Source organism: Misgurnus anguillicaudatus, chromosome 23 (assembly GCF_027580225.2).
Source record: "Misgurnus anguillicaudatus chromosome 23, ASM2758022v2, whole genome shotgun sequence".
Lineage (NCBI taxonomy): Eukaryota > Metazoa > Chordata > Actinopteri > Cypriniformes > Cobitidae > Misgurnus > Misgurnus anguillicaudatus.
The window spans coordinates 168-115357 of NC_073359.2; the positions used below are offsets into that span (position 1 = coordinate 168).

Genomic DNA, 115190 nt, shown 5'->3' on the forward strand with positions numbered 1-115190 from the left:
CAATGCCGATAGCCAGGGGCAAAAATGATTAGAGTTGGGGTGGCATAGGCACATTAGGGGTTTGGAACCTAACGGTTTTACTCAGGAGAGTGAGATGTCGGTTTAGGGATAAGAACTCCTAGGGGGTCTGGCTGGTAGAAGCTTGGTGTTGTAAAATGCCCGCCAGTTAAGATACCTCGTGAACACAGGCCTTTCTCGGGGTAGCCAGGGATACCTTGCGGTGTTAACGAATGGTTACTTTGGGGGGGTAGGTAGGTATCCAGCCTTCCTGGGTCCACTTGGACAGCACGCAGGTTGGTAGCCTGGGGTTGGCAGGCTTTAATTGGATCCCAAGTCTTTTTGGAGGGTTAGCCTCAGACACTCAACAGCACATCCTTGCATACACTGGGAGGTTTCCAGGGGCTTATAAGCTCAGGTACGGGGAGTAAAGGGGAGGGCTTACAGAATATTTCCCTTATTTTTTAATGCTATACTCGGGGCCTTAAGTGGCTTAAGAGGTGCGGTAGCTGTCTTAAGGTTCACATTTGTAGCTTCAACAGGTGTCTAAGCTGTTTTTCAAGCATTGCTCTGAGCCTAAGGTCAAGACTCCTAAAGTCACTAAAAATGCCAGGTTCCCTTATGCTATTTTATGCCCTAACCTGCACCTTACTCTAACCCCAAGGTCAGGACTTGTAGGTCTCTAACCCTAATGTCAGGACCCCTAAGGGCACAAACCCCAATGTTCAGAGCCATAAAGGCCCTAACCCTAAGGTCAGGCACCATTAGTTAAAGTGATCTCGATCTAAACAGTTTTTTAATAATCCTTGGTTGTCTAATGGGTTTTCTCAGTTTTTAACCTTTAGGAAGTCAAAGCATAGTTGGTTATCATTCATTATTCTGAAAGTCAGTAACTTCTGACCTTAAGAATAAGGAGCTCTTGAGTTCCAAACACCTGTATTTATTTAAATCTGAGGTTGTCGGCTTAGGCCACACGTTGGCTCCAGGGCTAGTAACTTTGTTACCTTTGCCTGCTATGAGGAACTTTTTGAGTTCCAATCGCAATGTGGGTAGCCCGGCATAGGGGGGTGGGAAGACACACGCCCAGACTGATCACCTGGTGCGGGCCGCCTCAGGGGAGGGCGTCTAGTGATTCAAAGGCCGAAACGTCCAATGATCCTGAGGTTCACTACTGATGATGTGTCAAATGGGAAATACAACTTGGAGCCAGAGTTCTTGGGGGGTGTAGGGACCAGTGACGTTTAAGTCTTGCGCTCTGGTCCGGGGAGGAAAAGCAGGGGGGCAGAACAATCCTTCACTAACATGCGCCGGCCAGTGCCTTCTGTGCATCCACCTATCTAACCAACAGCCGTGTAGGCAGTCTGGGGGTGGAGCATAGCGTACAGTTAAGTCTGTACGACAAATAACCTAACCTTGCCAGTTGCCTTCGGAAATGGAAGGTTTGGGATAAGCCCAGTGTACAAATAAGGAAAAGAGGGGGGAGGCTGTGCTTTACCTTTTTCTGAATAATCCAAGTATGGTTAGAGCTCAAAATTGGTCCCCTGGGAGTCAGTCTGGTGATATTTATGGGGGGGTCTTGTGTATGGTAGAATAACATTGGATTGGATCAGCTGCCCTACCCGATCCGGACTTAGGTTTCTGTGTTTGTGATCGGGTGGGGGAGAGAAGATGAGGCCTAGTCAGGCTCGGGAGAGGACTGGCGAAGTCCCGTCGTTCCTCTCTTATTCTTCATGACCCTTTCTCATGTTACAAATGGGTGTTTTTGAAAGATGGTTTTATACTTTTTATAAAGACATATTTTCCGTGTTGTAGGTGATATGGATTCAGTGGGAAGGGCAATTTGGGTTGTGCATAAGCACATTAAAGCTTCCTAGCATCTCAAGGAATTGGGCGTGTTAGGAGACAGACCGGGTCCAGACTAGCTCCGGTAGGTAGAGGGTTTGGTAGTGCACGAGATAAAGTCTGAGGCGGATCAAGGTGGGATATTTGTTCAATCTTTTTTTAGGAATAAACAGAAGCCCTGCATTAGTAGTAGGGGGACGGGAAAGGGAAGGCTACCGGTTTAGAGTAGGCGTTAGTACATTGACACCTAGTTCGGTAGTGTATGGGTTCGAGTCCGAGGTGGGTTGAGGGTGGATGTTTCAATCTTTTAGGGATAAACGGAAGCTCTAGAGTAAGAAGGGAACATGGAACGCAAGGTTGCCGGTTTGGAGTAGGGGTTAGTACATTGACACCTAGTTCGGTAGTGTATGGGTTCAAGTCCGAGGTGGGTTGGTGGTAATTCATTTAACTGCTTTGGGGTGGAGGGAAAGCCTAGCGTTGGGAGTGTTTTTTGGTGTAGTAGAGGGAGAGTTTTCTAGGTGGTGTGGGTGCATGTTTTATTTGATTATTTTATTTTACCAAAAGGATCATGGGGTTAAAATTAGGTTATGTCTGGGGTCGGCCATTGGCAAGAGGGCTAGTTTAGAGATGGGCACCACAATGCCGATAGCCAGGGGCAAAAATGATTAGAGTTGGGGTGGCATAGGCACATTAGGGGTTTGGAACCTAACGGTTTTACTCAGGAGAGTGAGATGTCGGTTTAGGGATAAGAACTCCTAGGGGGTCTGGCTGGTAGAAGCTTGGTGTTGTAAAATGCCCGCCAGTTAAGATACCTCGTGAACACAGGCCTTTCTCGGGGTAGCCAGGGATACCTTGCGGTGTTAACGAATGGTTACTTTGGGGGGGTAGGTAGGTATCCAGCCTTCCTGGGTCCACTTGGACAGCACGCAGGTTGGTAGCCTGGGGTTGGCAGGCTTTAATTGGATCCCAAGTCTTTTTGGAGGGTTAGCCTCAGACACTCAACAGCACATCCTTGCATACACTGGGAGGTTTCCAGGGGCTTATAAGCTCAGGTACGGGGAGTAAAGGGGAGGGCTTACAGAATATTTCCCTTATTTTTTAATGCTATACTCGGGGCCTTAAGTGGCTTAAGAGGTGCGGTAGCTGTCTTAAGGTTCACATTTGTAGCTTCAACAGGTGTCTAAGCTGTTTTTCAAGCATTGCTCTGAGCCTAAGGTCAAGACTCCTAAAGTCACTAAAAATGCCAGGTTCCCTTATGCTATTTTATGCCCTAACCTGCACCTTACTCTAACCCCAAGGTCAGGACTTGTAGGTCTCTAACCCTAATGTCAGGACCCCTAAGGGCACAAACCCCAATGTTCAGAGCCATAAAGGCCCTAACCCTAAGGTCAGGCACCATTAGTTAAAGTGATCTCGATCTAAACAGTTTTTTAATAATCCTTGGTTGTCTAATGGGTTTTCTCAGTTTTTAACCTTTAGGAAGTCAAAGCATAGTTGGTTATCATTCATTATTCTGAAAGTCAGTAACTTCTGACCTTAAGAATAAGGAGCTCTTGAGTTCCAAACACCTGTATTTATTTAAATCTGAGGTTGTCGGCTTAGGCCACACGTTGGCTCCAGGGCTAGTAACTTTGTTACCTTTGCCTGCTATGAGGAACTTTTTGAGTTCCAATCGCAATGTGGGTAGCCCGGCATAGGGGGGTGGGAAGACACACGCCCAGACTGATCACCTGGTGCGGGCCGCCTCAGGGGAGGGCGTCTAGTGATTCAAAGGCCGAAACGTCCAATGATCCTGAGGTTCACTACTGATGATGTGTCAAATGGGAAATACAACTTGGAGCCAGAGTTCTTGGGGGGTGTAGGGACCAGTGACGTTTAAGTCTTGCGCTCTGGTCCGGGGAGGAAAAGCAGGGGGGCAGAACAATCCTTCACTAACATGCGCCGGCCAGTGCCTTCTGTGCATCCACCTATCTAACCAACAGCCGTGTAGGCAGTCTGGGGGTGGAGCATAGCGTACAGTTAAGTCTGTACGACAAATAACCTAACCTTGCCAGTTGCCTTCGGAAATGGAAGGTTTGGGATAAGCCCAGTGTACAAATAAGGAAAAGAGGGGGGAGGCTGTGCTTTACCTTTTTCTGAATAATCCAAGTATGGTTAGAGCTCAAAATTGGTCCCCTGGGAGTCAGTCTGGTGATATTTATGGGGGGGTCTTGTGTATGGTAGAATAACATTGGATTGGATCAGCTGCCCTACCCGATCCGGACTTAGGTTTCTGTGTTTGTGATCGGGTGGGGGAGAGAAGATGAGGCCTAGTCAGGCTCGGGAGAGGACTGGCGAAGTCCCGTCGTTCCTCTCTTATTCTTCATGACCCTTTCTCATGTTACAAATGGGTGTTTTTGAAAGATGGTTTTATACTTTTTATAAAGACATATTTTCCGTGTTGTAGGTGATATGGATTCAGTGGGAAGGGCAATTTGGGTTGTGCATAAGCACATTAAAGCTTCCTAGCATCTCAAGGAATTGGGCGTGTTAGGAGACAGACCGGGTCCAGACTAGCTCCGGTAGGTAGAGGGTTTGGTAGTGCACGAGATAAAGTCTGAGGCGGATCAAGGTGGGATATTTGTTCAATCTTTTTTTAGGAATAAACAGAAGCCCTGCATTAGTAGTAGGGGGACGGGAAAGGGAAGGCTACCGGTTTAGAGTAGGCGTTAGTACATTGACACCTAGTTCGGTAGTGTATGGGTTCGAGTCCGAGGTGGGTTGAGGGTGGATGTTTCAATCTTTTAGGGATAAACGGAAGCTCTAGAGTAAGAAGGGAACATGGAACGCAAGGTTGCCGGTTTGGAGTAGGGGTTAGTACATTGACACCTAGTTCGGTAGTGTATGGGTTCAAGTCCGAGGTGGGTTGGTGGTAATTCATTTAACTGCTTTGGGGTGGAGGGAAAGCCTAGCGTTGGGAGTGTTTTTTGGTGTAGTAGAGGGAGAGTTTTCTAGGTGGTGTGGGTGCATGTTTTATTTGATTATTTTATTTTACCAAAAGGATCATGGGGTTAAAATTAGGTTATGTCTGGGGTCGGCCATTGGCAAGAGGGCTAGTTTAGAGATGGGCACCACAATGCCGATAGCCAGGGGCAAAAATGATTAGAGTTGGGGTGGCATAGGCACATTAGGGGTTTGGAACCTAACGGTTTTACTCAGGAGAGTGAGATGTCGGTTTAGGGATAAGAACTCCTAGGGGGTCTGGCTGGTAGAAGCTTGGTGTTGTAAAATGCCCGCCAGTTAAGATACCTCGTGAACACAGGCCTTTCTCGGGGTAGCCAGGGATACCTTGCGGTGTTAACGAATGGTTACTTTGGGGGGGTAGGTAGGTATCCAGCCTTCCTGGGTCCACTTGGACAGCACGCAGGTTGGTAGCCTGGGGTTGGCAGGCTTTAATTGGATCCCAAGTCTTTTTGGAGGGTTAGCCTCAGACACTCAACAGCACATCCTTGCATACACTGGGAGGTTTCCAGGGGCTTATAAGCTCAGGTACGGGGAGTAAAGGGGAGGGCTTACAGAATATTTCCCTTATTTTTTAATGCTATACTCGGGGCCTTAAGTGGCTTAAGAGGTGCGGTAGCTGTCTTAAGGTTCACATTTGTAGCTTCAACAGGTGTCTAAGCTGTTTTTCAAGCATTGCTCTGAGCCTAAGGTCAAGACTCCTAAAGTCACTAAAAATGCCAGGTTCCCTTATGCTATTTTATGCCCTAACCTGCACCTTACTCTAACCCCAAGGTCAGGACTTGTAGGTCTCTAACCCTAATGTCAGGACCCCTAAGGGCACAAACCCCAATGTTCAGAGCCATAAAGGCCCTAACCCTAAGGTCAGGCACCATTAGTTAAAGTGATCTCGATCTAAACAGTTTTTTAATAATCCTTGGTTGTCTAATGGGTTTTCTCAGTTTTTAACCTTTAGGAAGTCAAAGCATAGTTGGTTATCATTCATTATTCTGAAAGTCAGTAACTTCTGACCTTAAGAATAAGGAGCTCTTGAGTTCCAAACACCTGTATTTATTTAAATCTGAGGTTGTCGGCTTAGGCCACACGTTGGCTCCAGGGCTAGTAACTTTGTTACCTTTGCCTGCTATGAGGAACTTTTTGAGTTCCAATCGCAATGTGGGTAGCCCGGCATAGGGGGGTGGGAAGACACACGCCCAGACTGATCACCTGGTGCGGGCCGCCTCAGGGGAGGGCGTCTAGTGATTCAAAGGCCGAAACGTCCAATGATCCTGAGGTTCACTACTGATGATGTGTCAAATGGGAAATACAACTTGGAGCCAGAGTTCTTGGGGGGTGTAGGGACCAGTGACGTTTAAGTCTTGCGCTCTGGTCCGGGGAGGAAAAGCAGGGGGGCAGAACAATCCTTCACTAACATGCGCCGGCCAGTGCCTTCTGTGCATCCACCTATCTAACCAACAGCCGTGTAGGCAGTCTGGGGGTGGAGCATAGCGTACAGTTAAGTCTGTACGACAAATAACCTAACCCTAACCGAGTCTGGACTTGTTCAGTCTCTGGACTAACCTGAACTCCTAACCCTAACTGCCCATGTTCAGGGTTAGGGTTAGGGTTATGTCAGGTTAGGGTTAGGGTTTGGATTAGTGTTAGGGTTAGGGTTGATTAGGGTTAGGGTAGAGGGTGTGGCACTCTCAGGGGCGGAGCTACAGGCATTTGAATATAAAAGTTAGTTTTTAATATCTACGGAAGGGAAGGTCATAAAGACTTGGAGGTGTTGTGAAAGGGGGTTTAGGGTCAGGGTAGGGAGGGGCTTAGAAGATTAGGTTTAGAATATAAGGGTTAAGTTAGGAGTTAGGTTAGGAGAATAAAGGCCTTTTCAGGCAACACTGGCCCAGGTGTTACGTGTTAGATTAGTCCAACGCCAGCATCCAAACAAAAGTCCAGACATTCAACTTGGTTGTGGATGTGCCATTTGCCCAACCGAACATCTCAGATCAGTCTACACCATCATACAAGTAGTACACAAGCGCTTACTTTCTCATTCTAGTACAATATAAGAAATCCAAATCAGTCGTTAGTGAGCCCAGGGTTGTACCAGTTTAGGTTTCCTGGCATTGGGGTTGTAGTTGTGTTAAGGGGGGAGGATCTAATTGATCTGATCTGAAGCACCATCCACAATAAAGTTTTCCAGATGATGTAATTCTGGTATACACGGCGTTTCAAATTATAATGCACATGCCATTTTTGTTTATTTTTCCAATACAGTAAGTTTACAAATGTTATTTTACCCTCAACAGTTAAATGACAGTGTGGATGTTATGCTATTTAAATGAAATAAAATGTCAAAAGATACTTTAATACTTAGAAAAATAAGCTAAATATGCGGTTCCAAATTAGTTGTATTTCTCATACAATATGGGTATGATAAACAATCTTTCTAAATTGTGCATTACCCTAAAAAGCCACTATAGCCACTATATTTAAGCAAGACTATATTTAACCCCCTAACATCAGGAAGAGGTGGCACTGAAATATTGGGAAGTAAGATGGTAGGTCCCTTTAGGATGCATAAGGGTGTCAAAAGTATATCTAGAAGAAATGTAGAGTTACTAAAATATTGTTTTTCACTATGGAATATAAAAGGAATAATGTCTTCAAAAATAAATGTACTTTTATGGCAACAGCGTTACTACTAAATAAGGATAGTTCACCCAAAAATGAAAATAATGTCATTAATGACTCACCCTTACATCATTATAAACTCGGAAGACCTCCGTTCATCTTCAGAACACAGTTTTGATGTTTTTGAAGATGTTTTAACGTTAGATTTATTCTGAGAGCTTTCTGTCCATCCATTCAAAATCTATGTACGGTTTCCATGTCTAGAAAGGTAATAAAAACATAATCAAAGTAGTCCATGTGACATCAGTGGGTCAGTTAAAATGTGTTGAAGCATCGAAAATACATTTTGGTCCAAAACTAGCAAGAATTACGACTTTATTAAGCATTGTCTTGTCTTTCAGTTCTGTTGTGAATCGTGTGAAGTGACTGTAGTGATGTGGCTGACCTGTTCCTCAGACATGTTTGCTACGTTTTTTTTGTCCACAGACAATGAATCTCGGGGGCGCACAAAAAAAGAAAAAAACAGTCAGCAGCATCGTACGTCAGCCGCGTCACTGGCTTGTTCGACTTTATGCAGCGCCGCAGTCGGATGACGTCAAAGTACCGCAAGAGCTCTTCAAGAAATCTTACAGAGTAGTTTAATTTTGACTCACTCTCGCGGTACTTTGAGGTCATCTGTCTGTCGGTTCTTGCAGTGCAGCATAAAGTCAAACACACAAAAAAAGTCACACAGAGATCGTTGAATTCGTTATATAATTGGCTACATGTTTTGTCTATCAATATTTTCCATGAAGTCATTGGCTGATGGATCGAGCGATTGATTAAATCCTTAAAGGACATCAAGTTTTCGACTGCGCTGTTTGGATTATCTATTATACTACCTCCCTATTTTAAATACAAACTTTGCAGGCAGGTTCATTTGTAACTTACTGGAGTGTACTCTCTTATACCCTTACATGTTATGATGTAAATAGTCTTCAGATTGTATATATCTTATTCTATTACCAGAATATCATTCATGCAAAATCTGATGTAAACAATAGACTATATACTTATATTTCACGGATTATACGCATTTGTGGACAAAATTGGTCATTGGATGATTCACACATCTGAAACACAAAGGAAAAAAGTCATGTTTATTTTTGCATGTTGTCATCCGGACTTCTGTCACAAAATGCTACATATGATGCTAGAACATCGGTATCTCAAAACGGCTTTACAGGGGGTATGGCTTAGCTAAATAAGATGTAAATGAGCCCTATTTTCTCTCCCGGCTTCTCTATTTTTTTGGCTTTCTGTTTCTTGTATGTGTTACATTCAGATGGCCACAACTTCTCCAAATCTTATCAGATTTCCACGTGTTACACATCGTTGAAAAGCTTAGAATCTTTCAGAATCTGTGAATAGCTCAAAATTCCCCAGATCCGACTTGTGTCCCTACTTTCCGTGAATGGTCACATTATTATATAACTTTTTTAACATTATAATCCATTATATTAATAATCCAATATTATTATAAATTTAATTATAGTGCGTTCTGCATAATAATTTGGAACAGCGTATTTTGCATATTTTTCAAAGTATTAAAATATCTTTTGACATTTTTATTTCATTTAAAAAAATAACATCCACACTGTCATTTAACTGTTGAGGGTAAAATAAAAATTGTAAACTTACTGACTGTATTGGAAAAATAAACAAAAATGTCATGTGCATAATAATTTGGAACGCGGTGTAAAGTTGACTGTTATTCTTGTGTTCATTATTATAATACTTAAAAAGAGAAAAAGACATTGTTGCTGGAGGAGTAATGTTATACAACCAGATGAAACGTGTTACATGACTGTAGAATCTGACAAGCTTTCTGGAATAAAATGCTCAGTTAACTGAAATAAATCAGTTTTAATGATGAATGGAGCCTGCATATGTAACTGTCTAAAGAACAGTGCTCTAGTTTCTTTTATCATTTTTCTGACTTGTTTATTTTTGTTTGTGAAAAATGTATGTTGCGTTCCCACGAGCAGTTACTCTATATTATGTTTTGTTTCCATTCATTTCCTTTTGTATGTTGTTTGCATATATGTTTTTTTCAAATGCACAAACAATATAGGAACTATGACAATAAGACCAAAATAGAAAACTCTACAAATGGACACACACAATTTGTAAGAAACACCACAAACTCTGCACGGCAACTTTCTTTCCTGTCAGAGTGCCTCAGTTAATGAGATGTGCATTTCTCCCTCACATGCACAATCAATGCTGGCAGGTCTGTCAAAGACAGCTAGAGGGCGCCAAAGCCATACCTTTGTAACAAAGACAGAAGGCAAACTATGATAAGAAAACCAAATAACTGTAACCAATATCAAAGGATGAGATTATGAGATTTGGAGATTCAAACTACTGGGACAGTAAAGCTGTCGTCCAAGATCATACGTGGTTAGAACAAAAAGTAGACAGATCTTCAGGAGAAAACCGCAAAATTTGTCTTAAGACACAGGAAACAACTCAGAAATTGAATGATAAAATAAGAGAAGAGATTCAAGTCTCGCCTCAAGAAATAACATTGAGTGCAAAGACTTCCTCCACTGATCATTTTGCAAAGACAAATACTTTGCCTGTACTAAGAAGATCATCACGTATCATAAAGAAACCTGATAGACTTAATTTGAAGATGTTAGTACTAAGTCATTCAAAAATAATTAATATGTTTAGTTTTGAAATTGTTATTTGGTATGTTGTTGTGTAATCACATTATTCTCTTATACTGTCAGATAATGCTTTAAAGGTAGGGTATCTAATTTTGAAAAATGCTAACGGTAGCTGACTAGCAATGAAGTCACGCCTTTTTCAAAACACATGAACACGCACAGATCAGACGGTCACATCTCATGTCTCATTCACCAGTGAGAAAACTTTGCAGTACAAAGTAAATAACATTACCAAATAACCAACATAAACAACTGCTTTATATCAGAATTAGTAAAGCATACTTTTGGTTGTGTAGATGTAGTAACTATATTGTTACGCTTATCCGTAAACTAACACAAATTTCATAAGCAACACAATGTTTCATCAAAGTAGAATATCTGAATCCATCTCAATACAAACATATCGCGTACCTTCCTTACCAAAATAAACAGTGCAACGACCCTTTCAGACCCTTTGCGTCCTGCAGCTGTTTGCATCTCGTTGTAAAGCAGTAAAGTTAGCGATGTTAATTTGGGTGTTTGCTCTTTGCTGATCCAGGCAGATTTTGCTGTTGTTGTTATAAAAGATGTCTTTCGTTTTGTGGCTCCTGTGTAGGTTGTCAATTCAGCAGAAAAGTTTGCCATTGTCCCTCTGTTTACAGACGGGAGGTGAGTGCACATGAACGTGCCGATAACGTATGGTGTCTGCATGAATAGGCTGCGTGGTGGCATTCAAATTAGGCTTACAGATGAGGGACAAAAAAGTAATGTACGTTCGGACCGAGATCTATGATTGGTTGAACATTTTTTGGTCCTACACCTTTCACAGATGACATACATTTCTACAAATACATTTAAACAACTTAACACAGTAATTGCTATCAGGATGTGAGGAGACTTTTAACCAGCATAACTAAAAAAAATTCTGGATCAAATCAGATACCATGCCTTTAAAGCAAGGGAGGTGTGGTGAAAATTGTAATTCATGATATGTCCTGTAGGTGGCAGGACATTGAGTGACATTGTGTTATATATACAAAGATAAGGATATAAGAGAAATCAGAATAAGAATCAGTTGAACTAGAGATAATAAAGAGAATAATAACAAGGCTACACGCCCATTCATGATGTGTAACTCTAGTGTATTTATTAAGTATAAGACATATATTAAGTAAACACAACAAGAAGTTCCTGTCAGGATAAAACACTTGCTAATTTTGTACTGCTGCTAATATGATGACTTTCTCTATGTTGCAGGTATAAAATTCAAATAAGGACAAATGTATTTGAAGTAGTGCTGGGCATAGATTCATCTAGATTAATATCATACAAAATAAAAGTAATTTTTTTGCATAATATTATGAGTTTGTGCTGTGTGTAATTACTATGTATATATAAATACACACACACACACATCCATGTATGTATTTAAGAAACATGTACATGTGTATAGGCCTATATTATTTATATATATATATATATATATATATATATATATATATATATATATATATATATATATATATATATATATATATATATATATATATATATATATATATAGAGAGAGAGAGAGAGAGAGAGAAAATGTATGTATGTATGTATGTATGTATGTATGTAAAATATACATAATATTTACACACAGCAGAAACTCATATATTATGCAAAAAATCACTTTAAATTTATATGAGATTAATGTAGATAAATCTATGCCCAGCCCTAATTCGAAGCAAAAAAGCTTGCTAAATAGCTCAGATTGAAACAATACATTGCATTAACAGTGCTTGTGTAACATGGTGAAAAAGAACATTTAACTTAAAGAGTTTAGATGTGTGAATTCCATAAAATAAGACATTATAATGGTTTGTGTGCTCAGAGGCTCACTACTGCATATATTGTATTTTGTCCCTTTTTGCTTTCCTTACCGTAGCAGATTTGAGAGTCTTTGCTGCGGGTAGGTATGATTTTCAGGGCTCCAACTCATAATGAAATAATTGTGGAAATAATGTGGTTTTTGTGAACATCCTCGATGTGATTGATCACACACATGTTTATGAACATATACTTAATAGATTTATTTTGTTAAAATAGTTATTAGAGTGGAAATGTATTTAACCTTATTGTGTGTCACATGTGTAGGCCTTATCTGTGTCTAAAGATACATTGAACAATTATAATATGAGTTGAGTGAATGTGAACTCTCTCTCTTTTAGCTTTTATGATGTCTGCAGTACTTAGGTCACCAGCCGGTTTTGATTTACATTTAATTTTTCTATCAAATGTATGTTACCTTCATGTTTATTTCAATATGAATGTTAAATAGTGATATTTAGCAACCCTTGACATTTTCCTTGTTAGTGGTTATGATTTATCACATATTGTGTTATGTGCAAAAGTAATATTGAGTTACAGTTTCATGTTATACGATGTTACCATGTATTTTGTGTGAAAAAGACAAGTTTTATTACATGTAGCAGATTTGAGAGTCTTTGCTGCGGCTTTTATAATGTCTGCAGTACTCAGGTCACCAGCCGGTTTTGATTTATATTCATTTTTCTATCAAAGGATAAAAACAAGAAAAACAAACCCCCACGTGTGAGTGTGTTCAATTTTGCATCTGTCACACTTGCATCTTTGGCATCTGCAATTGATTATGGTTGTATAATTAAGTGAAAACATTTCACACACAATTTCATTGATAAAAATTCAATGATCAAAATCCTTTTTTATTTATTAAAAAATAGTTTGTTTAAAAATAACCTTTAATATTCAATTTCGAGTGGGTATTATTTTGGTTTTCAAATTCCCTTACTTAAATTCAGTGGTTTAAATTTGAATTGAAATTAGGAGAAGCAGTAGATTAGGATGCAAGATCACCACCTGCTGTTTGACCACTTCACCACCAGGTGGTGCAACTCTATTATGACCATGACCAAAGCAACAATAAAAGAGATATACTGTCAAAGAGTTTTCTGTAATAGTTTTTTATTGCAATTTTAAAAGTATTCTAATGAAATTATTCACACAATCGCTAAAGCGTCATCTACATTTTCGGGACATTTATCATGTTTAAAGCGGTCTAATAATGTGATACTACCTAGAAGTGTACACTTGCATGCAGCTCAGAAATAAACGAGGCACTTATCTTTAGCAAAACGATGCTTCTAAAACGTGCGGCAGGTAAACACAAGTGAATACACGCATAACTAAATAAAATTTGCTTTGTCTATCCAAAAGTGGATGAAGAGAGATTAAATCTCCTAACATTCTAAGAGGGTTGAAAAATCTGATGCTCTGTTATGGTCACCAGGGACCTTGTTCTGCATTTGGTTGTTACTGTAAGTGTGGGGAAAGTTACACAGACGTTGGTGCCTAGCTTGCTTGCTGGGTCAGGGTCTTATATAAAATATATTGTGTGTCTGATCTGGCTTAGTCGTTACACAGATCATCTTGACAGCAAGAGAAAAGACCAAAAGCACAAATCACTCCGTCCTGTGTAACTATCTGAAATACTGTAGCTGTGTTACTATTAACCCTGCATAGTTTTCGCCCCACGCACCCCTAGTATTTAGTTGAAATTACCTTTTTTGTTATTGATAAGGACAAAATGAAAGCTAATGCATCAAGTATGTCACATTTTTATTACATTTTTTCCATTAACAACAGCAGCTCTGGCAGTTTATAATCATGACAACTACAGTGAAACACAGCAGTGAAAGTTTTTATGGTCTCTGAATGCAAAGCAATGCCAGATTCCCATCAAACTGTACATATGCCTTTTAAAGAACACTACAGTTCTTTGTATTGTCCACAGCTGTATGTCACAACCCATCTGTATCACTCCCAGTAGTGTTGTCCATGATGCACTGCACATTCTCTTTAACTGTGAACCTTTTTGTTCTTACAGCACGTTTCCTCCCATTATAAAAAGAAATCAAGATAATATAAAATACTATGATTATGTAATTGAATAGACTGCCATGTAATGGTTACATTATTTGTGGACAATTAAAAACAACCCACCTCCCATTATAGATGTTGTATCGTCCTTTAAGTATGCAGTTATTTGGGATGTCCTCCTCAGAGGACACAGTTTTCTGAAACATACTAGGCTGCAGAAAAAAAAACACAAAAAAGGACATAAAAAAAGTTTACCCCTTGACAAATTTACTTCATTATTTATAAAAAAAATAAAAATAAAAAGTTTGTTGTGTGTGTGTCATGTTTGTGTGTCTGGGGCGTACCCCAATTTATGTAGGTCAGTAAAAAGGTTAAAAACATTTGACCGAATCAATATTGTTTTTTATGTTTTTGACATCCTGTGATTGGACCATTCTCAGAGTCTCATAACTGTGTTGCAGATTGCTGTGTTAACTGATAGCTACAGGGAAATATCTTGAGATGAAGTAAAATATGATTTTATCATTACAAAATCAGCCTCTACAAGGCATTTAATTGATGAATAAATAAAGGATTAAAAAGCTTAGACCAGATCGACCAATGGAGTCAAATGATAGCAGTCTGTCTGTGTGCTCCACCACTTCTAATGGCAAACGGAGTTGGCTAGCTGGATATCATGTAAGTTTAGACGTTTTTTTTACAAGGTTTTTTCTCCAAAAGTGGAGTTTTGGTTTCTTGGCACTGTCATCTTGTTGGTTTGCTTACACAGAGACTGCTGACATTAGTATAGCGTCTTGGTTTTCAATCCTGTTTCTGGGGACCCACTGCCCTGCACATTTTCTATGTAGGGGTGCGCGGGGTTAGTTGTAACACCAACAGTTGACCATTTACATCACGGTTGAACAATTTGTTTTTCCAGAAATATTTTCACACTGCCAAAGACAGACAAAAGTCTCACGGAAATGTATAAAAATGTATATTGTTTTTTCAAGAGAGTTATTGATGAAGGAATGTTTTAGTGGCAAGTAAATTTTTTCATATGTTTTTTTTTCTGAGCTGGGTCTAAGGTACCAAAACCAATGTTATGTCATCAGTGTCGTGAAAAAATTTGTCAAATTTAGACATTTGTATCTATTTATAATTGAACTATTGTTAGAAAAGGACTGGATAAATACAGTGTGAATACCTGTCTATAGACAGATATATAAACAATATCGACTTCAGGTATATAGACAAAATAGTATTAAAATATTTGCCTGCAGACTTCATTTTTAGCAAGTCTTACATCTAATCCCCTGCCTTTTACAATTAACCCCACCTATGGCGTAAGAGGGACATATAAAATGTGCAGAGAAGTAGGTCCACAGGAACAGGATTGAAAACCACTGGCTTGGGGTTTTGAAAATTCTGTTAATAGCTTTCTTGTAATGATCTAACTACAATCTTAAAGATGTCTTTGTTTCAATTTTGTAGGTGTGTGGTTCTGTAGTGCAATAAATTATTCTCTACAATTTCTCTATGTTTTTTTACACTGCTGTTCATGGTATTATTGTAAATTCTGCTCATATGTCATTTTTTCTTTTTTTGAGGGCCATTTTAAGATAAATAATTTAATATGATGTCTGTTATTTATCATAACTTCATGTCTGATAGTTGAAAATTATTTCATCTATAAGGACAAAAACATTTGCAATATTTTAATATATATTCTTTTACATTTATTATGTATTTGATCTATTATATACTACACTCACTGTAGAATAAATTCTGCGGTGCTGCGTACAAGGTTAATCAAATTGGTTATGTAAGTCAATTGAACCTACTTTGTTAGGTTTTGACTAGTATTTGGTTGACATAACTTACAAACACATTGTTTTTTTTACTTAATTTGTTAAGTTAAAGTAAAACAAAACCATACGTTGATATGATTTTTACAGTGTATTATCTATTATATGTTTAAGCTTAGAGCGAATATTTAATCTAGTTGAATCACATGATTGTCATGAGTTAACTCTTGATTACTTCCAAGTAAACCGCACATTTTTATCTGTTCTTAATTTACCTTAATTTAAAACTTTTCAAGTTTTTAATACTCTAATCAACATGTATGTGGACAAATATGGATGCTTTATGCAAATGTATGTGTACACCAGCCTGTTTACATTTTCAACAGAACAATCCGCCATTGTTTTGTATTTGAAGACCCTTTTCTTTCTCCATTTCTGTTTGCTGCTGCATCATTTGTGACCCGTGCTGGCAACTTAAGTCGGAATGAGCAAATTTTCAAAAATGAGTTATTTATATTTAGACATTCTCTATCAAAAAATTTCAAAACAATCCATGATTTGTTGAAATCTGACAAAACATGAAAGAACTACATGTGATTGAAGTTGACAGAGTCAGCAAAGTTATTTAAAAAAGAAATTACCATAACCATATCTTAAACTCACTGGTAAAACTAAAACGCATTAATTTTGACAGCCATAATATTTAATAATTTCCTTATTTATCTGTTTTTCTTCATTTTTTTCTTCATCTTTCTTGTAAAGCTGCTTTTAAGCAGTAAAACATTGTAAAAATGCCTTATACAAATAAATGTAAATTAAACTGAACTGAATTACAGTACCACCACAAAAAAGTGATTGACATTCTTGATGAGTCTTTTAGGTGACAGGGACTTCTACTCATGCTGAAGTCAAAAAATACTCAATTCGAGTCAGATGAAAGCAAAAAAGCAAATGGGGAAGTTGAGGGCCGAAATGCTTTCATCATAAAACAGATCACAGTTGCACAGTCAGAAGGATTTGACTGGCAAAAGTAACTCAGAAAGTACTGTATATTATGGTATTCGGAGTAATCGTGCATAATACAAGATGCAAAAGCACTTCTGAACTTCTGTTTAAAGTAAAGATGAGAGACAAGTTACCTGACCTAACATCAGTTATGAGATCTGGAAGTTCACAACCTTGAAGCCAAAAAAGTGTAAAAATAAATTGTGTGCAAAATACTCAAATGTCACAGTTGAAGAGCATGTCCTGATCAAGCAGGATAAAACAAATAATTTACCACCCCATGAATTGCAACACCTCACGCAGTTGTCAGCAAATCTAGGCACAAAATAACTGTTGAATTATCCAATGGAGCTCAGTACGCTTGCCACACAATAATTGTAAGGGAAATGGGTGAAGAAAACAAACATGTTAGCAAGAAAGTAGGAGATGTTGACTGTTCCATAGATATAGAACAAATGAAAGACCTGTACCTCGCCATAGGCCATGTCACCAAGACACAAAGAAATTGCATCAGAAGTTTGCTGACTTTTAAATTTTACTATGTCCTTTTTGTGTTGTATTGTATTCTAATTTCTTCATGCTTTAAAACAGCTTAAACTACACTTACTCTACACTTGTGTCTTACTTAGTATATACAGATCTATGAATGTGCAACTTAGTCCCCGCCTCCACACTTTCGCACCACCTCAGCCATATATATATATATATATATATATATATATATATATATATATATATATATATATATATATATATATATATATACCAAAGTGATTTCTAATTGTGGGAATTAATCTTTGGAAAACTACAACTTTATGTATAGAAATTATTCAAGTTTATTTTGGGGTGGCAGTGAGGTACCTTCCTGAAATTAGTTTTTGCAGGATGTAATGTATTTGCATTTAAATTTAATAAAAACGAATTACATTACCTCAAATGAACTCATCAAAGGGCTTTCTTCTGAGTTCTGAGGAATAACAAAATCATACTTATGGTAAAACATCCAAATATGAAAATCTGGGTCATTCATGTAAATTTCTTTGTACTGCACATACCAAATGAAGTAGATTGTTTTGTTTGCGGAGTTTTGCTTGAAGGCCAAGAACTTCTCCTTGAGCATGGAACAACTGGACTTGAAGTTCATCATAACGTTCTCCCATCTCTCGGATCTGTTTCCGGTAATTGTCCTTCTCCTGGAGATTTTTTGAGCTCTCCAAATGGTACTCCTCTCTTGTAGCAATAGCCTATCAAAAAGACATCAAGTTCATGTCCCAAACACTGGCCTCATTTGATCTCTCACATACAGTAGAATGATTACAACATACAAATGTTGCTAGATACATTGTCAGGCAAAGATGAAGTAGTTTGATAGCCCTGTCTCTTTCTTTAATGACCTCTTCCAGCTGCTTCAGGATGTCTTCCATTCGGTCACAATACATTTTGGAGTCCTTTTTTAGCATGGTGCACATCAATGCCAACTCATCCTTCTCCTCTTGAAACTACAATTCCAAGTCAAAAATGTATTTATCTCATGACTTGATATATTTTTAAATTGATACATACTATAAAAACTAAATCAAAATATATGTCATTAACTCTGTCCCCGCCACTGACGAGTTAACTCGTCAATTAAGAGTTCACGAGTTCACACTTACAAAAAATTCTGAACAGGGTTATTAATATGCGTATTTGGCGTGCCCCGTCCGAGGAGAGGGTTACGAGCTCGTTAATGGCCTGAGCCCGGAGCGCCTCCTGGCGGGGAGAGGGTTCCGGGCTCGGCCTTAGGCCCGAACCCAGAATAATCCCCCCTGTTCTGGTTAGGGATGGCTCCCGCGAAACTGACGTTTCGACACTGTGTCGAGATCCCGAAGCGTAAATTTTTCGAAACACTGCTCCGAAATGTGATTTGAAACACCCATGTCACGTGATGAAGTGATTCGAAACACCAAGCGGTGCATTTCACAAGTATTTCGAAAGGTGGCGTACCTGTCGAATCTGCGTCGAATCTTAAACTGACAGGGTAGGAAACAAATTTGACAATACATCATAGATGCGTTTTTGGCAAGATCAAATACTATAATTTACTGAAAAGAAGTAATTTTTCCTGTATGTAACACTTACAAAAAAATGCATGCCAGCAACAAGTGTCCCTTGTGTGAGAATGTTTTCAAAGGCTGGAGAAATTATATGTAAAAAAGAAGCTGGTTGAGTTTATCAACACAGAACAATTTATATATTTGAATAAAGATCTTTATATGTAAACAATGTGGCATATTATGGCTTGATATATTTTATGAATCTCTTATTATTTATTTGGTATATCTCTATGCCATTTTTAATTAAATAGACCCAAACAGCCTATAGTTATCGACAATTGTGAGCCTAAAAGCTCATGTAGTTGTCAAAAAGAGATGTTAAAACAACAACAAAAAGCATTTTATTATGATGACGTAGCGCATGCATTTCCCGGGTTCGATCCTAAGATCTACGCATGAGAGTCGAGAGCACTATCCACTCTCCCATCCCATCACTTGTGTGTCAATCAAACAACATGTGGGATACAATTTGTCAGCGCTCATCTAAAATCTTGCTAAGGCTGCTTCATGTAAAGACATGCAAACGACCGCTAGGTGTCACTGTGGAGGCGGTTTCGGATTGATGTTTCGAAGCCTCGAAACATACGGCACAATTGATTCAACTGTTTCAGTGTTTCACAAAGCCTCGCTCTGCCCACCACTAGTTCTGGTTAGTAAGGTGACTAGGCAAATCGTGCGGAGAAGGGGAGGTGGAGGGATGCTGAAACTATCAAGGAATGAGGGTGAGTTGATTTTCAGTCTATATAGGTTTCTGTTGATGCCAATCAGGTGAAGACCTGATTGCTGATTGTCGACAGCTGGTCATAGTTACAAGGTAATTAGGTTGATTATTTGAACGTGCTCCTCCCGAACTTTGTTAATAAAACATCATATAATGCGTCCATGTCAATAACGAATAACAGCTGTATGTCCGTGCAAGTTTTGAAGATCACTCTGCATCTGATCTCTATCAAAAGTCCTTTACAAAAATTCAGTTATCTCAGCTTTTTGCTCAAAGTTTGGTGTTTTTAAAGAAACCTAACCCATATCTGAGGTGTGATAAAAAGAGAACTAGTGAAAGGTATCATGAAACTTTTTTTGAAAGCAGAGGATTTGTTCTTTCATTTGATATATTGTTTGTTTATATATTTAAAGAAGAACATTTTCTGGCAGGAATTAAACTTTTGTAAAAATCATGAAAAATGCTAGCGCTGCTGGCAACTTAAAAAAAAATGGTGGCAGGAAAAGAGTTCAGATCCAGCATGTATAAAACTATAACCACCTTATCACGTAGCTCTTGTGTATCATGCAGATCTTTGCGTATATTGTAGAGATCATTCACCAGCTTCTGGTATTGTGCCTGATTTTGTTGCTTGAAATCTGCTAGTGACTGTTCATCAAGTTTTTCATGTGCTGGAGTTTGGGCCTGTGGGAAAAAATGTGTATATTATCTTATTTATTTTGATTTGTCTTGTGTTATGCACAAAAGTGAATCGGTGACATTGATTTACTTTGGAAGCACTTTCAAGCTCTTGGATACGTGCTGTAAGAAGATCATTTTCTCTTTGCAGCTGCCAAATCATCTCTTGACTCGGCCTCTGCTCCATGGCATTTTTCAAGGTTATTGTCTTTTTCCGCTGTATCTTTGAATCGCTCTCTGCATTCATTAAGCTGTGCTTGAGTCTTTCAATCTTATGAAAAGAAAACAGAGTGAATATTTTTATTACTTTAAATGCTTTACTTTAAACGTTGCTCTAACATACCAACTAATAATAAATAAACAATAACGAGCCCCTGAAAAAGACTGAAAGCCCCTGTTGTTTTTGAGCAATGCCACCAAAGGTAGGCAAAGCTCAGGATAAAGTTGCTTGAATTTGCACTGGAGGTGAAATGATCCTTGTCCTCATCATGGAGAGTCAAGATTACCAGATTGTGGTTGACTCTGCACACCAGTTAGTTATCCATGTTTGATGGAATATGGGCTTTTCATGGAATGGTGCCACAGTGATTAAAGGGGCATGCGATAATGTAGTTGAAAATTATGAAATTTTACACGTTTCACTTAAAAACCATTCCATTTCATTTAAATGCATAATTCAGCAAATGTAGTCTTTATTGGCTCGATCTGCAGCTAATAAGTATATTTTTGTGGCTTTGGAATGCTCAAAAAGTCATGAGATTTGTCACATATATCACTTGTAGGCTACATTCTTTACATTTTTGGCTATTCAGCACCACTAACATTTCTGAATTTGTTTATAATTGTAGTTGTAGCAAAATTCATCAAATTTTCACATATTTTGCTAAATCCTCCTTATTAAGCCAAAAAATGTATCAATTTGCTTGATTTATTGCTGCTGGGGTATTGTGTAGCATTAGTAAATAAGGCAAGCCAGATCAGGGGGCAGATTTCCCCCCTTACGACAATCCTATCTATGTCCCAATTATCTTGATGGTTCTACAGATGGTTATCAGATTTTCCCTTGGTGTGAGGTGTGTTAAGAGTGTCCTAACCTGATCGGAAAAACGATGAAGCCCGATTGCGAATCGTAATATTAAACATGTTTAACATTTACGATCAGAAATCCTGATGTATGGGGGGAACCCAGAGGTCAAACGCACGCACGCTCTTGAGATTATCACGTGAAACGAATCAATATCCATCAGAAAGCATGATGATGAAAGACAGCAGTAGTCATGGTGCAGTACAAAGTGAAGTTGATGCAAAGTGAACTTGTACAGACCTGCTGTACCCACTGTCTGCACGACTTCACCCAAACCCTTGTCTTTTTCCTTGAATTTTCTATGAAGATCATTCCAAACACTATCATTGAAATTTCTTCCTGCATATTGTCCACCTTGCTAATTATGAAGTCTCGCAAAATTTCCTCTGTTCACAGTTGAAAATCTGTTTGTGTGTGGTGTGCTGTCTTTGACACATCATATGGGCAGTGTTGGGAAAGTTCACTTTCTACATTAACTATTTCAAAGTTCAGTTTACAAATTTTAAAATGAACTAGTTCAGTTCATAGTTCATATTTCAAAATTTTTAACTAGTTCACAGTTCCAAAAATGAACTAATTTATAGTTCTTTTTTCCCATATTTTTTTTTTATTATTGCCATTATAGCCCATATAGAACCACAGACAGCAATTATTTTATCAGTTTTAACACTGCAGCTAAATGCGTCAGATTTTATCTTCATATCCAACTTTAAATCCTTATCCAACCAGGGTTTACATTAGCATTGACTGTCTTTTAATATTTGTATTTGCTTGCACATACCTTGAAAGGCTAGCCGGGTCCTTCAAGGGGTTCGCACACCTGCGAGAAGCGCTGCGAGGCGTCGCGTGTATGACAACTCGTAGCAGGTATCGCACACCGCACGTGCACGTTAAATAGCGTGAGCTTAGTCAGAGTCTATTTCAAGATCCAGAATATGCGTTAGCAGCCAATGTAAATCGTTAACGATTTAGGACAAATATGTTATTTAATGTTAAACTATGTGAGAGGGATTTCAGCAGCGTCCAGAGTCAGTGTTGTTTTGATGACGCATGCAGCCGTGAAACACTGACTGGTGGCGGTGTTGCCAGATTGGGTGTTTTACCTCTACACATTAAGGTCTGTTTACAGTGTGTTTTAGCCAGGTTTTTGCCTGGAAGACTCTATAGAAATCTGGCACCCTATTGAACGACATTAAACTGAGAGAGCGTCCTGTTCACAAGCACCAGAATGAACGAGTTCACAGTAACATTCATCAGACAGTAATACAGTACGTTCAGTTCACGTTCGCCCAAAATATGAACAAGTGCAGGAACTTTCATTCAAATAACTTGTTCAGGCACAACACTGCATTTAGGAGCAAAACAGTTAAATCTAGGATTTTGTATCCTCATGTCTGTGGTCTATCACATTTTGAAAATATTATAAGATGTAAAAAAAAACTTTTGGTCTGTATCCGGCATTAGTTTCATATTAACTAATAACCTGTGCAACACTCTTCATCTTCATACTCATTCTATACTTCTACTATGATACATCTCATATCCTTCATTACTCATACTGGCCCTTATTGCTTAAAAAGATAGTTCACCCAAAAATGTTACTTTTCTTTAATTATTTACTCGCCCTCATGTTGTTACAAACCTGTATAAATTTCTTTATTCTGATGAACATGAAGGAAAATATTTTGAGGAATGTTTACAATCCAAACAGTTCATGAGCCCCATTTACCTCAAAAGCAGGATAAAAGAATACTATGGAAGTAAATGGGGCTCATAAACTGTTTGATTACAAACATTCATCAAAATATCTTCATTCATGTTCATCAAAACAAAGACATTTATACATGTTTGTAACAACATGACAGTGAGGAAATGATGACGAAATTGTGAACAATCCATTTAACAGAAGTATAACCATTACAAGTGTATAAGCACAAGACACCACATCCACCCAAGAGGAAGTCGGTCATTTTGAAATTTGTGCATTTCCAGTCATTTTTACAAACTTTTTCAAATATGTATATAATATTTTAATAATATATTTCCATGAACTCTTCTAAACTCTGATGGAGACTTTATTTTCGCATGAAATTTGGTTGTAGTGACCTTACATGACATGAATGATCGGACATATGGCCTAAAAGATAAAATTGTAAAGGCATCACTGATATCTCAACATAGAAAGTATATTTGCATCTTGTTAGGTGTTGCATGTTGTTTTGTTACACACTTTTTAAACTCTTCTTAAAGATTTGATTTAAATTTTTCAAAAGTTGGCTGTATTAAACTTAAAACATATGTGATAATAAATAAATGGAAAAAAAGGATATTTTGGAAAATACATCCCAATGTGTTAAAATAAGACATTAACAAAACTAAAATCAAATTGTAGACAGATCTCCAGAAATGTAAATTTTTATAAAGTCATGGACCATTAGGCTGGTACCTGGGCATGGCAGGGGGTTCTGTAGCAGATATGCCATGATTGGCATAGAACAAGGCTATATCATATATAAAAGCAATTTTTTTTTTGGGGGGGGGGGGGGTTTGCACTGATATTTCAGTTTTTCCACAGAGATTTATGTGGCATTCACATCAGACGCAGAAGAGGCGGCAAGTGCGAATTATTTACATGTCAGTTTAACTCAAGGCAAAGACACCAATAGGCATTCTGCGACACGGTAGGCACGTCATAGGCACAAGTTTATGTGTGGCAGCACATCTGATGGGGGGATCAGTGAAGAACAGATAACTAAAATGCGATCAGGTAGGATGTAGAGCCTTGCATGTTACAAAAATTCTGTGCACACCACCATGCGCACTGAGCACAAACACGGGGCTCCACACCTGAAAATGATTGAAAGTCCATCAAGCATAATCAGGCTTAAAAGAGGGGACAGAGTTACATCAAGGTGACTGATTGCACAGGTGTGTGTACAAAACATGTGAGAGAGTGAAAAACACGATATTCAAAAATCTATTTGTGGAAGTACATTTTTTTGATTTGGTGGTGGGCATTTTCAAGTTACTTGAGTAAAATTCTCTCTCACTTGCCCATCCAATAAATCTCTTGTCCTGAGCATTAAAGGCAGGGTATATGATTTTGAAAAATGCTAACAGTAGCCTACTAGCACTGAAATCATGATCCCACCCTCCATTCAAATCGCCATCCAAAGCCACGCCTCCTCCAAAACACATGAACACGCGCACAGACCAGACGTCCACATCTCATGTCTCATTTACCATTGAGAAAACTTTGCAGTACAAAGTGAATAACATTGCCAAAATAACCAAAATAAACAACTGTTTTAAATCGTAATTAGTTAAAGCACTGTTTGCATCTCGTGGTAAAACAGTAAAGTTACCGATGTTCATTTGGGTTTTTGCTCTTTGCTTATCCAAATGGTTTTTGTTTACATTTTTTTCCGCTTTTGTGGCTCCGGTGCAGGTTGTCAATAATTTTAATCAAAACACTTTTGAAATTTGGAAGACCCTCTGATTGGTCGATCTTACGAGTTGTAATACATACAATGGTTTGATGAATAAGCTGAATAGGGGGCGCTTCACACTCCGGATCTGTAACTGCATGGAAAACGTGATACTGCCACCTTTCGTCTTCTGACTACACCCCTGCTGCGATTCATTTTAGGTGAAAATATGATTGGGAAATAACTGTTAATGACTACTCAATAATGATATACCTAATAATCTTATGCAAAATACATGTTCTGTAGTTCAAGGTTATATATGACAGATTAAGTGAGCTGGATCACCTCTAGCTGGAGGTCCCTGTTACACATTTGAGCGCAGTTTTTCTCTTCGCTCAGTCGAGTCAGACTGTGCATCAGACTGTAATTCTCATCTCTCAATCGACGCGCCTCCTCGCTAATGCGCTCACGCTCCTCTCGGATGCGCTGCCCTCGCTCCTGCTGTTTGAGAAGCTCACTCTCGCAATGTTTCAGCTGGCGTATGGTGTCAAGCTGCTCTGCGGCCTGTGCAGATACCTCCTGCCTCGCCTTTCGCTCATCATGTATGAGCTTCTGTAGGCGAGACACCTCGTTCATGAGGAACTGAGTGAGGCCACATTCACCTGCAGTGTCTAAAAGGGCAGAAAAGGTTGACTTCCTCATAGCTAGTTCAACAAATGTTTACAACCAAAGACAACATACGTGAAAATACTGCCTAACTCTTACTTTATTATTATTATTGTTTTAAAAATTTAAAGTAATTACTAATAGAACTAAAATGATTATAGTACAACTCACCAATAAGTACAGAGAAGACCCGAGCTGGCTCTTTGCCGGTGATTTTGCGATAAAGGTCTGGATAGTCTAGCTCCAAGCTTTCTAGAAATGCTTCATACCCTTTGAGACCGGTTCTTTGTAAAATGTCCAGCAGCACCCCTATGACCAAACGTAAACAGTAGCTAGTACTCAAGTACTATTCCATAAAAAACAAACCCTGTTTGATGCTGTTAAAATAATAACAAATGACACTTTAGGCTATACATTATCACGATTCTTACTTTGCACTGTCATTTCCCACATGCGTGTTTTAAATTGTGCAACAGTTTACCAAAACTTCATGCCGTCTAACATCTCTTACCAACTTTTCTGCGTCTTATAACCAGATTGGGGTCGTTGTAGATTTGCTCCTCATCCTCACTGCTCAGCACTTTACACTGCCTCAAATAAGGTGTTATTCTTGATGGCTCGATTGTCTTGATAAGAAGCATTCTGTAGTCTTCCAGCCGTGCCCAGCACTCATCCTCGTCCTCCAAATTAAAACGCCCTGGGTCATCAGACATGACCAGTACTGTCAATAAGACTGTTTGATAGAAACGTTAAGGTCTAACGAACGTTACAAGAGCTTGACTGGAAACCCAAAAAGGAACTGAAGTTCACTATACATAGTGGTTGCAGAAGTTCCCTTTTCCAGTTGGCATTTCGGTTCCTTAAATGTCCCTTTATTTCACAATAAACTGTCACACTTGTAAACTTTTGGTTTACAGTGCACATAAACATACAGGGGTAGTTTTATCAGGCATGTTTGTTAGTTATATTTCCTAATTAAACTAAGGCCTAGTCCTGGCTTAAGCTAATCTCTGTCAGGGAAACCATCCCATAGATGGGTTATTCTCACTAAATCTTGGTTTTAAGATGTCAAACATGATTTCTTTTATCAAAAACTTCCTTTTTATTCATTAAAAATTCATGTTTAAAGGCATACATTTCAAACCTTTTACTGATGATTTACTACAATTTTTTATATTTGGTTTTTAAAATCTTTTTACAGTAACCATTTGAAACTCTCAAAACCATAGCAAAGAGAAGCCATGATGTCCAATCTAGCTTTTTATTAATCATACATAATTAGACATTAATGATGTATATTTTTTGAATGATAATGTCATTTTAATGTGGAACTACATCTGTGTGGTAAAACAAATCAAAGAAGTCGTGTAAACAGTGAGAAAACAGAATATAAAAAAACTGTTAACCTGGTAACCATTAGAAAGGTATTCGCTGACGTGTTTCTTCAAACAAATCAAACTCAAGTGTGCGTGCGTACACAAATTTAAAAATGTTATGGAAGATGAAAACCTCGATTATGGACATTTCTTCATTTATATAACTGTTCTGTCAATGATATTCTTTACTCTGCTTATATTACAACATATAACGCACTCAGACATAGCAGCACACTTTACAATGACGAGATTATCAGCAAAAAAGCAATAACACAAAAATAAGTTAAAATAAGTATTTCTGAAAAGTAGAGAATGCAATTATGTTCGTTATGATCTTTTTTGTGTGTGTGTGTGTGTGTTACCGAATGATGATATAATTAAAAAAATTATTGTCATGATGTTTTATTGGATTTGTGCAAGATGTTTTCAATCAAACAGTTTAACTATGCTTAGTCAAGGCATAACCTTAACCTGATAAAGAACACTGTGGCTTACACAGCACCCCCCCTCCCACCCTTCGCAAGTGAGGCTGCATAACCTTCATTGTAACTTTGACGCATTACATCTTCAAAATATACAGTCATGCAGCATATCGTTTAAAAGCTTGGACTCTCAGGATTAAGCGCACACACAAAGCATATGAGGATTTATAGCAGTCATCATATTGTGTTCTAGTTGTTATTTACCTGAACCGGGCGGCGCCGTTTACGTTTGCTTACTTAACTTCAAAATCTCCCTTTATCTGCTTCAGTGAAATTGTCCAAAACTAATTGATCATACAGAGTCCAAGGAAATGGAATATCCAAACCTTTTAATTCAAAACAATTTGTTCGCCTCACAATCTTGGCGTTTCAGACCGAATTACGATATAAAAACTGTAAACAATTAGTTCACTACCGGACATTCGTTTGTCTCACTTCTCATTCAAGATTTATAATGCTATATCTGGGTGTCACGTTTGTGGAGCAAAGTCTAATGAATCGAATAAGCCGATTCATAAAAGGTTAAGCTCTGTCTGGAAAACAACATAATGATCATATAAAACAAAAACAAAGCAATCATTCAAAATAAAATGATTGTCATGACTCTATAAAACCTTTTATTTAAAAACAAAACAAAACAGGAGCAAAAACTTTTATAAACACAATTTAAGAATCATTAACTGTGGTTACATTATGTACAAAACCATAAACCTATTTTTTCTTGAGTCAGAATAGCCAGAACATATTTTGAATTTCCCTAACAAAACCTGCTCTCATTGGTCTCTGATAACTAAGAAAAGAAATGTTAAAAGCATTACACAACTTTACTTTAATCCTAACCAATTACCCTAGCATTAAGACTGAAGAAGTGATCAGCCTTATGAACATTGCCTGTTTTTATAGATTCCTGAGAATTGTGTTTCCAAAGCTTCGTTTTCATTTGTAGTCAGATCAGTCCTCTGAAAGAGAAAGAAAACATAATCACAAAAAAATAAACCAACCAAACAAGAGACAAAACTAAGGCCTGGTTTCACAGACAAGGCTTGGCTAATGCCAGGACTAGGACTTAATTAAGATATTTAAGCATTCACGAGCCTCTTCTCTTCGCTCTGTTTACAAGTTGCTGCCGGCATGGCTCATACATGGAGATGTTAACCGTGTCTGTGCAGTTTGTGACTTGTGCCAGGGCTTTCAACTTTTAGCAGTGATTTTAAATGGATTTCTCCAAATAGCATGCCAAACTTTACCTGTCGAGTAAACTCTCCCAAAAACACTCTGGTCTTGTTTTTTTCTTCATAGTCTTTTCTTGTCATACAATTCGTAGACACTTTTTCTCTTGCGACCCTCAGACATTTTGTTAAAACATGGTGAGAACACGAGCTTCAACGAATGGCTGAAACCGTAGCTCACAACACACATACACCTGAAAGTGTGCATGTGCAGAAAGCAAACCTAGGGACGAGCACGCACAGCAGCCTTACGTAAACACATCATCAGAATGATTGACAACTGGGATGACCAATAGTCTTGATGATCCACCCGGAAAAAGAAAATCTTCTGCTATACCTTTAAGATCTGTCAGTGCAAGTTATTTTCAGTTAAGACTGCTCAAACATGTGTCTTAGTTTAAGACTATAGGATAAGCCTGAAACCAGGGGTAAGTTTCTTTAAAGGGAGAGTTAACCCAAAAATGAAAATTCTGCCATCGTTTACTCACTCTCGTGTTCTTACAAACCTGTATACATTTTGTTGTTCTGATGAACACAAAAGAAGATATTTTGAGAATTGTTTGTAACCAAACCGTTCGTGGACCCCATTCACTTTCACAGTATTCTTTTTTCCTACTATGATTAGTGTTTCGGCTGAAAAATAAGTCACATACACTAGAATGTCATTAACTCTTTACCTGCCTAACCCTATTAACAGAAAACATTTGCATAAAAAATGTTCCTGATGAGTTTTTATGGTTACCTGTAATACTGAGATTATCCACTAGATGGCACACTAACCCAATTAACTGAAGCATTTTTTTTACTATTTTTAAACTCTGTGTGTGTTGTGATAATCGTTCTGAATCTGATCTCTAACAAAATACCTTCACAAAAAATGCAATTATTTCAGCTTTTTGCTAAAAAAAATATATTTTTGAAGAAAAACACACACATTTGAGAGTTTATAATAAGAGAGAAATATTGATAGGATGAAACTTTTTTTCCCCTATTTTGTTTGTTTATTGTTTGTTTGAAAGCAAAGGGTCTGATCTTTCATTTCATATATTTGTATGTTTATATATGTTTAGAATAATTTTTACTGGAATTGTTTTGTGAAAAATGCTGGCAGGCAACTTTTCAAAAAAAGGCTGGCGGCGAATGAGTTAAGGTGAGTAAATTGTAATGGAATTAAACCATTTAATTACAAAGAAGCGGTCACAATTCACTCCCATTGTAAGCAGACATTACAGATGTGGCCATTAAGAAAACATGTTTTTCACGCAGCATCACGCGATTCATAAATGCAGCATACTATTATTAGTTGGGGCAGTCGTGGCTTTATGGTTAGAGATTCGGACTTGGGTGCCAATAGTCGCCTAGTTTAAGTGTCACGGCTGGCAGGTTGTGACTGAGGTGCCGTTAAGTAAGGTAAGTTTCCCCCAGTTTCTGCAGTGATAGCTGCCTACTGCTCCGTGTGTGAGTGTTCACGACTTACAATGCAAGGTCATGTTTTGAGGATGGGCTACAATACTTGACAATCACGTCACTTTCATATTTTATGTATTTTGTAAACAATTTATTTTTAATTTGTTTAATTGGCTTTAAAAAGTATTGTTCAATGTTAAATCATGTTAACTAATGCATTAACTAAATGTTAACAAATACATCCCTATTTTAAAGTGTTACTGAGAATAGTTACTAAATGTTTTGTTTGAATGTGAGGACTCATCCTGAGTGCGAGTTTAGGTTCATAAGAGTGAAAAATCTTGGGCGTGTTGTATCCATGACATTTTTTTCATATCTCAACTCATGTCTTGTGAGTTGTAGACTGTTGAATAGATAGAAAATGTTCCACTTTTGACAATTTGCTCCATTGGGGGGTAAGCTGTCACACTAGATTATCTAAAAAGAAGAACACAACTTAATTGTGATTATTAATTTTAATTTTTAAATTGAAACCCTAACTGGAAATATTATCTTTAGGTCTTTTCACACGGCGCTTAACCCTGGGTTATCTTCGTTCTAAACCCTACTTTTAACCCTAGATTAAGGATTGTTTCACACTTCTTAATTTAGAAGCGGGGTTATAACTGAAATTAAGACAGGGTTATAAAACCCTGCTTTTGTGGGGTTAACTCAGCATTGTGGCTCCAAACACACACAGTTGAAGCAGCTCATCAAGGTGTTTAGGGTTGCTTTATAATTACAGACAGATGTAGGAGCAGGGTTTCTGACACCTGACCTAGCTAGGGTTTACAAATGCACAGTGTGAAACACAGTCAGATTATGAATACCCAGGGTTATCTCTTAACCCCTGGTTAAGTAAGAACAGTGTGAAACGTGAAACAGATAACCCAGGATTCCGCTAACCTCGAGTTTAGAATAACCCGGGGTTAACCTTTCCAGCGTGAAAAGCATGTGACAACTTGCCCCAAACTGACATGTTTATGCTAATGTTGGCTAAATCTCAGAGTTACCTCAACAATGCACGTCAGCTAAAGTATCAAGAGACACGTTATTGTCGTCTCCTATTTGTTTTTAGAGATAGATCCTCTATTGTTGGAGTTATGAACAGCGTGACAACTTACTTCTCTCTCCTCTACATCATTTTTTTCTGTCTGGCTAACGGCTCTTATTAACACAGCAGCAAAGCAGCATCAGTAGTGTTTTTCAACAAAAGAGGTTCTTGAAATGTATTTGTTTTTATTGATGTTTATCTATGAAATATTTTATATGCATTTTAAACATTAATGAAAAGCATAGCGGCTACTGGGAATGCATACAGAAAGCAAGCAAAGACAGAAAACCTCAGTGAAACTCACTTCTGCAATCTCTCAAAACATGGCATCTGCACGCTGTTGTTTATGACAAACGCAGTGAACACATGGCAGCTTCAATAAAGCTCATCTGTACGGGTGGCTCATAAACTCCTCTCACTGACCTGTACATTAATCTGCTCAAAAGATACATTTGTCATTGGTTGCAATGCTCAAATGTTATGTTGTAATTGTCACTTTTGGTTTTATATCAATTACGCCAGTCACTAAAGATTTCGTTTTTTGCAGTAGCATTTTTTTGCCCGATTATTTTGAATCAAGAGGCCATCTTTGATTATCTTGATGTTTTTTTTCTGAATGAAAACTTAGTTTCAAGATAAGAAGTGGAAACTATGTGTTATCAACTGGGTGTTATAAACTGGAACTGAATGTGTTATGAACTCCATGTGTGGAGAGCTTAATCAGAAACCTGAAACAATAATGCTGTTTACTGATCTTTGTTAAAAGTATAATAACTTTTGTATTATATATGTGAGCAGGTCGGTGTATAGACGATTTCATGAGACGCACGCCTGTTGTTGTGGTTACACATCTGGACTGAACTTAATCCTGGTAACTTAACTTCCCTATCCCGGTCATGTTATTACACCAAGTGAAATCAGAGGATTCTGTATCCCGTGATGCACAATAGCCACATCTGTACCAAAACAACAGTTTTTGAAAATTCCCTTCTTTGAATGCGAAGAAAAAGAAAGCCAAAGGGGGTCTGAACGCTGTAAAAAAAAGATTTGTTGGTTCAATCTAAAAAGGTAAGTGTTCATGCTTCCTAAAAATTTAATTTTATTTAAACTTTACATTTTGAGTTAATTTCATTTAAAAATCTTTAAGGCAGCACAAACAAATACTTTTTTTAGGTTGAACCAACAAATCTTTTTTACAGTAAATTTGCAGGTGTGAGTAAATAGTGACAAAATGTTCATTTTTTTTAGAAGAATCGTCAGTTTAAGTGTTAACTTACTGCGGCTGGTGCCTCATTATTTTCTCCCACATGCTTGTCCACAACTTGATCATCCTTGTATGGGTTTATGGTGGCTAAAAGTGCAGGTAAAGTAAAGCATGACAAGAATCGAGCTTTTAACCACAGGTATGCTGGATTTGTGGCAAACCTTTCTGAAATCAGTTTGCGAATGGCCTCTTCTTGTTCTTTCTCTCCTTTGACATTCTGGTAGTCGTGCGGTAAGATATGTGCTGCAGCTGTAAGCAGAGATTGTTTAGCCTTCAGCAAGGAAGTCAGTTTTTTGACACTGGCAGCAGATGGTGGGAGGTAAGGCAAAGTGATGTCTAGATGTGGAAGTGAAATTCCACCGTTTCCATTCATCCAGTCATTTACTTCAGATTGATGATCCAAAAATATAAAGTTTGTATCAAAGGTCAAAGTATCAGAGGGAAGATCAGGATTAGAGATCGATGGTTCACTTGGTTTTCCAACTTGAGGCACTGTTGATTGAGATACATGGTGAAGAGAAGTAGACTGCTGTTGAATGACACCTGACTGTTGACTAGTTGTAGGAGCGCAGATACTTTTAGAAACAACTTGAGGCTTTGACACAACTGGTGCACTAACCAAACCTGGTACATTCAAGTCAGATGACGAAGGCACAAGATTGAAAACATTTGTGGCAGCAGAAGAGTAGCTGGATAAGACTGATGATAGATGTTGTCCTAAAACAGTTCCTTTAGAAGAGGATGAAGGCGGCAGATCTAACCCAGAGTTATTTGAAGAGACCGTTGGCCCAAGAGACTCAGTATGTACAATCAAATCTTTCTGGTGCACAGTGAGAGAAGCTTGGGGTGACATCTGAAGGGCACTGCTATGCATAGTTTTGTTTTCCACTGAGGTATTAGTAAGAGGTGTCTGGATGCATGCAGAGGTCATGTTTATGGAGGAAGAAGGCTTTAGGAAAGAGGGATTGGAGATGGAGGAACCAGTGATACAGGGGTTAGGTAATGGGTTTAGACATAGATTGGTTAAGGTGCCTGGAAGAGTGCTGGCATTTATGGGGGAGTTTTTTGGCATGATTAACATCTGGTTGCCTGGAAAGTTAGCAGAACGCATTTCAGTCACCTGTATCGATGTTCCAGGAGTGAAAATCCAATTAACCGGCTGTGTTTGGAATTGAACAGTAGAAAGCCCAGTACTCTTATTGGCCCAGACTTGTTTCAGTGTCTCCTTTTTACAACTTTTAGCTTTAGCTTCTTCCATTAAGGCTTGTGCTTTTTTTGTGGGTTTACATTGACGTTGGGTCACTCGTTTCGGTGATCTGGAGGTTGCGGTTGTGACAGGTTGCACTGGTGCTGCCAACTGTATTAATGGCAGAAGAATAGCTCGCGGTGGAGACTTTGGTAATAGAGATATTTTTTGTCCATTAAGCAGTAAAGTCTGCTGGTTCCCCTGCATGTTTGGCTGCGCGATGACAATCGAGCTGGGATAAATCGAAGCAGGTGTTGTCATCTCCTGAGGGTGAACAGAAGGCAAAGACGGTGGATGTTGAAGAAGTCCTGCATGTTCCTTGCTCACATTTTTCATACATTTTCGCTCCTGAAGTGTCGCTAACACTGTGTTAGGAAGAACTAAACAACCAAAAAAGATTTCTTTTTTAAAAACAACATTTTTTTCACATTGTGTATATTTGACAGAAACTACTTAAGCATTTCTATGAAGTTCAACACCCACTAATTTAAAACAATTTATGCATATAAAAATATAACAAGGAAAAGTGTAACCTAAAATACCTGTTTTGGGTTTGGCTTCAGACCCTGGCATCTGAAAAAAATTAAAATGGAAAAAGACATTTAGCAGGATGGAGTGAAATGTTTTTATTATTACAAAAAAATAATACAGCATATTCATAACACTAACATTACACTGTCATAAGCAGGCATGGATCAACAACTTTCTATTGATGTCAAACTTGTTTGTTGACACTAAACTGCTGTAAATCACAAGACCACAGGCAGTTAGATCATATTTGATGTTTAAAGTATATCTTTAGACCAATGAAATAATCACATTTAAACAATGAATTTACAAAATTTGGTCTTCTATGTCAAGACACAGTGACAAAAACTTAGATTAACATGGAGGTGATTTTACAATGCCTGATTAATAATATATCTGTGCTTAAAACATTATTTTTAGATAAATACCCGGAGTCTTCTCTTTTGCCGAACTTTAATGACATTCTTGCAACCCTCTGCATCAATGTGGAGAGCCTGTTTAGAGACAACACAGCCATATAAAACTTAACATGACCAATCACAATTACAAGGAGACAAAAATGACAACAAAAAAGTTTAGATTTACTTTGATGAAAAATGAAAACACTGGTGTCTTCAGGAGAGGGATCTCTGCTGCTTTTGTTCCAATGATATCGGCTGTAAAATGATAAATAAATATAACATGACAAAAGGTATAAACTGATTCTCACAGAAATTATGTCAATTATGTGCTAAACAGAGCTGGATAAAGAACATAAACATAAAATAAAACAGTCTTAGCAATGAAATACATTGATTTTATGCCTAAAATGCAGTGACTCTTTCTTTCTGTGAATTGCAGTAGAAAAGGACACAACTGGCACTTTTTTAACGTTAAGAAAAATGAGTTCCTCATAATATAAAAAAACAAAATAACTTTGTGAATGATGGTTATTTAAATTCTGTGAAATGATCCAGTTTCAGGTCATAAGTAAAAATGATCAGGTTTGTGATAAATGAACCCAGTCTGTACCTTCACAAAGCTTCTTTTTATTTGCTTCCACAGGCAATATCACATTACCAATCCATGGGGTGATCGCTTTAAGAAGCTCACAGTTAACGCTGGACCAGTTCTGGGCTCGTCTTCTTTTCTTTTTATCTTCTGGAAATTTCCTTCTGTCCTTTAGACCATGAAAATAAGTATAGCATTAATATTACATTATGAAGAACAAAGAGAGTAAGAAATTAAAGTCTTCCTTGACACAGATTCAACTCCAACTTTGCTGTTGAAACAAGCGCATCCCTCTAAGGCTTGATAATCATAGACGTAATCTTAGTTTTATAAATACACTGATAATATAACCTGAAGTGATTTTTTTCAAAAGTGAGACTTTGAGAACCAACACAGTTCAAAGAGGGTCTATAATAATAAAAGAGATCGGTCTAAGTTTCATCCGATCACTTGGTTGAGTACACAGTTGGGTACCAAGATAGTCTAAATCTGATGACCGGTTTGGGCAGAGGGGTCATTTCTAGAAATAGTCTTAATTTACAATTAAAAGGAATACCTCATTAGCATTAGGGTTAGGGGTGGGTAAACAGGTTTGAAACTGTATAAAGTGTTATAAAGACTGATGTTGGGTCCAGCGGCGTAACATTGAACCCTGAGAAAAGTAGGAAATGTGCTTTGTCACTGCTACCACAATAAACTTGTAATTTTTTTCTTACAATGAGGTAGAAGGAAGATCAAATTAAACTATTTTTATATATTAGAAGTATTTAAAGGGCACCAATGGTCTGACTCACGTTTTTACATTTTCTTTGGTGTGTAAGTGTGTATTAGTTCATGTTAACGAGATACAAAAGGAACAAACCACAAAGTAAACGATGACGCGAGTTATCATCTCTAACATTTTTCTTGGACTACAACAAACACACAGATTGTAGACAACAGTTTACTTCCTGTAAATGGTGATGTAGAGAAGACTGTCATTATCATAATCCCACCCGCTTCAGACTTACAGCCTGCAAGTTAACTCCTGTAAGCAACCCAATCTTTCAAACATGGTAAGAAGCGTCACGTTTCTGGCTGACGTAAGAGGTATTCAGACCAATCACAACATACAGATTAGCTGGCCAATCAGGGACACAGAACTTTTCAAATCTGTGCGTTTCAGGAAGAGAGTGAAATCTGCAGCTACAAAAATGTATGTTGTGTGGAAAATAATGTGTTTATTTAACCATAAACCACACAAACACATTGTATTATACAAAGTACAACAAATAAAGTTGTTTTAGCAATGAAATGGGTGCTCTTTAAGCCATGTTTGGGAAACCGCCAATGTACCTCACTTTCATCTGCACGTTTATGTGTTTGGCCCTTTATAATCCTAATGTAATGTCTTATATTTGAATATTATATCAGTGATTATCCTGTAATAAACATACTATACCTTCTTATTTACAGATGTTGCTTTCCACTGCATTAAGTGTTTAACATCATTCACAGGCACCTTAATCAAGGTTTTCTCATTGTCAGCCTACATTTATGAAATAAGATTCAGTATTAGTACACTGACATATAGCTGGCACGAATTTAACTTAAAAGTGGAATAAAACAAATCATACCGGGTTCAGCAAGACGGTAGTATCAATCCCCACGTAAGTTCTCTCCACGTTTCCAAAATGGTCTAAACTGGTATTGCGGACCGGAATGGGCTTGACTGAAGGACAGATGCTGTTCTTCGATCGACTGCGTCCACTGATAGTTGGTTTATTAGGTTCTTTTAGATCATCCACATTGGTGGACAGACTCACCCATATAGTCCTAACAGTTCCTACAGGACAAACTGTTGGGTTTGTATTTAAAGGAATCCAATCCTTTATGTCTGGCTGTATGTAGTCCTTGACTTGTGTTTCCTGTGGTAAATCCTCATCTGAAGGGACATCTGCTTCAGCATCACTATCCATATATTCAACTTTCACTTGCTTTTCATCCTCGGAGCTTGAAGTGATTTCAATATCTTTCATTTTTTTCTGTGTCACCTTTCGTCTTTTTGTTTCTTGTTTAACTATTAACTTCACTTTTCGAACTCGTTTCCTTTTTCTGCTACTGCCTAGATTCTAAACAAAAAAACAACAACAACAAAGTGTTGATTATTGTATTGTAGGGCTGTAACGATTTCTCTAGTAATTTAAATATACAAAAAATCATAGAGGCAAATAATGTGTCTAGATTTTTTTGTACTGGAGGTTTAGTCCCTTTAATTACAGAGGGATTCATATATTTAAAACCACAGCTAAATTAATGCCCAAGTTGGGTTATGGATTAAAGTCTGCTTTTAATGTGTCATCTGCGTGTGCTGCGTGTCTTTTCAGTGAGCAAGTTTTTGTACTACTAGGGGTGGGCGGTATGACTAAAGATTTATTTCACAGTCATTTTATTTCACAGTAACAGTATATTTCACAGTATATACGTTTTGCAGTTTATATTGTTTTTGAAATATCGAAATTTGTCAATCACTATAGCTTTTAACTAAATAGAGCGAGAGCGAGAGAAAGACAAATCAGGAGAAAGAGAGAGACCCGTGGTGGGTTCACCAGTATTCATTATGAAATTACACAATTTACTCGTTGATTTGTTATGAGCGGATTTTTTATGTGGTAGTGCAGATTTAGCCACACCCACTTATTTACATTCCACGGTATGCACAGAATAAAAAAATCTGTAAAGTCTGACATTTTATTACACGGTAACAGAATATACCGTCATACCGCCCAGGCCTACCTACATACTACAAGTGTGACACTCATGGATTTATCATACGAGTAGATGAACATATAAACCTAATCTCCAGAGCCGCTCTAAGAGTTTATTTTGCGCAGGACCTAGAAATCAGTCGTCTATTCCATAAGGCAAAATAAACTATATCTCCAGCCCTATTATATATATCAATGTAATGTTATGAGCCTACAGGTTGTGTTAGTTGCTTCCACTTGTTCAGGCACTGGGCGTCAACACGGTTTGGGATCTCTGAAGCAATTTTTGTCCACTTGCCTAAGGTTTAAAACAAGAGAAAGAGAATCAGAGCTAAACGTCACCTCAGGATGATCTTTAAATACAAATCCATACAAAACTAAATGGAACTTGATTGTTTTTTGCAGAATCTGAGTATCAAGTATTATGACTTCAGCAGCATGTGCCATTTAAGAAATTTGAATAGGACCAGAAACTGCAATGCAATTAAGTTATTTAATTACATAACAAAATAAAATAACCAAAATGTCTGAAGTGTAATAAAAGATACAAACAGGACTTCTTCAAGCTGATAGGATGTTGTAGACAGGCCAGCATAAAACACCTTACCAACAAAACACAACTTACCAACGCCATATTTCTCAACTTTTTCTTTTAGTAACTCCACCTCCTCTTTGCTCCAAGCACCCTTTTTGACATTCTCCTGAAGACAATCAAGATACCTGAGATAAATCAAAGATCTGAATTACCGAATGGACCAAGTAATGTTTCCCATTCATTACTACAGTCTTATTTGTTCACAACAGTCTCCGACTGAACTTCAAACAACAAAAAGATCTCTAACGTTGTGTTTTGCACCATTTCATTGTTGCACCGTTTGCAGTCAATTGTCATCTTTGCTTCAGCACATCACGCATCACGTATGAATGTACGTACACACGTGTGCTCCTGCTTTAGCTTTCACGGTTGAAATGCAGACGAGTGAACTGACATCTCATCTGTGCAGCTTTTCACTCACTAAACATTCAAATCAGCACCACACAGCAGCTCATGAATGAATGAGATTAAAACAGCGCTTCCACACATTTGTCACTGTTACTTACTGGACATATATGAAAATATGAACATAATTTATAACCAAAACAAAAGTGGAAGTTGCTGTTGGTTACATTAAAAACATTTTTCTGACGTATCGCCTGTGATTTGTATGCGACATAGCCCAGTTTGTCAGTTGTTATATGAATGAAAAATTGATATTGAATGAATACAATGAATGTTTTAAAATATATAACTTTATAATCCAAGCAGAAAGTGATTTTACAATTAAAAGGTTTTATCTGCAGATGACGTCTTCTAAAAAAAAAAAACATTTACAAATCTAAAAGGATTTTAATATTTTATATTTGGAATAGATTTAGGGTCTCTGTCATATTTACATATAAAAGAGATTGTTCCCACAAATTGTTTTTGCCATATTGAATGCAAAAACTTTGAAGCTTAATATCTGAAAACTACTCAGAATGCAGACAAAACTTTCCAAGGTGGCGATATTTTACCAAAAAAAAAGTAATCAATGTATTATTTTAAGTTAAAAAGAGCCATACCTGTCACGACAAGCGCCGTCTGTCCTGCCTGGCACTTCCGCTCTGATTTTCCCCCATTCTTTGGCACCGTACTTAGCGACAGCATTCCTCAACAACTGATAACAAGAGACGTTTACTAAAGTTGTGAAATTGTGGTTAAGGTTCTGGCTAGGACTGGGACAATTAATCGTGCAAATGCTAATTTTCTCAATGAATGAATTTAAATGAATTACGGTAAAATGCCGGCACATCCAAAAGCCAGAGGGCGCTCTTGTGCAGAAACTACATTTGCACAGAAGTAGCAGCATTACAAACGCTATTCTAAGAAATGTCTATAAGCATATTTATATTGCTGTTACTCAAATTGTTTCAGGTATTTTCATGAAAATAAAGAATATTTTGAATGATTTTGTTTAATAATAATTAATTGATGCTTTTCTTAAATGCACGTTATAAACGACTCAGACTCATGATTAATTTAGATTGATAAGACTTACTACTGACCAAAACGCAGTAGTACACGCTATTCGTGAAACACAGAATCAGAGCCTTGCCATTTAGAATCGATTTCAGACCGATTTTTTTTAATGGGAAACGTGATTACTCGTCACAGCCCTAATTCTGACACATTAAAATGCAAAAAGACATGAGATTCAAACAAATTCAGAAAAAAATCTAATTTTGTCTTCCATTGAAGACATCAGGCAACTGGGAAGATATTAATAATTCACTTTTTAACTTAAATTAGTAGCTTTAAATTAGAGTAGGACTAGCTAAAAAGATGTTACTTTATACCTGGTCTTCTTCCTTTGACCAAGGGCCTTTCTTTATAGATGGATCGAGAGCAGAGGTCCAGCGGTATGATAGTTGTGATGCATCACGACCCATCATGAAGTACGACACTACGGAAATCAAAAATAACACCATTTACGTTTTCCAAAATGCAAGATAAAATTTATAAATACCAAAAATCCAAAGTAAATGATGTCTGTCAATTTAAAATGTGATTGTAACTTAGTTTTATCCTCCCTAGAAAAATCTCTGAGAATGGTTTAAATTACTTTGATTTACTACCATCAACAACCACAATAAACAATTTTTTCCCAAGCACAAAATGAATTATCTTAACTGTAATTGGTCACTAACCATAATCTGTTTCTCATACAATCACTTCCTGCTGACAGACCTGCATACAGTATAAAGTGTTCACATGGAAAAGCACGTAGAATAAGCCAGGTTATCAAATACATTAAATCCGCTTAATCCAAGCCATTCAGAAATACTGGTTTGTTGGCAGAATCCATTAAACGCTGCAACAATTTTTTACTTGGTGGACGATCACTAAATATACACCATATTTTCCGTACTAGAAGTCGCAGTTTTTTTCATAGTTTGTCTGGTTCTGCGACTTCTTGTCATGCACGACTTATAAATCAGTATGAATTAATTTTGACATATATGAACCAAGAGACATCATTAAGAGACATCCGCTATATGCTGCTCCTGTATTTATGTAATTTAATGATGTGGAATGACGAGTCTGCCAAATTCATGCGCATTGTCTTGTTCTGTTCATTTAGTCTATTCAGCCTTCCAGGTAAGTTTCTGTATGCTTTTGTGTATCATTTAAATAATTAATAATGTTATGTTAACGTACTGACATCTTTTCAGCCTGCTGTTCTGTGTGCTATTGTTTAGGCAAATAACTTGCCCCTTTTAGATTAAATTTCTATTCTACTTCTTGGATTTTGTGAAATAAATTTCTAAATAAATGTTTTTCGTCTTCATGACGCATTTTTGATTGATGCGACTTACACTCCGGAGCATCTTATAGTCTGGAAAATACCGTAAGGTCATTAACCAAATGATTGAACCTTTTACCTTTATTCAAAAAAGGACAGTGAACAACAGTGACTGGAGCAGAGGTGTACAGTAGTGAAGTATTTAAAGGGATACTTCACCCAAAAATGAAAATTTTGTCATCATTTACTGGTTCTGTACAACACCACGAGATGAGACTCACTCTGCATGTAAGGAATAAAGTTGCCGACTCTCATTTTGTTCACAAGTTCTCTCAGGATCTCGTCTTCCTCTGAAGTCCACTCTCTCCTTCTGAAAGTCTTTGAAATGTAGCGTTGATAAGTCTGGAAACACATGAAAGCCGTTCTCTTGGTCTAGGGATCAAAGAAAAATGTAGGGTTAGGGTATTTATTTAGGTATATATTTAGGGTTGCAGTATATTTTCTTGTCAGAATAAATTACTTGTAGAATAAATAAATTATAGGCTTAGAAGTGTTTTAATCTTATTCTGCAAAGATAATTTACAACAGAGTAAATTAAATAATCCCAATTATTTGTGACAATTATTTAAAGAAAGAAGCACAGAAAACCATGTATGACAAGTCCTTGAGAATTATCAAAGCTTGAAACAGACAATGGCCCCATTCACACTGCAAGGTTTGAGCGGTAACAACCGCATTTAAATTGGTTAAAGTGTCCTGCTCGCATTATTTTGGTACACCACAGATGGGATTTTAAAGCTGCCTAATATTGTCTTGGAGTCCCTTACAACAGAAAAAAAAACGTATTTTCTCAAAACATACATCAACTGTTTTTTTTTTTAATAACTACACAACTGCTAGTGACGGGTCGTTGAAAAATGATTTGTTAATTTTTTTTTCAATTGTTTTGCATTATAAAAGTGATCAACAAACAAGTATATTCGCTTTATTAAAGCTTCATGAAACACTATCCAACAATTCGTTAGACGTTAACAGAATGCGTGTTTTTTTCAACGCCCATATTAACAAGTTAGAGCATGACGTGAAGAGCGCGTGCTCACATGGCAGGAGCGTCGCTGAAGCAGCAGTGCTGCGATCGTTTCGCTGTTCGCTGTGTCAATTAAAGTGACAGTGCATCGTTTAGGCTATAAATGCTCGTGGACTGATGCGGAAAAGTGTAATTTGACCATAAAATCATGAATGTGATGCCAAGTGTGTTTTAAATAGTAATGACTTTATAACTTTGTTAAATTGCTCATATTACATATAACCGTGCCATTGGTTTGTCTCTAGATGCAAATCAGTATTGTTTTTTGTAAGGTTTGTTTGCAAAAACTACTTAAATCTCCTAATATAACTAAGCCCTAATCCTGGATTAATCTAAACCCTGTCTGAGAAACCACCCCTAAACGGTGAAGCGATAACTGAATTTAGCTGCAGTATGTACTGGGGCCAATTACATTTTATTAGACAGTTAATTGTCAGGTAAATCTTATAATCGTGTCAGACATAAATGTTATATTATCATATGAGTGAGAGTTTCATCCTTATAAATATTTTAGTATATATATATATATTTTTGGCCAGCAAGCATTAAATGGGGTGCATGCATTTGGTTGGCTTTACCCCAAGAGCCTCTGCAATTTCATCCCAATGGCAACAGTTGTATTCTTGTACGATTTCTCCCAGCTTATCGATTTCCTCCTGTTTCCATACGGTCTTGTTTATGGAGGGGTGCAAGTAGTTTTGCCAGAATCTTTTCAAATCATCAGCATGGCGCAAACCTTCAAACTAATAAATACAAACAAAAGTGTTTTGTGAGAATGTCCAAATTGTATTGAGCAGTATCGAATGTGAATGAAGTATTTGTGTCACTTACATCAACGTTGGATATTTTCTCCCAGTCGTGGTCGTCATTGCGATCACCCAGCAGCTGTTCTTCTCTCATGACACTAAGGTATTAATGTGAGTTTGATCAATTACACGTTACACTTTTGATAAAGATGTTCCTCTGAGACTAAATCTTACCTAATCTCTGCAATATCTTGTTGTATTAAATCTATTTGTTTTTTCATCTCCTCCTTTTCCTCATCATTAGCTTTAGACATTTTGCCACTCAGGTAGTCCAGCCTATGAAAACAGCCAAAACATCAGCTTTAAACAGCTTTTAAAATGTAAAAAGTCTACATTTTTCTGAATAACAAAACCCATACATAAGTGAAGAGTATAAGGAAATTATCTAAATGTCCATATATTTCGGGGTTTTTTTGTTTGTTTGTTTTGTTCAGCCAGAACTAACTTGGAAAGTTTGGGCTTTAGCATTTGTTTCATAGTGTCTGTGGCCACGGCATTGGTCAGCAAAGCCTTCTGCCAAACCTCCCCTGAAAGACAAAACCACAAAGATCAACTTTATTTGCATCAAAAATCATTACATTAATGAAAAGTGATGTGAAGTACATGATCTCTGAAAACATACATCTCCTTATTTTCACCTCACAGATGGGTCTGGTGCCGTGACTCAACCTCTCTTTGGTTTCATCATTTGGTGGAGGTCCCTTGAAGCAAACAGATAAATAACCAGTTAATAATTCTTAAATGTCACTTTTCTTCACTGATAGTTCTTCTCTTAGCAGACATGTTTATGTTTTCCAGTCTTATTGTTACATACTAAACCAGTGAGTTTGTCTTTGAAATAAGGCTTCATGAAATATCCAAGAAATAGTTTCTGAATAGGGAGTCCTCCTGGTGAAGAAGAGCTACAGGTGGTGGGACCAGACAACTGACATTCAATCTCTTTCTGTGGAGATAAACTTCATTTCATTAACGGCCCGAGCACTGAGATGTGACCTTCGAGGACTTATTATTATTATTTCATTACGTCTCAGTTTAAATAAACCACAGTCTAGATGTGTTTGTTCTTCACCTGCTGCTGCTGGTTGTCTCTCAGAAGTTTCTCCAGCTCAGATAGTTTTTCTTTAAGCACCTCCTGATAGACCAAATTGATTTGTAGGCAAGTGTCTATATTTTGAGGAAGATTCAATTCAACTCTGTCCTCATTGCTCTGAGAAGAACAAAACAATATATTAATGTTACGGTTTTAAATGTGAAACGCATACACATATCAAGGAAATGAATGTGTAACTTACAAAATCGCTGTCGTGTTCACTCTCTCCTTAACAAGAAGAAATAAGACAAATTATCCATAATATTTCAGAAAAAAATCCAAGGCTTCAATCTGTCTTTGTGGTCCAATGTTGCCTTATAGTTTTTAAATACATAACTAAATATAACAAATACGTTTATTGATAATGTTACTTCCTAATTTTAAGTAGGAAAACAACACAAATCTTCCTCACTGATATCATAATGTGTTCCTTAATGTACTTGAAGTGTGCACCTACAGAAATATACAAGTATCTGACTTGGACTCTGTACTGATCAATATTTACAATTGATTAAATCAAATTGAATTTGTAAATATTGTGCATAATAAATGTTCAGTTTCTTTCATTCATCAGAATTTTATATATGCTACATCTCTTTCTCATTGTCAGCATCGGCAATTCAAATAAACAAAATAATCAAGCACAATTTACTAACCTGCCTCAATGTCAAACAGTTCTGCATTAACACCAAGTGTATTCTCTAATTCCTCGATCTCTCTCTGAATGCGTTGGCGTTCTGTCTCTAGATCATCATGCACCTTCAAGTTAAAAACAATTAGAAGTTAGAAACAATAAAAAATGTAACATCTATTGGGTGATATTTCTAGATTCTCACCACTTCATCAACTGCAGGTCCACTGTCAACAGATTCATCATCTGTCATGAAAAAACAATTCATGTTACAGTATAAATACAAACAATAATGGTCATTTAAAAAACAGAATGTGGTTCTCCTAGGGCTGGGTATTGGCAAGGGCCTCATGATACGATACGTATCCCGGTACATGGCCCATGATTCGATGTATCACGATACCATACAATACGTTACATGTTGCAATACACTGCAATGCTTTTTCTTTTTTAATCAAAAATGTCAAACAAAAAAATTTACGCCAAAGTGCGTCCACACGAAAGCTGCAGGTGTTTTTACATTTTTTTCACTCCTGCTAACTTCTGAGACATTGGCTGTATATGACAGACAACTGGACAGAGACAACTACACAAGCACACAGAGAGACTATTAAATTGTTCAAATATCGATAGTAGAGATTGAAATATCGATACACTATCGTGGAAATAAGTACCACGATAGTTAGCTTTATCAATTTTTTTCACAGCCCTAGCTTCTCCACAGTCTATAGTGCACTGTTTTTGAATACTACTTTTGCATTTTTACAGTCAGTCTCTATTTAACTCTTTCACCTCCACTGACAGTTTCTCAATTAACAGAAAACGCTTCCCTGCCAAAGACGAGTTTTTACGGCAATCCATATTTTCACTATTATGGCAGTAGATGGCACTAGAGATGTAACAGTTACCAGTTAAATATTTAACCGTTAGTATTACCGAATCATTTTTCAATTCTCGTTTAACCCGCTGGGGTCTGAGGGTTTTAGGACACAGTGGTAAGGATCACAGTGATGCTTATTTGAACACTAATAATGGTCATTTGGTAACTATGGGCACTTTTAACTTATTGTAATATTATTTCACACACTGGCTGAGTGTTTTTTTGTCATATGCGCTCGTGCAATCAGTGACAAATCCTGTAAACCTTACAAACAACACACATTTACATTCACATCTGCACATTTCCATATCAATCCTTACAAAACAAAACAAACTAAACAGCATAATGTGACGTCTTGCATTTGTACACTAAAGATGAGATGTCTGGATCAAGAAATAGCTAAAAGCCAGCTCGTGTGTTTTGGAGGAGGCATGACTTTTGTAAAGCTAGGATGAAATCTTTTAAAACTATGGCTAGCCTCTCTTAAATTGCCTTTCCTACCTTAGTAGTTTACATTAGTTAACGGATTAACCAACATAAACTAACATTTCAACAATAATTGTACAATTTATTAATTTTAGTTCATGCTTAATTTCAGCCTCAACCAATGCATATATTTTAATTAAAATTAGTAACTTGTTTTGTTCACGAACTTTATTAATGTTAACAAATACAATCTTTTTGTAACGTGTTACCTTAAAATGTAATCCAGTTAATAAAGAACAGTCTGAAATAAACCGTTACAGAAAAACGATATTACTGCATACACAATTTTAGTGTAACAGTGTAATTAAAATGTCAGGTAATTGAACAGATAAGTTAATCTCTGTGACTTACCGCTACTAGCATCGAGTGACAGCAAGTCTGTGATGTTTCCTCCATCCGCCAGCAGAGAATTCTCAAGAGCAAAAATCTCCCTTTGGATTTTGTCTCTCTCTACCAGCAAGTCATTCGATGCCATGATAGACAACGTGAAAGCTAAAAACTGGATTTAAAATGACTGAATGACAACATTGAAACACAGACTTTTAAGTTCTCGTCCTGCTGGTAGATTCAGTACGGACGGCTGCTGTTGTCATACAAGCATTAAAAGACATTACAACTTTTATCATGTGTAGATATCAAGTGCAAACTGTTTACACATTACTGATAAACGATACCAAAAACTTACCTATAGCGACCAATTAAACATAGCAGCAGCGAGTAATAACATTATTTTCAACTGTTAAGAAAAATCTGACTCTTGATAAAACTCCGCATTAACGTTATGTTTGCGTACTATCAATCGCGCGTTATTAGTGCGTCATCAATCTTGATTTCAAAATAAAAGTTCGACTACTTTGGTTCGACTCTTCTTCATCTTCTTGTTTAAGGCAGCTTGCATCCAATTTATTGCATTACTGCCACCTTCTGTTCTAACTTTGTCTTACAGTTTAAACTCAAGTCCAGCCTTTAAGAAATCAAATAAATACTTACTGCCTGTCTCTTTTACGCATTCAAAAATATTCTAAACATTTTCCTATAAACAAGATAAACATCTGCCCAAGCCCAACCTATTCCTGACATTGGGTGTACAACCCTGTTGGGTGTTTTCCAATGATATGAAGAGTGCCATTTAGGTTAAAAGTTTCACTCAGTAAAAATAAAATCTATTATAAACCATCAAAGCAACCACGGAAAATAACAGCAAGTACATCAGACAGTAAGTATTCTCATAGCAAAAATATATAAATATTTCATTCATATATAATTAACAAGTGAAGAAACCCTGCTGCATATAATAAGTAAAATATTATTAGGCCAGAACATATCTGATTCATTATTCAAATGAAAGTGCAAAGGTTCAGAATTTTTATAGACCCTTTTTATTGGGACTTCAGGCCCTCGTATCTCATCTTAGCCCCCCAACTTATATATTTCAAAAGTAAAACAATTTATTTGAGAATAGTAATGAAAATAAAACAAAAGGGATGATCATGTTTGATCATGTGGGCTGTAAAAGGGTCTTTTTGACGCTGGCTCTGGGGTATCTGTGTTTGATGGTCAAAAATGAGATTTTATTTGTTTTGGGTTGTTTAAACCAGCAGTTTTTGGTCTCATGAATCTTTAATTTGTTTCTTTTAGTCATATATTTAGTCTCTTTTGTTGCTATTTTTGGCGGAGGTAAAAAGTTAAATTCCAGTACTATATACGAAACAGATTTTCTATTTAGTCTTTTACTGGACTTTGTTCTTGTCAGTGCTATGAAACAGACTAATAAGTTTAAAACATCCTTAGAGTCAGAGAGACATTTGGGAAATGAAATCTGCATTTCCATAAAGTTGCAGCAGGACACATGAAGTGCTCTAAAACTACCTTGTATACGGTTGTGTTGACCTTGGAACTCAGAAAACACAGTGGACCAACACCAGCAGATGACATGCCATCCCAAACCACCACTGACTGTGGAAACTTTACACTGGACCCTACGCAAGGTGGATTGTGTGTCACTCTTCTCTTCCTCCAGACTCTGGGACCCTGATTTCCAAATAAAATGCTAAATTTATTTTCTGACGCTGTCTGTTGTTCAAGAGTGGCTTGTGCGACAGCTGAAACCCTGGTCTTGCATAAGTCTGTGCGTAGTGCTTCTTGAAGCACCGACTCCAGCTGCAGTCCATCTTTTTATGAATCTCCCCTTCACAAACCTCTCCAAGGTGCGGTTATCCCTATTGCTTGTGCACTTTTTTCTACCACATCTTTTCCTTCCCTTCGCCTCTCTATTAATGTGCTTGGACACAGTACTCTCTGAACAGCCAGCCTCTTTTACAATGACCTTTTGTGTCTTGCCCTCCTTGTGCAAGATGTCAATGGTCATCTTTTGGACAACTGTCAGGTCAGCAGTCATTTCCATGATTGTGTAGCTTACAGAACTAGACTTAGGTACCATTTAAAGGTCTTTGCAGGTGTTTTGTGTTACTTAGCTGATTAGAGTGTGGCACCAGTTTTTTTTTTTCAAAATTCTAATTTTCTGAGATACTGAATTTGGGATTTTTCTTAGTTGTCAGTTATAATCATCAAAATTAAAATAAATAAACATTTTAAATTAATAAGTTTAGTACAGTGAACTCATTGTCATGTTCAAGAAACCAATTTGAAATGATTCGAGCTTTGTGAAATGTTGCATTATCCTGCTGAAAGTAGCCATCAGAGGATGGGTACATGGTGGTCATAAAGGGATGGACATGGTCAGAAATAATTCTCAACGATGCCCAATTGGCACTGAGGGGCCTAAAGTGTGCCAAGAAAACATCCCCCACACCATTATACAACCTATATACACAATTGACCCCATATGTTTATTTATGATAAAAGCATGAACACTATAAACAATTGTGTGCAAGCAGTAAATTAAAGCCATAGTACAGAGAGTGGCCAGCAGATCTTGCAAGCTCTCCTCAAGGTTTTATCTTGCTAACAATAAAGTCTACTTTTGAAATCAAAACTAAGACTGAAGATTGTTGTTGTTTTGTATGAAGAGAAGAAAAAACACAACAATAGAAAAAGTTTGGTGTCCAGGCCTATCAGAGAGAAAGAATAAATGGAGAAGCATTTTGGGGGAGGAGGGAGAGGATAAAGGTCTTAGATTATAGTTGCAGTAGGCTATTTAAAAAGATACAGGATTATATAAAAGAAAGAATATAGAGTAGATAGATCCTGATCCAGACTCCTAATCAGTAGGTGGCGGTAATGAAGCCAAAAGTTGTTTGCCAACCGCCATTAAAACTCAAGAAGAAGATGAAGAGACGGACTGACAGCAGCGAGCAGAGCAGGAAATAAATCCACATACACGTGCATTGGTAATAATTATACTTTTACTCTTTATCATTATTTAAACAAGTGTTCATGTTTCAGTACACTTTCCCATGAGGTGTGCACGAGTATTTTAAATGACAATATATCGTTATATTTCTGTACTGTATGTGTGATCCTGACTGCTGACTGCTCAGATCATATCAGATATAAAGATCAAGACAAACATGAATGTATGTACTGTTGTTATAGAGAAGAAGAGGAAATTTATTCAGTCTTTAGTTTAAAACGAGGATTTGTACAACAAAGATTATCATCATCATCATCATCAGCTTTACTATTTACATTTCGCTCGTTTATACTCCAGATCACTTTGTTTACTGCACTCGTATTTTTAAAGCTTCTCACTGTCCTACTTCACTTGTTAGTTAAAGTCAGTTTGTTTACAAGGAAAAGTACACAAAAGTTACAATCATGTTAGTTTATGTACTAAGTAAAGTATAAATGAATGCAAAACGAAAACAAGATCATCTTAACAGCCGACTATCTCCTGTATGTTTCCAGGGCTTCAGACAAAATAATCAACGTAAGCAGCAACTGGCAAAAAATAGTTTTAAGTGCCACATTAGTATGAACTTAATTATTTCATTTTTAAATATATAAGTCTGCCTTCTTTTCCTAGGAAATCAACCATAGTGTTAATATATAGTGTATAAAAGTATTGCAAACATGTTTGTTTTAGTGTAGTAAATGTTGTTTTAACATTTGCATAACAATAGTTTTAATACAAATCCCATGATTAAGCTCTGTGGTGAAACTAGGGATGTCAGTTTATGCAATTCGATGCTCCTTTAAATTAACAATCAATCAATCGAACAATCAATAACTATAATAGTGCAATAAGCCTTTACTGCGGTGACATGAAAGTGTGTGTAAATGCCGTAAATGAAGATACCAGCTTCCTCATGCCAATTAAAATATTGTAGTACTACATAATTAAGTGGATAAAGTTAAAGGTTTAAATGATGAAGCGTGTGTTAACAAGGGTCTTTTATACAATTTAGTGATGTCATGGTGGAGATCAGGGATAAAGAGAAGCCCCCGGCGCTGAGGCTGCACCCATTTTTTAATCTCTCACCCAGTTTGCTAGATGATTTAAATTATATTTTCTGTGTGTGCATGTCTCATCATATGGCTGTGATTCATGTACATTTACAATTTCCACCTCCTTAGACCTTGAGTGTTGCAAAGGGCTCACGGTCAGGGCGGAAGAAGCCGCAGTGCAGGTATCCAAACCCCTCCCGGGCCCAAAGAAACGAGATAGTGAGGGCTGAAGCCATCTCAGACACCTCAGCTACCTCCATTTGCGGTCCCTACGATGTGAGATGCTGCGTTGCATCGGCAGACTCTGGCCCTGCCCCGCGAGGAGTGCTTATATTGCCCTCATAATTGAAAAAAGCTGCCCAGGAGCGCAGCGACTTTAGCGAGAGGGGACAACACATCATTTGAACTGCTCACCAGCCATTAAACTATTTTAAACTAGCTTTCTGACTGATACACAGATTGGCAGAGACCATTTTAACTAGGCCTGGGCGAAAAATCGATTTAATGAATTAATTCTAATTTTTTGTTGTGGGCGATTTAAAAAATAAGTAATTCGATTTTTTTGTAATGGCGCATTTTTGGCTGCCCGGGGCTTCCGTAGCATTATTATAGCAACATCAACAACATCATAGCACATGTAAAACACAGCTGGGACTTTGATTCCAAGAGGGTGTTTATTTATTTATTATTCATCTCATAAATTGGGGTTACATTTGTCTTGCTTTTGATTAAATAAAAGCAAAATTTGTAGTGATGCACCGATGCATCGGCCGCCGATATTTATCGGCCGATTTTTGATGAATTTGAAACCATCGGCATATCGGCAATAGCACGAGAAAGGCCGATACCGATTGTTTATTAATTAACCGCATAAAGTCAATGAATTGCATGATCAATTAAAATGATTTAATGTTTGGGTGTGCACTAGGGCTGTTCCGAATACCATTTTTTGAGCTTCAAAGCTCTAGTAGAAATCAAATCAAATATTCAAAGCTTCGGAAGGAGGGGCTGAACATATTTTTCTCTTTAATAAAGGCAGGAATCTGTGTGCGTATGTAGCGGCGTGCCTGTCACGGGTGCTGCGAGATCAGCATTAGTGAAACAGAACACGAGCAAAACTTTTAATAAGGTAACGTTAGCCTAACATTTTTCTAACAAACAAACACTCCCGTATAAGAAATTAGAAGCATAGTAATTACTGATAACGTAAAGGGTAACTTAGCCCATTTAAATAAAACAACGTAAATAAATGAACGAATGAATGAAGTTCAACAAACTGCAATTAAACGGTAGCATACTTTTAAAATCAAGTTTATTTACTAACACTTACACCATCCAATATGTTTTTCATCAGTAGAACAATAAAGAAGATATTTTGCAGAAACCCCAGTGCTCCGTCATGCAAGCCAACCGATCCGCCACTTTAAACATGTATATCTAACATGTATATCTAATATAAAAGTAATCCCGCATAACTCCGTGTGACATATTGATGTCTTGTGAAGCAAATCAATCAGTTTTTTCAAAAAACTGAACGTTATTTACAACACTATTAGTGTGAATGCCAAAGCAGGAAGCCCGCTTTGAGGCGATCTCTTTCTGATCTCTTCTACTGGTGGCGTTTGATGGTTGTTGGCTATGGATGTTGGTCTCTCTGCGCCACCTATAGAGCTGGAGCGTGAAGCGCACTTCCTGCTTGGCAAAAGCTCTGCATTAACGCTGTAAAATATATATATATTCGAATCTCAAAACTGAAAATCTAATGTCAACCAACGGAACGAATATTCAAACATTCTGGTCCAGCCCTAGTGTGCACTATACTTAAGCACAGACAGAAAACCTTTGTTAAGCTGGCTCAAATGTCTTGGACAATAAAAGAAACAGACTGCACTTTAGTGGGGCAAGAAGTCCAACTTTTTTGAAGTAGCAATATTTATACTCTGTTTAAAGCAATAGCACTGGCATTATTTATGTTTATTAAAGAAATCCATTATATGTAAAAAAAAAATGAGTTAATGTTGTTAATAAAAGAAATGCTGAATAGCAAAAACCACCTTTGAAGGTTGTCATGTTATCTTATTATATTTGTTTTAGCTTAATTTGTGCCTCTTATTATGTTGGTCAGTTGAATGTTAATTAGATTCAATCCATGTTCAGTAAAAATAATTTGATGCAGAAATAAACTAGCTAATAGACCAACTGTATAGTGTTGTATAGTGTTTAATATCGGTATCGGCATCGGTATCGGCCAGAAGTTGTCTGCTTAAATCGGTATCGGTATCGGCCCAAAAAAATCCTATCGGTGCATCCCTAAAAATTTGCTTTAAGTTGTCTGCCATTTGTACTTATTGCTTTTCTTAATAAGTGGGGGGGGGGGTCGGAAAAAATCGGAAGTCGAATTAAAAAAAATAAAATCGGAGATTTTATTTTTAGGCCAAATCGCCCAGCACTAATTTTAACAGACCATATCACAGCGCTTCGCAGAGTGACTGAAGCTGTAGGGTGCTGTGCGCCTCCCCCTTTATGCCTTCCTGGTTCTGTCGCGGTCGTAAGTCATCTATCGCCGCCTATAAGAGGGACTAGTTTCATTCAGATGTGTGAACGCTGCAAACTATTCTCCAAAGTGTCATTTCATGATGTACCGTTGAATTCTCTCAAAAGGGAACTGTAAAGTGTTATCCGTTTCTAAAACATCACTGGTTATTTAATGTTGTTTATTTTAGATGCGATGGAAGTAAAGGAGGAAACACGGGTACAGAATGAAGTGGAGGAGCCTCATGATGTCATCACTAAAGATAAATCTTCTGATTGTTTACAAACATCAACTAAAAAAAGAGAAACCAAAAGTTATGTTTCCCATCTATGTGGTGACGGTTGCACAATACCTGGACACCATAGTGATGACATCAACTTCACCAATAAAGGGAGACGTTACACATGCCAGCAGTGTGGAAAGAGTTTTACACGAAGAAAAACCCTTATAGCTCATGTTAGGATTCACACTGGAGAGAAACCTTTCATCTGCCCTCAATGTGAAAAGCGTTTTACGCAGAGAGATCATCTTAAGATCCACATAACACATCACACTGGAGAGAGACCTTTCAGTTGCTCTCAGTGTGAAAGGACTTTTAGACGTAAAGAGAGCCTCATGTCTCATGTAAGAACTCACACGGGAGAGAAACCTTACACCTGTCCTCAATGTGGAAAGAGTTTTAAAGAGAGAAGACAGCTTAAGAGTCACATAACACATCATACTGCATAGAAACCTTTCACTTGCCTTCAGTGTGGAAAGGGTTTTTTACGAAAATCACTTCTGGAAGAACACTTGAGAATTTATTTGGGATAAAAACTTTTCATTTGCCATTTGGAAAGAGTTTCACAAAAGCATCAATATCACTCTGAAGAAAGACCATTGATGGAAAGCTTTCCATTGATATATGCTTTGTCAGGATTGGACAATATTTTGCAGAGATACAACTATTTAAAAATAGATTAAAAAAAACTAAATATTGAGATCATATTTAAAGTTCAAAGTCCAAATGAAGTCCTGCATATTACTAATGAAAAGCTTTGTTTTAGCGCTCTCTACAGGCTTACTGCCTTAAATGACCTCATGGACTGAATTGGGAAAGTTGTAAGTTTTTACATAAAAACTTGAATGTGAAGTTTGTAAGCGAGTTTCAGGCCAATTTTGTTTATTTTTGTGAGCAGATAAAGTAAAATCACAAAGTCTTGATATTTTTATGGTAGAAAATTTACGAAATATTTTTATGAAATATGATCTTCACAAAATATATATAATCGATAATTTTGACCCATGCAATGTATTTTTGCCTATTTCTACAAATGAAGAGTTTCGATGCAAAACGAGATAAATCCATTTTTTAACATTTTTGTCAAAACATGTTTATTATCATGTTATTATTTTGTTTTATGGTGCTACTTAGCTGTATTTTTTAAAAACGAGATTTCTGAACCATTAAAAAAACGGTGGTTATCTCATTTTGCAACGAAACTCTTCAAATATACCCGTGTGACTTACAACTGGTTTTGTGGTTAAGGGTCACATACAGTTTGTGCCCTCATGTGGAAAACAATTGATGTCAACTGAAGCTCTGAAAGAATCCAGACTGGAGGAAAAAACATACATGTGTTCACACTGTGAAAAGAGATTCACTCAATTACAAAAACTGAAAGACACATGAGCGAGTTCATACTGGAGAGAAACTGTTTATAAAAGGCCTGTTGGAGAAAGCGTTCATAAACCTCAGATTCCTCTTTCCTAATTTTCTTATCTTCATGCAGTCCCAGATGTACGTGACTTCCTTTCTTGATCTGAACACAAGCAAAGACTTTTATAACAATGTACGCCGTCATTATATGGGACATTAAAGCTTCATACACAAAAGCATTCATTTTAAAACCAAATCAAACCTCAATAAAGTTCATATCTGCTGAAGAGAAACAATAAACTCAAGAAAACATTTTAGATTTTAAATCTGTGTAGCAAAATTTCACTTTTGTTTTCTGTAAGCTTGAAGTGTAAATTATTTCACACACACTCTTATCATTTTGTTTTAGAAGAAGAGATTTATATAGGAGTGGTTTAAATTAATTGCAGAAACGATTGTATGAGCTTTGTCATGTTGTTATTATGGTGGGTAAATAATGAGTGATCTTTTTTATGTTGGGTAAACTAATCCACATATTAATACTTATGTTAGGGATGAGCAATTTTGGTCCTGCAGAGTTTAGCTCCAATTTGTCTCAGCACACCTGCCTAAAAGTTTCTAGTATGTCTAGTAAAGACCTTAATTGGCTGCTTCATGTGTGTTTAATTATAGTTGGCGGTAAACTCTACCGGCCCTCCAGGACCGAAGTTGCCCATCCCTGACTTAGGTGAACTGTTTCAGTTGTAGGGGTTTATTTTAAATGTATTTGGATTTTACAGCGATACTGTCGTTTTTTAACTAGCTTGTATAGAAATTATAAATCTAACCATGATAATGAGTCCTATGGATTATTTGTGTATTTATCATGGTCGTGGTACAAAGAAGAATCAAGGGTTTCATCCATGAATACTTTAGTAAATCTGTAAATGATCTCACAAGCACATACGTCATAAATTAAGGATCTGATAAAAGGAAATCAATATTTGTTCATTAGTGAAACATTACTACATTAAGTTTACCATCTTTTCTTATGTCAACGCACATTTGTGAGTTAATACATTTTAGTTATTTTTGTGGACAGTTACTGTCTAATACGCATACACAATAAAACAAAGAAAGATATCCTTTCTTTGGCATAGTTAGGTACAGTTCATGCATACGCACAAACACAATATGAGCACAAACAGATATTTAACCCTAACTATACGAGCATACCACCATCTGATGTACATTCAAACATTAACACATACATATTAGGAATATTTTGAGGTGCAGTTTATGCATACACACCGCATGGTGAAGACAGCTACAACTCAGATCCAAGTCAAAATAAAGGCGGGGTGCATGTTATCTGAAAGCCAATGTTGATATTTTAAATCATCTAAACAAACACGCCCCTACCCCAATACAATCTGGACCTTTTTTTGATAGACACCCCCCCAACACACACAAAAACGCAACCCAGGCAATGATGTCAGTTAGTAGACACGTACCTTACTGCTGATTGGCTATAAGTGTGTTTTGGTACTCGGCCCGACTCCCTTTTCCAAAGTGTTTTTCAAAAATCATGCACCCCGCCTTTAAATCAGCATCCTAAGTGAACAGTAAAGCTTTGTATTTCTGAACTGTGTTCTCTAATATGGACATAGCGTTTCACATTTTCTTGACTTTTTTCGTCTTTGACAAATCCCAGTGGAGAGCGTTCTTATAACCCTAACAAGTGCAATTATGTTATTCCCAACCGCTAGTTTGTCTATCACTTGTGTATTTAACTGAGTTTTATCAAGGGCATATTCACACTATAGTTTTAAAAGCGGTTCTGCTTAATGCAGCAGGTCCACTCGCTCCCTCGACACCACACCATAAATTATGTCATTACGTGCACATCATTACTAAACTTTACTCATTAGCAGCACTTCTTACTGATTACTAATAAAATATTATTAGTAAAGTAAACCCTAACTATGTTATATTTGATCATCTTCAGTGTAGTTACTGTTTATCGGCAGTAATGTTTTATTATTTTCTTTCACAGCTTGAGGTCTCAACTGGAGATGATTTTAAACAGGAGCTCACATCTATTCTGGACTCTTATTGACAGTTTTCCTTTCATTATATAGTTTAAGTCATCAGTATAAATAATGTAATTTATATGTTTTCTAATGTTGGAAGAAGTACATTTTTGTCTCCACACTTTACACAAAACCCTTCAGATGAAAGACTTTCTAAGATCATGAGAAACATTTCAATCAAGTGAGTTTAAACTGTTTAGAGGTAGCGTTTAAAAACTATTAATACAATAATTATAACTCTCTCAGCCAGGACTTGCTTTAAAGGTGCAGTGTGTAGATTTTAGCAGCATCTAGCAGTGAGATTGTGAATTGCAACCAACAACTCGGTCCACCGTTCACCGAAACGCGTAGGGAAGCTACAGTAAACGCCACAGGACAAACAGTAGTGACAAAATGCGCTCTGTAGAGCAGTTTATCTATTTAGGGTTACTGTAGAAACATGGCAGCACAAAATGGCGACTTCCATATAGGGGGACCCCGGGGTGTATGGAGATAAAAACTAATAATTTTAAGTATAAACACATAACAGTTCATTATGTTAGGTCTTTAGACACCACTGATAATATAGTTATGTATATAATATTGCATTTCTGTTATTAGATCCTTCTAAAAGTTACACACTGCACCTTTAAAAACAAATGTCTTTAATAACAAGACCTTAAAATGACAAGAAGCCGCCATATTGCAGATGTGTTATATATTTATTGATGAATGTGTAATACAGTAGAGTCATACACTGGTAAAACACTTGAAGGTTTCTTTCATCTCTGAAATCAAAGAAGAAAACACACATAAGAAATACTGTGTACAATAAAATACAATATATGAATATAAAAATGAATCAAAGCAAAAAGTTAAATTCATCTGAAGAAACGTGTCATTATATGTGCTTTATCTTAACAATAACTAGTGTAAGGACATGTCTGTAATGTTGTGTTAATGTGCTGTACAGACCTTTAGAAAGAAAACCACGACTGTGTGAAGTTAAATGTTGAGTTTAGCACTGCATGTGTCCATCATCACGTCTCCTGTAGCAGTGTATGAACTCAAATCTTCTGGTTTATATAAAGCCTCCGGTCTGCACAGATGACACAAGCAGTAATGTCATAAACCCAACAGGAATGGGAATTTTGCATAAATATGAGGAAACATGAGAAAGATACTGACCTCCTAAGATAAAGGTTGGAGATGCATCCCTTGAAAGTGTCTTTGCCCAAAGTTATACTAGAAGAATAAACTTCAGATGAAGAACCTGCCAGTCTCTCTCCAACATCATCTTCATCAACTCGAAGTTCAACACTATAAAAAGAGGAATTATTGAGGCTTGTTCACTGCTGTATTAAATACAATCACAAGATCTCTATTGTACATGATGTATTTATACATATTCAAAGATTTCATTGTATGTAAAGAATTATATCCATGTTAACCTTAAAGGGATACTCCACCGATTTAGCATTCAGCTTTGTATCTGTAGAAACCCGGCAGTATTACTGAATGACCATGTTTCCCTCCCTCATTTTCCCCTGAGAGGAGAGATATCTGCATTTTGGTTCTGCAAAAAAGTCCTCCGATGATGTAATATGACGATTTTTGCATCATCGGAGGACTTTTTTTCAGAACCAAAATGCAGATATCTCTCCTCTCAGGGGGAAATGATGGAGGGAAACATGGTCATTCAGTAATACTGCCGGGTTTCTACAGATACAAAGCTGAATGCTAAATCGGTGAAGTATCCCTTTAATGTACAGTGGGGCAAAAAAGTATTTAGTCAACCACCAATTGTGCAAGTTCTCCCACTTAAAAAGATGAGAGAGGCCTGTAATTTTCATCATAGGTACACTTCAACTATGAGAGACAAAATGAGGAAAAAAATCCAGAAAATCACATTGTCTGATTTTTTAAGAATTTATTTGCAATTTATGGAGGAAAATAAGTATTTGGTCAATAACAAAAAAGCAAGATTTCTTTCTCTCACAGACCTGTAACTTCTTCTTTAAGAGGATCCTCTGTCCTCCACTTGTTACCTGTATTAATGGCACCTGTTTGAACTTGTTAGCAGTATAAAAGACACCTGTCCACAACCTAAAACAGTCAGAATGCAAACTCAACTATGGCCAAGACCAAAGAGCTGTCAAAGGACACCAGAAACAAAATTGTAGACCTGCACCAGGCTGGGAAGACTGAATCTGCAATAGGTAAGCAGCTTGGTGTGAAGAAATCAACTGTGAGAGCAATTATTAGAAAATGTAAGACATACAAGAACACTGATAATGTCCCTCGATCTGGGGCTCCACGCAAGATCTCATCCCGTAGGGTAAAAATTATCACCAGAATGGTGAGCAAAAATCCCAGAACCACACGGGGGAACCTAGTGAATGACCTGCAGAGAGCTGGGACCAAAGTAACAAAGGCTACCATCAGTAACACACTATGCAGCCAGGGACTCAATTCCTGCAGTGCCAGATGTGTCCACCTGCTTAAGCCAGTACATGTCCGAACCCGTCTGAAGTTTGCTAGAGAGCATTTGGATGATCCAGAAGAAGAGTGGGAGAATGTCATATGGTCAGATGAAACCAAAACATAACTTTTAGGTAGAAACTCAACTTCTTGTGTTTGGAGGAGAAAGATGCTGAGTTGCATCCAAAGAACACCATACCTACTGTGAAGCATGGGGGTGGAAACCTCATGATTTGGGGCTGTTTTTCTGCAAAGGGACCAGGACGACTGATCCGAGTTAAGGAAAGAATGAATGGGGCCATGTATCGTGAGATTTTGACTCAAAACCTCCTTTCGTCAGCAAGGGCATTGAAGATGAAACGTGGCTGGGTCTTTCAGTATGGCAGTGATCCCAAACATACCGCCCGGGCAAAGAAGGAGTGGTTTCGTAAGAATAATTTCAAGGTCCTGGAGTGGCCTAGCCAGTCTCCAGATCTCAACCCCATAGAAAATCTTTGGAGGGAGTTGAAAATCTGAGTTGCCCAGCAACAGCCCTAAAACATCACTGCTCTAGAGGAGATCTGCATGGAGGAATGGGCCAAACTACCAGCAACAATATGTAAAAACCTTGTGGAGACTTACAGAAAACGTTTGATCTGTCATTGCCAACAAAGGGTATATAACAAAGTATTGACATAAACTTTTGTTATTGACCAAATACTTATTTTTCACCACAATTTACAAACAAATTCTCAAAAAATCAGACAATGTGATTTTCTGGATTTTTTTTCTCATTTTGTCTCTCATAGTTGACGTGTACCTTTGACAAAAATTACAGGCCTCTCTCATCTTTTTAAGTGTGAGAACTTGAACAATTGGTAGCTGACTAAATACTTTTTTGCCCCACTGTATGACTATCCAGGGATATGCTGTGTTATCATATATAACATTATGCATAAGGCTCAGACGAGTTTGATGTTTAATATATAAATAACATAATCATATCTCTCAATGATTAAAGTCACATCTACAGGACAAATCTTTTTCTTCTTATCATGATGGACAACATAACTTTATTAATAATGTCATATATCAATGTTTAATATAAAGTAAAATCTTACCGTTGACCCTGTCTGACCACCGTGAGGTAATGCCATTTACCATCCTGATAAGTTTTCGTAGATTTCCACATGCTGTCTTGTAATTTTAGCATCACGTATCCTTTCTCCATAGAAAGCTGAATGTGTTTATTCTGTCATCAGTGAGAATAAAGTGAATTACTCTACATTCAATAATATAGTTTATAAAACTGTTGTATATGAAAGCAATGCTATGACTGTGTATCAGCAGGCCTGGGGCCTCAAATGTGCAAAAATCCACGGCAAAGTCAATATTGAAAAAAAAATGTCTTTGCCGTGGAAAAGTGCCTAGCGCCACGTCAGGGTCTGAGCGAAGGTACGAACTTTTGCTTGTCCAAGTGCTGTGTAATATAAGCTATTCTTGCTGCTCGAAAACAAGCGCTGTTTTATATGTCTATGACATTAATTAGGCATCATTTAAAGCACAAGTTCAGGATAATTTGCAATTAATAGAGTTCACATCTAAATGAAAGGGGTACGCCTGTTTTCTGTGCAATCACACGTACGCATTTTTATAATGATCGTAAGATCAAATGTAGGGCGGTTTCTATGCCCCTGAAGTCTTGAGTCTGTTAAGATGATATGAAAGTCTATAAATCATGAGAGATAAACTGTCAAGCAATGATGGATAAATAAATATTAAACAATATGACAGACAGACAGATGTGTGTGTGAGAGAGAAACTTACAGCTTTGGTGTTTTGCATTAAGATGCCGTCTGGTTTAATACTCTTGAAGCCGAGTGAGAGGTTAATGTCATCCTGTAAGCTGAAGTCCCCATAAACTTTCTCTAATGCACTGCCTGGAGTGAATTCAGCTTTTCTGACCACCTGGAAAAGAGCAAAATAACATCAGATCCATCTTTCCAGCATTCAGTCCTGAAGAAACATGGTGTCGATCATAATAATAAATGTTTACCAGTAAGTCTTGGGAGCAGCCTTTGCCGATTCCCACCTCTTCTTTAACAAATTGACTTATACCACCAGCCATGCCGCCTTTCACACAACCTTTCAGAGCAGGAACAGTAATGTTGTATCTACAGAGAAATCATCTCATTATTAGTCAATCTTTATAATCACATTTACGTATTTTACAGAAGAGACAACATTAACATAATGTACGAACCTCTCACGTAAAATGTTGGGTATACCACCCAGAAAGTAGTGTAGAAACCTTGTTGGACTGTAGCCTGATGTTTTCACCTCAGTTTGACCAACTCTTACTGTAATGTCTTTCATTAGATTGATAATAACTCTGACTTCTATTTCCTGAAACAAAAAAGAAAAGACATAATAAATGAGATTTCACAGCCGCGACTGTACACGACTATAAAGACAAAAGACGTTACTTACTGGAGAAAGTTTTACTTTCTCCAAACTTCTGAAAGGACTCAAAACTTGGCCTTTCTCCTGGCCTTGAACGACAATATAACCTCGCTCAAGAGAGACACTGTAGAAAAACTCCTATGAATAAAAATACAAACAAATCTTTTAGCAGAGGAATTTCATATGACTTCCAGCAATATAAGACATTTGTTTTATAGATTTGTGAACGAAAACAATTCTTACATCATTCTCATCTCTTATAAAAATCAGAAGTGCATCCTCAGATCGGGAATCTATTTTCTGAATGATCTGTAAGGGTTTGGGGAACTTTTCAAGCATGATTTTGACGTAACCGGAGCCTTCAAAGTAGGTTGACTCTGAACCAGTGACTGGGATGTGTCTGAGAAAACAGAAAGAGATTTGAAATATATACACGCTGTCACAATGTAGGGTCTACAATATTCTTGATATGTTTATCATATGTTTAGAGAGAGAGAGAGAGAGAGAGATTCACAGACAGCTAATTTACACACTGCATAACAGAGATCATATTGAAAATTGAAATAAAAGAGAAAATGACAGTAGTGAGAATGATCATCATCATCATCATCATCCTCTGATGCATTTACCTCTTGCAGGGAGTTTCTTTGTTAATATTAACTGCATTCTTAAAGTTGTAGAGACTGATAAATTTCTCATTGAAGGTGGAAAACTCAATGCAGCCCTTATATTTGCCGATGTTGAGTGAAGTTGGAGGCTGTAAAGAAAGATTTGAACATGACTACTAACATAATCTCCATTAAACAAGACTGATAAAGAGATTTCAACATCTGAATGAAGTTAAGAACCTTGAAGTCATCTGGATAACCTCCGACATAGAAGACCACATCATCAGGACTGAGATCCAGTAGATTACGGATCAGGTCACCTTGTTTAACTTCAATCTGTGGAGACTTTGGGTTGCTGGATGTGAACTGTTGTGTGTGAATGACTTCAGCGTCTTGATAAACTCTACATCACATATAATACAGCTGATTATTACACAGCACATCTGATCTGATTTAACACTAACACTATTATACAGTATAGATGAGAGACTCATTAACTGAAAGTAACAAAACTTCATGTCATGAGGTCTTTAAATATAGATATATGTGACACTTTGTCAAGTTTAACCTACGCTAAAGTGAATAAAGATTTTATTTAATATTTATAATGCATGATTCATACCTCTGAATGACAATTTTGTCAAAGAAAGCCGGTTCAGACGGAGACTCTGTGATGTTTGATGTCTCAATATCATATTCCTTTCCATTCAGCTTATATACGAAACGCAGGAGATTATTTCTAAGAGCCATGCCAATGTAGTCTCCAGATCCCTGAGGACAACACATTTATGACATGAAACAAGAGTAACACAACTGAATTATAAATGATTGTTAATGAGACTATATTACACAAATACAGTACACACGTGATAAAGAGTAGAGAAAATGAGTCTTACGTTTTTATGACCCAAGTAAAAGACAAACATATTGTCTTGATCTGTGGAGATCTGTCGACGGCGTCTACGTCCTCGGTTGGGTGTTTTCTCGGATCTTTGGAGAGCTAGAGTAAGAGCTGTGTACGCTCGCAGGTCATCTATGTCTTTAGGAGGACGCAGCTCCACGAATCCATTACCACTGAACTTCATAGGCACAACGATTCTGTAACACATTGACGAGAGTTTAAGTGGTCAGCGTGTGTTTTTGTTTTAGTTTGTGACTTATATGTGATATAAAGATTCATACTCTGTTAGCGGCTTCACGTGCTTGCTCGATCAGTTCTTTTATCCGGTTGATGTTATCAGAGACGTTGTTTACTGCAGTGAGCTGTGAAGTCAGTTCATTGATTTTATCTAACAGTGATGGGATGGAGGCGCTCAGGTTTTTTACTGTCAGATATAAAAAGCCGAGAGTTAGGAAGCGTCGTGAGACAGAGACACATAACACATAAAGAGTAACAGCGCTCACCGGTCACATCAACATCTTGGAGAACATTGTCAATATTAGAAACACTTGGACTGATGGAGATCTTCTTCACTTCTGCTTTAATATCATTCAGTTCATCCATCGTGTTGGTGGTGGTGAGATTGGCATCCGCTGCAGCTTTCTTAGCAGCATTAATAATATTATCAATGTCATCTGAAAGAAAAGTTTACAACAGGTTAGGTTTTATCTGCTCCTCGCTATTCAAACACACAACCGTTGCACTGCTAACATAATGCTCGAACGATTCCGTCCGAGTGAAAAATAATAAAAACTGAGATCATCTCCTCTGGATGTACACTACATTATGAATGTGATGAAATGAACTTCTCACCTCTCTGAATTTTTCTGAGATCATCCTGAAGAGACCTCAGCGTCTCCTCCAGAAGTTTCTTTTTCTTCTCATCGTCTTGTAAACGCTTCATCTGATTATTGAGATCTTTAGTTGCTCCTGATGAACATCGAATAACACTTTAATTAAAACAAAACCAATGCATAGAGCTTCATCTCTTATTTTTCTGTACATTCACCTTTAAGATCTCGGACTGCATCTGTTGCGTTTTTAAGAAGGTTATTGCCGGTGTCTTTTAGATTTGTTACCCTCTTGATGAGGTCTCCTTGATTGGCTTCCTGCATAGACAAAAAACAATAAATAATACACAAAGACATGTACAGTATGTGTATCATACTGAGACACTGTAAAATTCCTCTGAATGTCAATACAATGCAGCCATATTGTGCCACCATGATTGTAGCATTCACGTACATAAATACATCTTTTACTGAATAAGCTCAAAATATGAACATCAACTTTGTTCAGATGAAACAAATGTTGGATGAAGGAGGGTGAGTAAATAATGAAAGAAATGTTATATTTTGAGTGTTTGTTAAAGTCTCTTACACGAAGTGCTTTATCTGCAGCTTCTTTGGCTTTGTTTGCCGCCTCCTCTGCAGCGTTGACAGCATCGGTGATGTTTTTATAAATGTCAATCCCTGACAGAGCGTCCTGCACACCAGAGAGTCCACTCACATTCTGTACAGCTCTGTCAATGACAAATACATACATATATCAGTCTCTTTATAAAGAAACACCATCATCAACACTTTCATAAAGAGCTGTATGATGATAGATAAAGTCTCACTCTTGAAGCTCTTTGGAGAGTTTGCGCAGGTTCTCAGCATGTTCTTCTGCTTGCTTCACAATCTTCTCCTGAGCTTTAGCTTGAGAGATGACCTTTACTTTGTCTTTCAGCTCAGTCTTTGCGCTGTCGAGTTGTTTTGTGAGGTCTTCATAGTCCTGTGAGAATATAAACCATTTCATGAATGCTGTAGCTGGAATGAAATTAAGTCTGATTTGTTATGTAAGGAATAATTGACGACGGGCCATTGAATTATAAGAAAATAATGCACACCAAGGTGGTAATGCGGCACGACGCGAAGCGGAGTGCCGTTACACCGCAGGTGTGCATTATTTTCAAATAATTCAAAGGACCGGAGTCAATTATTCCGCTTATACCACGGTTACCACAAACATTGCTCTAGTGCCTACTTTTAAGACATTTGAAAAATTAGGTGTGCGGTTTACAGAAAAATAATCAACACCCATAGAACATTTCTCAACCAATCAGAATGCAGCATTCAACAGACCCGTGGTATAAATGAACTATAAAGGTTTACCGTTTTACTGTCATTGAACATTTTCAGAAGGTCTTCAGTGTTTTTCAGCTGGTCCACTGCCAAACCGATCTGATTTCGAACAAGATCTCGCTCGTTCTCCAAATCCTTCAGTTGTTTCTTAAAAAGACAAAAGATGTGTCGTGTCATGAAGGCTCTTTCACAAAGACTTTATGAGATGAGAGGTTTCATCTTCTTACCACCACGTCTTGAAGTCCTACAGCATTAACATCATTCAGACCGCTGGCTTGCTTCACCATGTTAACAGCCTGTTTCAGTGAATCTTCTAACTCTTTCACTTTCATCTCATAGCTTTCTAATAAACCCTCAACACGTTTAGATGCGTCTTTATTCTCATCACACTGCTTTGTGAAGTCATTGACTTGCTCCAAAACTGCAATCAAACATTAATGCGTCATTGAAGAGAATAATAAAACAAAAAGATCTTGAGATATGATGACATGAAGGAGAGATGTACGTTTGTTGGCTTGATCTCGCTCTTTCTTGACGTTGTCTTTCAGAGGTGTGAAGTTTCTATTCTGCATTTCTTTCACCATACGCTCAGACTCCTGCAGAAGTTTCTGGAGATCCCCTGAGAGCGGAGTCGATTCACCAATGTTTGCATCTGTCAGCTGTTTCAGCAGATCTGAAAAACACATATCATCATCTCAGTATGATATATCCGATCTCGGTGATATTCAATACTGATTATAAATGTAGTGGGTTGGCACAGTTTGAGTGATGTCATTGTAAAGCATGAGAGACGGGTTAGTGGGAGGCACTTTTTCTTTTTGATTTACATTGGTGACAATATTTAGGAAGGTGGTGATTGTTTTGTGTGGTTTGTCAGGTGATGTTTGTTCCTGAGTCGTGTTTATTTCATTTTTTCCTACAGCTGCTTGTTTAGATTTTATATTGCCAGATAACATAGTAAGAATTGTGAAGGTAATAAAATGTTTGTGATTTTAAATGTTAAAGAAAGTATTTATAAAATAGTGGTTTTAAATGTAATGTTATATTCTAATGATGTAAAATTGTGTTCTTGTTGTTTGTTTATTCCTTATTTGCCTACATAAGAGTGTCTAGTATTATAAGTCACCTCAGCCACTTGAGCGATGACGTGATGCTGTGGTAACACAAACAGTGGATTTGTTTGATGCTATGTATTATTTTTGTCTTTTTAAAAGTCAAACTCAGATGTTATTACTATGTTAGTAAAACGCCTTAAGATAAGGTTAGTCCATCTGTTCCTTCATATTTTAACAGCACTTTTCGTTATTTGTTTGTATCAGTCATGTTCATTATCTCTGTATTCAGTTCCAACAGCACACACAATGGCACATTTAATGAGTAGTGTGTTAGTAGTATGATACAGTGATGATATCAGATGATAAAACAGGACATGGACACATAAAGGATGTGTGTCATACATCATGATGATGACCATATCCATCAATCATATTTACTCAATACACTTCAAGAGTAACTATATCTAAAACCAATTAGAATAATACTACTAGATAAAAGTCATTTGTTTTTATGGAAATGTTACCTTGTATTTTCTTATGGAGGTTTTGTGTCTCAGTCTCCAGATCTTTTGCCCTCTCATGACTGTTTTCAACATTCACAAGAGCTTTCTGAGAGTCGTCTGAGCGTTTCCTTGCCTGAAGAAACAAAGACTCTGTGAATTATTTAATCAATGAGAGATCTTACGGCATTGAGATGTTTCAGGAATGCAGTAATAAATATTGGTCACAGTAAAAATATATCACAGAAGATGATTGGTCAATGTGAACGTGTTGTGTATCACCTGACCTGTTCCTTCAGATCATTCATATCTTCTGCCAGATTTATGACGTCTCGCTCCAGTTGATTGATTTTAGATCCCTGTTTGTTGACTGTAGAGCTGAATATATTCACCAGATTCTGCACAAGAAAATCACATATGAGTTAAGCTCATAATAGTTTTTAGTGTTACTTTCATTCATTACTGTTTGTGTCAATGCTCATGTTGGCACTGATTAAAGATGACATGGTAAAAGTAAACCTCACTAGCCACATCATCCGTGTGAGCTTTACTATTACTAGATACTGGATGTTAACCAGTCATAAGAGTCATGTATGATTTATCAGATTATTAACTTTTCAAACATTTTGCTCTGTCCAGAAAAAGTGTCTGGAAAAACTCAAACTTGCCTTTGAACTCTATAGAGAGCTTTGTGAATGTTTAAAATAGAATAACAATGAAAAATAATAAAATAGTTAAAAAAGATCAAGGTTTAAACATGCAAGATGTAGCTAGTTTATTCAGTCATGATTTAAACAAAAAAAAAAAAATTAGTCTATCCAATCTTAACACAAGTGTAGAAATGCGACAAAGCTCATAATAATACACTTGTAATGCTTTTCTACATCAAATATGTTTTTAGTCTTAGAGAAGTGAATGAGATTCGTTGTGTTAGTGATGGCGTCCTCGAGCTTCCGCAGATCGTCTTTAACCGAAGATCCGACTGAATCCAAATCAAGTTGATCTTTAAGTCTTTTCAAGTCAATGTCAAACTTTTCCAGATCACTCAGCAACGTATGTGCGCAGTTATCACACTCTTAAAAAAATGACAAACACAGAAGGACGTCATTAAATAACGAAGATAAAACGACACAAAACTTTATGACGTCATCACGTCCTTTACCTTCACATTGTTCGTCTGTCTCAGTGTTTTGAAGCTCTAGGAAATTCTTGCACACTATAAAAGGAGTCAACATGGAGGAAAAACAATCTTTTTGTCATCACATTCATAAAACACATCTTGAGTTCACAAAAAGACATTTCATTGAAAGACTTCAGATTTAATTTGAGAAGAAGAAATTCAGACCTCCGGTCAGTGAATCACAAGAGTTTTTAGGACAGTTGCACGGACGACAGCGTCCACCAAAGACCCGAGGATCACCGTAAAACCCCGGCGCACATCTGACGAAAAACATTTATAAGATCAGATACAAGGAGTCGGTATATATAAGATGTTTCTTGGATTGTGATTTCTCCACCAGGCTACTAAACCAGTAAAGCATCTGTGGTCAACCAGACATCCTATCGGTAGTAAACCAGCACTAACCAGTATGTGTTAGTCATAAAACGTTTAACTGTATGATGCTCATTAAAGCAGGATATGAAGTCATAGATCAGTAATGTGAGATGGATTTCATGTAGGACTCACCGCTCGCATCTTTCACCCGTGTAACCCACTTTACACAGACACTGAACTCTCCCATCTGATGTTTCACTGCAGCCCACTGCAAAACTACACAAAGACATGCCAGCATTCATCCACATTACATATAAACAGGTCATATCTATTTGATACAGTGTATTGAATAAGATTGATTTAGTGTTTGATGTGATATTTACCCGTTAGCTTCAGTACTGAGAGGACACGGACAAACTCTGCATGTTCTTTGTGTGGCATTACCGTAGTATCCGTCTTTACAGCGCTCACATTTATCTCCTGCTGTATTGTACAGACACGTCTGCTGAATTCAACAAAACACACGTCTCTCAATTCCACTGACATTTCATTGTATTTACTTCTTACAAAACATTTCATTTCAAAGCAGCTTCACTCAATACTGCGTACGGCAGGCATCATACTGTCATACTGTAAATCTTTACTTAAACCAATTCAATTCAACTCTCTTTATATCATAGACATAATGACTTTTATAAGTGTCTCTTCTAACCCCATAAACTTACTTCTCACATAAACATTTCTGCATTTAGCCATGTTTCAATAAGCATAATTTAGTCATAACATCATTCATTTAATCATTTAGTCATAATCAATATCACCACAGGGGCAAAAGTTTCAGGTTTCTTGTATTTTTCCAGTAAGTTAAAGACAGAAAAATCAATTCCTGTTCCACATCCATCATCTGCATTACTGATAAAATCATCTTTCAAACGCTGTCCTCAAAGCTTTTGATTCAAGTTGCAATCATTCTCTGAAAACTAAAACTACATTTGAAATATAATGACATCTTTTAAATCAATTACTTCTTTTATGTTTACAACTTTAGATGTTTAAATGTGTCTTTACCTGTTCATCATTGAGTGAGGGATACAGAATCTGCTGTGTGTCGTGAATCTTCTGAGCTTCATGTATTACAGGATAATAAATCCTTTGACCGACTTCTGTCTGTTGTCCATGATGAGGATCACGGTGTGTAGATGTATCTGATTGTCTCGGCCCTCCAAACGCCGTTCCTAACAAGACCCCGATGAGAACGGCTCTGAAGATCGCATTCATCCACCTGTTTGTTTTGGACATTGCACTCGATCTGATGTCTGTGAAATTACTCGCGTAGCTCTCAAGATCACGTCTTCTTAAAGGAGGAGGAAACGCCCCAGACAAACGCTCATAGATGAATCAGTTAAGGACAAGCTACTGCAAATGAACTGAGTCACGCTCAGACTTGATTCATACTCACCTTAATACCTGGAGACACAATAACAAACACACACACACACAGAGAAAAAACATCCAGAACCTTTAACTCTTATCTGTACATCTATCATTAAAAACACAAACCTTGATTCAAGGTTTATCACGTCGAGATTCTAGCATGTTTGTGACTGTGATATAAAAGCAACTTACACATTAATCAGACACTAAAACACTATGAGTATGACAAGGGTGTGACGCAGTACACACACACACACACACACGCACACGCACACGCACACGCACACGCACACGCACACACACACACACACACACACACACACACACACACACACACACACACACACACACACACACAGGTGTATATTGAGTAAGATTGTGTTTTATTTTGTCATCTATCACACCCAGTGAACACACGCCCTTCACACAAGGAAACATCTGTCCTCCGGCTACACACTTCACCACTATAACGTTATGAGTACAAACACACACAGACACACACACGCACGTACGCACATACATCTGTCCTCCGGCTACACACTTCACAACTTTCTTCTCTTGATCTTTATGAGTACAAAGACATACAACACAGTGACTTTAGGGTGTGGAGGGAGTCTGAAAAGAGAAATAGATGTCATTAAGGATATATTTCCTCAAACTCATTTTTGTCTCATTCTGTTGTGTAAATATATTGTGTTGTATAAACTTTCAGTGCTTCATCATCATCATCATCATCTATATCTCTGTTAAAATCATGATGAGTTGAGGCAGGTGTGTTATAAAGTATATTATAGTTTAGTAGATATATATTAAGTGTTATCTTCAGATGGTGGATGACCCATCAACAGCACTTTTATAAACAAATAGAGGATAGAAAGCTGGAAAAAGCAAGCACAAATGTTTTGTTATCTTTTGTACTGAGTCTGTTCATATTTTGCTGTATGTAAAATCCTTGAATTAACTAAAGACATTAATGTATTATTTCATCTCTTTATGTCTATTCTAGTGAGCAGATCGTTAAAATCACTTTCTTCTGTACTTTATCATGAGAGACATTGTGTAACATTGTGTACTTGGGTGTGGTAGGACATGTCGGTGCAAAGAAAATGTTTTCATCACCCATCTATTCATTTTCCATTCATTTCTTTAGATGAACGCAAGCAAAGATATAAAAACACACCTTAAAGAAACAAGATTCAAAATATTGATGATCCAAGAAGCACATCCATTCATACTGAAAACAACACAAATATTAGTCTTATTATTTAGTTATTGTGTCGTGTGTCTCATAACTAATTCTCATATCATATTTCAGTAACACATTATAATAAATGTACGATATACATTATTAGTTAAGCATTAGTAAGTTGTTAATTCATCATTCATAAAATTAAAGCATTGTTCCTACATTAATAGAGATTAGCAAGTAGTTTATAAATACAGATATAAATGCTTTGCTCTTGAATTATATGCATGTCTATAATGTGTTTAATATTTGTATACTTTTAAATGATCAATTTATCATTTTTAAACTATTACATTATTAAATATTACATTATTAACAAAGCAGTTATTTAGGAGTTGTCAGTGGTTTACATAAGATCATTTATAAAGTGTAAGTAAATGATTAATAAACTATTTTAATGTGCATTAATACATCTTTTTATTTAGACATATAGACGGTTTCAGCATGGAGTCGTGGTCCGCACGTAACTTCCGGTAAACTCAGCTAATAATAAATAACAACAAAGTTCTTTAAACTGAGTTTATTTATATAAAAAGCAAAAAAACAACACACAGATTACCTAAGAAACTAAAACATTTGCTATTTTCGACGAGGCATTTGTTCAAGAGATCAGTTTAGCAACTAGTCAGACCATTAAAAAAAAATGGATCCGACACAATAACTACATCGTGCGTCCGATGAAACTGGATATAGGTACTTTGTAGTGTGTATTCCTAATATAATTTATGATTAATTCAGGTAGTTATTAAATATTTACTAGGTGTCATAAAAACATACAGCCAGTTTGTTATGGGCTGTCTGAGTCATCCTGCGAGCTGTTTCAGTTGATGACGGTTAAATGTGAGGGGAGGATGTTTATTTGCAATAATTGGATCTAGATTATTGAACAGTCTTCCCTTATTTCTAAGAGCCTCTTGATGTTTATTGAGTTTAAAAGTAAATAAAAAACTAATTTTTTTAACGGCTAATGAAAACCTTTTGTACTGTGAGGCACAACTCCTCCAAAAGTGGATGGGAGTAAGTATTGATCTTAAAGTCGCCATGAAACGGAAGTAGCGATTGCCTTATTTTCCCCGTGGTGACGTATATCTGAATGAACCGGCTTTTGAGGTGAAATAAGGCAGGGTGGGATTTGAATTTGTCCTTCGAGATCTGATTGGATCGTTTGAAGTTGGGTCGTGTTGCTAATTGCTAATCGCTGCGATCTTCTCCCGGACCCCGCCCACCAGCCATACTTATGACCGGAAGTGAAGAGAGATCGTTTTGAGGAGGGGAGGAGATTTGCATTTTTGATTAAAGAGCACACAATTTTTTTTTAAATAATGAAGCTCACAGATAAGTCATTTGTCAACCCCTTCAGCCGTTACTTATTCACGATACAGCACTTGCCTCGAGTACCTTATTGCTTTTATAAAACGGTTACCACACAATATTAAAGTAAAAAAAATATTAGTGCAACTTTCATGAAGTTAAATCAATAAATGCATTCCTTCCGCTAGAAAAAATAGTCCCTGATTGCGAACAACAACATGAAAGCTCAAATAAAAACAACAAACTGTTCTCAGACTTTGTCTCATTATATGTTTATGTGTTGCTAAGGGTGTTGCTAAGGGCGCAGTGATATTAAATAGAACCGTTGGGTGAAACGGTCATAGCAGTGTTTTATCGTGAATAAAGCACACCTATTGACCAATCAGAATCAAGGATTGGAACTAACCGTTTTATATATATATATATATATATATAGTTTTTCATTTCAATTTCATTGCGACTTTAAGTGATAAGATTTTGAGATTGATTTTGTACAGCAAGTATAGACAAGAAAACATTAAGAAACAGCTCACAGACTTCATCCATAAAAATTAATGTTATTTAAGAATGTTATTTTGTTCCAAAACTGGATATTTTTTCTGTTTTGCTTTAAACACAGAAACACACTTTTGGAGCATATATTTATAACCAATCAGTTCTAGGGGGAAGCAATGACTTCCATATATTTTTCATATGGTTTACGGTTACAAATATTCTGCAAAATATCATCCTTTGTGTAAAACAAAAAATGCAGATTTGCTTTTACTTTATTTCAGGATCTTAGGGATACACCCAATTTATATGGCTTTTCACGATTGTTAATTAACCACCCACAGGAAAATGGGTAAAGGCCGATAGTGTGACTGCTGCCACCTGGCAGTGGTAGATGGTAATGGATGCGCAGCACTCAATTAGTCCACCCTTGACATCAAACCTGTCTGCCACTACAGGTGTCTCAGTAATGCTGGGTACACAGTAAGATTTTTACATCAAGATTTTAAAAATGTGATAGATCAGAAACATGATAAAAATCCTAGATGATAAATCCTAGATTTAACTGTTTTGCTCCTATTGTGTGTGGTGTGCCATGATTTGTCAAAAACAGCATAACACACATGAACAGATTTTCAACCAGAGTCTGGACTGTTAACATAGGAAATCTCACAAAATCTGGCAAGGACACTCTTAACACATCAAGATCATCAGGACATAGCTAGGATTGTCGGAAGGGGGAAAATCGGCCCAAAATTCTGGACAGTGAAAAAGTGAAGATTATTTGCATTGTGTTGCTGTCGGCGTGATACAGTAGGGAAATGAAAACACAGTCTCAAAAGAGAAGAATAGGAAATGTACAAGAAAGAAGAAAGGCATAAATAGAAAAAAGTTCAATACTCAAGTGCCTTGCGAGTGTCCCTGCTTGGTGGAGTTGCTTGTCTTTAAACTCTTCGGCCTCCACGTGATACTGCTACCCGTTTAAATAACTGCTTGAATTGTGTAATTGAATTCAGCACGACACATTTTACAACATTCAACAATAAAGAACCAAAACTAACACGAGAACCAACGTGACTTAAGATGGTGAACTTGTAAAAAATGGTAAGCATGTGAGAAATATTAAACACAGCGTTTCCTAGCAATGAGCTAAATTTAACAAGACTAAGTCATTACACACAAGTAATTAATTGTACATGAGATACTGATTTGAAACTTTTTATTAAACGATTTTGCAGGAAAAAACTGCATGTTGGTATGAGAAGAGACAGCAGAGTAATATTTCAGTAAGTAACAGACATTGATTTCATTTCATCAGACTCTTGATTCTAACACAGCTGTGGTAAATACAGATAAACCCGTATGACACTCATTACAGTGCTCAGAATTAGGATTTCTATATTAGAAACTACAAAAAACAGCATCACTGAAACACACTCCACTGTGTCCAATCCCCCCCACACACAAATACAACAAATCTATTTCTTACATGTATCATTTCATTGGTTTGTCTCTAGTATGAATTCTTTGGTGCTTTCTCAAGGTTTCAGTAGTCAAAAAACTTTTCCCACACTCAGCGCAAACATGAGTTTTCTCATCAGCATGTATTCTCTGATGTTTTTTCAAATATACATTCAGTGCAAAACTCTTTTCACAAACAGAACACGTGTAAGACTTTTCACTGACATGATATTTCTGGTGTCGTTTTAAGAAAAATGCTGAGCCGAATGTTTTCCCACACTCGTCACAGTTGAATGAGTTTTCTTCACAATGAGTCTGCTGATGGATTTTAAAATATGATGCGGTTTTGAAACTCTTTTCGCATAAAGTACACGTAAAAGGTTTCTCTCCAGTATGAGTCCTCAAGTGATTTTCCAGACCTAATTTTCGTAGAAAACCTTTTCCACACTGAGAACAAGTGAAAGGTCTGTCACCGGTGTGCATTGTTATGTGACTTTTAAGAAGCCCTTTCTCTGTAAAACGTTTATCACACTGAGGACAGGTGAAGGGCTTCACGCCTGTGTGAACTGTTATGTGACACTTTAGATGAGATTTATTTTTAAAACTCTTTCCACATTGAGGACAGATGAAAGGTTTCTCACCAGTATGGGTTCTCAAGTGATTTTCCAGAATTAATTTTCGTAAAAAACCTTTTCCACACTGAGGACAAATGAAAGGTCTGTCACCAGTGTGAATTGTTATGTGATTTTTAAGAAGCGCTTTCTCTGCAAAGCTCTTTTCACACTGAGGACAGGTGTAAGGTTTCTCTCCGGTGTGAGATCTCAAATGCAGCTTTAGTGACTCTTTTCGTGTAAAACTCTTCCCACACTGAAGACAGGTGTATGGTTTCTCTTTCGTGTGGGTTTTCACGTGTCTCTTATAGTTACTCACGTGTGTAAAACTCTTTGTACAATGTGGGCATTTGAACGACATCTCTCCTGTGTGAGTTCTCAAATGCATATAAAAGTTTTTAGCGTATTTCAAACTTTTACCGCACTCCTGGCACGTGTGACGTCTCTCTTTATTGTTCATGTCATCACTATGTTGTCCTTTTGGTGAAGGTGAACTCTTTCCATGTTGATTAAAGTGAGATTTTTCTTCAGCGATGACATCATTAGGTTCTGGTTGTCTCTTCTCCACTTCATTCAGTTCCTGAGCTTCCTCTTTTACTTCCATCGTTATCTAAAACAAACATAACATCTGTCAAAAATGTATTTAAAAACACTCAATTCAATTCAAGTTAGGTTTTATAAAAACTACAACATTTTTTTCATTTAGTTATGAATTGTTACAAAACATCTTTACAAAAATACATTTTAAAACGACAGAATGTCCTGAGAACTTAGGCAAAATCGCACAGAGTTATTGGAGTCGATTTTCCTCGATTATGAACGTGATTTTGCTTAACTTCTCGGTGAATTACGGCTCTGTATAGTAAATGCCGCTCCATCTGAAAGCAGCTGATGCCGATTTACTAGTAATCACCGAACCGGCTTAACTGATGAAACACGCATGAGAATCGCAGCCGACTTTTTGCACAGCCCTACTTTATACAAATGCATTTATATTTAATTCATACAGTACAGACTGTGAAGTGTTTTATGTTTATTACTTTTAAGAGAAATAAACCTTTTTAAAGAGATATTAAATTTCTATTTGCAGAAGAAATATTTCTTGTGCTTATTTATTTGATTCTCTATTAAAACAATAATATACCTGATTACTGCAAGTAATATACAAAGGCAACATATGTGGTATTACTTTATCTAGAAAAATGTTAACAGTTAAAGTCATCAAAGAGCTTGAATATCAGCTTTAAAATATAAGGTATCAGCCAATCACGAAGATGCAAAAATCGTGATCGGAGCATCTCTACTTAAATGGTTTAATGAAAAAAGGTTTTACACAAATTTTAAGAGTTTAACTTGAGTCTAATACACATATTCTTATTGAAATGGTTTATACACATAGTCTTATCTCAGCACTTTGAGAAGCTCCTTTAAAAGGTGCTATATGAAAAAAAGTTATTATAAAATAAAGTTATCATTATTATTAAAAATCTTATGTTTTGTCAAGTATCCCTTATAAAATCAACCATGGTTTTACTATAGTATATTTCTCTTGTTTTTAGTAAATTTTTATTACTTTATTATAGTTTTACTGAAAATATCTTTGTTAAACTTTGATTCCTGTAGTGAGATAATAGGATATTTGTGGTTACTAAAGATCGACCGGTGTGTGTTTTTCATAACCAGTGTTGATACCGATTATTACAAATCAAGTAGACCGATAACCAATATTTTGAACTGATATATATGTCTGTTGTCTGGTGTAAAAATGAAAATGTATGTCAAAATTAAGAACAACGCAGATTCTTTCAATGCTTTTAAATGTTTTAATTCTGATCCTGAGAAATGTATGTAATTATAACATCGTTTATATCATTATGAATCTTGATGTTAAATAATAAATAAAACTTGTAGTGCTGCATGTTTTTGCATCTTTCTCAGACACTTTAAAATGCTTTAACCAATATGTTTGTTGCATTTATGAAGCGTGCATGTCTCTCCTTCTGTGCTGCTTACTATTTGATTGCATTATAAAAGACTTCATTGTACTTTAAAGGTTATTCAGTCATTTCACTTGTTCGGATCCCTACACTGAATAAAAAAAAATCTGTTACTGCTAACATTTTATTTCATGATAACAGTATATACCACCACCCAACCCGAATATAACCTAGATAAAAACAATTGACAGACAGTGCTGCTCAACCCAGAATAAAGTTACAGTAACGTTACGGGAACCAAACTTCCACAAAGAAAACTTTCCTGAGGAACTGAAATCAAACCTTAAAAAATAACAAAAAAAATTACTTAACATCAATACCAAATCTTTATTCAAGTTTTAAGACTTAAAGAATTTCTTAATTTTGCATTTTCATAAATTTCTTGGAAACATAAAGGCACTTTTTAAACATTGTGTACTTTCAACTAGCAAGTAAAGCAGAACACTAAAAATCTATACAAAATAAACGTCAAAATGTTGTAGGAAGTAAATACATATTTGTGAACAATATTAAGAGTGAAGTTTTAAAAATAAGTGTTCATCAGAAAGCGAGTGCAGTAAACAAAGTGATCTGAAGTGTAAACGAGTAAAATGTAAATAATAAAGCAGATGATGATGATGATAATAATCTGCTCTGGTGTGTTGTTAACATCCTCAATTTAAAAACTCAATTTATTTCCTCTTCTTCACTATAAGATCAAGTGAACAACATTAAATACATTCATGTTTGTCTTGAGCTTCTTTATATCTGATCTGAGCAGACAGTATTTCAGTCAAGATTACACATACAGTAAGTCATTTAAAATACTCCTGCACACCTCGTGTAAAACATTGAGACTTGTTTAAATGATGATAAAGAGTAAAGTATAGTTACCAGTGCACGTGTATAGATTTATTTTCCTGCTTTGCTCGCTGCTGTCTCTTCTTCTTCTTCTTCTTCTTCTTCTTCTTCAGGTTTTGTGTCGGGTTGCGCTGATAGTTGAATACCGCCCCCTACTGTGATGGAGCAACGTAGAGGGACACACGCACGTGACGCAGACCCCATTCAGCGCTTTTTGATTTCAACAATAGACTGAACTATGTGAGGGATTTAATTACAGTGCATTGAAAATGCGCTGTACTGTTGTTACTGGGCTTTTTATTATTATTATTATTATTATTAGTGGTGCTTGCATTTATGCAAGGCATCACTATTACTATTGCTCATACTTATTATAATAATTATTATTCTTATGTCTGCACACTTTTTCGGCGCGTAACTCGTCCCGCACGGTTTGGCGTAGTCCCATAAAGGGGGCTCAAATCGACCGCATTATTGAGGAGATGGTGGCTATGACTTTTATAAGCGATCGGGAGCAGGTTTTTCGAAAGGGGGGCGAAAAACCACCCGAAAAATCCCTTTGACTTAACATTGCGCCCAACTTTGACGAGTCATAGCTCCGCTCTAGGTTTTTATAGAAACATGTGGGTTACAACATTTGAAGAGGGTGGTTGGCTCTGTAAGAACATGGATCACAATGGGGTGTAAGTTGTACCCCTGGGGTGTAAGAGGCACCCAAAAATTCCCATTGACTTATAATGGGGCAGGAAACATGCCCATATAAGGGAATAAAACAATTCCAGATGGGATATCTTTGCTTTACAGTGTCGTAGAGATAAGTGGGTGGGCTCATCTCACTCGGGCATCCAATCAGTCTCTCAGGATCATCCCAGAGCTATTAAGCCACGCCCCTAGCAACAATTTTGGGCACCCTAGCAACATCTCCCATAGACTGCCATTATAAAATGCACAGATGGATATCTTTGCACCACAGTGTCATAGAGACATGGGGGTGGGGTCATTTTACTCAGGCATCCAATCAGTCTCTCGGGATCCTTACATAGGTATTAAGCCACGCCCCTAGCAACCACTTTTGAGCACCCTAGCAACATAAAATTCAAACAGTTATATCTCCGCATCAGAACATCGTAGAGACACGGGGGTTGGACCGTTTGACTCGTGACTCAGAGTGTAATCATTATGGGATGCCAATTTTTTCCCTAGCAACCAAATACAGTACCGTAGAAACAGATAAAAGAATGACTTATATATCCGAATCAGAACATCGTAGAGACACGGGGGTGGGACCGTTTGACTCGTGACTCAGAGTGTAATCACTATGGGATGCCAATTTTTTCCCTAGCAACCAAATATAGTACCCTAGCAACCGAATAAACAAAGCCTTATATCTTCGCATCAGAACATCATAGAGACACGGGGTTTGGATCGTTTTACTCATGACTGGAAGTATAATCATATACTGTCCCCCGAAATTTGCCACGGCAAGCACCACTCACATTTTCTTCAGGAAATGTACCTATCTAGTTTATAATTAGTGGTGCTTGCATTTATGCAAGGCATCACTATTATTATCTCTCATACTTATTATTATTATAATTATGTTGGCTTTGAAAAAGCCAATATATTGTTATTGCTTTTAAACTTATTATGTTGGCTTGACAAAGCCAACATACTGTTCTTCGATCTAAGCTTATTAGTGGTGCTTGCATTTATGCAAGGCATCACTATTACTATTCCTCAGGGATATTATTATTATTAGTGGTGTTTGCATTTATGCAAGGCATCACTATTACTATTGCTCATACTTATTATTTATATCTTTATTTATTTATTCTTATATCTGGACACTTTTTCGGCGCGTAACTCGTCCCACACGGTTTGTCGTAGATCAATGAAACGGGGCTCAAAATGATCGGCTTATTGAGGACACGTCTGCTATGACTTTTATAAGGGATCGGGTGCAGGATTTCCGAAAGGGGGGCGAAAAACCACCCGAAAAATTCCATTGACTTAACATTGGGCCCAACTTTGACGGGTCATAGCTCCGCTCAAGGATTTTGTAGAAACATGTGGGTTATAACATTTAAAGAGGGTGGTAGGCTCTGTAAGAACATACATCACAATGGGGTATAAGTTGTACCCCTGGGGTGTAAGAGGCCCCCGAAATTTCCCATTGACTTATAATGGGGCAGGGAACACGCCCATATAAGGGAATAAAACCGTTCCAGATTAGAAATCTTTCCTTTACAGTGTCATAGAGATAAGTGGGTGGGCTCATTTTACTCGGGCATCCAATCAGTCTCTCAGGATCATTTCAGAGCTATTAAGCCACGCCCCTAGCAACCACTTTTGAGCACCCTAGCAACATCTCCCATAGACTGCGATTATAAAATGCCCAGACGGGATATCTTCGCTTTACAATGTCATAGAGACATGGGGGTGGGCTCATTTTACTCAGACATCCAATCAATTCATCAGGATAGTCCCAGAGCTATTAAGCCACGCCCCTAGCAACCACTTTTAAGCACCCTAGCAACATAAAATTCAAACAGTTATACCTCGGCATCAGAACATCGTAGAGACACGGGGGTTGGACCGTTTTACTTGTGACTCGGAGTGTAACAACTGGTCACATCATTGGCCACTCCCAAGCCCCGCCCCAGCAACCAAATAAGAGCACCCTAGCAACCGAATAAACAAAGCCTTATATCTCCGCATCAGAACATCGTAGAGACACGGGGGTTGGACCGTTTGACTCGTGACCCAGAGTGGAATCACTATGGGGTGCCAAATTTTTCCCTAGCAACCAAATACAGTACCCTAGCAACAGTGTAAACAAAGCCTTATATCTCCGCATCAGAACATCGTAGAAACACGGGGGTTGGACCGTTTTACTCGTGACTCGGCATGTAATCACTAGTGGATGCCAATATTTTCCCTAGCAACCAAATACAGTACCCTAGCAACAGAGTAAACAAACCCTTATATCTTCGCATCAGAACATCGTAGAGACACGGGGGTTGGACCGTTTGACTTATGACTCGAAGAGTAATCACTAGTGGATGCCATTTTTTCCCTAGCAACCAAATACAGTACCCTAGCAACAGAGTAAACAAAGCCTTATATCTCCGCATCAGAACATCGAAGAGACACGGGGGTTGGACCGTTTTACTCGTGACACGGCGTGTAATCACTAGTGGATGACAATTTTTTTCCTAGCAACCAAATACAGTACCCTAGCAACAGTGTAAACAAAGCCTTATATCTCCGCATCAGAACATCGTAGAGACACGGGGATTGGACCATTTTACTTGTGGCTTGGAGTATGATCATTATGGGATGCCAATTTTCTCCCTAGCAACCAAACTTAGTACCCTAGCAACGGAATAAACAAAGCCTTATATCTCCGCATCAGAACAATGTAGAAACACGGGGGTTGGACCGTTTTACTTGTGGCTTGGAGTATGATCATAATGGGGTGCCAATTTTCTCCCTAGCAACCAAATACAGTACCCTAGCTACGGAATAAACAAAGCCTTATATCTCTGCATCAGAACATCGTAGAGACACGGGGGTTGGACCGTTTGACTCGAGACTTGAAGTGTAATCACTAGTGGATGCCAATTTTCTCCCTAGCAACCAAATGCAGTACCCTAGCAACCAAATAAACAAAGCCTTTTATCTCCACATCAGAACATCGTAGAGACACAGTGTTTGGATTGTTTTAATCATGACTGGGTGTATAATCATTCTTAGAAGATTTTGTCCCCCTATATTTGCCACGGCAAGCACCACTTCACATTTTCTTCAGGAAATGTACCTATCTAGTTAGTGGTGCTTGCATTTATGCAAAGCATCACTATTACTATTCCTCAGGGATATTTTTAGTGGTGCTTGCATTTATGCAAGGCATCACTATTATTATCTTGCATACTTATTATTATAATTATTAGTGGTGCTTGCATTTATGCAAGGCATCACTATTACTATTGCTCATACTTATTATTTATATCTTTATTTATTTATTCTTATATCTGGACACTTTTTCGGCGCGTAACTCGTCCCACACGGTTTGTCGTAGACCAATGAAACAGGGCTCAAAATGACCGGCTTATTGAGGACACGTCTGCTATGACTTTTATAAGGGATCGGGTGCAGGATTTCCGAAAGGGGGGTGAAAAACCACCCGAAAAATCCCATTGACTTAACATTGGGCCCAACTTTGATGAGTCATAGCTCCGCTCAAGGATTTTGTAGAAACATGTGGGTTATAACATTTGAAGAGGGTGGTAGGCTCTGTAAGTACATACATCACATTGGGGTGTAAGTTGTACCCCTGGGGTGTAAGAGGCACCCGAAATTTCCCCATTGACTTATAATGGGGCAGGGAACACGCCCATATAAGGGAATAAAACCGTTCCAGATGGGATATCTTTGCTTTACAGTGTCATAGACATAAGTGGGTGGGCTCATTTTACTCGGGCATCCAATCAGTCTCTCAGGATCATTTCAGAGCTATTAAACCACGCCCCTAGCAACCACTTTTGAGCACCCTAGCAACATCTCCCATAGACTGCGATTATAAAATGCCCAGACGGGATATCTTCACTTTACAATGTCATAGAGACATGGGGGTGGGCTCATTTTACTCAGACATCCAATCAATTCATCAGGATAGTCCCAGAGCTATTAAGCCACGCCCCTAGCAACCACTTTTAAGCACCCTAGCAACATAAAATTCAAACAGTTATACCTCGGCATCAGAACATCGTAGAGACACGGGGGTTGGACCGTTTTACTTGTGACTCGGAGTGTAACAACTGGTCACATCACTGGCCACTCCCAAGCCCCGCCCCTAGCAACCAAATAAGAGCACCCTAGCAACCGAATAAACAAAGCCTTTTATCTCCACATCAGAACATCGTAGAGACATGGGGGTTGGACCGTTTGACTCGTGACTCAAAGTGGAATCACTATGGGATGCCAAATGTTTCCCTAGCAACCAAATACAGTACCCTAGCAACGGAATAAACAAAGCCTTATATCTCCACATCAGAACATCGTAGAGACATGGGGGTTGGACCGTTTGACTCGTGACTCAGAGTGGAATCACTATGGGATGCTAAATTTTTCCCTAGCAACCAAATACAGTACCCTAGCAACAGAGTAAACAAAGCCTTATATCTCCGCATCAGAACATCGTAGAGACACGTGGGTTGGACCGTTTGACTCATGACTCAGAGTGGAATCACTATGGGATGCCAAGTTTTTGCCTAGCAACCAAATACAGTACCCTAGCAACGGAATAAACAAAGCATTATATCTCCGCATCGGAACATCGTAGAGACACGGGGGTTGGACTGTTTGACTCGTGACTCGGCATGTAATCACTAGTGGATGCCAATTTTTTCCCTAGCAACCAAATACAGTACCCTAGCAACAGAGTAAACAAAGCCTTATATCTCTGCATCAGAACATTGTAGAGACACGGGGTTGGACCGTTTGACTCGTGACTCGGAGTGTAATCATTAGTGGATGCCATTTTTTCCCCTAGCAACCAAATGCAGTACCCTAGCAACAGAGTAAATAAAGCCTTATAACTCCGCATCAGAACATCGTAGAGACACGGGGTTGGATTGTTTTACTTGTGGTATGGAGTATAAACATATACTGTCCCCCGAAATTTGCCACGGCAAGCACCACTTCACATTTTCTTCAGGAAATGTACCTATCTAGTTATTATATCTTATTCTTATGTCTGCACGTTTTTTCGGCGCGTAACTCGTCCCGCACGGTTTGCCGTAGTCCCATGAAAGCGGGCTCAAATCGACCGGTTTATTGAGGAGAGGTGTGCTATGACTTTTATAAGCGATTGGGTGCAGGATTTCCGAAAGGGGGGCGAAAAACCACCCGAAAAATCCCATTGACTTAACATTGCGCCCAACTTTGACGAGTCATAGCTCCGCTCGAGGATTTTGTAGAAACATGTGTGTTACAACATTTGAAGAGGGTGGTAGGCTCTGTAAGAACATGGATAACAATGGGGTGTAAGTTGTACCCCTGGGGTGTAAGAGGTGCCCAAAAATGCCCAATGAAAAGTCAATGGGGCAAAATCCCATAGACTTAACATTGCAAAAATTTTGACGGGTCATAGGTCAGAGCGAGGATTTCATAGAAACATCAGGGTTACTAAATTTAAAGAGGGTGGTAGGCTATGTAAGAACATACATGACATTGGGGTGTAAGTTGTACCCCTGGGGTGTAAGAGGCACCCGAAAATTCCCATTGAGGAAACATGCCCATATAAGGGAATAAAACAGTTCCAGATGGGATATCTTTGCTTTACAGTGTCGTAGAGATAAGTGGGTGGGCTCATTTCACTCAGGCATCCAATCAGTCTCTCAGGATCATCCCAGATCTATTAAGCCACGCCCCTAGCAACCACTTTTGGGCACCCTAGCAACATCTTCCATAGACTGCCATTATAAAATGCCCAGATGGATATCTTTGCACCACAGTGTCATAGAGACATGGGGGTGGGCTCATTTTACTCAGGCATCCAATCAGTCTCTCAGGATCCTTACATAGGTATTAAGCCACGCCCCTAGCAACCACTTTTGAGAACCCTAGCAACATAAAATTCAAACAGTTATATCTCGGCATCCGAACATCGTAGAGACACAGGGGTTGGACCATTTGACTCGTGACTCAGAGTGTAATCATTATGGGATGCCAATTTTTTCCCTAGCAACCAAATACAGTACCCTAGCAACAGAGGAAACAAAGCCTTATATCTCCGCATCAGAACATCGTAGAGAGACGGGGGTTGGACCGTTTGACTTGTGACTCGGAGTATAATCATTATGGGATGCCAATTTTTTCCCTAGCAACCAAATACATTACCCTAGCAACAGAGTAAACAAAGCCTTATATCTCCGCATCAGAACATCGTAGAGACACGGGGGTTGGACCGTTTGATTCGTGATTCAGCGTGTAATCATTATGGGATGCCAAATTTTTCCCTAGCAACCAAATACATTACCCTAGCAACAAAGTAAACAAAGCCTTATATCTCCGCATCAGAACATCGTAGAGACATGGGGGTTGGACCGTTTGATTCTTGACTCAGCTTGTAATCATTATGGGATGCCGATTTTTCCCTAGCAACCAAATACAGTACCCTAGCAACAGAGTAAACAAAGCCTTATATCTCCGCATCAGAACATCGTAGAGACACGGGGGTTGGACCATTTGACTCGTGACTCAGAGTGTAATCATTATGGGATGCCAATTTTTTCCCTAGCAACCAAATACAGTACCCTAGCAACAGAGGAAACAAAGCCTTATATCTCCGCATCAGAACATCGTAGAGACACGGGGGTTGGACCGTTTGACTTGTGACTCGGAGTATAATCATTATGGGATGCCAATTTTTTCCCTAGCAACCAAATACATTACCCTAGCAACAGAGTAAACAAAGCCTTATATCTCCGCATCAGAACATCGTAGAGACACGGGGGTTGGACCGTTTGATTCGTGATTCAGCGTGTAATCATTATGGGATGCCGATTTTTTTCCCTAGCAACCAAATACAGTACCCTAGCAACAGAGTAAACAAAGCCTTATATCTCCGCATCAGAACATCGTAGAGACACGGGGCTTGGACCGTTTGACTCGTGATTCAGAGTGTAATCACTATGGGATGCCAATTTTTTCCCTAGCAACCAAATACAGTACCCTAGCAACAGAGTAAACAAAGCCTTATATCTCCGCATCAGAACATTGTAGAGACACGGGGGTTGGACCGTTTGACTCGTGACTCAGCGTGTAATCATTATGGGATGCCAATATTTTCCCTAGCAACCAAATACAGTACCCTAGCAACAGAGTAAACAAAGCCTTATATCTTCGCGTCAGAACATCGTAGAGACACAGGGGTTGGACCGTTTGACTCGTGACTCAGAGTGTAATCACTATGGGATGCCAATTTTTTCCCTAGCAACCAAATACAGTACCCTAGCAACAGAGTAAACAAAGCCTTATATCTCCGCATCAGAACATCGTAGAGACACGGGGGTTGGACCTTTTGACTCGTGACTCGTAGGGTAATCACTAGTGGATGCCATTTTTCCCCTAGCAACCAAATACAGTACCCTAGCAACAGAGTAAACAAAGCCTTATATCTCCGCATCAGAACATCGTAGAGACACGGGGGTTGGACCATTTTACTTGTGACTCGGCATGTAATCACTAGTGGATGGCAATTTTTTCCCTAGCAACCAAAACAGTACCCTAGCAACAGAGTAAACAAAGCCTTATATCTCCGAATCAGAACATCGTATAGACACGGGGGTTAGACCGTTTGACTTGTGAGTCGGAGTGTAATCACTAGTAGATGCAAATTTTCTCCCTAGCAACCAAATACAGTACCCTAGCAACCGGATAAACAAAGCCTTATATCTCGCATCAGAACATCGCAGAGACACGAGAATTGGATTGTTTTACATTTGGCTTGGAGTATAATCATATATTGTCCCGAGAATTTTGCCACGGCAAGCACCACTCACATTTTCTTCAGGAAATGTACCTATCTAGTTCTTCTTCTTCTTCTTCTTCTTACATCCGGACACTTTTTTTGGCGCGTAACTCGTCCCGCACGGTTTGCCGTAGACCCATGAAAGAGGGCTCAAATCGACCGGTTTATTGAGGAGAGGTGTGCTATGACTTTTATAAGGGGTCGGGTGCAGGATTTCCGAAAGGGGGGCAAAAAATCACCCAAAAAATCCCATTGACTTAACATTGCGCCGAACTTTGACGGGTCATAGCTCCGCTCGAGGATTTTGTAGAAACATGTGTGTTACAACATTTGGAGAGGGTGGTAGGCTCTGTAAGAACATACATGACATTGGGGTGTAAGTTGTACCCCTGGAGTGTAAGAGGCACCCGAAAATTCCCATTGACTTATAATGGGGCAGGAAACATGCCCATATAAGGGAATAAAACAGTTCCAGATGGGATATCTTTGCTTTACAGTGTCCTAGAGATAAGTGGGTGGGCTCATTTCACTCGGGCATCCAATCAGTCCCTCAGGATCATCCCAGAGCTATTAAGCCACGCCCCTAGCAACAATTTTGGGCACCCTAGCAACATCTCCCATAGACTGCCATTATAAAATGCCCAGATGGATATCTTTGCACCACAGTGTCATATAGACATGGGGGTGGGCTCATTTTACTCAGGCATCCAATCAGTCTCTCAGGATCCTTACATAGGTATTAAGCCACGCCCCTAGCAACCATTTTTGAGCACCCTAGCAACATAAAATTCAAACAGTTATATCTCCGCATCAGAACATCGTAGAGACATGGGGGTTGGACCGTTTGACTAGTGACTCGGAGTGTAATCATTATGGGATGCCAATTTTTTCCCTAGCAACCAAATACAGTACCCTAGCAACAGAGTAAACAAAGCCTTAAATCTCCGCATCAGAACATCGTAGAGACACGGGGGTTGGACCGTTTGACTAGTGACTCGGAGTGTAATCATTATGGGATGCCAATTTTTTCCATAGCAACCAAATACAGTACCCTAGCAACAGAGTAAACATAGGCTTATATCTCCGCACCAGAACATCGTAGAGACACGGGGGTTGGACCGTTTGACTCGTGACTCGGAGTGTAATCATTATGGGATGCCAATTTTTTCCCTAGCAACCAAATACAGTACCCTAGCAACAGAGTAAACAAAGCCTTATATCTCCGCATCAGAACATCGTAGAGACACGGGGGTTGGACCGTTTGACTCGTGACTCGTCGTGTAATCATTATGGGATGCCAATTTTTTCCCTCGCAACCAAATACAGTACCCTAGCAACAGAGTAAACAAAGCCTTATATCTCCGCATCAGAACATCGTAGAGACACGGGGGTTGGACCGTTTGACTTGTGACTCGGAGTGTAATCATTATGGGATGCCATTTTTTCCCTAGCAACCAAATACAGTACCCTAGCAACAGAGTAAACAAAGCCTTATATCTCCGCATCAGAACATCGTAGAGACACGGGGTTTGGACCGTTTGACTCGTGACTCGGAGTGTAATCATTATGGGATGCCAATTTTTTCCCTAGCAACCAAATACACTACCCTAGCAACAGAGTAAACAAAGCCTTATATCTCCGCATCAGAACATCGTAGAGACACGGGGGTTGGACCGTTTGACTCGTGACTCGGAGTGTAATCATTATGGGATGCCAATTTTTTCCCTAGCAACCAAATAGAGTACCATAGCAACAGAGTAAACAAAGCCTTATATCTCCGCATCAGAACATCGTAGAGACACCGGGGTTGGACCGTTTGACTCGTGACTCGGCGTGTAATCATTATGGGATGCCAATTTTTTCCCTAGCAACCAAATACAGTACCCTAGCAACAGAGTAAACAAAGCCTTATATCTCCGTATCAGAACTTCGTAGAGACACAGGGGTTGGATTGTTTTACTTGTGGTATGGAGTATAAACATATAGTGTCCCCCGAAATTTGCCACGGCAAGCACCACTTCACATTTTCTTCAGGAAATGTACCTATCTAGTTAGTGGTGCTTGCATTTATGCAAGGCATCACTATTACTATTGCTCATACTTATTATAATTTATTTATTATTCTTATATCTGGACACTTTTTCGGCGCGTAACTCGTCCCACACGGTTTGTCGTAGACCAATGAAACAGGGCTCAAAATGACCGGCTTATTGAGGACACGTCTGCTATGACTTTTATAAGGGATCGGGTGCAGGATTTCCGAAAGGGGGGCGAAAAACCACCCGAAAAATCCCATTGACTTAACATTGCGCCCAACTTTGACGAGTCATAGCTCCGCTCGAGGATTTTATAGAAACATGTGGGTTACAACATTTGAAAAGGGTGGTAGGCTCTGTAACAACATGGATCACAATGGGGTGTAAGTTGTACCCCTGGGGTGTAAGAGGCACCCAAAAATTCCCATTGACTTATAATGGAGCAGGAAACATGCCCATATAAGGGAATAAAACAGTTGCAGATGGGATATCTTTGCTTTACAGTGTCGTAGAGATAAGTGGGTGGGCTCATTTCACTCGGGCATCCAATCAGTCTCTCAGGATCATCCCAGAGCTATTAAGCCACGCCCCTAGCAACAATTTTGGGCACCCTAGCAACATCTCCCATAGACTGCCATTATAAAATGCCCAGATGGATATCTTTGCACCACAGTGTCATAGAGACATGGGGGTGGGGTCATTTTACTCAGGCATCCAATCAGTCGCTCAGGATCCTTACATAGGTATTACGCCACGCCCCTAGCAACCACTTTTGAGCACCCTAGCAACATAAAATTCAAACAGTTATATCTCAACATCCGAACATCGTAGAGACACGGGGGTTGGACCGTTTGACTCGTGACTCAGAGTGTAATCATTATGGGATGCCAATTTTTTCCCTAGCAACCAAATACAGTACCCTAGCAACAGAGTAAACAAAGCCTTATATCTCCGCATCAGAACATCGTAGAGACACGGGGGTTGGACCGTTTGACTTGTGACTCGGCGTGTAATCACTATGGGATGCCATTTTTTTCCCTAGCAACCAAATACAGTACCCTAGCAACAGAGTAAACAAAGCCTTAAATCTCCACCTCAGAACATCGTAGAGACACGGTGGTTGGACCGTTTGACTCGTGACTCGGAGTGTAATCATTATGGGATGCCATTTTTTCCCCTAGCAACCAAATACAGTACCCTAGCAACTGAGTAAACAAAGCCTTATATCTTCGCATCAGAACATCGTAGAGACACGGGGGTTGGACCGTTTGACTTGTGACTTGGTGTGTAATCACTATGGGATGCCATTTTTTTCCATAGCAACCAAATACAGTACCCTAGCAACAGAGTAAACAAAGCCTTATATCTCTGCATCAGAACATCGTAGAGACACGGGGGTTGGACCGTTTGACTTGTGACTCGGCGTGTAATCACTATGGGATGCCATTTTTTTCCCTAGCAACCAAATACAGTACCCTAGCAACAGAGTAAACAAAGCCTTATATCTCCGCATCAGAACATCGTAGAGACACAGGGGTTGGACCGTTTGACTCGTGACTCGGAGGGTAATCACTAGTGGATGGCAATTTTTTTCCTAGCAACCAAATACAGTACCCTAGCAACAGAGTAAACAAAGCCTTATATCACCGCATCAGAACATCGTAGAGACACGGGCGTTGGATCGTTTGACTCGTGACTCGGAGGGTTATCACTAGTGGATGCCAATTTTCCCCCTAGCAACCAAATACAGTACCCTAGCAACAGAGTAAACAATGCCTTATATCTCTGCATCAAAAAACATCGTAGAGACACGGGGGTTGGACCGTTTCACTCGTGACTCAGAGTGTGATCATTCTGGGATGCCAATTTTTTCCCTAGTAACCAAATACAGTACCCTAGCAACAGAGTAAACAAAGCCTTATATCTCCGCATCAGAACATCGTAGAGACACGGGGGTTGGACCGTTTGACTCGTGACTCGGCAGGTAATCACTATGGGATGTCAAATTTTTCCCTAGCAACCAAATACAGTACCCTAGCAACCGAATAAACAAAGCCTTATATCTCTGCATCAGAACATCGTAGAGACACGGGGGTTGGACCTTATGACTCGTGACTCAGAGTGTAATCATTATGGGATGCCAAATTTTTCCCTAGCAACCAAATACAGTACCCTAGCAACAGAGTAAACAAAGCCTTATATCTCCGCATCAGAACATCGGAGAGACACGGGGTTTGGATCGTTTACTCGTGACTGAAAGTATAATCATATACTGTCCCCAGAATTTTGCCACGGCAAGCACCACTTCACATTTTCTTCAGGAAATGTACCTATCTAGTTATTATTATTCTTCTGGTCCACACTTTTTCGAACTGTAACTCCTCCTAGAGCTTTCAAGCTACACCCACAAAACTTTACAAAACTTTTAAGACTGGTACGTAGATTTATGCTATGACTTTTCTAACTGAAGGGACCTACCGAATTCCTAAACGGGGCGCTCAAACACCCCAAAATTTCCATTGACTTAACATTACGACCAACTTTGACGGGTCATAGCTGCGAACGAGAAATTTGTAGAAACTTGTGGGTTACCACATTTGAAGAGGCTGGCAGGCTCTGTAAGAACATACATCACATTGGGGTGTAAGTCTCACCCCTGGGGTGTAAGAGGCACCCAAATTTCCCCATTGACTTATAATGGGGCAAGGAACGTGCCCATATAAGGGAATAAAAGCGTCCCAGATGGAATATCTTCACTTTAGAGTGTCGTAGAGACATGGGGGTGGGCTCATTTTACTCAGGCATCCAATCAGTCTCTCTGGATCGTCTCATAGCTGTTAAGCCACGCCCCTAGCAACCATTTTTGGGTACCCTAGCAACATCTCCCATAGACTGCCATTATAAAATGCCCAGATGGATATCTTTGCAGCACAGTGTCACAGAGACATGGGGGTGGGCTCATTTTACTCAGGCATCCAATCAGTCTCTAAGGATTCTTATTGAGGTATTAAGCCACGCCCCTAGCAACCAAATATGAGCACCCTAGCAACATAATAAACAAAGCCTTATATCTCTGGATCCGAACATCATAGAGACATTCATTCACAATTCATGTTAGCATCATGCTAGCTTCATGCTAATTTATGTTAGCATCATGCTAGCTTCATGCTAATTCATGTTAGCATCATGTTAGCTTCATGCTAATTAATGTTAGCAACATGCTAACTTCATGCTAATTCATGTTAGCATCATGCTAGCTTCATGCTAATTAATGTTAGCAACATGCTAACTTCATGCTAATTCATGTTAGCATCATGCTAGCTTCATGTTAATTCACGTTAGCATCATGCTAATTCATGTTAGCATCATGCTAGCTTCATGCTAATTCACGTTAGCATCATGCTAATTCATGTTAGCATCACGCTAGCTTCATGTTAATTCATGTTAGCATCATGCTAGCTTCATGTTAATTCATGTTAGCTTCATTCTTTCTTCATGCTAATTCATGTTTGCATCATGCTGGCTTCATGATATTTCATGTTAGCATCATGTTGGCTTCATGCTATTTCATGTTAGCATCATGCTAGCTTCATGCTAATTAATGTTAGAATAATGCTAACTTAATGCTAATTAATGTTGGCATCATTCTGGCTTCATGCTATTTAATGTTTACATCATGCTAGCTTCATGCTAATTCATGTTAGCATCATGCTAGCTTCATGTTAATTCATATTAGCATCATGCTAGCTTCATGCTAATTCATGTTAGCATCATGCTAGCTTCATGCTAATTCATGTTAGCATCATGCTAGCTTCATGCTAACTTCATGCTAATTCATGTTAGCATCATGCTAATTCATGTTAGCATCATGCTAGCTTCATGCTAATTCATGTTAGCATCATGCTAGCTTCATGCTAATTCATGTTAGCATCATGCTAGCTTCATGCTAATTCATTTTAGCATCATGCTAGCTTCATGCTAATTCATGTTAGCATCATGCTAGCTTCATGCTAATTCATGTTAGCATCATGCTAGCTTCATGCTAATTCATGTTAGCACCATGCTAGCTTCATGTTCATTCATGTTAGCATCATGCTAGCTTCATGCTAATTCATGTTAGCATCATGCTAGCTTCATGCTATTTCATGTTAGCATCATGCTATCTTCATGCTAATCATGCTAACTTGATGCTAGCTTCATGTTAACCATGTTAGCTTCATGCTAGCTTCAGGCTAATCATGCTAGCTTCATGCTAAATCAGGCTAGCTTCATACTTAAACATACTAACAGCCAGATAGCCTACTAAACTATACATCTGTCAAACCTTTTTAAACGTACAGGCTACGCTTTGTCAAGCCAACATAAAGTTTGTCAACAAACTTTTCTATCTAGTTATTATTCTTTTTCTCCCCCCAAAATTTCTGACACGAACTCGTCCTAGGGCTTTCAAGCTACATGCACCAAATTTTCCACAGACCTTCAGACTGGTCTGACTTAGTGTGCTATATCTTTTCTAACTGATGGGACCTTCCGAATTCCTAAACGGGGGTCTCGAACACCCCAAAATTTCCATTGACTTAACATTGAGACAAACTTTGACGGGTCATAGCTGCGAGTGAGAAACTTGTAGAAACTTGTGGCTTACCACATTTAAGGAGGCTGACAGGCTCTGTAAGAACATACCTCACAATGGGGTATAAGCTGTACCCCTGGGGTGTAAGAGGCCCCCAAAATTTCCCATTGACTTATAATGGGGCAGGAAACATGCCCATATAAGGGAATAAAAGCGTCCCAGATGGAATATCTTTACTTTAGAGTGTCGTAGAGACATGGGGGTGGGCTCATTTTACTCAGTCATCCAATCAGTCTCTTAGGATTGCCCCAAAGCTAGTAAGCCACGCCCCTAGCAACAATTTTGGGTACCCTAGCAACATCTCCCATAGACTACCATTATAAAAAGCCCAGATGGATATCTTTACACCAGAGTGTCATAGAGACATAGGGGTGGGCTCATTTTACTCAGGCATCCAATCAGTCTTAATAGGATTCTTATTGATGCATTAAGCCACGCCCCTAGCAACCAAATATGAGCACCCTAGCAACATAATAAACAAAGCCTTATATCTCTTGGTCTGAACATCATAGAGACATGGGGGTTGGGTCTTTGGGTCATGTTAGCTTCATGCTAGCTCCATGCTAAGTCATACTAGCTTCATGCTAGTTTCATGCTAGCTTTATGCTAATTTCATAATAAATCTTGGCAACTTCATGCTAAATCATGCTACCTTCATGCTTACTTCATGCTAATCATGCTAGCCTCATGCTAGCGTCATGCTAATCATGGTAGCTTCATGCTAATCATGCTAGAATCATGCTAGCTTCATGCTAATCATGTTAGAATCATGCTAGCTTCATGCTAATCATGCTAACATCATGCTAACATCATGCTAGCTTCATGCTAATCATGCTAGCATCATGCTAGCTTCATGCTAATCATGCTATCATCATGCTAGCTTCATGCTAATCATGCTATCATCATGCTAGCTTCATGCTAATCATGCTAACATCGTGCTAGCTTCATGCTAATCATGCTAACATCGTGCTAGCTTCATGCTAATCATGCTATCATCATGCTAGCTTCATGCTAATCATGCTAACATTATGCTAGCTTCATGCTAATCATGCTAACATTATGCTAACTTCATGTTAATCATGCTAGCATCATGCTAGCTTCATGCTTATCATGCTAACATCATGCTAGCTTCATGCTCATCATGCTAACATCATGTTAGCTTCATGCTAATCATGTTAGCATCATGCGAGCTTCATGCTAATCATGCTAGCTTCATGCTAGCATCATGCTAATCATGCTAGCTTCATGCTAATCATGCTAGCATCATGCTAGCTTTATGCTAATCATGCAAACATCATTCTAGCTTCATGCTAATCATGCTAACATCATGCTAGCTTCATGCTAATCATGCTATCATCATGCTAATCATGCTATCATCATGCTAGATTCATGCTAATCATGCTAGCATCATGCTAGCTTCATGCTAATCATGCTAGCTTCATGTTAATCATCCTAGCATCATGCTAATCATGCTAGCATCATGCTAGCTTCATGTTAATCATGCTAGCATCATGCTAGCTTCATGTTAATCATGCTAGCATCATGCTAATCATGCTAGCATCATGCTAGCTTCATGCTAATCATGCTAGAATCATGCTAGCTTCATGCTAATCATGCTAGCTTCATGCTAATCATGCTAGAATCATGCTAGTTTCATGCTAACATCATGCTAGCTTCATGCTAATCATGCTAGCATCATGCTAGCTTCATGCTAATCATGCTAGCATCATGCTAATCATGCTAAGATCATGCTAGCTTCATGCTAATCATGCTAACATCATGCTAGCTTCATGCTAATCATGCTAGCATCATGCTAGCTTCATGCTAATCATGCTAGCATCATGCTAGCTTCATGCTAATCATGCTAGCATCATGCTAGCTTCATGCTAATCATGCTAGCATCATGCTAGCTTCATGCTAATCATGCTAACATCATGCTATCTTCATGCTAATCATGCTAGCATCATGCTAGCTTCATGCTTATCATGCTAGCATCATGCTATCTTCATGCTAATCATGCTAGCATCATGCTATCTTCATGCGTATCATGTTAGCATCATGCTAGCTTCATGCTAATCATGCTAATATCATGCTAGCTTCATGCTAATCATGCTAGCATCATGCTAGCTTCATGCTAATCATGCTAACATCATGCTATCTTCATGCGTATCATGTTAGCATCATGCTAGCTTCATGCTAATCATGCTAATATCATGCTAGCTTCATGCTAATCATGCTAGCATCATGCTAGCTTCATGCTAATCATGCTAACATCATGCTAGCTTCATGCTAATCATGCTAGCATCATGCTAGCTTCATGCTAATCATGCTAGCATCATGCTAGCTTCATGCTAATCATGCTAGCATCATGCTAGCTTCATGCTAATCATGCTAGCATCATGCTAGCTTCATGCTAATCATGCTAGCATCATGCTAACTTCATGCTAATCATGCTAACATCATGCTAACTTCATGCTAATCATGCTACCTTCATACTTAAACATTCTAACAGCCAGATAGCCTACTAAACTAAACTTCTGTCAAACCGTTTTAAACGTTCAAGCTACGCTTTTTCAAGCCAACATAAAGTTTGTCTTCAAACTTTAATATCTAGTTATTATTATTCTTCTTTTTCTGGACACTTTTTTCGGCGCGTAACTCGTCCCGCACGCTTTGTCGTAGACCCATGAAATAGGGCTCAAATCGACCGGCTTATTGAGGAGAGGTGTGCTATGACTTTTATAAGCGATCGGGTGCAGGATTTCCGAATGGGGGGCGAAAAACCACCCGAAAAATCCCATTGACTTAACATTGCGCCCAACTTTGACGAGTCATAGCTCCGCTCGAAAATTTTGTAGAAACATGTGGGTTACAACATTTGAAGAGGGTGTTAGGCTCTGTAAGAACATGGATCACAATGGGGTGTAAGTTGTACCCCTGGGGTGTAAGAGGTGCCCAAAAGTGCCCCATTGACTTATAATGGGGCAGGAAACATGCCCATATAAGGGAATAAAACAGTTCCAGATGGGATATCTTTGCTTTACAGTGTCGTAGAGATAAGTGGGTGGGCTCATTTTACTCGGGCATCCAATCAGTCTCTCAGACTCATCCCAGAGCTATTAAGCCACGCCCCTAGCAACAATTTTTGGCACCCTAGCAACATCTCCCATAGACTGCCATTATAAAATGCCAGGATGGATATCTTTGCAGCACAGTGTCATAGAGACTTGGGGGTGGGCTCATTTTACCCAGACATCCAATCAGTCTCTCAGGATCCTTATTGAGGTATTAAGCCACGCCCCTAGCAACCACTTTTGAGCACCCTAGCAACATAACATTTAAACAGTTATATCTCGACATCAGAACATCGTAGAGACACGGGGGTTGGACCGTTTTACTTGTGACTCGGAGTGTAATAACTGGCGACATCATTGGCCACTCCCAAGCCACGCCCCTAGCAACCAAATATGAGCACCCTAGCAACCGAATAAACAAAGCCTTATATCTCTGGATCCGAACATCATAGAGACATGGGGGTTGGGTCTTTGGGTCATGTTAGCTTCATGCTAGCTTAATGCTAAGTCATACTAGCTTCATGCTAGTTTCATGCTAGCTTAATGCTAATTTCATAATAAATCTTGCTAACTTCACATTAAATCATGCTAGCTTCATGCTAACTTCATGTTAACTTCTTGCTAATCATGCTAACATCATGCTAGCTTCATGCTAATCATGCTAACATCATGCTATCTTTATGCTAATCATTCTAACATCATGCTAACTTCATGCTAATCATGCTAACATCATGCTAATCATGCTAGCCTCATGGTAATCATGTTAGCTTCATGCTAGCTTTATGCTAATCATGCTAACTTCATGTTAGCTTCATGCTAGCTTCATGCTAATCATGCTAGCTTCATGCTAATCATGCTAACATCATGCTAACATCATGCTAACATCATGCTAGCTTCATGCTAATCATGCTAACTTCATGCTAATCATGCTAGCTTCATGCTAATCATGCTAGCTTCATGCTAGCTTCATGCTAATCATGCTAGCTTCATGCTAGCTTCATGCTAATCATGCTAGCTTCATGCTAACATCATGCTAACATCATGCTAACATCATGCTAGCTTCATGCTAATCATGCTAGCTTCATGCTAATCATGCTAGCTTCATGCTAATCATGCTAGCTTCATGCTAGCTTCATGCTAATCATGCTAGCTTCATGCTAGCTTCATGCTAATCATGCTAGCTTCATGCTAACACAATGCTAACACAATGCTAATCATGCTAACATCATGCTAATCATGCTAATCATGCTAGCTTCATGCTAATCATGCTAGCTTCATGCTAATCATGTTAGCTTCATGCTAGCTTCATGCTAATCATGCTAGCTTAATGCTAGCTTCATGCTAACTTCATGCTAATCATGTTAGCTTCATGCTAGCTTCATGCTAGCTTCATGCTAATCATGTTAGCTTCATGCTAGCTTCATGCTAATCATGCTAGCTTCATGCTAATCATGTTAGCTTCATGCTAGCTTCATGCTAACTTCATGCTAATCATGCTAACATCATGCTAATCATGCTAGCTTCATGCTTATCATGCTAGCTTCATGCTAATCATGTTAGCTTCATGCTAGCTTCATGCTAGCTTCATGCTAGCTTCATGCTAACTTCATGCTAACTTCATGCTAACTTCATGCTAACTTCATGCTAACTTCCTGCTAACTTCATGTTAATCATGCTAACATCATGCCAACTTCCTGATAATCATGCTAACATCATGCTAACTTCATGCTAATCATATTAACATCATGTTAGCTTCATGCTAATGATGTTCGCTTTATGCTAGCTTCATGCTAATCATGTTAACATCATACTACCTTCACGTTAATTATGCTAACATCATGCTAGCTTCATGGTAATCATACTACCTTCAATAAACAAAGCCTTATATCTCCACAACAGAACATTGTAGAGACACGGGGGTTGGCCCGTTTGACTCGTGACTCTGAGTATAATCATACATTGCCCCCAGAATTTTGCCACGGCAAGCACCACTTCACATTTTCTTCAGGAAATGTACCTATCTAGTTATTATTCTTCTTTTTCTGGACACTTTTTCGGCGCGTAACTCGTCCCGCACGGTTTAACGTAGTCCCACAAAAGAGGGCTCAAATCGACCGGATTATTGAGGAGAGGGGTGCTATGACTTTTATAAGGGATCGGGTGCAGGATTTCTGAAAGGGGGGCGAAAAACCACCCGAAAAATCCCATTGCTTTAACATTGCGCCCAACTTTGACGGGTCATAGCTCCGCTCGAGGATTTTGTAGAAACATGTGGGTTACAACATTTGAAGAGGGTGGTAGGCTCTGTAAGAACATGGATCACAATGGGGTGTAAGTTGTACCCCTGGGGTGTAAGAGGCACCCGAAAATTCCCATTGACTTATAATGGGGCAGGAAACATGCCCATATAAGGGAATAAAACAGTTCCAGATGGGATATCTTTGCTTTACAGTGTCGTACAGATAAGTGGGTGGGCTCATTTTACTCGGGCATCCAATCAGTCTCTCAGGATCATCCCAGAGCTATTAAGCCACGCCCCTAGCAACAATTTTGGGCACCCTAGCAACATCTCCCATAGACTGCCATTATAAAATGCCCAGATGGATATCTTTGCAGCACAGTGTCATAGAGACATGGGGGTGGGCTCATTTTACTCAGACATCCAATCAGTCTCTCAGGATAGTATCAGAGCTATTAAGCCACGCCCCTAGCAACCACTTTTGAGCACCCTAGCAACATAAAATTCAAACAGTTATATCTCGGCATCAGAACATCGTAGAGACACGGGGGTTGGACCGTTTTTCTTGTGACTCAGAGTGTAATCAGTGGCCACATCATTGGTCACTCCCAAGCCACGCCCCTAGCAACCAAAATGAGCACCCTAGCAACATAATAAACAAAGCCTTATATCTCTGCATCAGAACATCGTAGAGACACGGGGGTTGGACCGTTTTACTTGTGACTCGGAGTGTAATCAGTGGCCACATCATTGGTCACTTCTAAGCCCCGCCCCTAGCAACCAAAATGAGCACCCTAGCAACATAATAAACAAAGCCTTATATCTCCGCATCAGAACATCGTAGAGACACAGGGGTTGGACCGTTTTACTTGTGACTCGGAGTGTAATCAGTGGCCACATCATTGGTCACTTCTAAGCCCCGCCCCTAGCAACCAAAATGAGCACCCTAGCAACAGAATAAACAAAGCCTTATATCTCAGCATCAGAACATCGTAGAGACACAGGGGTTGGACCGTTTTACTTGTGACTCGGAGTGTAATCAGTGGCCACATCATTGGTCACTAACAAGCCACGCCCCTAGCAACCAAAATGAGCACCCTAGCAACATAATAAACAAAGCCTTATATCTCCGCATCAGAACATCGTAGAGACACGGGGGTTGGACCGTTTTACTTGTGATTCGGAGTGTAATCAGTGGCCACATCATTGGTCACTTCTAAGCCCCGCCCCTAGCAACCAAAATGAGCACCCTAGCAACAGAATAAACAAAGTCTTATATCTCAGCATCAGAACATCGTAGAGACACGGGGGTTGGACCGTTTTACTCGTGACTCGGAGTGTAATCAGTGGCAACATCATTGGTCACTCCCAAGCCACGCCCCTAGCAACCAAATATGAGCACCCTAGCAACATAAAATTCAAACAGTTATATCTCTGCATCAGAACATCGTAGAGACACGGGGTTGGACTGTTTGACTTGTGACTTGGAGTGTAATCACCAGTGGATGCCAATTTTTTCCCTAGCAACCAAATACAGTACCCTAGCAACAGAGGAAACAAAGCCTTATATCTCCGCATCAGAACATCATAGAGACACGGGGGTTGGCCCGTTTGACTTGTGACTTGGCGTGTAACAATTGGGCACACCATTAGCCACTCCCAAGCCACGCCCCTAGCAACCACTTTTGATTACCCTAGCAACATAAAATTCAAACAGTTATATCTCGGCATCAGAACATGGTAGAGACACGGGGCTTGGACCGTTTTACTTGTGACTAGACGTGTAACAATTGGGCACACCATTGGCCACTCCCAAGCCACGCCCCTAGCAACCAAATTTGAGCACCCTAGCAACAGAATAAACAAAGCCTTATATCTCCGCATCAGAACATCGTAGAGACACGGGGGTTGGACCGTTTGACTCGTGACTCGGCGGGTAATCACTAGTGGATGGCTATTTTTTCCCTAGCAACCAAATACAGTACCCTAGCAACAGAATAAACAAAGCCTTATATCTCAGCATCAGAACATCGTAGAGACACAGGGGTTGGACCGTTTTACTTGTGACTCGGAGTGTAATCAGTGGCCACATCATTGGTCACTCCCAAGCCACGCCCCTAGCAACCAAAATGAGCACCCTAGCAACATAATAAACAAAGCCTTATATCTCCGCATCAGAACATCGTAGAGACACGGGGGTTGGACCGTTTTACTTGTGACTCGGAGTGTAATCAGTGGCCACATCATTGGTCACTTCTAAGCCCCGCCCCTAGCAACCAAAATGAGCACCCTAGCAACAGAATAAACAAAGTCTTATATCTCAGCATCAGAACATCGTAGAGACACGGGGGTTGGACCGTTTTACTCGTGACTCGGAGTGTAATCAGTGGCAACATCATTGGTCACTCCCAAGCCACGCCCCTAGCAACCAAATATGAGCACCCTAGCAACATAAAATTCAAACAGTTATATCTCTGCATCAGAACATCGTAGAGACACGGGGTTGGACTGTTTGACTTGTGACTTGGAGTGTAATCACCAGTGGATGCCAATTTTTTCCCTAGCAACCAAATACAGTACCCTAGCAACAGAGGAAACAAAGCCTTATATCTCCGCATCAGAACATCATAGAGACACGGGGGTTGGCCCGTTTGACTTGTGACTTGGCGTGTAACAATTGGGCACACCATTAGCCACTCCCAAGCCACGCCCCTAGCAACCACTTTTGATTACCCTAGCAACATAAAATTCAAACAGTTATATCTCGGCATCAGAACATGGTAGAGACACGGGGCTTGGACCGTTTTACTTGTGACTAGACGTGTAACAATTGGGTACACCATTGGCCACTCCCAAGCCACGCCCCTAGCAATCAAATTTGAGCACCCTAGCAACAGAATAAACAAACCCTTATATCTCCGCATCAGAACATCGTAGAGACACGGGGGTTGGACCGTTTGACTCGTGACTCGGCGGGTAATCACTAGTGGATGGCTATTTTTTCCCTAGCAACCAAATACAGTACCCTAGCAACAGAGTAAACAAAGCCTTATATCTCCGCATCAGAACATCGTAGAGACACGGGGGTTGGACCGTTTTACTTTTGGCTTGGAGTATAATCATATATGGTCCCCAGAATTTTGCCACGGCAAGCACCACTCACATTTTCTTCAGGAAATGTACCTATCTAGTTAGTGGTGCTTGCATTTATGCAAGGCATCACTATTACTATTGTAAAAATTATTATTAGTGGTGCTTGCATTTATGCAAAGCATCACTATTACTATTCCTCAGGGATATTATTATTATTAGTGGTGCTTGCATTTATGCAAAGCATCACTATTACTATTGCTCATACTTATTATTATTATTTTTATATCTGGACAAAATTTCGGCGCGTAACTCGTCCCGCACGATTTGTCATAGACCCATGAAAGAGGGCTCAAATCGACCGGATTATTGAGGAGAGGCGTGCTATGACTTTTATAAGCGATCGGGTGCAGGGTTTCCGAAAGGGGGGCGAAAAATCACCCAAAAAATCCCATTGACTTAACATTGCGCCGAACTTTGACGGGTCATAGCTCCGCTCGAGGATTTTGTAGAAAAGTGTGGGTTACATTATTTGAAGAGGGTGGTAGACTCTGTAAGAACATACATCACATTGGGGTGTAAGTTGTACCCCTGGGGTGTAAGAGAAGCCCGAAATTTCCCATTGACTTATAACGGGGCAGGAAACACGCCCATATAAGGGAATAAAACATTTCCAGATGGGATATCTTCGCAATACAGCATCTTAGGGACAAGGGGGTGGGCTCATTTTACTCAGGCATCCAACCAGTCTCTCAGGATCCTTACATAGGTATTAAGCCACGCCCCTAGCAACCACTTTTGAGCACCCTAGCAACATCTCCCATAGACTGCCATTATAAAATGCCCAGATGGATATCTTTGCACCACAGTGTCATAGAGACATGGGGGTGGGCTCATTTTACTCAGGCATCCAATCAGTCTCTCAGGATCCTTACATAGGTATTAAGCCACGCCCCTAGCAACCACTTTTGAGCACCCTAGCAACATAAAATTCAAACAGTTATATCTCCGCATCAGAACATCGTAGAGACACGGGGGTTGGACCGTTTGACTCGTGACTCGGCGTGTAATCATTATGGGATGCCAATTTTTTCCCTAGCAACCAAATACAGTACCCTAGCAACAGAGTAAACAAAGCCTTATATCTCCGCATCAGAACATCGTAGAGACACGGGGGTTGGACCGTTTGACTCGTGACTCGGAGTGTAATCATTATGGGATGCCAATTTTTTCCCTAGCAACCAATTACAGTACCCTAGCAACAGAGTAAACAAAGCCTTATATCTCCGCATCAGAACATCGTAGAGACACGGGGGTTGGACCGTTTGACTCGTGACTCGGAGTGTAATCATTATGGGATGCCAATTTTTTCCCTAGCAACCAAATACAGTACCCTAGCAACAGAGTAAACAAAGCCTTATATCTCCGCATCAGAACATCGTAGAGACACGGGGGTTGGAGCGTTTGACTCGTGACTCGGAGTGTAATCATTATGGGATGCCAATTTTTTCCCTAGCAACCAAATACAGTACCCTAGCAACAGAGTAAACAAAGCCTTATATCTCCGCATCAGAACATCGTAGAGACACGGGGGTTGGACCGTTTTACTTGTGACTCGGAGTGTAATCAGTGGCCACATCATTGGTCACTTCTAAGCCCCGCCCCTAGCAACCAAAATGAGCACCCTAGCAACAGAATAAACAAAGTCTTATATCTCAGCATCAGAACATCGTAGAGACACGGGGGTTGGACCGTTTTACTTGTGACTCGGAGTGTAATCAGTGGCCACATCATTGGTCACTCCCAAGCCACGCCCCTAGCAACCAAATATGAGCACCCTAGCAACATAAAATTCAAACAGTTATATCTCGGCATCAGAACATCGTAGAGACACGGGGGTTGGACTGTTTGACTTGTGACTTGGAGTGTAATCACCAGTGGATGCCAATTTTTTCCCTAGCAACCAAATACAGTACCCTAGCAACAGAGGAAACAAAGCCTTATATCTCCGCATCAGAACATCATAGAGACACGGGGGTTGGACCGTTTGACTTGTGACTTGGCGTGTAACAATTGGGCACACCATTAGCCACTCCCAAGCCACGCCCCTAGCAACCACTTTTGATTACCCTAGCAACATAAAATTCAAACAGTTATATCTCGGCATCAGAACATCGTAGAGACACGGGGGTTGGACCGTTTTACTTGTGACTAGACGTGTAACAATTGGGCACACCATTGGCCACTCCCAAGCCACGCCCCTAGCAACCAAATTTGAGCACCCTAGCAACAGAATAAACAAAGCCTTATATCTCCGCATCAGAACATCGTAGAGACACGGGGGTTGGACCGTTTTACTTTTGGCTTGGAGTATAATCATATATGGTCCCCAGAATTTTGCCACGGCAAGCACCACTCACATTTTCTTCAGGAAATGTACCTATCTAGTTATATTTTATTCTTATGTCTGCACGTTTTTTCGGCGCGTAACTCGTCCCGCACGGTTTGCCGTAGTCCCATGAAAGTGGGCTCAAATCGACCGGTTTATTGAGGAGAGGTGTGCTATGACTTTTATAAGCGATCGGGTGCAGGATTTCCGAAAGGGGGGCGAAAAACCACCCGAAAAATCCCATTGACTTTACATTGCGCCCAACTTTGACGGGTCATAGCTCTGCTCGAGAATTTTGTAGAAACATGTGGGTTACAACATTTGAAGAGGGTGGTAGGCTCTGTAAGAACATGGATCACAATGGGGTGTAAGTTGTACCCCTAGGGTGTAAGAGGTGCCCAAAAGTGCCCCATTGACTTATAATGGGCCAGGAAACACGCCCATATAAGGGAATAAAACCGTTCCAGATGGGATATCTTTGCTTTACAGTGTCGTAGAGATACGTGGGTGGGCTCATTTTACTTGGGCATCCAATCAGTCTCTCAGGATCCTCCCAGAGTTATTAAGCCACGCCCCTAGCAACAATTTTGGGCACCCTAGCAACATCTCCCATAGACTGCCATTATAAAATGCCAGGATGGATATCTTTGCAGCACAGTGTCATAGAGACTTGGGGGTGGGCTCATTTTACCCAGACATCCAATCAGTCTCTCAGGATCCTTATTGAGGCATTAAGCCACGCCCCTAGCAACCACTTTTGAGCACCCTAGCAACATAACATTGAAACAGTTATATCTCGGCATCAGAACATCGTAGAGACACGGGGGTTGGACCGTTTTAACTGTGACTCGGAGTGTAATCACTGGCCACATCATTGGCCACTCCCAAGCCACGCCCCTAGCAACCAAATATGAGCACCCTAGCAACATAGTAAACAAAGCCTTATATCTCTGGATCCGAACATCATAGAGACATGGGGGTTGGGTCTTTGGGTCATGTTAGCTTCATGCTAGCTTAATGCTAAGTCATACTAGCTTCATGCTAGTTTCATGCTAGCTTAATGCTAATTTCATAATAAATCTTGCTAACTTCACGTTAAATCATGCTAGCTTCATGCTAACTTCATGTTAACTTCTTGCTAATCATGCTAACATCATGCTAGCTTCATGCTAATCATGCTAACATCATGCTATCTTTATGCTAATCATTCTAACATCATGCTAACTTCATGCTAATCATGCTAGCTTCATGCTAATCATGCTAGCCTCATGCTAATCATGTTAGCTTCATGCTAGCTTCATGCTAATCATGCTAACTTCATGTTAGCTTCATGCTAGCTTCATGCTAATCATGCTAACATCATGTTAATCATGCTAACATCATGCTAACATCATGCTAACATCATGCTAGCTTCATGCTAATCATGTTAGCTTCATGCTAGCTTCATGCTAATCATGCTAGGTTCATGCTAACTTCATGCTAACATAATGCTAACATAATGCTAATAATGCTAACATCATGCTAATCATGCTAATCATGTTAGCTTCATGCTAATCATGCTAACTTCATGCTAGCTTCATGCTAATCATGCTAACTTCATGCTAATCATGTTAGCTTCATGCTAGCTTCATGCTAATCATGCTAGCTTCATGCTAGCTACATGCTAACTTCATGCTAATCATGTTAGCTTCATGCTAGCTTCATGCTAATCATGTTAGCTTCATGCTAGCTTCATGCTAATCATGCTAGCTTCATGCTAATCATGTTAGCTTCATGCTAGCTTCATGCTAATCATGCTAGCTTCATGCTAGCTTCATGCTAACTTCATGCTAATCATGCTAACATAATGCTAATCATGCTAACATCATGCTAATCATGTTAGCTTCATGCTTATCATGCTAGCTTCATGCTAATCATGTTAGCTTCATGCTAGCTTCATGCTAGCTTCATGTTAACTTCATGTTAACTTCATGCTAACTTCATGCTAACGTCATGCTAACGTCATGCTAACTTCATGCTAATCATGCTAACATCATACCAACTTCCTGATAATCATGCTAACATCATGCTAACCTCATGCTAATCATATTAACATCATGTTAGCTTCATGCTAATGATGTTCGCTTTATGCTAGCTTCATGCTAATCATGTTAACATCATGCTACCTTCACGTTAATTATGTTAACATCATGCTAGCTTCATGGTAATCATACTACCTTCAATAAACAAAGCCTTATATCTCCACATCAGAACAACGTAGAGACACGGGGGTTGGACCGTTTGACTCGTGACTCGGAGTATAATCATACATTGCCCCCAGAATTTTGCCACGGCAAGCACCACTTCACATTTTCTTCAGGAAATGTACCTATCTAGTTATTATTATAATTATTATTATTCTTCTTTTTCTGGACACTTTTTTCGGCGCGTAACTCGTCCCGCACGCTTTGTCGTAGACCCATGAAATAGGGCTCAAATCGACCGGCTTATTGAGGAGAGGTGTGCTATGACTTTTATAAGCGATCGGGTGCAGGATTTCCGAAAGGGGGGCGAAAAACCACCCGAAAAATCCCATTGACTTAACATTGCGCCCAACTTTGACGAGTCATAGCTCCGCTCGAGAATTTTGTAGAAACATGTGGGTTACAACATTTGAAGAGGGTGTTAGGCTCTGTAAGAACATGGATCACAATGGGGTGTAAGTTGTACCCCTGGGGTGTAAGAGGTGCCCAAAAGTGCCCCATTGACTTATAATGGGGCAGGAAACACGCCCATATAAGGGAATAAAACCGTTCCAGATGGGATATCTTTGCTTTACAGTGTTGTAGAGATAAGTGGGTGGGCTCATTTTACTCGGGCATCCAATCAGTCTCTCAGAATCATCCCAGAGCTATTAAGCCACGCCCCTAGCAACAATTTTTGGCACCCTAGCAACATCTCCCATAGACTGCCATTATAAAATGCCAGGATGGATATCTTTGCAGCACATTGTCATAGAGCCTTGGGGGTGGGCTCATTTTACCCAGATATCCAATCAGTCTCTCAGGATCCTTATTGAGGTATTAAGCCACGCCCCTAGCAACCACTTTTGAGCACCCTAGCAACATAACATTTAAACAGTTATATCTCGACATCAAAACATTGTAGAGACACGGGGGTTGGACCGTTTTACTTGTGACTCGGAGTGTAATAACTGGCCACATCATTGGCCACTCCCAAGCCACGCCCCTAGCAACCAAATATGAGCACCCTAGCAACCGAATAAACAAAGCCTTATATCTCTGGATCCGAACATCATAGAGACATGGGGGTTGGGTCTTTGGGTCATGTTAGCTTCATGCTAGCTTAATGCTAAGTCATACTAGCTTCATGCTAGTTTCATGCTAGCTTAATGCTAATTTCATAATAAATCTTGCTAACTTCACATTAAATCATGCTAGCTTCATGCTAACTTCATGTTAACTTCTTGCTAATCATGCTAACATCATGCTAGCTTCATGCTAATCATGCTAACATCATGCTATCTTTATGCTAATCATTCTAACATCATGCTAACTTCATGCTAATCATGCTAACATCATGCTAATCATGCTAGCCTCATGCTAATCATGTTAGCTTCATGCTAGCTTTATGCTAATCATGCTAACTTCATGTTAGCTTCATGCTAGCTTCATGCTAATCATGCTAGCTTCATGCTAATCATGCTAACATCATGCTAACATCATGCTAACATCATGCTAATCATGCTAGCTTCATGCTAATCATGCTAGCTTCATGCTAATCATGCTAGCTTCATGCTAATCATGCTAGCTTCATGCTAATCATGCTAGCTTCATGCTAGCTTCATGCTAATCATGCTAGCTTCATGCTAACATCATGCTAACATCATGCTAACATCATGCTAACATCATGCTAGCTTCATGCTAATCATGCTAGCTTCATGTTAATCATGCTAGCTTCATGCTAATCATGCTAGCTTCATGCTAGCTTCATGCTAATCATGCTAGCTTCATGCTAGCTTCATGCTAATCATGCTAGCTTCATGTTAGCTTCATGTTAATCATGCTAGCTTCATGCTAACTTCATGCTAACACAATGCTAATCATGCTAACATCATGCTAATCATGCTAATCATGCTAGCTTCATGCTAATCATGCTAGCTTCATGCTAATCATGTTAGCTTCATGCTAGCTTCATGCTAATCATGCTAGCTTAATGCTAGCTTCATGCTAACTTCATGCTAATCATGTTAGCTTCATGCTAGCTTCATACTAGCTTCATGCTAATCATGTTAGCTTCATGCTAGCTTCATGCTAACTTCATGCTAATCATGCTAACATCATGCTAATCATGCTAGCTTCATGCTTATCATGCTAGCTTCATGCTAATCATGTTAGCTTCATGCTAACTTCATGCTAACTTCATGCTAACTTCATGCTAACTTCATGCTAATCATGCTAACATCATGCCAACTTCCTGATAATCATGCTAACATCATGCTAACTTCATGCTAATCATATTAACATCATGTTAGCTTCATGCTAATGATGTTCGCTTTATGCTAGCTTCATGCTTATCATGTTAACATCATACTACCTTCACGTTAATTATGCTAACATCATGCTAGCTTCATGGTAATCATACTACCTTCAATAAACAAAGCCTTATATCTCCACAACACAACATCGTAGAGACACGGGGGTTGGACCGTTTGACTCGTGACTCTGAGTATAATCATACATTGCCCCCAGAATTTTGCCACTGCAAGCACCACTTCACATTTTCTTCAGGAAATGTACCTATCTAGTTATATTTTATTCTTACATCTGCACGTTTTTTCGGCACCTAACTCGTCCCGCACGGTTTGTCGTAGACCCATGAAAGAGGGCTCAAATCGACCGGCTTATTGAGGAGAGGTGTGCTATGACTTTTATAAGCGATCGGGTGCAGGATTTCCGAAAGGGGGGCGAAAAACCACCCGAAAAATCCCATTGACTTAACATTGCGCCCAACTTTGACGAGTCATAGCTCCGCTCGAGGATTTTGTAGAAACATGTGTGTTACAACATTTGGAGAGGGTGGTAGGCTCTGTAAGAACATACATCACATTGGGGTGTAAGTTGTACCCCTGGGGTGTAAGAGGTGCCCAAAAGTGCCCCAATGAAAAGTCAATGGGGGGAAATCCCATAGACTTAACATTGCAAAAACTTTGACGGGTCATATGTACGAGTGAGGATTCCTTAGAAACATGTGGGTTACATTATTTGAAGAGGGTGCTAGACTCTGTAAGAACATGGATCACAGTGGGGTGTAAGTTGTACCCCTGGGGTGTAAGAGGCACCCGAAATTTGGGGCAGGAAACATGCCCATATAAGGGAATAAAAAAGTTCCAGATGGGATATCTTTGCTTTACAATGTCGTAGAGACAAGGGGGTGGGCTCATTTTACTCAGACATCCAATCAGTCTATCAGGATATTCCCAAAGCTTTTAAGCCACGCCCCTAGCAACCACTTTTGAGCACCCTAGCAACATAAAATTCAAACAGTTATATCTCTGCATCAGAACATCATAGAGACACGGGGGTTGGACCGTTTGACTAGTGACTCAGAGTGTAATCATTATGGGATGCCAATTTTTTCCCTAGCAACCAAATACAGTACCCTAGCAACAGAGTAAACAAAGCCTTATATCTCCGCATCAGAACATCGTAGAGACACGGGGGTTGGACCGTTTGACTAGTGACTCGGCGTGTAATCATTATGGGATGCCAATTTTTTCCCTAGCAACCAAATACAGTACCCTAGCAACAGAGTAAACAAAGCCTTATATCTCCGCATCAGAACATCGTAGAGACACGGGGGTTGGACCGTTTGACTCGTGACTCAGAGTGTAATCATTATGGGATGTCAATTTTTTCCCTAGCAACCAAATACAGTACCCTAGCAACAGAGTAAACAAAGCCTTATATCTCCGCATCAGAACATCGTAGAGACACGGGGGTTGGACCGTTTGACTCGTGACTCGGAGGGTAATCACTAGTGGATGCCATTTTTCCCCTGGCAACCAAATACAGTACCCTAGCAACAGAGTAAACAAAGCCTTATATCTCCGCATCAGAACATCGTAGAGACACGGGGTTTGGACCGTTTGACTCCTGACTCGGCGGGTAATCACTAGTGGATGCCAATTTTTTCCCTAGCAACCAAATACAATACCCTAGCAACAGAGTAAACAAAGCCTTATATCTCCGCATCAGAACATCGTAGAGACACGGGGGTTGGACCGTTTGACTCGTGACTCGGAGGGTAATCACTAGTGGATGCCATTTTTCCCCTGGCAACCAAATACAGTACCCTAGCAACAGAGTAAACAAAGCCTTATATCTCCGCATCAGAACATCGTAGAGACACGGGGTTTGGACCGTTTGACTCCTGACTCGGCGGGTAATCACTAGTGGATGCCAATTTTTTCCCTAGCAACCAAATACAATACCCTAGCAACAGAGTAAACAAAGCCTTATATCTCCGCATCAGAACATCGTAGAGACACGGGGTTTGGACCGTTTGACTCCTGACTCGGCGGGTAATCACTAGTGGATGCCAATTTTTTCCCTAGCAACCAAATACAATACCCTAGCAACAGAGTAAACAAAGCCTTATATCTCCGCATCAGAACATCGTAGAGACACGGGGGTTGGACCGTTTGACTCGTGACTCAGAGTGTAATCATTATGGGATGTCATTTTTTCCCTAGCAACCAAATACAGTACCCTAGCAACAGAGTAAACAAAGCCTTATACCTCCGCATCAGAACATCGTAGAGACACGGGGGTTGGACCGTTTGACTCGTGACTCAGAGTGTAATCACTATGGGATGCCAATTTTTTCCCTAGCAACCAAATACAGTACCCTAGCAACAGAGTAAACAAAGCCTTATATCTCCGCATCAGAACATCGTAGAGACACGGGGGTTGGACCGTTTGACTCGTGACTCAGAGTGTAATCACTATGGGATGCCAATTTTTTCCCTAGCAACCAAATACAGTACCCTAGCAACAGAGTAAACAAAGCCTTATATCTCAGCATCAGAACATCGTAGAGACACGAGGGTTGGACCGTTTGACTCGTGACTCAGAGTGTAATCACTATGGGATGCCATTTTTTCCCTAGCAACCAAATACAGTACCCTAGCAACAGAGTAAACAAAGCCTAATATCTTCGCATCAGAACATCGTAGAGACACGGGGGTTGGACCGTTTGACTCGTGACTCAGAGTGTAATCACTATGGGATGCCAATTTTTTCCCTAGCAACCAAATATAGTACCCTAGCAACAGAGTAAACAAAGCCTTATATCTCCGCATCAGAACATCGTAGAGACACGGGGGTTGGACCGTTTGACTCGTGACTCAGAGTGTAATCACTATGGGATGCCAATTTTTTCCCTAGCAACCAAATACAGTACCCTAGCAACAGAGTAAACAAAGCCTTATATCTCAGCATCAGAACATCGTAGAGACACGAGGGTTGGACCGTTTGACTCGTGACTCAGAGTGTAATCACTATGGGATGCCATTTTTTCCCTAGCAACCAAATACAGTACCCTAGCAACAGAGTAAACAAAGCCTAATATCTTCGCATCAGAACATCGTAGAGACACGGGAGTTGGATCGTTTTACTTTTGGCTTGGAGTATAATCATATTTGTTCCCCAGAATTTTGCCACGGCAAGCACCACTCACATTTTCTTCAGGAAATGTACCTATCTAGTTATTATAATTATTCTTCCAACCAAATTTCCGCAATTAATACGGCTCGAACCGCTTAACTTAGAAACTTCATTCCAACTCTCAAACGTGCGGACTATTCGGGAATAGTGTGCTATGACTTTTATAAGCGGTCGGGGGTACGGTCTTCGCCCCAGGGGCGAAAAAGCAGCCGAAAAAACCCATAGACTTAACATGGAGACAAACTTTGACGAGTCGTAGCTCAGACCTAGGATCTCACAGAAACTTGTGACTTGCCACATTTGAAGAGGCTGGCAGGCTCTGTAAGAACATACCTCACAATGGGGTGTAAGTTGTACCCCTGGGGTGTAAGAGGCCCCCAAATTTCCCCATAGACTTATAATGGGGCAGGAATCATGCCCATATAAGGAAATAAAAACGTCCCAGATGGGATATCTTTGCAGCGCAGTGTCATAGAGACATGAGGGTGGGCTCATTTTACTCAGGCATCCAATCAGTCCCTTAGGATCCTTATTGAGCTATTAAGCCACGCCCCTAGCAACCATTTTGGGCACCCTAGCAACATTTCCCATAGACTACCATTATAAAATGCCCAGATGGATATCTTTGCAGCACAGTGTCACAGAGACATGGGGGTGGGCTCATTTTACTCAGGCAACCAATCAGTCTCTCACCATCTTTATTGAGGTATTAAGCCACGCCCCTAACAACCAAATATGAGCAGCCTAGCAACATAATAAACAAAGCCTTATATCTCTGGATCCGAACATCATAGAGACATGGGGGTTGGGTCTTTGGGTCATATTAGCTTCATGCTAGCTTCATGCTAAGTCATACTAGCTTTGTGCTAGTTTCATGCTAGCTTTATGCTAATTTCATAATAAATCTAGCTAACTTAATGCTAAATCATGCTAGCTTCATGTTAAATCTTGTTAGCTTCACGCTAAATCATGCTAGCTTCATGCTAATCATGCTAGCATCATGCTAGGATCATGCTAATTTCATGCTAAATTCATGCTAACTTTATGGTAATCATGCAGCATCATGCTAATCATACTAACATCATGCTAGCTTCATGCTAATCATGCTAGCTTCATGCTAATCATGCTAACATCATGTTAATCATGCTAGCATCATGCTACCTTCATGCAAATTATGCTAGCTTCATGCTAATCATACTAACATCATGCTTGCTTCATGCTAATCATGCTAACATCATGCTAGCTTCATGCTAATCATGCTAGCATCATGCTAGCTTCATGTTAATCATGCTAGCATCATGCTAGCTTCATGCTAATCATGCTAACATCATGCTAGCTTCATGCTAATCATGCCAGCTTCATGCTAGCTTCATGCTAATCATGCTAGCATCATGCTAGCTTCATGCTAATCATGCTAGCTTCATGCTTATCATGCTAGCTTCATGCTAATCATGCTAGCATCATGCTAGCTTCATGCTAATCATGCTAGCATCATGCTAATCATGCTAGCATCATGCTAATCATGCTAGCATCATGCTAGCTTCATGCTAATCATGCTAGCATCATGCTAGCTTCATGCTAATCATGCTAGCATCATTCTAGCTTCATGCCAATCATGCTAACATCATGTTAGCTTCATGTCAATCATGCTAGCTTCATGCTAATCATGCTAACATCATGTTAGCTTCATGCTAATCATGCTTACATCATGCTAGCTTCATGCTAATCATGCTAACATCATGCTAGCTTCATGCTAATCATGCTAGCATCATGCTAACATCATGTTAATCATGCTAACATCATGCTAGCTTCATGCTAATCATGCTAATATCATGTTAACTTCATGCTAAATCTTACTAACTTCATGCTAAATCATGCTAGCTTCATGCTAAACCATGCTAACATCATGCTAGCTTCATGCTAAATCATGCTAACTTCATGCTAAATCATGCTAACATCATGCTAAATCATGCTAGCTTCATGCTAAATCATGTTAGCTTCATGGTAAATCATGCTAACTTCATGCTAAATCATGCTTAATCATGTTAAATCATGTTAGCTTCATGCTAAATCATGTTAGCTTCATGTTTAATCGTGCTTATTTCATGCTAAATCATGCTAGCTTAATGTTAAATCATGTTAGCTTCATGTTAAAATGTTAAATCATGCTAGCTTCATGGCAAACAATGCTAGCTTCATGATAAATCATGTTACCTTCATGCTAAATCATGTTAACGTCATGTTAAATCATGCTAGCTTCATGTTAAATCATGCTAGCTTCATGCTAAATTATGCTAGCTTCATGCTAAATCATGTTAACTCATGCTAGCTTCATATTTTATCATGATAACTTTTTTAAATCATGCTAGCTTCACACTAAAACATGTCAACAGCCAGGTAAACTACTAGACTAAATTTCTTTTACATTTCTGTCAATCAACGTTTTTGCATTTTCATGCACTGGTAATTTCTTGGGAATTGCATTTCTAGTTTACTATTGTAAAATGAAAAAGAAATGAAGATATATTCAGTGCATGACTGCATTTTCATCTTATGCCAAATCCATTATTTGTTTTTAAATTGTGTTTTAATATTTTTTCAAATGAATAAACAAGATATGGTTTTTAAAGTAGTCTATACCTTACAGTTTTTACAATTGCCCACTGACCCTTAAACATACATTCACAGAATTATCCCATCTGTGCTCAAAATAAAACAAACATTCAAATAAAACACAACAAGCATTGGCACCGTAGCCTCAAATTTTTCGGATTGCTAAAAAATTAGTTGATTCTCTGGACTATGATGAAATCATAATCATTGACATTTTAATAATCGCCCCCGTATATATTCATGGTTTAAATTATAGTCACACCGAGGTTTGTTGTAGACTGTGATGTTTTTTCAGGGTTGTTGCCACTCTAAGCCAAATGTCAAATTCCCTGAATTTCACTGAATAAAAAAACAATAAATGGCTGTTAGGATTGTAGTCTCACTTAAAATCAGTGGAGGCTTGGACCTGGAAATGATATTTTTTTGGTATAGTACACAATTATATGACCCATAGGTAAATAATTAGACAAGAAATATTTTTATAAAATATTTAATAAGGTAATTTGTAACAAATTGAGCTAGCATAAGAAAAGAGGTAGGGGAGACCGGGGCTGGTTGTCTCACGGGTTGGTTGTCACACTGCTTATTCCAGACACACTACATGGCACTGTGGTACAATTTTGATATCAATCTGTTAGCCTTTAATAGCTTACTCATTTGCACTTGAAATTTTGCTGAGCAGACACAAAACATTGAGGTTAGGAGACAATTTTTTATTTTTATGTGTCAGAGTAAATTTTCATGTTGGTGTTGTTTTTGTGTTGAGATCTTGTAGGATATTAGTCATTCAAAAATAAAACACTCATTAAAAAGCTAAAAGTAGTAGCTTTATTTTGAGTCATCTTTTAGCGATCAAGTTAAAGCCGTGTGGCAGCTAGCTTAGCATGTTTGTCAAGAAGTTAGTTGGGGATGGTTGTCACATAGCTTGCGGGGTTGGTTGTCACATAAGAATATTGGACATGTAGACCTTTTAAGACTGTTTGTTTGTTTTTGTTTGCTGTTAAAA

At 38.7% G+C, this 115190-nt stretch overlaps 5 protein-coding genes and 1 long non-coding RNA gene across 8 annotated transcripts; 1 reads left to right on the top strand and 5 right to left on the bottom strand.

Annotated features, from left to right (window-relative positions):
* Positions 1 to 13770: 13770 nt before the first annotated feature.
* Positions 13771 to 26276, bottom strand: LOC129453848 (caspase recruitment domain-containing protein 9). The gene is made up of 10 exons (XM_073862295.1): positions 26025 to 26276; positions 25685 to 25822; positions 25193 to 25518; positions 20427 to 20606; positions 20198 to 20341; positions 18214 to 18339; positions 17896 to 18084; positions 17772 to 17807; positions 14172 to 14260; positions 13771 to 14063 (listed from the first exon to the last, which is right to left on the bottom strand). The coding sequence occupies exons 1-10, from the start codon at positions 26224 to 26226 to the stop codon at positions 13970 to 13972; spliced, it is 1524 nt and encodes a 507-aa protein (XP_073718396.1). The 5' UTR covers positions 26227 to 26276; the 3' UTR covers positions 13771 to 13969.
* A 1697-nt stretch (positions 26277 to 27973) lies between these two features.
* LOC129453524 (snRNA-activating protein complex subunit 4) lies at positions 27974 to 47020 on the bottom strand. Of its 2 annotated transcripts, none has more exons than XM_055217790.2 (25): positions 46864 to 47020; positions 46530 to 46677; positions 45018 to 45058; positions 44838 to 44940; positions 44384 to 44409; positions 44161 to 44298; positions 43906 to 44034; positions 43714 to 43792; positions 43537 to 43618; positions 43266 to 43367; positions 43117 to 43189; positions 42864 to 43028; positions 41480 to 41630; positions 40252 to 40358; positions 39478 to 39572; positions 38501 to 38595; positions 38091 to 38173; positions 36745 to 37239; positions 36570 to 36656; positions 35150 to 35297; positions 34724 to 34794; positions 34567 to 34632; positions 34153 to 34183; positions 32378 to 33990; positions 27974 to 28330 (listed from the first exon to the last, which is right to left on the bottom strand). In XM_055217790.2, exons 2-25 carry the CDS (start codon positions 46651 to 46653, stop codon positions 28250 to 28252), a joined length of 4185 nt encoding a protein of 1394 aa, XP_055073765.2. In that variant the 5' UTR covers positions 46654 to 46677; positions 46864 to 47020; the 3' UTR covers positions 27974 to 28249. The 2 variants fall into 2 exon arrangements, with proteins under 2 accessions (XP_055073765.2, XP_055073766.2); XM_055217791.2 differs by having other exon boundaries at positions 46530 to 46761; positions 46864 to 47019.
* Positions 47021 to 48829: 1809 nt separating this feature from the next.
* On the top strand, positions 48830 to 55083 carry LOC129453742 (uncharacterized). Its single transcript, XR_012365865.1, has 2 exons — positions 48830 to 49528; positions 53309 to 55083. It is a non-coding gene; the product is annotated as an uncharacterized lncRNA (long non-coding RNA).
* Positions 55084 to 57293: 2210 nt separating this feature from the next.
* LOC141359419 (laminin subunit alpha-3-like) lies at positions 57294 to 63435 on the bottom strand. Its single transcript, XM_073861837.1, has 13 exons — positions 63236 to 63435; positions 62962 to 63110; positions 62580 to 62742; positions 62361 to 62488; positions 61975 to 62131; positions 61759 to 61869; positions 61532 to 61674; positions 61325 to 61442; positions 61096 to 61236; positions 60390 to 60520; positions 57997 to 58128; positions 57784 to 57907; positions 57294 to 57596 (listed from the first exon to the last, which is right to left on the bottom strand). The coding sequence occupies exons 1-12, from the start codon at positions 63422 to 63424 to the stop codon at positions 57814 to 57816; spliced, it is 1656 nt and encodes a 551-aa protein (XP_073717938.1). The 5' UTR covers positions 63425 to 63435; the 3' UTR covers positions 57294 to 57596; positions 57784 to 57813.
* Positions 63436 to 63493: 58 nt separating this feature from the next.
* LOC141359418 (laminin subunit alpha-3-like) lies at positions 63494 to 69794 on the bottom strand. Of its 2 annotated transcripts, none has more exons than XM_073861836.1 (17): positions 69524 to 69794; positions 68839 to 68957; positions 68648 to 68731; positions 68306 to 68400; positions 68123 to 68176; positions 67879 to 68035; positions 67248 to 67353; positions 66985 to 67096; positions 65911 to 66078; positions 65633 to 65826; positions 65436 to 65552; positions 64901 to 65055; positions 64660 to 64801; positions 64289 to 64388; positions 64093 to 64209; positions 63744 to 63914; positions 63494 to 63664 (listed from the first exon to the last, which is right to left on the bottom strand). In XM_073861836.1, exons 1-17 carry the CDS (start codon positions 69752 to 69754, stop codon positions 63516 to 63518), a joined length of 2271 nt encoding a protein of 756 aa, XP_073717937.1. In that variant the 5' UTR covers positions 69755 to 69794; the 3' UTR covers positions 63494 to 63515. The 2 variants fall into 2 exon arrangements, with proteins under 2 accessions (XP_073717937.1, XP_073717936.1); XM_073861835.1 differs by having other exon boundaries at positions 68839 to 68960.
* Positions 69795 to 74215: 4421 nt separating this feature from the next.
* On the bottom strand, positions 74216 to 78042 carry LOC141359455 (uncharacterized). The gene is made up of 2 exons (XM_073861928.1): positions 77881 to 78042; positions 74216 to 75620 (listed from the first exon to the last, which is right to left on the bottom strand). Exon 2 carries the CDS (start codon positions 75612 to 75614, stop codon positions 74433 to 74435), a length of 1182 nt encoding a protein of 393 aa, XP_073718029.1. The 5' UTR covers positions 75615 to 75620; positions 77881 to 78042; the 3' UTR covers positions 74216 to 74432.
* Between the last annotated feature and the right edge of the window lie 37148 nt (positions 78043 to 115190).

Excerpts from the sequence above, each read along its gene's own strand:
- LOC129453848 (XM_073862295.1), bottom strand. The coding sequence starts at position 26,226 with ATGTCTGATGACCCAGGGCGTTTTAATTTGGAGGACGAGGATGAGTGC. Across the intron at positions 20,342-20,426 it reads AGCTTGAAAGTGCTTCCAAA|GCCCAAACTCCAGCACATGA; the intron begins GTAAATCAATGT and ends TTTTTCCCACAG. Across the intron at positions 14,261-17,771 it reads CTTTGATGAGTTCATTTGAG|CCTAGTATGTTTCAGAAAAC; the intron begins GTAATGTAATTC and ends TTTTTTCTGCAG.
- LOC129453524 (XM_055217790.2), bottom strand. The coding sequence starts at position 46,653 with ATGGCATCGAATGACTTGCTGGTAGAGAGAGACAAAATCCAAAGGGAG. Across the intron at positions 41,631-42,863 it reads AAATTGCAGAGGCTCTTGGG|ACCAAGAGAACGGCTTTCAT; the intron begins GTAAAGCCAACC and ends TTTGATCCCTAG. Across the intron at positions 36,657-36,744 it reads CTACCGTCTTGCTGAACCCG|GCTGACAATGAGAAAACCTT; the intron begins GTATGATTTGTT and ends TCATAAATGTAG.
- LOC141359419 (XM_073861837.1), bottom strand. The coding sequence starts at position 63,424 with ATGAAGTTCAGTGGTAATGGATTCGTGGAGCTGCGTCCTCCTAAAGAC. Across the intron at positions 63,111-63,235 it reads TTTACTTGGGTCATAAAAAC|GGATCTGGAGACTACATTGG; the intron begins GTAAGACTCATT and ends TGTTGTCCTCAG. Across the intron at positions 61,237-61,324 it reads GCTGCTCCCAAGACTTACTG|GTGGTCAGAAAAGCTGAATT; the intron begins GTAAACATTTAT and ends GCTCTTTTCCAG.
- LOC141359418 (XM_073861835.1), bottom strand. The coding sequence starts at position 69,754 with ATGTCCAAAACAAACAGGTGGATGAATGCGATCTTCAGAGCCGTTCTC. Across the intron at positions 68,036-68,122 it reads GACAGACGAACAATGTGAAG|AGTGTGATAACTGCGCACAT; the intron begins GTAAAGGACGTG and ends CATTTTTTTAAG. Across the intron at positions 63,915-64,092 it reads TCTCAGAAAAATTCAGAGAG|ATGACATTGATAATATTATT; the intron begins GTGAGAAGTTCA and ends CTTTTCTTTCAG.
- LOC141359455 (XM_073861928.1), bottom strand. The coding sequence starts at position 75,614 with ATGGAAGTAAAAGAGGAAGCTCAGGAACTGAATGAAGTGGAGAAGAGA.